Below are 141,930 nucleotides of genomic sequence, written 5' to 3'. Positions count from 1 at the left end.
ATCTTCCCTTAATCTGGATCCCCTCATCTTTTCACTTCATTTTATTTTATAAATTCATCCTTTCTGCTTTTTTCCCCTGTAAACACTAATAACATCTAATAATTGGATGCACCTTTTCTTGATGGAAGATGCTTTGACAATAAATGTACTAAAACCTTAAAAACAATAAATAAGCGTTATTCGATTTTACATTTAAAGGGCTTTATGAAACATGGATCTCTAAGAAACTACACATACAGTATACTCTTTTCCACAACATAAACATAAACAGGCATTTGCAGTTTCTCCACAACGTCAAAGGTCAGTCACAGAAACAGGATTTCTAAAACGTCTTTGATAGAGATTCATGGACAGATACTTTGTACTGTACTCCCCATTCACTTCCTCTCTACCGTATTGGACTCTTTGTTGCTCAGTGGAAATCAGACAGTGTTATCTGTGCACACTGGATCAGGAGCAGAACAAGCTGTGTGATTTATGACTGCTGCTGTGATGTGCGGTCATGTTTTACTGTGACAGATATTTCTGATATTCCCCGAGTCCTTGCTCGGAAACCCGCCGAGCTCGGAGGGGAATCAGCTAATCCTTCGACCCCAATTTGAATGGGCCCTCGGACGCCTGCTGGCTGAGGGCTAAAAGTCACACACACTAAGACACAGATACAGTTTACAAACACAGATAATCACTTACTGTTGCACTTAAATATAGCTCTGGGGAGTTTGAGCGCCATTCTCCGGGGGCAGCGATGGCCCCTGGGCCACAGCTGTGTGTGTCTGAGACCGATCTGGTATCCTGCCACACAGAGGGAGGCCTGGGAGCCCGAGGCTTGCCTTGAGGCTGCAGCCAACGCTTGAAGAGCATGAGACATGGATACATTTGAGATGCTGCCTTTCTCCCGCACCAATAGCTGCAACACGACATTGTATATAAGTATATAAGAACTAGCGAGGAATCGCTTTATTAAATTATGCCCCGTTTTAGTTCTAGCACGGCTCGGCTCGACTACTCGGTTTGGTAATAGTCACGTTGTTTTCTGTTTACTACAGTATACCTCCTCATCGTGGAGTGTTAGTTGGACTAATACAATCATTCATTTTTGTAACGAGGGAGAGTAATAAGGAACTTTTCACGTCACATCCTCGTCTATAAATACTCGCACTGAGCTGCCTCCTCTACATATGTGCCCCCTGTCCCCTACACCCTCCAAACACGCACACTCTCACCACTGTGTGTTAGCCCCCGTCGCTAAACAGCTGTCTGAGATGTGGCCGTGCGGCACACTCATGCTTCATCAATGTCATCTCCCCGTCACCTGCATTCCTTCTCCTCCTTCGCCTTATCCTCTCATCCCTCCATCCATCAGCATTTTCAGACACAGGGCTCTGACAAGGGCACATCCATCCCCTGGCCATACATCACCTTTATAGGGGGATGGTGGAGGTGGGGGGGGGGAGGAGGGAAGGAGGGGGCAGAGAAACATGGTGCTGTCCCAAACTCCTTCACAAGTTGGGACCGAGCCAAGTTCCTGTTTGTCCCTTCCTCGTTTTCCTTTGTGTCTGAGGAGTGGGTTTCTTTGTTTAAAGACACCAAGCTTTTCTGTTAATCTCCTCTCTTTGAAAACGTCTGTTTTCATATCTTCCAAAGTCTTAATATAGTATATAATAATATTTCCAGCCTTTGTTCTTATTTAGCAGTAAAACTAGTGCAGTGTAGTGCAGCAGTAAGTAATAACAATTGCCTAAAATGTAAATACATGCACATATTTTGTGACTTCAGCATTGAATATGTGTCCTTCCTCTATCAGTGTTCAAACAATAAATGAAAAATAGGACTGAACTATAAGAAGAATGTATAAACAATCTTCAGATTGTTGCCTCAGATTAAACACTTGTATTTCTTCTGGTCACATGCTCAGCTCTGTAACTTGGATGACTCCTACTGACCCTGCCTTGCGCTTCCCTCAGCGTTCTCCTCTATCCCGTCCTCTCCATCCCGGTGTCCCTCACAGGTTTCTTCCCTGTTCACACCTGGACTCTATTCTTGGCTTTTTGTTTACTGCTTCTGTTTTCCAAAGTCCCGTCCTCCCTCTCTTTCTCTATTCCCCCTCTCCCGCTGCACCATCTATCACTCACTCCCTCCTTCTCACCTCTCTCTCTCCCTGCTACCTTCTCTCTGTCCTTGGTTTAGGTTTCTCCTCTGGCTCACCTCTCATTAAGCCCCTGTGCCTACTGCCACCATGCCCAGTGTCCACCCACATGTCTCACACTTACGGTTCTCCCCTTTTGTCTCTTATCTCCTTCCTTCTTTCACGTTTTATATGTCTCATACTCAGCCCTCTTCATCTTTTGCTCTTCATACAATTTGCACAGTTTCAATATAAATTGTTAAAAATCTGGTAAAAGACTATCATATATAAGCTGTATATAATAAGTCAGGTCACCCTAAAATCTATTCTATTATTAGTCATTGTTTATCTAAGTGTCCCAGTCATCAGTTTTGGTGTATGATGATTCTGTGTACTTGATAAATGCATGGAAATTAGTAATAGTGTAGTGTGTAGTTAGATTTAAGCATCGGTCAACTGTGAATGTGCACCAAAATGAGTCAGAAGAAACATTACAGGATACATTGAAATCAGATTTTAACGAGTTCTTTCAAGGCCTTTAATGTGACCTCAAGAGGTTTCAATCACAGTATAGTCTCACGTGTGTATTAGACTGAACTAAATTAATCAGCAAATATTATGATTAGTGATTAATTGGTTTGTGCTGTGAAAGAAAATGAAAACAAGTCGAGAATATCTTTGTTTTGTCATATTTTTATTTTAGGGAAACACAGGTCAACACATCTCACAGTTTTACTGACTTATTGACATGTTAATAAAAAATGAGTTGTCGCCACGATACAGCTATGAATAATAAACAAGGCTGTTTGTTGAGTAAGATAACATGTGTGAGGACATAATGGTCATAATAGGCTACATGAGGTCTTCTGAAATACCACAGTAATGGATGAGGCATAAATTAAGAACTGCCTATCCCCAAGTAGCGCAAACTAGATTAGATATGAAATCAATGTGTATCATTTATATGTATATTTAATTTAATTTTTGTGTTTTTTTGTGTGAATGAAAACACGGGCAAACATTAGTGGTAGTGTTAGGGTCGATTTTAACAGCCAGTCAGAGCCGAGTATTTTCCACGGCTGTGTTATAATCAGCCTTCATGCATACAATACATCATAAATGAGTATCTGAGGCCCAGCGCCAGCCCCCTCCCTCCCACGTATACGTGTGTTTAGATCACTCGGCAGCCTTACCTTGACCATACGGCTCCTCCATTGATTACCGCCTATACTTCTTCACTCAAAAACACAATGCATCACAAAGAGCAAACTGTCCGTGAAGGGCTAAAATAATTGTTTTTAATAGACCCTCCACTTGCGGTGACAAGAGTGCTATGATGTATTTTAGGGTGTAGACAAGAGCTCCTGCTTTGTGCTCAGGTAATTTTCTTTCCAGGCGTAAGTGGTCAAGGTCTGACGTTTTTAAACACATGCGAGTGATGAGGTGTTGGGGAAGCGTATTGTTTCAGGAGATGCACCAATGTCCATTTGGAGAGCGGCAACACTCGTCTCCCCACTTGAGGAACAATGGAATACACTTCAGAGATGCTGCACATGAAGTATGTTTATGAGTGCGCTCGGACAATGGCGGACGGTGTTACACAACACAAGAAATGGGTTTGGCTCAGATAGATGCGAGGTGGACTCAGCAGACGTCCTTGACATTCAGCAATAACTGAAACCCGTTGACATGGCGAGAAAACGACTGATTCGGTGTTTGCAGCCGCGCGCAATCACAGAATGGGCCGTGGCCACTTGGAGTGCCAGAGAAAGAGGGCTGGAGTCATTTGGCGGTGGGGGAATTGTTAAAGTACAGTGAGACAGTGAGACACTGTGTTGGTGTTTTGTTTGACATAAAAGCCTCCGAACAGCGACTGTAAACCAGGAGCTCTGCCAAAGCTCACAGGTGTCATCAGGGATCTGGATACGTGCCACAGAGAGAGAAGAACCAAAGGCCCAAAGCTTGCCTGGAGGTGTCACCCCACTGCAAGATTTTCCATCACACCAATGGGAGAGGTCAGGATTAGATGGAGATGAGGAGGGAGATAACATGCTAAAGTGAACAAGTGTGTAAACAGGTAAAATAGAATAGATACTTGACTGTGGGCTTGTTAGCGACACAGACTTCACCATATCTAATGCTTAAAGAGGTTAAAGGAAAACTGAAAGGAATTTTTCACCCTAGTTTGTTTGGCGATACAATGACATGTTAATGATCCCAGCATGTGGCCATTCCATCAAAGGTGTGTATTTATACTGAGAAGAAGAGTGTTGAAAAACACAGTGTGCAGAACAAATGCCTTTGGTGAGGTCAGAGTGTCTTCTAATGACCTCATTTACTAACAAAAAAACCCTGCAACCAAGCAGGCAAACACAGCACAGCAGGACCTCTCCTTTATCCCTGTGTGACGGTGCATGGAGGAGGAGAAGGACAGAGGGACAGAGGGAACGGCAGGACAAGAAGGAAGAAGGAAAGAGAGAGGGAGGAAGAGAAAGTGGTGGCTGAAGAGGAAGTAAAGAGAAAGAGTAAATGAGACAAAGAGTAAATGAGACAGAGACAGCAAGGTAAGAGAGCCTAAAGGAGCGATGCAGTCAAACGGCACCTGCACAGTCTCCGTGTGACTGCTCAACCTTGCCAAAGAAAATAGGTTACCTCTGTTCCTCCAAGTGCCCAGGGGAGCCACAGACTGGTAAGACTTGTGCCCCCGTGTCACCCTGTAAACATTTAACCACCAGAACTAACCCTCGCAACACAAATCTCAACAACTTCCTCGTAACACTGGACAAGTCCATGGATGCCATTTAAGTCCTTCTGAATATGTCACTTTGTAAACAGTAATAGCGGCACTTAAGGTGAATTTCAGCAGTTGTATGCAGTGTTTGTGACAAAGGAAGTGGAAACTAATAATTATTATTAGCTATATGAAAGCGTGTAGAATCACCCGAAAACAACTATTTGGTATTTAATTTAGCAGGTTAACACCAATAAGCATCATCTTTTATTTCAGGAGCTGGAGATATTAACACCACAACAATGACAACTTACACGCGAGTACACTGACATTTAAAAAGATTAAACTCTTTGGCTGTGGATGTAAACATTAGTTATCCCTCAGCACAAACAGAGACTTGTGCATACTGCACTGCACAAGGCAAGAAACGTGCCTATAAAGTTCTCCAATTAACCTTTGATTTATTACTTTACGCGCGACAATGTGCGGGATGTGTAACTGGGAGCAGTAACTAACATGAAGTCAGAGCCAAGAAATTGTCCTACATATATCAAGGTTGTTGTTTTTACACTGAAACAAATGGCTTGTGGGGGTTTCCGAGGTACTTTCTCCCCATTTCCAAAAAATGAGCGCAGTAGAGACAGCTTAACAGCTTTAGCCTCAAAGTGCTGAAAAGACGTCAAACTTCAAAACATGTTCTAACATTTAATGTCTTGAGAGAATATTGCGCACAAATCTTAACATGAAAAACCCAAAATCCAAATCAGGTGCCACAGAAACACAGCTTGGATGAAATTCATCTGTACGCAACTGAAAATGAGGAACAGAGTCAGCTGTTCTTTCTTTTTTTTCCCCTCAACTCTGAGCACAAGTGCATCGAGCCATCCCTCCATCGCGCTCTCATTCCTTCCTTCCCTCTCTGAGCGTCACTAAAGCCCATCTTAATCTCCCTCTTCCACAATCACGGAACAAAGAGCAGAGTGCTGGCAGATCCTTGTTTTTCTAACTAATGTTGATTGCATATTTGATAAACATGCATTTGCATTAGCATTAGCTGAGGTCAGGATTAGCAGCGTTCATCCTCTAACTGTTCTGTCTCTATGCTTCGCCTGTTTGTTGATCTTTTTTTCTCCTCTCTCTCTCTCTCTCCCTCTCCTGTTGTTTGTGGCCATCTCAAATCCTAAAGGACACGACTCCACACAAGCAACGGCACAAATATTTGAAAGGGTGATTAAAAATCGTTTGGGAAAACAGATTATTGACTGTTTCCCTATTTTTTTTTTTTCTTTTTTAAATAAATCAATCTGTAAACACAAACAGTCTGCTTAACAGGGTCAGAAACATTTAACTGTTTGTTTAGAATTCACTTCAATGTAGAAGTTTGTTGTTAAATACCACTCACCAGTTGGTGTTTTATAGTCGCTTTAGATTTTCTCATCCCTTGATACGCAACATTTTCGCTGTAATATATTTCAACAATAGTAGACAGGGAGAGAAAAAAAACAACCGCTTTGTAAGTATTTCATAAATGTCCTTAGTCCTTTTCCTCATTGCTGTACAAAAGCAATAAAAAGAAAGAATTAGCCCCAGACAGCTTGGGCTCGCAAAAAAAGTTTCAAGTGCTTCTGTCGACTGCACACAAAGACACTGATCTGCTTAGCAGACTTAAAACTCCCTCTCCTCCTGTCCTTTCTCTCTTTCTTATGTCAGTCTCTTTAAAACCCTTCATATTCACCACACACACACACACACACACGGTCTGAGATGCCTCACACACTGTGGCCCAGATTGCTAGTTTATGAATGAGGATCTTAAAGACCTCTCCCGACCACCTATTAAACAGCTTAGAGGCAAATAATTGTCAACCAGACGCTTCTCTCTTTTAAAGCCACATTGTTCCGCGCTGCCACTAAAGGTTGAGTAATCCTGAGGCTTAAGCAGCTGAGAAATGGTCCATCTCATTCTGTTTTTCTCCAGCTAATAAGATCCTTCCCTTTATGAATGCTCCTGCTTTAATTGTTTGACTTAAATGCTAATCAAGCCTCTCTCTCTCTCTCTCTCTCTCTCTCGTCAAGCGTTTCTTATTCACCGGACTTACCAGAATCACTTCTGTTTGATAATCTTTCCTCCTATTGCAGTTTCCATTGGAAATATTGACCAAGAAAAGGGGGAGCACAATAATAACTGGAGGCAGTTACACAACGTTTACATAGTAAAAGAGCAAATAGATGAGGGGTAGGGAATTGCATTTGTGGAAAACAATATTGGACGTGAATCAATCAAGGAGTCCTGTGGCCACTGCTAATCAGATTATATTAGTGTCCTTATTGCTTGCTCATGGATCACAAATGCACAAAAGAAATTAGCCAGAAACTTCCTCCAGTAGCACATTTGTTTTTAATTGGAGAGATGACAAAACAAGTGCTCTGGAAGTCTTGACATCTGGAAGATAATTTAAGGGCCAGGGTACAAATGAAGTGACGTTTACCATATTAGAGACCTATTAACCTTATTAGCGCAGGCGGAAAGACGCAGAAGATTCTGCACAGTTATGAGACGGAGTCCAGACGATGACATTTGGTTGATTAAACTAGATGCCGTCATAGATGCAACTCTTTTTCTGTGTCTTTTTCAGTGGACTCATTATTACACTAAAGTGAGTTTGTATAATATTTATGTTTATAGGTAAAGGAAGTTAAATGTTTTTTATTCTTGGTGCCGTCTGAAGAATTAAGGCAATGATCTCAGTAGAAACCGATATTTGTTTCCTTTACATTTCCATAAAGACAAGTGCACCTCCAACAATGTTATTTCTGTCGCCTACAACTTAAACCAGATAAAATGATTTGAGAGAATCGTTCAATTAGCTTTCGTCGACGCCAAGTGATTGGTGGGAATGAAATCTCCGCTCTTGTGCTGGATCTCCGGGCCTCGGGGTTGAGGATCTGCGCAGGACGCGATTGGTTGCTCGTCCCTCCGAGAGTTGTCCAATTGCTGGTCCATATGGACCCCGCTGACCCTTCCAGCCTCCTCATCCTCCCAACTCCATGGCTCCATTTAGCAAACAGAAGCTGCCAAAGGACTGCTAAGTTGTACTTCAGCGGTCCTTCAGTCCAATCACTCATTTACCTGAAGTGATTTTATCACTCTCCAGAGATAATCATGGAAAGTCCGACACAAAGTGCTGGGTTATTGAACCGACAACGTACAGTTAACAAAGTTACAAACCTCGTCGATGCTCTGGTTTTGTGTTAGAAGCATCTTAATAAGGTATTACTGGGTTGACGTTGTGGCAAAAAGGGCTTTATTTAGATGCTATGATGTAAATAAACACTGCCGAGTTAAAACTAGACATTAGTCTCTTAGTAATGGAAGGTGGATGTCCTCTCTAGATGGATTTCTCTCTGTCAAGTAGCTCTAAAAGGTTTTGGGATTTATGGAGTGGGCATGGCCACTGATTTTTGCATTTTGGGTCCTGCACTTGCAATGGTTGGTCTAAGGGGAGGTTTTAAGAGGGGAATTATCTGGAATGGAGAGCGTGGATTTGTGTGTATCTTTGTATGTGAATGTGTATGAGAGAGAGAGAGAGAGAGAGAGACTGTGTTCCTCTGGTACCCTTGGTCAGTGTCCACAAAACCCATGGAGGGGTCCAAATGCTTGGGTCATTTTTTTGAGAAGGCTGCCTGCATCAGCTTTGCTCAGATCTCTGCTAATCCTCCCCACTTGAACCTTAGTCTACCACAATCTGCATGCCAACAGATTAACACAATACGCAAAGATAATTCAGCCGGCCCAGGACTGACAGTGATCTCACAAATCTCTTAACGGCCAAGGGAAGATACCTCCCCAAAAACCCAGATTAAGTCCACAGATCTCAGGCCTTAGACCCTGTTAGGGCATATATTAGCTGAATCCTTTATTTATATATTTATCTGATTTAGAAAAAAAAACAAAAAAAAAAACAGCTAATGCTGGATGGTCAGCTTGAGTGTCACAAAATCTGCCTTGAGTGGATGGATGGGATGAGACCATATTCCAGATTGAGGCAGCAAGAGTGGGAGGCAGAGAGAGAGAGTGAGGAAGAGGCTGAGCGCTCTGTAATCCATATTATGCTGCAGAGAGCAAGGGAATTATTTAAGATGCTCTTTGTTTTATTGTTTTCGAGAGTGTCATTCGGGGATGGGGGGGCCAGTTTGATTCTGTGGCAGATTATGTAAATTTAATTAAGAGGCTGAAGACTGGAGATTGTAGAATTATGATTCCTGTTTTAAAAGGATTTTAAGACTGAGACTTGTTTTGAAGAGGAAAGAGGAAGAAGAGAAGAAAAGCTGTCGATTTACAATGTGCTTACACTGAGATGGGGATCCCTTCATCGTCCACCTGTGCGAGAGTTTAGTCTTTTTTAGAGGGTGAGGGTGAATGAAACACCATGAGCCTGAACCATGTCATCACTGAAAGTTGACGAGCTGATACACCTCAAAGTCAAAACTGTTGTATCAGTATGTATTTGTGTTTTGTTATTTTGCAGTATACTGTACATTATTATTTAAATGAGTGCCCAGCCCTAACTTGCAGTGATGACAAGGTGTTGGAATCATGTTGCGTTCCTGCAGAGTTTGGATGAACAGAAATACATCCTGATGTAAAGGCAGGTTTTCTGGTGAGTGAGCTAATTGTGTAAAAATCACCTCTGCAAGCGCTTACATTATCGCAGGCTGATGGACACATTCCTGCATCAGCAGTCCAAGGACACTGTGCATGAATATTGTTTTAGGACAAAATGTGAAACAATTTCTGTCTCTGCCTCAAAGAAAATACAAGAATATGTGTGGTGTTTACTCTTGCACACAACAAATGATATTACACAATCAAACATCTAATTTGAACAGCCCCCAATTTGCTTCTCCACTCCCTCAACTTCTTTTTTTTTGGAGAGGCTGGTGGATACCAACTTGCCAAACTCTTTCCCCATTGTGTTTTTCCCAGTACTGTGCTGGGATAGTTTGGAGAGCATGCCGTGTTCCCCCAGTGACAGACTGCGGCCCCTCTCTACTGCGCTCAAGGGCCCTTGAGGCGGCCATTATCTGGACGCCCGCCTCGCAGAGGCATATGGGTAATTACTGAGCTAATAGAGTGATGGAGGGAGAGGCAGAGGCAGAAGCCTAGGCCAATTAGATGATGCATTAGTGCTCTGTCTTTTGTAAGCACCTAATGTGTGGGGAAAGGATGGGGTAGATAGAGAAAACGTGTCATTTCTGAAGGGTCGGGATCCTTGAGCAAATGCAAACAGTCTCACTCCCTCCCTCTCTCTTTCTCTCTCTCTCTCTCTCTCTCTCTCTCTCTCACACACGCACACGTGCACTTACGGGACTGCACAAACACACACACACGTTCAAACGTAGTCACACACACACACAGATTACTGCATTTTGTTTTGCTCTTTTCTCTAAGTGTCTGAAGAGTGTGAAGTCATAATTATTGCTCACTCTGGCTCTACCTCACCACACACACACACACACACACACACACACACACGCACACCAAATGCAGATGAGTCCAAATAAACGAGGAGACCCTGCCCAGTCTATTGAGGTCTGCTATGAGAATCCACTCCATCAATTACATTAAAGAGGCTGCCTAATGACGGCCACAGCTGTAATCACGCTCAGCTGAAGCATTTTACTCCCCAATTCTTTGTTTTCACCTATTATCATCCATCTCACAAAGGAGAGAAATTCTATCTCAAGCATCGACACTGTGTTTTGAGTTAAGAATGAACTTTTTGTCATCATCCCATTTTTGTCAGATTGTGAATCAGTGTTTTGGCAGTTGCAGCTGGAGCCATTGACGCTGGCAGGCGGCAGTAGCGGCGGAAAAGTTGTCACTTTGTCGTGGAGTTTTTCGTCCCTCAGTGTGTGACTCTCACAGACTGCGGCACACAAACACGGATAACTGGCCACACGTTAGTTTCAGAAAGGGCGTTCAAAGTGAACGCTGATCTCTTCGACTGTGTGTGCTAGAACTTCTGAGATTCCCTCAGCGTCTTGTTTGCAAGTGATGTGTGATCTCGACCTCTCCAACTTTTGTAAACAGTGAGGACTGAGTGGGTCATTATAAGTGTCAGTCTTCTCCCAGCACCACAAACATGTTCTCTTTAATTATATGCAAAGAGCCCCATGTCATTAACTTAATTATTATTCCACCGTACGATTAACATCAAAACAGTCTCATCAAAGGTCGAACACAACCAGGACTTTATTGCCAGACGAAAGCATATGATTAACACTAAATCGCCTTCATTGTTACACCAGTAACAATAACTCCAAGGACCTTTGCTTTCCTCTCAGTGTTGCCTGACCGCGGTGGCCAGCCACTTCAGCATCAACCCCACAATTATAGACCTGCAGAATGTGTGTGTGTGTTTTAGTGTGATGCTGAATGTTGCACAAAGCATTGTTATTTATTCAGCCCCAACAGATAAAATTGTAATAGCCATTATTATTATTACTTATCAGAAATAGCCACTCTCATTATCAAACAAAAGACCCTATTACTGATATGATTATAAAAAAGGGGAAGTGGAGGAGGGGGTCTATAGCTCTCAGTGTATAAATGACTTTGTTTCACAGGGATTTTGCTGTTGTCGTGAGCGGCATGTGCATTTTAGATGAAAAAAGAAAAAAACATCTCGGTTTCACATTTTTGACCTTGTTGCTGCCGCTATGTGTGAAGTTAGTGGGCGATTATGGGTAATGGTGAAGCCACCGCTCCTCTGTCATGTGGCTTTTGTTTTATGGTGGCTTTGGAAATACCTTAATTGCCCCTAATTTAAGCCCAACTTTGATGAGAAGACTTGCATTTTCACAGCTGCATTGATCGCCTGTGCAGTCAGTAGCTTCGGGGAGTTTCAAAGACATTTTCCCGTGAATTCACCTTGAGGAGCTTGCTTCAGGCGGTCTTGGTGCCATCACCAATGACAGTGACTCATGAAGGGGAGCTGGCTCGAAAAAAAAATATATATATATATATATATATATAAGACCTCTGCAAAGACGGCACACCCATCCACCAATGGAGGTTTTATTCATGCAAATATTTGTAATTGTATTATCAGACTTTTGATTGAAAAAAAACTTCCTTTGTGGCCACAAAATGAGTACCACACAATAATTGAGTAATAATGATGATTCTTTGCAATGCCAGACATTTGAGAATATCTTTGTAACTCATTCCCGACCTTAAATAAAACTCAGTCACACAATCTCTGTCCATCGTGCAGCTTTGGCCCTCTTGCGGAACAGTATTAATATAATTAAATTGGTATTTTGTGCACAAGTTATACCTATTTATTGTGGCCACAATTTAGAGTTTTTTTGCCCCTGATGTCATGTGTGGGGCTGTCGAGTTTACACCCTTACCAACGAGTCGACGCTTTACTTGCTCAAACATTCCTTCAGATTGTCGTCCCTGTTTGTTTATCTAAAAGCTGTCCTCATGATAGTTAAACTGATTTGATTAGATAGAAGAATGACACCATCCAAATGAATATTGGTCCACTTTAAGCCCTTGCTGCTTCTGTTATGCTCTTGGCAATTGGGGCTAGGATTTGAGCATAAAAATGACCTCTCAATTTATGGCACAAAGGAACTGCATTATTGTCTATCCTAAACAATGAAGGACAAAAGCATACAGCAGCTACAGTGTTTTTCACACAAAGGTTGTTATGATACAACACAACCCCAGCTCTGAGGAAAAGCTGTGGTCGTACAGGCGTCTTCTTACTGCTGCATCTTCACAACAGTGACCAAACAGGAGCACAAACGTTTTCTACAAGAAAGCCGCTTTTTCAAGTATAGCACTGATGTGGCTTTATCATCACCATAATATATAGTTTTAAGGAGCAGGGGAAAGAAAGCAGCACTTAAAGTGATCGTCTCTTCACCGTGTAAAAGTCGTGTTCGAAATATTCATGATGATATTTAAGATGAGTCTGACACAGTGTGTGAAGGCTCCACAGCAAACAAGATGGTGGCTTTACCCTTCGCTTCACCCCACACTGGCTGTTAGTGATACAACTAATGGACTCTGGGACAAAAAAACAAAACACATGCTAATAAGTGACCCGGCACTTGAGTCTCACCTGCGTAAGAGAACCTTAGTTCTCAAGTATAGCTAACCTGGTCCTTAATCTATCAATGAGAGGCCCTGTTCTCCCAAAATGGAGACACACAACCATCTTCCCATCCTTCAGACAGAGGGCTCTCTCTCCTCTGCTTCTGTGCCACACTGTGGCCCCTGCCCCGGGTAAGACCAGGCCCCATCTGCTCTGGACTGAAGGGCCCTTCAGACGTCTACTGAGAAAGAGCAGAGAGGCAGTGAAGAGACGGAGAGGAGACGAGTGAAGAACTGAAAAGATCTGAGAAATGTGGAGGAAAAAGAAAGAAAGAAATGAGGCGGAGAAATGTGAAAAGAGAGAGATTGAAGGAGGAGGTGGAGGAGGTGCATATTGCATCGAGCTCCCCTGAGGGTTGTGGCTATAGTTCATGTGGTATATTAATGTGTGAAGTGTAAGAATTCTCTGTCATGCTAATCTGTCTGTGTTTCTTTGTTGTGTCAACTGGTGTCTGCTACTAGTATCACATTCACTCATCTCTCCTCTCCTCTCCCCTCTTCCTTTGCTTTCCACTCTTTTTGTGCTTCCCTTTTGGAGTGGACGATCAGAGGGAGCAGTAGAGGGTAAACAGTGTTGTTGTCTAAAAGGATCACATTTGAATAACTAATATATTGTTAGCATTTGCATACATTAATTATCCAGCCTTGCAAAGGTGCTTGCCATTTCCCAAATAAGCCTCTTTTTTTTTTCCAGTACTGTTTTCTGTTTACAGAAGGAATGCTTCCAGGAATCAGGACACATGAAAGAGAAAAAAGAAAAAAGAAAAGTGTTAAAAGCATCTCAGCTTGCTAACATCAGCTCTGTCGACCCCGGGGCTTAAACAGGGCTACGGCCGTCCTTGTTTCACATTTTTATGCCGCAATCAAAGAGGAACTCCGCTGTTGAATTGTCAGCAAGCTGTGGTTCAATTTCCTCCAGATTATTTTATTGGTTTGAAATCTTGGACGGGAGGAGGAATTGCGAGACCGGGCCGAGCCAGAATTTCCTGGAGGCAGTATATCTCTCAAGTCTCAGTTGGTGTGGGTGGAGGAGAGGAGGGGGATCTCCTCCTGTGTGTTTATCCACAGTAATCAGGAGTCTACGGAGCAGGAGCGGAGGCTTGGCAGTGGGGGGATCCTGCCACATTAGAGAGGAATGAATAGCAATGTGCCAAGCCTGGCAAACCAGCTCTTTAGACACAGCATCCTTTCTGATTTGGTCAAAACTTTAGAAGAGACAGTGAGAGAGAGGGGGAGAGAGGGAGAGAGAGAGAGAGAGAGAGAGAGAGAGAGGAGAGAGGGAGAGAGAGAGAGATGTTGAGACTGTTGATCTGGAGCAAACTGGACCAGTGTTTCAGTTTTGTTGTGTTGTGTTTTTTTTTTCTTCTCTCCACCCATGAACTTTTGCTGCAAAGCAATGGGGAGAAACAAAAGAGGCCGTTCTGGGGCGACAAAGAGGAGAATAGATGGTATGCGAACGACAAGCCACCATCTGCTCTGGAGGCCAACCAAAATCTTGACACACTTCAGCAATCCCACAATCCCCTGCTTCAGGAGCGTTCCAGGCATCCCATTCATACTCTCCTCTCCGCTCCCAGAGTCTGTGTGATTTCCCCCTTTTCTCTCCTCCTCAATTAAGTCATTAATTCCTTTCTTCGCCCCCCTCTTAATGACCGCGGAGGCACAAACAAGCCCTGGTTGCTTCCTTTTGAGGCCCTCTGATTGGGCATAATTGCTGCAAGGGCCTAAGTATGGGGAAGTGGGAACTGGGGAGGAGAGAAGCATTGTCTTTTGGGTAGTGGTGAAGAGGAGAGCAGAGAGGAAGATGTGGATTAGAACCTCTCCCCTCTTGACCTGTGCCACATTAGTGTCAGTGAACATTTGCCCGTCCTCCGCGGAAGGTCAGTACACCTGAACGCAATGAATTCTGGATTTAAAAAAAACAAAAAAAACAACTAACAAATATTTAGATAGATAAAAATGTGCTGTGGACTGCATACATTTCCATGTCAAACAGCAGGTGTTTTGACCACCTCCTAATTATAGCGACACGTCTTGTCTTCATCATGCAAGTTTCAAGTCTGCCATGTTTGGAGGGCTTCAGGGAGAAATGTGCTCTTGTTTTTGGCAGCAGAGGAAACCAAACACAGACCAAATAACTACAGGGTACACATGAGACGGCTAAATATTCATCTGAAAAGAGAGTTTCATTTGTTAGAAGGTGTGTGAAGAATCGGCTCATTATGCCTTTCAGTTATTCCGCCACATTGTTTCAAGCGGGCCATCCTTTCCATGCTCCAGTTTTTGGACTGGAACTGGGTCCAGATGAAGAAAGACTCCGGATTGGTTGTGACTGGTGCTGGCTCGCTCCATGCAGCTCACATTTAATGGTGTCCACCAAAGATACCCTGCGAGGGAGAGGGAGTCTAACATTTCACCCTAAAATCAACCGTCTTGTTTGGCTGATTGTGCATTATGTGGCCATCTGCAAAAAAAAAACAAAAAAACAGCATTGAGTGTGTATATAATGTGTGTGTTGTTGCGGCTTGATAAGGGGGGTGGGGCTGAGGTAGCTGAGGGCTGTGCTGGGAATTAGACGGTCTTTAATAACACATTTTTGGAGATAAATGTATTTTTGAAATACTCACAGATTGCTCCATCTATAGATGTGGGGAAGTAGAAACAGAGAGTGAAACAGAAGCAGAGGGAGAAAGGAACAGATAGAGTAAATCTCCAGATTAGAGATTAGCCATCAGTGCAGATTTAAAGGGGCATCTGGTCCCTGGCCAGGCTGCTCAGGCATCTATCTGGCTTCTGCTGGCCGGGCCTGCCATGGCCTTTCTAAGTAGATCACTCAACCCATACTGGGGATGCCATGTTACCCCTGTTATCTCCTATAGTCTCTCTCTCTCTCTCTCTCAGAACAGAAGACAAAAGGTTCTGCCTGAATCAGTACGAGACAGAGGATGGACTGGAGAGTGAGCATTTTGTACACCTTTCCTGGAAACAATTTTTGGCCTTTTCACATGATCCCTCCTGACCAAATGAAAATCTGAAGCGCCCCTGGCTAATGTCCAGCTCAGAGGAGCAGTTAAGCACCGCTGCTACCAGCTCAGTTTGGTGGCTTCAGGAGAGTGGCTGGGATGGAGAAAGGAGGGGTATGGGTATTTACTCTTTTTCTGACATGTAATGGTGAGAGTGGGTGTTTGTGTGATGCCATGAGCGATGTTCCCCTTGGCCTAATGATTATCTTTGACGTTTTTAGGGCCTTTAAGCAGTTCTTATTGGGAACTAATTCCTGTTTTTACATGGGTGTAAGTAATCTGCTGTAATCGGCACGTTTCACCCAAACACACTCACATATGTAAAAGCAGTGGGTCAAAAAACTATTACACATGGTGTGGTGTAAATCTCACTGAGGCTAAGCTGCACAGTAACTCCAAAGGTAAGAGGTTAAATATGTTTGGTGAGAACTTGTACGGCCTTGGGCATTTAATTCTAATATAGATCCTGATAATCGGTTTTGGAGTATGTTTAAACCAACATTTTAGGCCGTACTTCTCAGGTCTGTTGAGCATAGGAGCTCATTTTCAATGTTATGACACAACTGCAAGCGCACTGATCCAGTGACTTCAGTTAGATCCATAGACTGTATATAAAAAATGAACTTCCTGTTGTGAAGCCACAATATTTGTGATTTGACGAGCACCATGTCTATTTTTTAAACTGGAAATTCACCTATAACCACGCATCTATTGGATGATACCAGCTGTCAATCTCACCAGTGTCTTCTCATATTTGTCCTCTCATATCATGTTCTCTAGATGACCTAAAACGAGAAGTAGGTTTGTTTTCCCAACGACTTTCATTCAAATTGACATATTTTTGCAACCATCTGAGTCTCCTCTTGGAGGATAACTGCTACTTCCACCCTACTACTTTGGCTTTAAACCAGGAGGTTACATCTATTTTTCTACATGTAGTATAGGTTGAAATCATATGTTTTTGTTCAGCTGCTTTTCGTCACAAATGAGCAAAAAGTTTGGTGGAAGAAGAAAAAAACCCCACAGTGAGCGATTTGAGAGAGCCTTGAACAAAGGCTGAGCAGCTATATCTTGCTCCACATTATTCTTCTCTAAGCTGCTTACAACCCAGTTGTGGTCTGATACAGAGATGAAATCTTGGAGAGGCGTGTCTCTGGACTCAGGAAGCGGTGGCCACTGATTGGAGAATAGAGCTCTTGGATGGAGGATGCACTCTGGGGGTATCGCACACACCCCAAAAGACGGCTGGACACAATGAGAAATCACAGCTCTTTCACTTTCCGTCCATCTGCCCGCCATGGAGTGTGCTCAGTGTGTGCCACTTGGCTTAATTCTGTCCCATCAGCCACCACAAAAGGCCCCCGATCCAATCACAGGGATCAGACCTGGGCCAAGACCATGAGACGGGGAGCCAAGGAACAGACCTGAATCAACAGCCCATTCTCTAAGATCTCACTCACTCACTCACTCACTCACTCAACTTACTCAACTCACAACAAATACACAAGGATCCAAAAGTCTGAGACCACGTCAGCAAATGGGAATCTTGGACTGTGTTGTTGAAAATAAGGGCACGAGGGAAGACGTGGAAAAAAAGTGTCAGGACCGAGAACTAAGGAATATGACTCCTTTTTTTCTTCTCTTCTTTGCTTAACTCGCTCCAACTCTGACTCCAGGGATGGACGAGAAAGTGATGAGAAATAGCAAACAAAAACTAGAATGGAAAAGTTACCATATGTCACAGCTGCTACGCCATCTTTTAAAAATAGGCCAGAAGATCAGAGTAGAAAGATTAGGGCAGACTTTTTTTTTTTTTTCCCAAATACCAACCCACCCCCCCCTCTCTCCCTCTCTCTCTGTGTGCTGTGCTTCAGCCTCGCTCAGTCACTGACAGTTAATTGTGTGAGAGCAGGTCATCAGTAGCAGTGCATTAGAATAATGGAAATAGATGGCAAAGACCTACGGATGGCAACACAAGCCATCTTCCCTATTTGCATGGCTGTGTGCTCCGGGACAATTATGTCATTATCACAGACTAGCACACCCAGTGTGTGTGTGTGTGTGTGTGTTTTAAATGATGTAGTTTTAAGTTAAAAACCTCTAAATCCCTGCAGTGTCTGTAATGCATGTGCAAAGCATAAAGGAACATTCTGAACATTTATTTTTTTGCTTTTCTTTCACTCAAAAACCACAAATTATATGTGCTTTCAAATCTACTTTGAAGTAGATTGTACAGCACTAAGTAGATTCTCAGTTTTTTCACAGTGCACCATGGCCAAAGCTCAAATTCAAGGGAATTCCCACTTCAGCCTCATCCACCCATCACCTTTTGACCTGTCCCGGCTATAAAGGGATCTAGACATAGCTTTGATGAACAAGCACAGGAAAGACAAAGGAAAATAGTTAAAAAGCCATCAATGACAGCATCTTCCCTCCTTCCTCCTGTTTTCCTCCACTGCTGAAATGGCTTAAATGAGCTTTCAATACAGACAGGACCTCATCGACAACGACGGAGACTTAAGAAAACAGTGCAAAAGGCAGGGAGGGGTGGCCTTTGACTCTAACAAGTGTCCACTGCTTCCACAGTACCAGACTGACACTTCCTGTTCTGATCACGGCAGGGAAGAGGGGGCCACCTGCAAGTCATGCACTGTTACCTCTGCCTTGATGAATGTGCTGTATGGGTATGTGTGTGTGTGTGTGTGTGTGTGTCACGTTCCGACTAAGATTTAATCTCATTAAAACAAGTAATAACATATTGAAATGGCCACCAGCGTGACACTTTTCACTACACGTTCAAAGCAGCTGAAAATACATGCAAAGTACATGTTTGGATGGCGGTATCTAGATCACAGCACCGTCTGTATTTAAAGAAAAATATTATTGACATGACAAATCTGAGTAGTTATGATCGTGGACAACAAGGGCCCATTAAATCCATCAGCGGAGTCTTCAGGCTGTTTCAGTAGCGCCAGAGATGTTGGACAACATGCATTTATCTCACTAGCAGTAGGCATTGTGGAGAAAAGGTGTGAGGTCTTTTTTTTTTTTCTGTGAAACCTCTTAGCGTACCATAATCAGGAGTGATAATGTGTCTCATTCTATGCTAATGTGTGTGTTTTACAGCAATCAGGTGACAGGTGATGATAGCACGCACAGAGAGATGTTCGGCTGTGCATGTGCATGTGCGGCCGCCGCTGTGTGTGCGCACGAGTGCGCGTGTGTGGACGCAAGGCACCATTAGTGACTTCCCAGGTCCTCTTCAGGAATACAATGGGCGATGAAATTGCTTTAATGGAAAAAGGCTAATGTGAGACACGCACACACACACACGCGCGTCCACGTGCACACACATGCACACACCGCCTTAGCAAATCACTCAAGCTGGTGAGAGGTAGAAAAAGGGAGGATATTATCACTTACACTTGAAAAAAATAGAGATAGAGGAGAGAGAACGACAGGGAGGAGAGAGTCGGCGCTGCTTTCCTTCCACTTACTTACATGCTTCCACCCACTAGAGTCGGTACTTTTCCAAAACAGAGGCATAGATTCTCAAGTTAAGATACATAACTGATCATTTTCTTTCATTTTCCTTAAATGTGTGAGGAGACGCACACACGGAACGGGAGCCGAAATTAGCCTCAGGTTATAGGAAAAACCCACAGTATATCACAAAAGAGAGATTATCAGAGTTGATAAACATTATTAAAAACAGGAGATGCCAAGAGATCCCAACTTGTACACCCTCCTGGTAAACATCCACACCCTCAAAGCTCCACACACGCTCCCCTTGTTTTGTTGCGTTTTATAATCTTCAAATGAGTTCTGTTAATCGCTGAGACTATGATGCTTGAATCCTATGTTTTCATCATTAGCTGAAGACCAAACATGTACTGTAAATGCAGCTACACGCAGCAGTAGATAGCCACTGTTAGATGCAATTTAGTTGTAAAGTTACATTTTTCACTTTAATAGCTGCAGGGCATCCAGAAACAGCCACCACCGGTTTCTCCTGTATGAGAGTAGTTTTCCAAGCCAAGGGCAAGCCTTTCAATTAGTTGGATTGGACAATGGAAATGAATAAAAAAATGCAAATGATGTTTTTTTTTTTCATTTGAGGTGTTCAGAGTGCACCCACTGAACCCACTGAAAAGACACCACTCATCACTGTGTGGTTGAAGTTCACTAAAACATGCTCCTCAACAAAAATCAGTGAACCAATCTGCGTAAGGATAATCTGAAATGAATTATTCTAAATAAATGAGTCACTGTTTGATTTGTACTCATTAAATTGAATCTTATTGACGCCCAGAAGAAAATACAGTATACTAAAATAATGCACACTCAGAAGTCATTGAAACATTTTAAGAAATGTAAAAAAAAAAGCAGGACTGACGGTTTTAATAAAAATATGCACCATTGTTTCCTAAGATATTATAGTTATAATAGATATTATAGTGAATTTGATTTTTTTTTAGGCATAAGAGCATCGCTTAACCCTTAGAACACAATTACTTTGTTATGTACATACAGAGGTGATAAGAATGTGCAGTATAGAACGCCTTATATCCCTTTTTTTCTAGCACAATCTGATTCACCAACTAAATAAACACACCTGAGCAAAAAAGTACTAAAATGTTTTAAAATCCAATTGAATATGTGAAATTTGGAAATACATCAAAGTTCAAAGTTCGCTTGGCTCGTTTTTAGGAGCAAAAATAATGTTTGTTTTTAAATGTGCAATTTAAAATGAATCATAACTTTGACTCAACAACACATATGAAGACGATCTATAAACACACACCCCCAGGACGTCCATGTAAGGAGTCGTATATTATCCCTGCTGCAATTTACCAAGGGTGCACCTGCGGCACAGAGCTATGCCACGTGAGCACTAAGGGTTAATTCTCCTTTTGTATACGGTTAATGACACCAAAGAATCCATTAAATGCATATTTAGATTCCATAGGATCACTCCACAGTATTTGATACAATACTGACGGATGATTAGAGAGTCATGTCCTGTCTATAGTTGAATGTGAGTTACTGCTCAAAATGAGGTTGGAATAATCTATGGCTTGTCCCTTTTAAATGAATAAAAAAAATGGCTGTTTCCTGGATGTTGCCTCACGCTCCTTAAGAAGTGGATTTGTGGGCCAGTTTTTGATACAATAAAGGTCAGACATTTAGTGACAGTGTAGCTCCTCAGCTGGCACCTCCAAATATGACCACTGCTTCCTGTGAGCAGCTGCCAGTGCATCGCAGGCTAAGAAACAGTGAACGTACAATCAACCCGGCCGCATTAGCATAGCGTCAACAACCAACTCACGCTCCCTTTACTTTGAGAGACAGGTCCACACACACACACACACACACACACACACACACACACACACACACTGCTTGGTAAGACAAGGCACGTCGCTCCTTTGCTTCTAAATGGTCTCATCTGTGCCCTGCTCAAGACTGGCACGGCCTGCAGCATCTGTTTGACTGCAGGCCATGCCATAAGGTGCCAGGACTCAAAGGATCCTACGCGCTCTATCAAGAACACTGCTTCACGCCCCTCAAACCCCACCCTTCACCCCCTCCCCTCCCATTTCCTCACCCTCATATCCTGCCCTCTCCCGCCTGTTACCGCAGACACTGTGGTATCGTGAAGTCCAGCGAGCTCTGTGACCTCTCCTCTCTCTTCCTCCTCCTCCTCCTTGACAATCCGTGCATCCTTATCTCATTTCTGCGTAGTGCCCCCACCCGTCAAGAAGTGGGACATGTCATCTACTGCGCTAATTTGCTACCCTCCCTTCCCCCCCCATCCTTCAACCCCACCCCTGCTCCCCTCTGAACCTCTTCCTTTGCTTTCTTCCCCAAGGGTGAGAGAGATGTCATCTGGCTGGGACTTTAACTTGTGTGTGTGTGTGTGTGTGTGTGTGTGGTAACAGAATGTGTCTCATCGCCAGAAAGACTTGCGCCTCGGAGGAACAGACAGATTAGCGGGGAGTCTCTCGCTCCCAGCACAGCATTAAAGCTGTATTCCCAGGAATGTCTCCTCCTCAACAGGCATCACATTTCCCTCCTGGTCGCCTGCGGCAACCCCACAAGCCTGAATACAAGGAGGGGAGAAAGTGATCTGATGGCACTCTTTCTCTTCCTCTCTCTCTCTTTTGGGCTGTTAGTTATTATTTTTATTTACTTATCTCTGTTTTCTTTGAGCTGCGACCACCAGATGTTTTGTGCATGTGTGATAACAGGAGCCTCTGCTGAGTCCCACTGAGCTATATATGATATAAAAATGGACATAGTTTTCTGGTTTAGAAAAGTGAAGAATGTGCAGTGGGTGATCTGCTGCCTCTCGTGCAGCTCTGTTAGTTCACCTGTAGCCGAGTTTGCCTTTGGAAAATACTACTCTGTACTAAACGTCATACTGGACTCTTCGGTATGAAGCTGAGCATCTGTCATTCTGCACATATTTTACATTCATTTGCTGGGAAAAAAAAGAACAGAATTAGGGAACTGAAGTGATGGCGTGCCTTTACTTTGAAACAGGAACGTTGTGTTTGTGACATATGCAAAAGATGCTGGAACTACATTTTTACTGTATATATTCACTGTGAGATGCACTTGGCTTAGGTGAAAAGTAGGCAAGAGGTCGAGTCCTAAAAAAGCTTTGCTTTGCAGCTCATTCACTGAGACACAGCTGAGGAGTGGGTGCTGCCGTGGGCCCCTGGGTCACTTTTGAGGACCTGGATAAAGTTGGAATTGTGACATTAAAAAAAAAGAGACAATTTGTAGTTCTAAACATATTTCCATTAATTACAAATTAGGTGATAAAGTTTTTTAGCTACTTCTAGTGACTGTTAGGGATAGCCAATAGCTACTTTCCTTACTGAGGAGTTGACAACACTGGTGGTCGCTCTCATCACTTAACATGTAGGTGTAAAGACTACAGGCATGCGGTGCACGCATTCAGTGTGAACCCAGCCTGAGCCACCAGGGGGCAGCTCTACTGGTTGCAAAACGAACACACTTTGAATGGAAGTCTATGGAAAAATGACACTTGATTCATCTAGTGCCGATTTCCAAAACTGACATGGCACAGGTCAAATCATGAATCCTAAGGTTTGTTTTGTAACTAGAAGGCAACGTCCATTTTTATATACCCTCTATGCTGAGACCCCTCAAGAAAGAGTGGATGAATAGAGGGCGAGAGGAGGAGAAGAGAAAAAGGGGAGGGAGAAAAGGGCCTGCGAGGAGGCATGGTCAGAGGGAAGAGGAGAAGAGAAGGAGGGGGTTGGTCTTATGACAGAGCGGCTCTGTGGCTAACAAGCGGTGTAGAGCCACAGAAGGTGTGTGTGGCCAAGCGTGAGGAAGCAGTTGAGACAGCACAGGCCCACTGAGATGACCGTGGAGCTAATGCTATGATAGTGAGCTGCTAACGGCATGCCTGGGCCTTGGCTCGCCGCCCTTCCACACGGATCACAAGGCCCTCAGCGCGACGCAAAGAGACACCTCAGGTCTGGGGGGGAGGTATTACTAGTGACACATCTTTTGGGCACCGGTTGGGACTCCTTTACCATCTGAGCCTCTTGTATCATGACTCACACGCAGACATGTGGGTTATTTAAAGAGGACCCTAAATCTAATGTGGCGGGGAAGGTGAGGTAGAACAACGCTGGGAGCAGGAAGAATGACCGCCACTTAAAGTCAATGAGTAGAGAGGATGGTATATGCAGCAAGACACCTTGGATGACACCTCTCAGGGTTTGCAGGCATTTATGCATTTTCCCATGCTGAGATGAGTGCAACTGAAACTGTTGAGTTACAGTAAATGATAATACTTTTTAAGGAAGTGGCAGCACATATACTGTATAGATGTTGGAGCATGACTTCATGTTGTGTTTGTCTTAAATCTCCAGTGCAGAACTGCGATTGCCCCCAGTTGATTACTCAAGTAATTGAGTAATTACCTGGTTGTGGACTGTGGTGTGTAGTCTTCTACTTTTCTCTCCCCCCTCCACCCCAAGAAAAAAAAAAAAGCTCATTGGAGCTGCATGGTGAAGATAACAGCAGCAGCTGTGATTCAACATGCAGGCACATAGTCAGGCAGTTGTTCAGGGAGCGCTTGATTGCGGTTGGTGGAGCAGGCTTTTTCAATATTACACAATCACATTTGTGAGACGCTAGTAGTTCTAGTACAGCTGTAAATCAAGTCTGGTTTATTTATTTAGAACTATGACGTGCTGCATTTTTATTTCACAACTGCCGAGTTCCTGGAGATACAATACTGTAGAGCAAGGGATAAGAATGTATTCATCTTTTTTCATCTGAATATATTGAGCCCTTTAAACTGAAATAGCCATATATACTCTTGGTATCCAAACACTGATTTTGTGTGAGGTCTATTTGATTATTGACGTGTTTGCTCATGATCTCTCACGAGGATGACACTAGACAACTGCATCTGCTGCTTGTTACATAACAAAATGACAAGGGCAGAAACTATTGAGAGAAAATGAATCATTACTATTTTGTCGTTTTTAAATGAAGTACATTGCAGTTTACGTGACTATTTCCTTTTAACACTTTACATCACAGTAAATGGTCTGTATTCATGTAGTGCCTTCTAGTCTTGATGACGACATTCACCTATTCATACCCGTTCACTCACACATCTATGTGCAGAGCTTTTGTCTATCACACATTCACATGCTGCCAGCACAGCCATCAGGAGCAACGTGGCGTTAAGTGTCTTGCCCAAGGACACTTCGGCATGTAGACTAGCGGAGCAAAGAATCTAACCCACAACCTTCCATTTAAAAGATGACACGCTCTACCACTGATCCACCATTGCCCCAGCACAACATAGCAATAGTAATGTTTCAGTAAGGAGGTATTATTACAGTGACAACATCTTATTTTTTCTTATAATTTTCAGCTTGATATCAATTGTTATGTTATTACTGTACAATGTGTGTATGATGCTGCATCACACGTTGTGTAAGAAGCATCGATATCAGTAATGGATTAATTGCCTGGTTTTGGATTCATTCTAATGTTGTGAATACAAGACATTTGCCATGAGAACTGGATTAATTTACCTTTATTTGTTGTACAATGCACCTTACCTGCACTTACCCTTGTGCTTTTCTATGTGCGTGTGCGTGCAGTGGTCAGATGTGTGTGTATGTGTGAATACTTTTGTATGTGCGTGTGTGTGGAGGGGTAATGAAGAGGCATTGTGTCTTCTCATAATGACATCATGGCTCTGACAGAAGCTGGAGAAGATGCCTGAGGTCTCAGAGCACAACTCTTCAGCTTGGCACAAGTGTGTTTGTGTTTGTGTGTGTGTGTGTGTGTGTGTCCCAGGGCAATAGGAGTTCTCCTGGGCTTTGTGAATGAAAGTCAAACCGCCAAAGACAAAAACAAAACCTGAAACCTGACCACCAGCAATATTAAGCAGAGGGCAGGCCATTTGGCTGCTGCCAGCTCACTGGTGCCTCTGTGTGAAAGCAATGGTTGTGAGGTTTGAGCAGAGGAACATTTTAGGAGAGAGAGAGAGAGAGATCATAGAGAAATAGAGTGAGAAAGAGAGAAAGTGAACAAGGTCGAGGAAGTTGGAGAAAGGGTTCAGGGTCAATTCAGCCTGCAGGACTGGGTGATGCTTGAAGGGCTCTTAACAGGAGGGCTGTATTGCATCATGGGTGTCCATGGCATGTCCTTTTAATCTTGCCTCTGACCAGATGGATCCTTCCCTGTGGCTTTGCACACGCACATATACAAAGACACACATGTAAACCACATGCACCTTGGTTCTTTGTGTGAGAAGCCAGGCAGACAATGGTGGGAAAGTATTTGCATCTTTTTACTCAAGTAAAAGTACCAGTGCAGTTTGAAAATATCGGCTATAACGACCAAATAGTATCATTCCTTCTCAATTATTTTATTGCAGCACATCCAGAAACTACAGGACACACTACAGAGTCGTGGCCAGGTTCTCAACCCAGTCTAACCTGGGATTGGCTCCAGCTCCCCGTGACCCTCATGTGGAGGATAAAGATGTAGAAAATGAATGAACAAAGGTTCAAGTGTCAGGTATTTAGCGTCACCTACCCTTACACTTCAACAATAACACGATCATGGCCGAGTTTGTCCTATTTCGACAAATATTACACCAGATCTTGTCAGGGATATGCTTGAGTGTTACATACACAGAGACTTTTTGCATAGTAGTCTACTGCATATCGTGCTTTTTTTAGTCCTGATGACGACTCAAAGCTGCTTCTACACTACAGTTCCTGCCGTTTACCCATGCAGCATATCTACGTGCAGTGCCTTTTTCCCTCCATCACACGCTGCCGGCACAACAGACAGAAGCAACATGGGGTTAAGTGTCTTGCCCAGGGACACATTGGCATGTAGACTAGCAGAGCCGGGAATCAAACCCTTGACTTTCTGGTCGACTCACATTAGTGTTATACCTAAGCGGGGTATTAGTATCTCCAGAGTGAATACTTTCTCCTCTACAAACAGAAGTTTTGAAACTATGAGCAGTTTGAAGGGCAGGGCATCGTATGCCGAACACAGGCTTGTATTTTTGGGATTAGAGAGTTCATCGAACATCAAACCAATGTGAACCGTTATTGTAAGGAATCTTCCGTGTAGCTGGATAATATGCATGTGCTTTGGGGGGGATGTGGCTACTCTGAATGCAGTGAAAGCACATCTCACATCTGCACTGAGTAAGATTGACAGGTTTCTTCTCTGCGCTGAAGCGAACCTCTCGCCCTGCCTCTGTGTGTAATGAGAGGCAGGTCTTGCAATGAGCACTAATCAGCGCGGACTCTTGACCCTGTGGCAGTGAGGCCGCCACAAGAGAATACACTCCGACACTGCTAACAACTGCTCTGACCTGCTCTCTCTCTCTCTCTCTCTCTCTTTCTCTCTCTCTCTCTCTCTCTCTCCCTCTCTCTCTCTCTCTCTCTCTCTCTCTGTGTAAATGTGCCATTTAGGTATGCAGCAGGAAAGAGTGCACCTTCAGTTCAGTCTATCTAAACTGTGAATTTCTTTCAAAATGTGCAACTATTACAGTATTTGGATTTATAAATGTGAAAAGTGGAAGCAAATAGCATCACACCTTTTGAATTAAAATCGAAACAAGGACATTTCCAACACTCTTTAAATCCATAAAGATCAGTATTTTTATTCAAGGTAACCAAGTGACAACCGGCTGTGGCGTCACCAGTTTGCATCCGGAAGTGTAACCAGGCTCCTAATGGACAATACCTGCTGTCAATCACACTGGTGTCCACTCATACGTGCTGTGCTTTATCAACTGTCCCTCCAAATGGAATAAAAATTCACAAAAATGACATATTGCTCAGTTGACAAAGACCATATATTAGCGATTGATACCATAAACCTATCATGGAAATGTTTATATTGATGTTGTAAATCGAGGGAGAAGTGGGGCTGTTTCCCGAAAGACTTCTGTTTAGCAATCAGTGGAGTTGCCCCCTGGTGGTTATTCAATATACTGGTACTTGCAGTTTGGCTTCAGCGAGGAAACGATGTTGATTTGTTTTAGTTAAACATCAGAGTGAAGGAGAAACTATTTGGAAGTACTGGTTAGCCAGTGTGTTGTCTTTGTTTTGTCATTTTATTGTGTCCGCCATTACTGTTTGCTGTGTGTTCGAGGATATAGCTATGGTCCCATTCTTTAACATGCATTTTGCTATTGTTTTGACCACAAGACTCCGAGCAGCAGAAGTTACTTTTTTTCCTTTCAGCTTCTCCCTCTCTGGGGGTCGCCACATTTGATTTGGCAGAGATTTATTTATTTATTTATTTTCTTTACACCAGATGTCCTTCCTGACGCAACCCTCTCATTTATCTGGGCTTGGACCGGCACTGAGAGAGCCCCCCCCATCCCCCATCCCCATGGCTGGGGCGAATTTAGAGTGTCCAACTAAACCAAATCACTGGGGAGCAATGGGGATTGGGTACCTTGCTCAGAGGTACCCCAGCCCTTGACCTGTTGGGATTAGAGCCAGCAACCCTCCGGTTACAAGCCATGTTCCCTTCCCACTAGGCCACGGGCTGCAGCAGAAATTACATACTGTGCATTTAAGTGATCTCATTGATCAAGTAAGGAAATTTAATTCATTTCTTATTCCAGATGCCCTCTAACGAGTCAATATTCGGCTCACAGATTATTGCCTGTATCACTTCACTTGCTGTTGTAGTAACTGTTGTCACCAATTCCCTGAATCTTAAGTGATCTAGTGAGCTTTAATGGTGCCGGTTAGTGGATTTCCAGCTGTTCCCACTCTGACTACTATGCAGAAAAATGAAAACTGCCAGAATAGGGCCAACGTGTATCAATGAGAGCTTAGTTTATTTACTATTTACCATGCTATATATGTGCCTGTGTGTGTGTGTGTGTGTGTGTGTGTGTGCCCTCGTTCTTATTCCAGTCACTGTGACACTCAGCGGGAGTGACAGCAGCTTTCTAGGAGTATCATCCGTCCAGCTGATAACAGTGGAGCTGTAGCCTCAGAGCAAACTACGAGGAAAAGCATCATTCATACACGTCCTCCAAGTACAGGTGTGTTTATTGTTTACCAGAATGCACTCACAGACCAGTACAGACACACACAAGAGTGAGCATTCAATAGAAAAAGATCAGAATTTACGGTGAAGTTTACGTCTGACAGAAAAGGTTCATTTCCGGTAATGTGTAACAGTAACATGTATTATTATTATTATTATGACACTGCGGCGCAAACAGTAGAGCTTCTACAAGTGATTACAAGAGACGATGTTACCATGAAAGTGTTTACCATATCAATAATTATTGATTTTAAAAAATCAGGATCATCTACTGTATGTGGCGAGTGACTGGCGGTGTTTCTCAAACACAAAACACTAATCAAACAAAAAAAAAAAAGGATTTGATTGATGAGGCAGTATGTGATTGACACCGGTGTGTGGCATCAAGTCAGCACATCCTTTAAAAAGGTATATTTACAAAACCAGCAATTGTTTTTGTTCGAAAGGTTTTAAAGAATTAAATATATTACATCAATCATGTTCCCACTTGTGATGCGGTGGAGCTCTTCCTCTTCGATATTCATGATAAAGTAATCTGTAAAAAGATTCATCCTTGATTTTCTGAATGAAAAGCTCCACACTGACCACACAGGGATACGCTGACTTTGTTCAACTGGCCCATTTCCGTACTCTGATCTTTTTAAATAAGTCAAACATATTATAAATAATTAAGACAGTCAGAATCATCTCCACTCTCAGACGATTTTGTTCATCTTGCATAGTGTCTGTTTGTCACTGTACATGGGTTGGTTGTCAGTGAAAAGGGTTAGTTTAAAAAAAGCAGTAAAAAAATTAGATATATCTCACTTTACTTTTTTTTTTATATATATATCTCAGAGCAACAAGACAACCCCAGCATCAAAAGGAAAAGCCGAACCCGTCCCACTTTAATCTCAGAGGGCTTCATGAGGAATGGCTTGAGTGTTATTGGAGGCAATAAATGGAGGTTATTGCACATGGGTGTTTAGGAAAGATGACTTAAGTCTGCGTCACTTCTGAATGACTAACGTACAGTACTACATGAAAGCAGTGAAAGCACGAGGACAAAATGTCACCTCTCATTCTTGGTTGTTATCTCCAATGGCAACAGTGCTGTAGTGGATCAAAAAAAAACAAAGTGACACTCACTAGACAGGTAATGCTGCGGCTGCTACTGCTGCTGCTCTAAAATAAAGTAAAGAAAAATAAATCTCACAAGTGCAACAAAATATGACATGTACAGAGATGCTTAATCTGGATTGAGTGAATATCTAGTGTGTCCACTCCAAAAGGAGTTCAATTGGAAACCTCCAGTTTCCCAGAATGCATTTCTTCTTCGTTCTGCATTCCAACAATACACAGCGTCTACTTGGGCCATTTAACCTTGGCAAAGAAAGGGTGGGATTTAATATCATCCACACCCCCAGCTCCTGCCCCGAGTCTCTCCATTGGGTTGAACTGCAGCAGCTGCACAGAGACCAGAACAGACAGAGACACAACATTAATTAAACTTATCTCAACTTGTGACACTTTGTAATATCAAAAACAGCTAAAAGCTATTCTTTAGATACTGGGCATAACAAGAGACGCTGTAGTGTCTATATGTCCAGTCCTCAACAGCATAAATACTTGGACTATCTGCTGATGAAGTTCTCTTTCGTTGAACGAAGCCTTTTGGATTAAAAAGTGAAGCTCAGGAAGTAGGATGGAAGCAGCAGTTAGCCACCAGGGGGTGACTGGACAGGTTGCAAAAAGAACTTAATGGAAGTTTATAAGAAAATTAGCCTACTTTTCACCTGATTTATCACATGAGTAAACATTTCCCTGAGGAGTTCATGGTCTCAATTGCTAGTTTCAGTTCTCCTAAAACATAATGTGATCATTTAAAGGACAATAGATGGATAAAGCACAGCATATATGAGTGGACACCAGTGTGATTGACAGCTAGTCTATTGATATATCCAGGTTATATACTGGCAGCAAATGACAAAGAATATTCATTTATAAAAAAAATACAATACTTTGAGAGCAGATTAGTTACTCACTATGCTTTTGTCACTATTTCTTTTCTTTGAAAAAACATTTTTATGCAAACTGGAAGAACAGTGCACTTGTCTCTCACCTGCTCGAGCAGAGATCTAGCCTCCTCTGAAACAGACTCAGGGACGTTGAGAGCCGTGTGGCGACTGATTCCTGCTGGATGGCACTGGAGCAGACTCTGTGTGGGCGAGGGGTGGGTTAGGGCAGAAGAGAAGGCAGATAACCATCAATTTAAAACAAAGAAAACCTGACACAGTGGGAGCTGAGGGGACAAATATATAATGGCACCCGCAGAGCCTAGGTCAATGTGAGAACACTGAGACTGGACAAATAGGAGGAGACCAAAGAGCCTGTGCACCTGAAACAACACTGATGGCACAGAACTACAACAAGGGCATGATTTCACTACTGGAACTGCTGCGTGCATCAGAGAGAGACAGTTACAGGAGGAAGGCCATGGAAAAACATATTGTTTTTCTGTTAGACTGTTTCTGCGTTAGTACACAGGAAGCTTACTGGAAGGGCTTACGGTAAATGAGCAGTAAATGTTAAACTAATTGATTTGTTTTTCACAGGAAAGCCAGACCAGATCAAACTATCTGTTCAGTATAAGTTCAGTAATAAGAAAACACTACTCCAGATGTGACGAAGAGAGAACACTGGACCTGCAAGTACTTTTCTAAACACGGAATATAAACTGATTGTTAACATAATTGACAATAACAACAGTCATCAGTTGTACACTGCAACAGCACATGTATCTCCACATTCAAATTGAATGGCCTGAAGCCAATTGTGTGCAGTATATATATGTATAGGACAAGACAGTAAAGCCCTGTTTTCAGCAAACAGTACAATACAGTTTATCACACAGTTATTTGCAGTTGCCATTGCCAAACTGACTAATAAATTAACTGATCGTACAGCCCCAGTTCTTGGCCCCCTTATGTTTGGGCGTTAACCGGAATGGGGGATTCAAAGGTCTTTGTTTCTTTTCTAAGGAAAAATGATTGTCATATATCTCCTGTTACTTTAGGTTTGATTAAGACAATAATCCAGATTTTGATTAAGGTGAATAGCCAGTCGATTTTATAGATTATTCCTTTACTCATTTTGTAATTATTAGCAAATTAGTCAACTGCAATATTATTTATCAATTGACTTGTTTCTTTGCGCACTTCATTATTATTAGTAGTAGTAATTCAAGAGTTATTAATTACTTCAATTTTAGGACACATCTTGAGCCGTAAACACATGTTTCATATCACTATATGCCCTCACATGGGAAAGGCAGGCTCAGCCAGAGTTAATCAGACCCTGGGGTTTATCCTACAGCTACAGCTACTGTGGTTTAATCATAGGATTTCAAACTGTTCTTGAAAATTTGGACCTAAAAACTATCGACCAACCACAGAATATCATTTTATATCTCTTGTTAACATGATTGACGCTGATAACCACTACAACAGTATATCTCCGAGTGCATCTACACCTTTGAATCTAATATCCTAGAGCCAAACGTGTGTGGTGGAAGAAAACAGCAAACAGTGGGTTTGTGTTGTTGGACTCGATGTGTTTTCCTCCATCAGTCAGGCCGTTTTCCTTTCACTCTACCTCCCTCTCCTCTCTCTCTCTCTCTCTCTCTCTCTCTCTCTCTGTGTCTCTGTCTCTCCTGATGAGTGCTGCAGGAGTTCTGGCTGGGTTCCGAGCTGCAGTCAAGACTGCCCGAGGCAAGATCTTATCCTGCAAGGATCAAGAGGCACAGTGTGTGCCTGCATGTGTGTGTGTGTGTATCCTTGCCAGGACTGTACCCAGACATAATCATCAAAAGAGACATCTGTGTGACTGAGTGCTTTTTTTTTCTCCCAGGTAAGAGTGGGTGTGTATTGTTAAACATAATAACACTAACCTAACACCCCAACTCATGTTTGGATCATTCAAGGAAACACTGATGGTTGATATGAAAATATGCCCACTGGCAATCAGTTACAATTATCCAAATTTAATTTTCAGTTTAATGAAAAATTGGGAGGGAATGCTCTGCACCTGCACTGGGTGTCTGTGTGTATGTCAGTGTCCTTCCTGGGAACAGCAACTTTTAATTAGCATTCATGTACATGTTTAACAGCCAAGTACGCATCTCTTCATTCCCCCCCTCCCAAACTGGTCTTGGAAGAAGGTGCCTCAGTCAGTTCTGCTCCTGGACTTGCAGAGTGCACTCCTTTGAGAGCTGCCCCAGTCTTCGCCATTCACTCCAATGCGAGGTCATCAAACTCCAAGCCCAATGCTGCTCCAGGAGCCAGCAAAGAGGCCCGGGGAGAGCTGACCCCCTGGCCCAGCAGATGGAGCTCAGGCTGGGGGAGAAAGTCACACCGACACCGCTGGCACTCCCCGAGAACCAGAATAGGAGACGGCAGCCAAGGCGCACCTCGCACACATAATAACAAACACACCAAAACAACAAACACCACCGACTCAAACACATATAGACACGCGCACACAATCACACACAACTTGGCACGACCATAAAGAGTGTGAGAGAGTTGAAAGCCAAGACACCTACAGACATCCCACAGCACCTTAGTAACAAAGATTTTTTTTTTTTGAATACTTTTTTGACTCACCATGCCTGTCAGGAGCTCAAACAGGATGGCGCCCAAACTCCACCAATCACACGCTGCGGTTTCCTCACCAATGCCTCCCACCTCTGAATCGAGAGCAGAAAAAAAAATAGAGAAGACAGAAGTGATCAATACATTAACGAGCAAAAAAAAAAAATCCTCATGAGTTAGGGGGAAGAAGTGGGGATAGATGACCAAAATGACCTTACAAGCTGTTTCAGGAACCTTCAACATTAAACACCATTTCAGAATGACATCTTGGATTACTTCATTGAACGCGTTGAATCGATTCAAAATGAGCACAAAGACATGGACACTCTCTCTCTCGCACACTCACACACTAGTGTGTGTCTCATAAAAGGGTTATTTGCATAATAAAAAAGCAGTTAAATTGAGGAAACCGTCTGTGCTGCAACTTCACACCATCTGCATGACCTGACCTCACACACACACACACACACACACACACACAGATATACACGCGCACAAATGAAAGCAGGAATCCAAAAACAAATACTAGAATATTTCTTTACAGTTTCTTTACCCCCGCTTTTTTCCCTAATTGTATTTATTTTTTTATTGTCATTTCCTGAAAATAATCTGTACCAGGCTGTGGCTGCAACTATCCATCGGCTATCACTTATTTCCTTTATTGAACCATCTGCTTATCATATTCTTAATTAAACAATTTGAGTTTGGTCTGTAAATTGTCAGGATATCACAATTTACTGAAGCCTTGTCATTACATGGACTCTTTTGTTTTGCCCTTTGTAGAGTGCAAACCCCAGATTCAGTTGATGATAACAAAAGTGAGGCAGCAAATTGTCCCATTTAAAAAGCAGTTATCATTTAAGACCGCGTGAAAGTGACAGCAAATTACTATGTGATTCTACATATTCACACATTCCCAAAAACCTCTTTATTTTTGGGAGCTGACGGTAAACGAACAGCTCAACGTGGAAAGTCATGACAACAGTTGGCTCCCAGCTGTAAAGGACTTCTCTCAACATTCACATGCACATGCAGACAGAATACGTCCCTATACAGTCGTCAATAACTGGCAGAAGTCAAGGAGAGCGTTAAACATTTGAAAACGCAGTAACGTTGCTAAACTAGCAAAGGCCCCCCCGACTGGATGATGAGTCGTCAAGCTAATTAAATAGTTGTACGGGAAAAAAAGACATAGATTCACTGAAACATACTGACATTGGGTTTTTTGACATTGATAAATTATAGATTAACACAGCGACACAGGATTAAACATGAAAATTGTATTTTTCAACTTTGAAATTACTTATTTAAATGAGCCATATGTGTAATTTAAGGAAAGGCGACACCAAAAACCTACGGGTGACACCTGTCTGGTTAAAGCTGCGGTGCGTAACGTTTGGTGATGGTTGACTTCTGTTTGGTCTTAATGAACAGAAACATTATAACATAAACTGTATGCTAATCCTTCATCTGAAAGCGGGCTCTGTCAAGTGATACTATCAGACCTGACTGGCTGAGGGAGCATTTGTGTATACAGCAGCAGCTCAGGGAGCAGATATTTTTGTGGGTTTGTAGCCGTCTTGCTGTACTCTCTAAATGCTACTGTTGCCTCCGTCTGGCTTGGCATAAAACAAACCACTTCCTGCGTGCAACGTGGGAATGTCACTGGGTGACACGAGATCTAAACACTGCTATACTGCAAAACAGAGAGAATTGTGAGGAGCTGATAGACTTAATCAGTCTTGTATGAACCCAATGGACAATGGTTTGAATGTAACAGACATTTGTTTATATTTATAATATGTGCATCTGTGTGTGTGTGTGTGAGAAAGAGCGCTCCAATGGGCCCCAGATGGCCTCCTGTGCCACTCAGTTTCCCTTTTCTCTGCTCTCTCCAGAGGGAGGGTGCCTGTTTACCCAGAGGGCCAGAAACCAGGGTCATGACCATGTGTGCCCAGAGACCAGGCTCCTCAGCGGGGGCAGCATGAAAGAAAGACCCTTATCTCCTGGAGGCTCCTGGGAAACTCCAGAGGCCTGCATGGCTCTCTTGCAGCCAAGGTTAGTAAGGGTTATAATACGACTTGCCCATTTTGTAGACACACAAACACACGCTTAAACACAGCTAACTGAGCAACCAGTCTTCAGGGCTCCCCAGGACTACTGTTTTGACAGCCAAGGAGAGAAGATCGTCATTGAATGGACTAGTGATACCTGCGTAGTTATGAGCTGGAGGGGAGATACTGGACACACACACACACACATACACAAACACACGTCTCAGAGCAAGGTCGATGTCATCACAATGGATTAATGTCTAAGGAGCTGTAGGGAGAGTACAGTGGAGCTGGCTACACTTACCGCTCTGTCAGAGCGAGGCAGGGAGAAAGGGAGACAGAGAGAAAGAGGATGGGAAAGGAGAATTAACTGCATCCACAGGCCATGGGTCATTTAAAGCCCACTGTTACAATGCACTGTATATGTTGCTTTTTTAAATGCTACTTTACCTCCAGAAACTTGAAATTTTACTCACTGCACTGTTGATTAAATCATGACCAAAAAACCCAAAAGGATAATGAGGACAGCAACACCATGTGTTCACATCGCAGCCTCTTTCTCCTGCTTTGTATCTTAATCACACTACCATGTCTCCTCCTTTTCTTCACTTACATAAGGAACTTTCACTCTTCTCCTCATAAACCGACTTCCCTAAAAGCTTAACTGACAGTCACTGTTGAAAGAGGAAGTACAGCATATACAGGTAGGAAGTACGGTGGGATCATTGTGTGATGTTCCAAGACCCAGTGTGTGTCTTATGAGCTGAAGAGACTTTGTTGAAACCATGCCAAATGTTGATAAAACCAAAACAATTCAAAAGGTGAATATATCTCATCTTTACTGCAAAGAAAGATTCAAATATTTCAAGGAAAAAAGCAGAAGTACTTTCAAGGTATAATTTGCAAAGCAATGAGATGACAACTCGGTGTCAAAAGGGGAACTGAACGTTATCTTTCATTAGATCATGTTGTCGTGGAGCAGGTAAGAGGAAAAAGATTACAGATAAACAACCAATTATGGTATATTTCTCACGAGTAACAGACGTTTTACCTCAGAGGGGAAGAGTATTGAATTTCCCTTTTCTTAAACACTGAAGACAATTGGTTTGGCTTTGTCGCTTCCCTCTTCACAGAACAATTAACAATTCCGATTTCTGCTCAACTCAGGTTGCGTCACACTTTCACTCAACAGCTTTTTTTTCCCCCTCCTCACTGGTGAACAAAAAAGTAGCCATCTGATGTTGATCAGTCATGACGAAATGGCGACAAAGTAAATAAGCAGAAGTGCAGATTAACACCCTGCTGCTGCGTTTTCCGAGTCCACTCCTGTGTTTTTTTGGGTGTGAATGTGTGTGTTTAAAACATGTTTCCCTCCTCCTTATATTCACCCACACTGATCCACACAAACACACACACACATACGGTCACAGCAGGCCCCCTGCTAGCTTTCTGGCAAACAGTCATAAATCTGTCATCAGGAATGAAGCCATCGCTAGAGCTGACCCCGTCTGGATAAACAGACAATACATAACAAGGGCAGCAGAGAGGCACACACACACACTAACCTCTGCATTAGTGTGCGTGTGTGTTCACAAGCACATCCTATACGTCCACTGGTGAATGTATCTGATGTAGAGTTTGTAAGGATGGGACAAGTATACGTCAGTAAAATAAAAGGCAGTCATTACTATGTAACTTGTGTGGCAGCAGCAATAACATGAAACAATTTCTCATAATGAGGGAGGAAAATAAGAGACAAACTTGCCTGTGTTTGCGTAGTAGGATCAGAGATCTTTCAGAGGTCTTTTCATTCAACAACAGTATAAAACACCCCCTGTTGGCCGCTATGATACATTACATCCTTAGAACCACATGAGATTAACTGTCGCATTACAATATGGATTCACAAAGAGCAGACAGCTCCATTCCAGATAACTTTATTTATCTCTGGAACTCTTCAATTCCAAATCTACCTTACCTATGAATCTATTTGTATTATGATTTGTGGGAGCTGAAGGCAAGCATCACCAAAACTCAGACACTTTGATTTGTACTGCATCACTACACTGAAGTTTCTCCTGTCACTCTTCATACTGTAGGAACTAAAGATCATCATTTTTACAAAAACTATTATTTTCATAATCGATTAATCTGTCGATTTGTTTCTCAATTAATCAATAAGATGTTTGGTCCCCCACATGGATCAAAAGAGAGAGTTGACAAATTTTGATTGTTCTTTTCAAATCCTTTTGTCCACAAACCAAAAAATATTCACATTTAAGAAGCCAGCTTTAATTATAATTGATTAGTAATTATAATATATAATAATTATATATATATATATATATATATATATACACACACATATATATACACACACATATATACATAGACGATTATTTGAAGTATGAATGACTTTCATGGTAAAGTTTGTTATAGAGTGAAAACAACTGGTTTGGATTTGGCTGATTTGGTTTTCTTTGGTTCATATTCTACATCTAAAGGAAAGAGAGAGAAGTTTTTCTTAAGAATAATTTATAATAATTTACTGGCCAAAAAAACTGTCAGAATAATTATGACAATATATATTCACTAGTAATATAGCAAAAGTTCAAATACATTTATATCAAAATAATATTTATGAATTGTGCCTGGAGGTGTTATAAGTTAATTTTAATTTTTGACCTCAGATTTGTGAAATATGTGTCCTTGACCAATTAACACATTTCTTCAGGAGCAAAAATGAATCTTAATCAATATCGGACATTTTTCACAATAATTACTGGTATCAACTGGTTTGAAAACAATTTTCTGTGACAACCCCATATCCTCCAACTCTAATCTAAATAGGATATCATGATTAACTGAACACACTTAGTAGTGTAGTAAAAAAGTAAAATGCATTTGTATGTTTGTGTAATTTTAACACTGCAACAGTTTTATTTATTATGGCATGGCAATTTTGAGGTTAGTGGCCAAATGTACAAACCCCTTACATTTCACTGTTTACAGTGACCACAAATACATCAATTAAAAACAGTTACTTAAGAAACAAACTATATTTTTCACACTAAATGTGGAAACTATATTATTCATACAGTGCAGATCCTTGTGCTGCGCTTTACTCCTGTGTGTTTAGGTCATCTACAGCTGACCATTGGAACTTTTGCCTCGTCCTGCTTGTATTTCCATTAGTAGGCTTTTAAACAGGCTATTGCTAAAGGAATAAAAAAAAAAATGCACACTTTAAATATTAAATAAAGCATTTGTTGCTTTCAGATTTATTAGAACAGTCCCATACTGTACTTTCTAGACAGAAGGAGGATTTAAATCTGAAGTGACCTTCCTGGCTTGAAAGAGAGGATGAATAGCTTAATATAAATGCGTGGGAGAGTGAATGAGTGTGAGGGTCATTGTGCACACCTCTGAGTGCATCCAGTGTTTTTCAGCAAACAGTTACTCATCCTGCATATTTAAGAAAGATGTAATTAAACACACTGCTTATTATCTATCCAACAGCCCAAGTGTGAAGCCATATGCTTAAAGCAGCAGCATATTGGAAAGTTATCCACCCATAGATGTCAAGTGCATGTGCATGGAACACAAACAAATACACAGAGACACCCGTCACACACAGAAGTGCTAAGTAGGGACATGGTGCTGTAGTCGAGCAGCAGTTTGTTTTAAGCAGCTTTTAAACAGCATGCCAGGGCTGCCTCAGGCTTGCTGGGGACAACACTTGGGGTTAATTCGCAACTGGCTCACTGTTGCACAACAGCACACTCTACAGGACAATGGCAGTACTACAACGCAATCCAAACTTCTGTCACTGTGACTGCCAGAGTAAAAGAAAATATAATCCAACTTGTTCTATTGTCTCTTGTATTAAGCAATGTTAGCATTCATTTACCTTGTGAATCTATATTGTGCCTTTGACAACACAAAACAACAGAGCACAATGTAAGAGCATCTTTGTGTATAGATTTCTTAAATCTAACCGTAAATCGCAGAATTCATTTCTTTCTTTCCTTCCTCCACTTTGAGTAGTCTGTGTACACTTGGATAGTATATTCATGGCTGGCTATGAATGAGGGTTTTGTGACCATGGGAACGTGGCCTACTTATGGCCCTGCATGCCTGCATAGAATTAACCCACACCAAGAAAACTCCAGGAAACACAAAATGAAGCTCTACAAAAACAAATATAGAATATATAGAAATATAGAAAGAGGAAATCAAGAAATGTTATATATTATAATGTGACCGTGTATCTTACCTGGTGCACAGTACATATTCGCAATGGCTTCTTTGTCACAGGACTCCTCAATGTCACTCCAGCTACAAAAGTAGGTAATCTGAACGTGACCTGAACAGGAAGAAAAAGATAGACCATGTTCAAATCAGAGTCGAGCAATGAAACATTTATCAAATGCTCAGCTTCTTGTCAACCTCACACGGTCAAGTCACATTGTGACTACTATACTTTTTTTAAAAAAACAACAACTGTTTATTCACCTTTAGAGGTTTCCTTCCTCCTTTCCTTTCTGCCTCTCTAAATCTCTATGAGCTTTTCAAGCACACAGCCATGGCGATTACTCCTGTTTAGCTGCTACCCGTTAACGCTATCATTAGAACTAATGGTGTCATTAGGTAGCCGTGGCCATTAGCCTGGGCTAGCCAGACTGATGCACCACACTATGCCGTTGATGGGCCCTTTAGAACAATAATTACCACCAGGGAGACGAAAACAGCCACTCAGCTAATTAGACGCTTGTTGATAACGAGGTGGAGAAAGATGATTGTCGGACGACAAAAGAAGTTGAGGGGGAATCTGTGACCTCCTGGTAAAACAACACTTTCCCTTCAGCAAGAGCGTTGGGTAAATAGATCATGTTTGACTGACAGAGACAGTCCCTCAGTCACAACCATTTCTTGAGACACTACCCCCCAAAAAAATCAGCCGTCCACATAATCTAACAGGGATTTAATTTGATACTTGTAAGAGAAAGATGAGTGCATGATAAAAATCGTTAAAATGGAAACTAATAGGCTTTAAGGTTTTACCTCTGTTCATAATTATATAGAACAAATACAAATAATGTACACATCTCACCTTGGTTGTCAAGTAGGATGTTGTTGGGATTTAGGTCTCGACAGATGATACCTTCTTGGTGCAGACAATCCAGAGCTGTCACCATTTCTACAGCCCAGCATCGAACAAACTCCTCCGGGATACGAGCTTGGGAAGCAGCCAACGACTGTTCCTCCAGCTCTGCGAAGAGCCGTGATACTTCTTTATCAAAGTCTGTGACATTCTTATTACTAACAACTGCTGATAATTCACCATCAAGGTCTAATACACTCTCAACCACAGCACAGGCCTCAGTCCCATCCGTGGCTGGGATGGAGTCTGTGTTTACTTTAGTATCAGCCTCAAGTTTCTCACAATAGGAGTCCGTATCTAGAATTTGTGCATCAAGGGCAAGGTCTTTATTTTGGCATTTTCCTTCAACAGTGTTTTTGTCAATAGCTTCTTCTCCAAATGACAGACCAGAGTCATCCCAGATTGACTTGAGGGGAGAGGAGGATGCAACACTGGTGTCACATTGTACAGAAGCTGTATGCAAAAATGAAAGCTCCTGCTCCTCCCTGTCCTCAGATTGGCTGTGAAGCTGTAAGACATCAGGCTGGATTAACTTTTGAGGAGAGGCTGTGACCTCGAGGCCCAGACACACTCCTGATGTCTCCAGTGCCTCCTGTAATGAGTCTACTGCCCCACTCATTACAGGAAGGTTGACCAAAAGATCAGGTGGGTGACCCTCATCCTCCACTACTGCATCTTTAAATGAGATGACTGGCACTGACTCATTGGCGCCTTTATCTGTGTAATCTAAACACCAGAGCTCTGAGCTGTGGCCCTTGACCTCCTGAGCCAGCTCTGGAAGATCCTCGGTGATGTCCGAGCCCAAATCAGATGTAGAAAAAACTGGGACCGGCTTATTAGGGAGGTGCTGCTCTCCAAAGTCGAGGCAGGTCACCTCGCTTGCACTGTCTTTGCTGTCAATGCGGAAGAACTCCATTGGCGTGTGCTTGGACTGATCAAGAGACAGAGGCACAGCAGGAGACGGTAAAGGACTAAAAACTTCACTGTGGTCCAGTCCTTCACCATGATCTTGCTCATTGTCATGAGTGTGACCGCTTTTGTCAGATGACTCAGTAAAGAAGCCAAGTTCCTGAGAGCTGAGAGGTGAAGAGAGGCTGTCGTTGCTCACCAGTGAGCGACTGCGCGAGGAAGTGGTGGTCCTTGCAATAGGCAATTCCACCGACAATACTTCCTGACCAATCTTCCCTTCAGCCTCCTCTAAAACATCTGGTTCAACTTTCTCTTGCTCATACTCATTGCAAAGAGTCAAGTAACTGTTGGTGCACTCCTCCTCAGAGGTGGCTCCAGAGTCTGACAGGGCCCCAATTTGTTCATTAAGCCGGGCAGGAAGAGCACTTTTAAGAAGAGATGTGATGAGGTTGTGTCCCTCTTTTTGCAGCTCTGAGACAGAATCAGAACCAGCAAGAGGTCCTGAACCAGAACTGGCCGAGTCTACATCCAGCTGTGGTACAGCATGGTGTGGAGAGTGCACAGCTACGGTGTGGCTCTTCTGGATGAAAGGAATGTCAAAGCTTCCCTCTGGGCTTGAATCACGTAGGTACTTTCCAATGTGAGACCACAGTTTTCCACCTGAAAGTCAAAGAAACGAGTAGAGTATTTAAAACAAATGAAATGTGTGTGCCTCTCTGCAGATATACAGGCAAGCAAATGTACTTAAGGAGTTATGAGGAGGAATGAGGAATCAAAGATAGAAAAAAAAGTAAGTAAACAAAGGTAATTATAAGAACTGTTACAGTTGAAACCTCTTTGGCTAAATGGATAGGTGTGTGTTTTAAGTTCCCAATGTAATGTACGTGTTATGACTTGGGCCCGACTTACACACCCACATGCAAACATAGAGATACACACAGCTGTAGTGTGAGCAATTGGAAGCCAGCATCTGTTGTGTGTGATGAGAATGGATAGGGAGTTCGCAGTGATGATAATGATAGCAGGCCAACACGATGGCTTAGAAAGTAAAACCATCCATATGTTGTTTTGTCCAATGTCACTCAGGTCACTGCCTTGATTTTGTCTGCCTGTCCATCCTCATTCAACCCGTCAGCTGCTAACACCTTACTATGGAAGCAGAAGAAGCAGCCCTATGAATTTATTAATAACACAACTGAGATGTAAGAGTGGTGAAACTACACCTTTTGTGACATTTGATTAGCATTATTATATTATGTTTAACAGCGGCATATTATATCCAATACAGTCCATAATATTAGAGCAGGGTGGTTATGGAATACACCAGATTGAAAAGGTTACAGGGCATTAAGAAATATGGCTACATTTCACTGTATGCTCTCACCCACATGCATACAATCTACACACATCACAGAGTGAGTGGGATGTAAGGAGGCCCAGGTGTTGGCATAGCTAATGAAGCATGGTGCCACCTGGTATTCAGCATAATGACCTGTGACACACACCCATCTCTATCAAACATCTGTCTGGAACAAGGGCAGGAAGAGGGGTGGGAGATGAGAAAAGAGAGATTAGGTGAAGGGGGGAAAACGGTTAGAAATATAAACGAAAGAAGAGGGACGATGAGATGGATGAGTAGTGGTGAGGTGGTGTGTGCATCTTACCTTCAGCATACTGCAGCAGAAGGAAAACTGCGTCTTCAGTGACAATGAACTTCCTCAGCTGTACCATGTGAGGCACAGAGTGAGGTATGATGGTCTTTTTAGCACGCCCACAGTCACTACTCTTCCTCAGACCCTAGAAAAAGAAAGGAGGAGAAGAAGGAAGGATGAGAGTTATTAAAATCATACTGGGTGCCAAAAAGAGGAGAGAAAATGCAGGAGGAGAGGGGGGTGCATGATAAGAGAGTTACTTTTAGATAGAGAGTATGGCAAAGGAGAAAGCTCCCATTAACAAAGTGCCAGCCATGCCCCATAGCAACCCAAAGTCACTGGATTCATCAAGCCACATACAGCGCGTGACTTTAAAAGAGCCACACAAATCTACAAGTGTGTAAGTATGTGTGTGTGTGCACGTGTGTGTAGTCATCTGTGCTTGCAATGTGCGTTGGCATCTGGCACACGTCTCACACCTGAGAGCAGAGGAGCTGACAGAGACAGGCCCATTAGAATCAATTACAGTGGTCACACACACAGGGGCTTCTGGCACACTTCACAGTTACACTTACAGTCTAAAAGACCAGGATCACACACACAGAGAGACACATATGCACACACGCGCGCGCACACACACACACACACACACACACTACACTTACTTTCAGGATGACAGTCTCTTCTGTTCGCTTGTCCATGACCAAAAGAACCTGTGATGGAAGAGGGATATTAATTGCAATGCACGAACAGACATACACAGTTTAAGATTGTGTAGTAATTATGTCCTCGAGCCCCTAGCAGAGTGTTTCAGTGACTGGCTCAGGGCAAACTTAAGGGTCACTCAAAGATAAAAGTAGGTAGCTAGATTATCAGAAAACTGATATTAACATGTCAGATCCTACTATTTTCACCAAGCCATCAGTGTAAGAACAAAAATAGGAAGAAAGGGCATTTATTTGACACATATTTGAAATACAGACTACACCTAAATCAGTTGGTATTTACTTACTTGAGAGAAAATTAAAAGGTATTCATTTCTGACGACCTTTCTGAGTAATAATAAGTGATTGCTTAATTTAAAAAAGATATGCCATGCTTTTATACATTTTATTTTCTCAAAAATATTTTAATTTCTTTCCCCACTGTATTTAATTTATTGTGTATTTTTGGACTTTTTGGTTTGAACTACTAGGACCATGTTAATGTTAAATAGTAAGTTTCAAAAGGTAGAAAACAAACATATATAAGCAATCTACAAGCCAAACTGCTGGTCATTACTATTTATGTTCCTTTATATTTGGGATATACATGTTTTTCATTCCATTTCTTAATTCTACAGCTCATATTTCATCCTAGGGATGTGCACTACATCATAGCAGACACTGTAATTGGTAGCAGTCACTTCTAAATCCCTACATCCACCAATAAATAAGCTCCTCTTATCGCTCATGTAACTTCCCTTTCACTTTTCTCCATCTCCTCTTTTCTTCCTGATGTCTTCATTTCATCAGGCCCTCCTTTTTTTGCCCTGACATCTTCATTGCTCTTCTGCTCACTCACTGTCTCAGGGGAAAGCTTGAGCATATGTGTGTGTGTGACCTGCTGTGTGTGTACGTAGTGTAGCGCAGGGCGTGTGTAGTGTTGTGGGTGCGTTCTCTCCATGTGACCCTGGCTGGGACCAAACAGGTGCAGGCTAAATGGATATGAATGGAGCTGTGAGTAAACAGAGTGGCACTGCTAGCCAGGGCACTAATATAATTAAGACACAAACATCAGGGAAGGGGGAGGTGGAGGGGAGGGGGCACTGGGATGAGGAGCTCTCTCCATCTGTCCCCACTGTCCCCATTAAAAGTGAAAGGAGGAAGAAGGAGGGGGAGGAGAAAGGCCATTACTAGACAGCTAAGTTTTCACTTTTTGCACCATCTAATTTGTTTCAGAAACATTATGGATTTTGAGTGCATGTCTGTACAGAAACACATGTTGGTGTTATGTCAACATTTTCCTTGGGGTTTGTGGGGTTTGTGGTGTGTGTGTGCATGTAAGATGAGCATCATTGATTCAATGTTGTGTGCTACTCTCTGAGCTGCTTGCCAAGTCATTTCATGGCTGAGTGGTGAAGTTGCATCCCCGGCAGCTGGTTGAGAGGACCAGCAACCCAAACTGACCTTGTGGTAGTCATAACTGACGCTAAACATACACACACTCAGCCTTTACTATACCATCCAGTAAATCTATTAGGTTTAATAGCTTCAGATAAAAGAGATGATCGAAGAATGAAAGGACATGGAGGAGAAATATGGAGATGGATACATCCACATTATTTGGGCTGGTGCAAATTATTTAAATAAAGGAATGTCTGTCAGATATACAGTATGTGTTAATATTTTGTTAGTATTTTTTCAAAATTGTACTTGTACAATTGTACAAAAAAATCAAAATAGAATCAAAACATTAGGTGGCATGTTCCAGACCTGTGTATAATGAACTAACCTTATCTATGACCCCCAACACTCTGTAAACTCTTAGCTCCTCAGATAGATTCTGCTCGTCTATTCTGCTGGTGGAAGGGCAGCACTGTGCACCGAAAGCCTTGGAAAAAAGAGAAACATTTATTAGTTAAAGGGTATGAAATGTGAAATGAAACACCTGTAAAATATTGTTGTTATTGGTTATAAAGAATAATAATAGTGACTTAATCCCACTCACTACAGTCTGTGTTGAGCCTTGACCCATGTTGCTTTTTAGGTGTTGACTGGATAGCTGTTCTGCACGCAATAAATACTCTGCAGTCTTCTTCTTCACTGCCTCTCGCCGTGTGGGACTGGGCTCGCCTGAAAGAAATCATTTTTATTTACAAAGCAGTTTTTAAAGGGCTGGGATAGTGTTGTAGTAGTATTTTATTTAGGGTGAATAGTAATAATAACATGATGCTCAAAGGCTTTGATGTGGGCTCTGGAGGATTTAAAATGCAACTAAAAGTACTTTTTGGTTCTCCAAAAATCTCAAAGACTCCACTGAGCAAATAGAAATGGTATCTAGAGCTTGACCAAACTGACCTTGCACTCCTTGCAGCAGCAGGTCCACGCCACTACGATAGCAAGAAAAAGCTGCCTGGTAGTCCTGCTCTTTTTCCTTCTGTACAGCCACACCAATGAGACTGCTGGCTTTTTCTAAATAGTCGGACTTTGTTTCCTTTGATTTTCCACTACTGGTTTTCTTCAAAGTGCCAGAAAAGAGAGGTGTTCGGCCTGTCCGGCTGACCTGTGGGGTAGGGGCAGAGAAAGCAGTAATTGGGGCAGGAGATGGAGTGCGGCGTTCATGCAGGGATGGCAAGTGAGGGCTACAGCTGCAGTTAATGTTGGAAGCTCCCCCCTGTGGCTGGTTTGGGGAGGTGCGACCTGAGGCCATGCCATCATCCAGCTCAGCCAAGGAGTCTGCATCCACAGCTAGAGAGGTCAGGTCACTGTCACTGGACGGGCCTGAGGAGGAAATAATGCTTGAGTCAGTATTGTCAGATGCACTTATACATCCTACAAAATAAGTACAGTACATACACACTACAGCAAAATTTTAAGAAATCAAATGTGGCTCCAATTTTATAAGCAAACTTTACCTCCATACTCAGAAGTGATAGTCAAATCATCTGCCCCACTGATGTCTCTTTGAACTGTAGAAACATGTCCACATGTTTCTCAACAAGTTTGAATTTCCACCAACAATTAAGCATGAGAAAAATTGATTCTAAAGTAAGAGTTAGTATCCATTACCATACCATCAGAGCTGCAGTCTGATAAACTATCTGTCAGGAAATCTGAAAAGGGCTCAGCTGGTCCAATAAGATCTGAGCCGTCATGGACTTCACCTCCCTGGAAAAACAGTAAATCATTGCATTCCACACACTCTCTCTCTATAAATGCTGTATATGTGTGTGTGTGTGGGCGTGCATGCACCTGTACCTTAAAGAAATCTTGGATGTGCTGACTACCGTAGAGTGCCGGTATGTTAGCAGAAAATTGTAGCAGATCCTCAGAGCACTGTCTTCTTTCTTCAATCACTGAGTCATCAAAACGACCTGCAAATACATAGACAAAGACATGTGTGATCATATCTGGAGGGAGAGGTCCTTGCTGACACAAGTTGGCTCAAGAGGGCAGAGTCATCACTGCTATTTTTAATCCAACAGCCCCCTTTTTTTTATCCAAACCATCCCCGTCAAGATTCTTCCACTTAAAATGACATTTCTTCCTCAGTACTTCTGCTTAGTGGTCAAACAGGATATGATGGCTCTGCATGTCTGGCTCAAGTGCAAAATATCATGACATTATGTGTGGCATAAAGATTTCAAAAGGGGCTAATTTCTTACCAAATACTTTAGCCTTGGCAAAAGGAGGAAACAGCTCTGACTGGCTACATTCATCCTTGTGCAGCTGCCAGAGATTCTGATGAAGTTTCCGGAAATCACTATATCTCTTCCACACTGTTATCTACAAAAAAAAGGGGAGATGGATAAAGATAGAGGAGACATTGACTTAGAAGAGGAGTTAATGAATCAGACTTAAGTGGATTTAGCAGCAGTTAACAATATCCTGCGAACTTGTCACTCAAGATAAATGATTAATCTTAACATAACCTTAATAAAAATGTAAACACAAATTACTACATTCAGACAAAAACTTAAGTAAAGTAATTTCTTACTCTGTAGGATAACAAAGCACATCGGCCTTAAGCTGAGATAAAGGTCCAGTTTGGTAAAGGCTGGATGGCTAGTGTGAGATAAACTGACCGAAGCAACACTCCCAAACTTCAGCAGCACCAAATAACAGCGGTAAGTGTATTTTCAGGCCTCTTAGACACACATGCAGTAATTGATATCATGTTGGGTGCATTAGTGCTGGCTCCAGGACAGTCTGCATTCTTATGAATGTTTCAGAAGTCATAGTTTCTTTTTTTACTGCATGTCGATGTTGCATTGGGAGAAATGTAGACATCATGAGTTAATTTATTTAAAAGGTAATGGTGATGAGGGTAATCTGAGTCATTTTCTTAATTAACAATTTAAACGATCATGTTAAAATCATGATTATATTAAAAGTAAAGAAGGAAAAAAAGGATGCAGAGCTAAATAAATTACATTAAATGTTTTTGTTATATAGGTCTTGAAATCTTTCATACAACTAAAGCAAAGAAAAAAATATTTTTTTAACTCTTTTGAGTAGTCAGCTTCATAATCTTACCTCTTGAACATCCTCTGGGTTCTTCCTGGAGATTATCTGTGTGAGAGTGGAGGAAGAGAAGAGCTGATACTTTAGATCCTCTCTGTATGTGGTTCATATGCAAAATAAATAAAATGCCAGAGCTGGTTTTGCTGCAAGCCCCATGACAAAGTGAAGGGATGTATCAAGTATGAGCCAGGATTCAGCTCTGACTGTGACAATGAGTGCTTTATGGAGCATGTGACAGAAGTCTTGGGAGTTAGAGCGAGATATCACCAACATTCATAGCAGACAGGGTCTTGGGTAGGAAGACACAAGTCAGCCTGTCCTTCTCGTTTGTAATTGAACTAGAAATGTGCCTTTATTGCAATAAAATAAATGGGCGACTTAAGGTCAGGCAGAAGAGTGGACAAAAAACGGGAGACTTCTCTTTATTTCATCATCAGAGGCCATTCTTTCCTATGTCTGCACCTGATCTGTGAGTTATTGCATTAATCAATGGGTAACATGTGGCCATGCTTACAATGCTTTATTGTCTTTTTATTCATTTATTTATTTATTTTACAAATGTGGAATAGTATCATGGTATAGGTGCACTGTACTACAACTAACCAGGCTTGGGCCTTTCTCAATCTTAATGACACAAATAAAAATGCTAGTTACTGGGTTTTTATTGGAATACTTGCCTCAAAATGTCATAATAATACGAACCAGCCTGGCGTCCATAATAACAATTCATTACCGATTAACTACATGTTGATAATCTGTCCAGCAAACGACACTGCTTAACACAGGGTTGTTTGGGTCTCAGTCAGTCAGTATTGTTGATGTTGCTACTGTACGTTAGTAACAAGATAACCAGTAAAACATATAAAAATACCTACGAAATTAAGTCTAAATATATGTGACTGTTGTGTCCACGCCCCCCACCCACACAGGCTGGGTACAGTCAGCTAATACAATTGTTTTCGCATCATAATATCCATTGCTAGCTACAGAGCAAGCTAACAACCCATAGCATTAGCCTAGCCGCCGGAGTAAACATACTCTTTGTACTTACCCTTGCGGTGACTTTGTACACAGTATAACCTCTCTTGTGCTTTTTAGGCTCCGTGACAGTATAAAACCGAGCAAGTTCGCCTGTGTCCCGCTGCGATATCATTCTGAGAGCGACAACATTGCCAAAGCTACTAGCCGGCTAGCCGTATACATTCATTCTATGACAGCTAAGTGACAGGCACACATAAAGGCTCGGGCTCCCCCTGTGGTGAGCATGTGAAACTACCTGCTTCAATGTGACATGCATCAACACACTGATGACACCCGTTAACATATTTATTTTTATTTTATTAAATGAACGATTATGAAGAGGTGATTTATTTGTATTGGTCAACAAACAGCATACGTGTATATGGCAAAGACTAATTAAGACATATATAAAATAAAGTACTTGTTTGTCACTTATGGCTTACTGGGATCCTGTTAATAAAAACACTATCATATTCATATTAAAACAGAAAAAGTTAGTAAATGTAAAATGTGCCCATAAAGCAGTGGGCATCACTGTTACAAAACAGAGTTTAAAATAAGGTAGCAATATAAATCTCATTTGCTGACTCCAATCCACAAATAATTGGTAATACCAAAGAGAAGTTACATGTAATGTAAAGATAGAAAAATACAAAATCAAAATGATTTACAATAAAATTGTAAAATGATATACAATAAAAACATTTAGAAAAATGGTAATGAGAGTGTATCCACTGTGCCTTCCTTTATCACCGTTGCAATGGATTGCATTTTTTTGCTCCAATAACTACTTTACATTAATGCAATCCAGACAAGCAAAAGCATGATTCCTGCTGGGTCCATAAGCCAGGAAGTGTAGAGTCTATTTGACGCATTGCTGTAATGACAAGACTGAGGTTTTGGAGTCTCCATCATCTCTCTGATGATGCCATTGTCGTAATATGTATGGTTGTACTGTGGAAAAGGAAAACAAATACTAAATGGTATTGCATAAAATAATCATCAAACACCAGAAAAACTCATTTGTGGTAAGTGGCTTCATCCTGAGAGCCACATACAAATACAGGAGGGTGAATAAAGGCTGACTAATAAAAAACACACAGAAGCATCAGAGAATAGAAACATGAGCTAGGACCCTGAGAGAATGACAAATACAATGGCGTTTGAACAATGCGCGTCACAAACATCTGATGTTACACTTATGTGTCTGCTGTTAATGGCAGCTCTTTAACCGCTTAAGCTTGGGGTTATTTATTTATGTAAATGAATTAAACATATGTAAAATAAATGTTAATTTATAAATTATGAAAATAAAATGAAATTAAAAAATCACAGATCATTTGCTGAAAAAACAAACAAACTGAGGACTTAAAAGAATACAATTTCCCCTAAATAAAATGTGTTACTTTTTTGTTAGAATTAGATGTAGAGAGGAAAAGTCACTAAGCAACTCACTGTCACTTACCTCATTATTAGAGATAATCTGAAGTTGTGGCAGTGTTTTTAGCAAATTCTCCTGTTGAGTAATTGTATCATGGTCCCAAGTCTCAGCGGATGTTCTGACAGACATTAAAAAGAGGCAAACTTAAACCAGAGCAAATCACGATATTACTGTCTATTAAATTGTATGTGTGAGGCATAGAGTCTTACTGGTTGCTCGTATCTGACTGAGACATCGTAATTGGGTGGCTGATACATGATGTGATCTCGATTGCTGGGTAATAGAATAAGAAGGCCAGGCACATCTCATCAGTGGTTGCTGTGCCCATCTATATATGGAAAAATAATATAAAATAAAAATTGAATTTACAACATGTTACTTGTGTTTATATTCTTGAAAGGAATTCCTGCATTAGAAAATACCTTAGTCACATTAGTGCGATCAACTGTGTTATAGGTGCACTCCACTGCAATCTCATCATCCTGTAATGAACACAAATAATAACAGTATTATTATATAGTTTTAACAGCCTAAAGAACTTATAACTATATAGAAAAAACTGACTTTTATCATGTTGAGGCAAAAACACTACCTGCTTGATGGTCTTGATTTCTCCCAAACTGACAATCGTTTGCATCTCAAAGTTGTAAGTTTCATCCACAGCTATGAAGTCTATCTGCTTTCTGTCTCTGCACACACCAACAGGTATGAAGTAAGATTAATACTTGGTTTATATGAGAACAATGCAACAGCACATAATCAACCGCTGTACAAACTCAAATAGTGACTACACTAATTCCTCAATTCCTCAAAACCAGCTCTTGTCAATGAGACTAACAGGGGTAAATAAAGACTAACAAATATATATTAGCCTTGACTGTTGGTATATACAGTATGAATCTAATAAATAAGGTAACAAAATCATAGAATCTATTTTTTTTATTTAAATTAGATTATAACTTATAACTTTCTGACCTGTACTGGGCAACTCTGACTTTCCTCCCAGCCAGGTGAGTGTGCAACAGGACACCGAATATTTGGAGATCAGGCACCGGATCATTAGACTAGGGCGGAAAAGATAAAACACTTCACAAGAAATTATTTTTTCACTCCTGTCATTTGAAATCCATACCAGTTCACTGCATACCTGTGTAATGAGAGAGGTATTACACACACCGTAGGTGAGGAACTCAGAGGCTTTGGGGGGGATGCTGTACACCATGCTAGAAAAAGGCAGCACACCTGTGGTCAGGATGCCTACATCATGCTGCCTGAGTTGGGCTGTATGGTACAGTTTTAGTCCTGAACTGTCTGTCCGTCCTAATCAGAGAGAGACAGATGTTGTAAACTGTTACACCTTGATTGTATAGAAATGAGAAGAAAACAAGAGCATGTACAGTAAAAGTTAATATGCACATTATGACAAGAGTTTTTAAAATAACCCCAGGGAATGTAAAGGCCAGGAAGTGCATGACATGAACAGGTACTGTTGTATCATGTGAAGTGTACACCCTAGAACGTCACAAGGAAGTATCTCAGTCTCAACTATCATTTATTGTATGTACTGTATATCTGTACAGTTGAAGAATCAGAAGTATAAGAAGTGTTTTATGTTATTCCAAAGAAATACATTATGAGAAGAAGTGATGTATCTACCTGCATCGAGGTGTGGGTTATTGTAATGGATTTCCAGCCGGTAGTAGATATCTCTGCCATCACCTCCAACAGGAATACCTGCATTATCTGGAAGCTCAATCGCCTGCAGTATCGGTGATAAATTGATCCAATTTCAATATAATTATTAATCTAGGAATTTCAAAAGTGTCGTCAAATTTACGAACACTTGACTCTCCCTCACCCCTCCTCCCAATGCCCATGCGGCCACCACGCCGTAGCAAGTGTCGCCAGCGTCGCCCAGGAAGCACTGCTTGTCATACGTCACCCTCACAGTGGACGGGCAGCTGTACAGAAGCATGTGATGAACAATGTCATGGTGCTCAATCACTGGCTCAATCTGAAGCAAAGTGGGAGAGATTAATGCAGGATTTACAGTATGTATTTGGTTGGAGTGGTAATGATAACATAAGGAATATATAGGATAATTACCCGGTATATATGACGTTTCGTATTTATGTTTGAAAACTTCATGACCTTGCAGTGGTAGTAGGTATGAACGGGGGGGACAGTGATCTGCAAAAAAAATACTCACAAATACTTTATGATGATTTCTTTGTAATGTATGTAACAGTATTCCAGTTCTATACAAATAATAATAATAATAATAATAACATAACTATAAAAACACTCCGTTATCCTTACATTGACCACTGTTGCACTGAGATAGCTGGGGTTAGAAAGGACAGTCCTGGGCATATAGTTCAGTAGGTTGACCTCCTTGGTGCCTCTGCGATTACTATGGTACTCGATCTTATCTGTGTTTCCATACGCATAGATCAGCTTAATGGGATCATCCTGTTAAAAGATGGTAACTGAAGTCAATAACAATGTCCGACACAGAAGTGATAATATGACACGAGTTCCCAAAACTGAGAAATCAATTCTTTATCCAAGTTATTTTGAAGATCCATGTAAAAAGAACAGAGACAATTCAGACTTTGCACAGCACCAACACTAACTGGTTTTTTATTACTAAAACCCTATAGTATTTCAAGTACAAAACAAAGTGTAATGTACCCCTCATGGGTGCTATTGTGGCCATTGTGTTCATATGTGAAACCACCCAGTTAAAGCTAGGGTGGGTAAATGGTAAACAAAAGATGTCACATAACATGGTGTACGTGATTTCAGTCCCTGAAACCTAAGCTTTATGTCAAAGAGATTTAGCTCAACAATACAAAAGGTGATGGAATACATGAGCCAAAAAAAGCAAGATTACAACTCAACAAAAGTAGCGAGTAAATGCCCCCATGCTCTAAATGAGAGTTTATGGGAAGTCAGTAGAAATGCTAGAATCAGGAAGCAATGTTCAACTCATCCATATATACAAAATGGTTCAAATATTGTTTAAATTGTAGCATAATTTTGCTTTCACATTCTATAACGTCCGACATGATCAGAATTGAAACACAAATTCTCAACACTTGATGTAACATAAAACTTAATTGGAGGAACAACAAGGTGTTTTGATAATTTTCTTCACAAATATGTTTTTCTTGTAATGTTTTGTATGTATACAATAACCAACATGGTTGGGAGAAAAAAAAACAAAATGCCTCACAGTGATATCGAAGTCTTCGTCATCACACGTCCGTATGGACCTCCGGAACCTCATGCTGGTTTGACCGTCTACTTCAGTCAAAGAGAGAAGAGTGTAGCTCTGCTGCTTATCAATCACAGGCTTGAACTTCCCTATGCCATGGTGATCCTATTGGGAAAAAAACAAAACAAAACAAAAATACTCTCAGACAACAGAAAGCGTGATAGTGGCCTGGAGGAAACATAACCAACTTCTACTGCAAATGTCTTACTGTGAAGTAGCTTCCATTAGAATGAACTCCCCCAATGACGATATCTGCACCTATCATATCACCATTCGGACTAAAGCCAAAGCCTATCCAGCCTGTGGTGTTGACAACCAGTTTGAATTCGATTTCTCCTTTCTGGTTATCAAAGCCCCATTTAAGGAAAACCTTAAGGTCCTGGTCCAGGTTAACCATGAAGGGCAAAGTATAGTCGGATGCCGCTGCTCTTTTTGTCCTGGCCAGGAACAGGCAGAGGAGAGGAAGCAGAGAGCGCATGATGTGTCTGTGAAGCTGGAAAACTTCACACTGAGCAATCTGACTGTGGATTTGCCAACTGCCCTCCCACCCATCTCCCCCTCCCACACACACAAACACACACACACACACACACCTGCACTCCAAGATGAACTCAGGTGATATAGGCTGAAAAGTGCACAGTCATCTCACTGCTGGACAATGGATACTGTTTATTCTCCATTTATTCTCAATGACATTGACGTCAAAACAGGGAAAAACTTGCGGTAGTAATCTACTCCCTTTAAACTCCCCTCAGTTATATCAACCCCTTTTTTGCCTTAACATAAATAAGACCAGTGCAGTCTGTGGTGTCTCTAATATTTAGCCTATCCTGGTGTGTAAAGTGGGGGAAACAATAAGTGCCAGTACTCCCCTGGTCCATTAAATCATTAAACTAAATCATTAAACACTAAATAATGAACATTTTCAGTCTTTTTTTTAAAATACTCGAAGATGTTAGTGATGTTCTTCTTGTTCTTCTTCTTCCTCTTCCTCTACTTCTTCTTCTTCTTCTTTCAGCTTCTCCTTTAGGGGTTGCTACAGTGGCTCGTCTGCCTCCATATTGTCCTCTCCCTTGTGTCCTTCAGCAGCTCCATCGTTGAGGTCTTTGACCTCTTCTGCACATGACCAAACCATCTCACTGTTAGTAATGTTCACATCTATTGATTGAAATATTTAGTCTATATTAAAATGGATAAACTGTGATCTTATGTTTCACATTCTGAAATCTTGTATGTTTAGATTATACTTAAAATTTCTGACAATTATTCAAACTTCAAGCCCACAGTCCATTTTATTTGGTGTCCTGTTATTATACTGTTATTATGTCAGTTCTTCAGATATTATCTGGAGTTCATAATACCGTAACGTGCAAGGACAGATGCTAACGTCTAGAGTGGGAATTAAGGAAACAAGTGTAGTTTTAAGGTATTAAAAAATGCATACTGTTGCTTTAAAATGGAATTGTTGTAGTAGCAGGCTCATGCCAGCAGGGGTCGACTTTAGCATTAGAGATTAGTTGAGGGCTACTCCCTTTTTGAGCCGTTGCGCCAACTAGGAGCAGTCACCCACTGTAAACACTCAACAGTAGCTGCATGGAGGACAATGGCGTTTATTACATCACAAATTTATGACTACATAGAAAATAAAATATCAAACTTGTGAAGTAGCCTCATAATATTATGAGCAGAAAATGATTACATAAGGATATAATACTATTAAATGACTACATGTGGACCACGTTAGGTCTGTGAATGTTACAAATAACAACCCAAAAAAGAGACCAAGTTCAAAAACTGAAGTTGTTATCCACATGTTGCAGTCTTGCTTGTTCAGATCAGAGGTGTGATTTAAGGTTCTGGTGAGGCCACAGGAGAATTTCAGAATTTTAATTGGGCCACAGGATTCTTAAAGGTCTAGTTTTACTGGCATAAATTAAACCAGCTAAAATGCTATCACTGATTTCTATGGCCTGTGCATAGTGAAGCATGAGATATACAGTATATACAGTATAGGATTGTTGTATTGTATTGTGTTTTACATTTTCATCTGTCTGATATCCAGCCAGTGATTTTGACCAGTGTCAGACTGATACTGATTCCCATCCCTAGTTTTTACATAATTATATAACTTATTCAGTGTTGTAATGTAATGTAATGTAGTCCAGATACTTTGTAAAATTACATTTTACTTTGTTATTTATATTTCAAGCAACTTTTACTTTTACTCCACTACATTTCCTCTAACTATCTTTGTTACTACCAAATAAAATCAGAAGAGGATGAGTTGGTAATGGTGCTGTATTAATATAGATCTTTTCTAGTCTTGATGAGCTGCTTTAGACTACAGTTTTTCCATTTACACATCTTTCATACTCATTCACACGCTTCAACATGGGGTTAAGCGTCTTGCTCAAGGACATATAGACTAGCAGAGCCAGGATTTGTACCCATATCCTTCCTGTTGAATGACAAATCGCCCTACTACTGAGACACCTTGGCTCAATCCTAACTCCTCACCTTTTTTTTTAATACTTTGAATTCTAAAACTTAAGTACATTTTGCATCAGAAAATGAGTTTTGATTCTTAGTACAGTGAATGGCATATACTTTAAGTACTTTTACTTACTTAGTAATATTGTAAAAAGTGACTTCAACTTCTACCAAAGTCATTTTTTGGATAAGATACTTGTACTTTACTATCCCTTTTAGGTACTTTATACAAGACTGATCTTATTCTTACTATACGTGCATGGGACAAACCAGCCCGAGCATACATTTCACAGTTAGATGCAGACATTTTGTATACAAACAAAGAAGAAGGAAAATCCTCTCCAGTATTTATAGGCCAAGATAATTCCCTTAAATGCTGCTGGTGAGTGGATGAGTTCACCTTTATAATGTGAAGTCTCAACATTGGATGTCACTATATTCTCCCACTCTGGACCTCAGTAATATATATATATATATATATATATATATATATATATATATATATATATATATATATATATATATATATATATATATACATTTATATATATGTATATATATATATATATATATATATATATATATATATATATATATATATATATATATATATATATATGTATATGTCTATACATATATATATATATATATACATGTTTGAGGCCATTTGATTCTATGGTATTAAAACACGTGGTTCGGGAATGCACTAGTATCATATATTTTTTTTTTCTGTTGTTGTGAGCAACTTTTATTTCTAGATTCATGCACTTTTATGTGGACCAGTCATGTCTTCGAGGGTCATAACAGAGCGACGATACCTTTCCGGTTTTCCTCCGCGGTGCAGGTCACTCCCTCCTCCGTGCTGTCACAGCTCTCTCTACGTCTGCGCGCCTCAAACTTACTGTCGCACTCGTCCGATATTCTTCTTATCATTTTACCCCAGGCTTTTGTTTTGTTTTTAAAAGGAAAACCACAACAGTGTTTTTAAGTAAGTGTGTTAGCGTTCCGTGGTTGCGGCGGCTGTACACCGGGAGGAACCACCGTGTTTTCTTCGCCTTCAGTGGAAAAGCAGCGGGGGGAAATGTCCAGCTGAGGACTGGAGATCCTGAAAACCACAGGGCCTGTTTTGTAATGATTGGTCAAAGCTCCGATAATGGCGCTAAAGGTAAGCCTGACAACTTCCATGCTCAGTTTTAACGTCAGCCCTCCTTCAAATGTACGCCGTCCTCCATGTTCTCCTGACAGATTTCTAGGTTCATGTTTCTGTCTGGAACTGTTGAAGTTGTAATGAAGCAGCCTGTTGCTTTGGGAAACAAACACGAAGAGTTCAAAAACACATTTCCGGACGCTGCTCTGATAGTGTGTTACAGACGTTCACAACAACGTATGATGAGAAAATTGCTATATGAGTGAGATTGTTGTTGTGTTTTTGCTGTAAATGGAAAATGTGTCTCATAAAGAAAGTGTCTTGTGACATTTTACTACCTTTCCAGTGCGGGTCATTTCTTCCCCCGGGGCATCATGGGAAGTGTAGTCCTTGGGCTGTGTGTGGCTTTTGTTATTTAGTGCTTTGTACAGCACTGAACACACAATGAGGGAGAGGGATTATTGTTTACCATCATTATTGGAAGACTTAGACATAGTGTTAGTATTTCTTTTATAATAAAAAAAATGTAATTGAGTGAGACTGAATCTAACTTTGAATGCAGTTTTAGGATGTTTTGATTCTTATTTCTGGTCATCAAAATTACATATCAAGCAGTAGAGTAAGTGCTAGCAGAGTAAGTGCTGCACTTCCTTGAGCCTGCACAGCTGAGGCAGTGGCTTTTTTTCTCAAGTTCTCTGTTTAAAGAACTAGGTCTCTGTTCAAGGAAGACAAAATACATTCCTTTGCGATGGTGAAGGAACAAAGTTGTCACTGTTTTAATAACACTTGACTGTAATTTGGATTAGAGGCGGCTGTTCAAATGAATTTGTTTAGTCAAATTAATGACAATAAATGAGCTGCTAGGGCTGAACAGTCAATAAAAAGGGAGGATGCACTGCATTTTTACTGCTATAACCTTGCACAAGTTTGTGTGTGTTTTTAGGGCCCCAGGAGAAGGGGACTGAACCAAAACTACAATGTTTTTTGGCTTTGTTTATTGTTGATACTGGTGTTCACTTAAGAGTCAGCGTCCTAAAAGAACTAGTTTGTCCAGTTTCACTACTTATGAGGAGGTTTATGTACGAACTGGTGTTGGTTGAACATACATGTACAACTATAAGTTCATAAGCTGGCCTTTAATAAAAAAGTGTCCAACAAACATACAGTAAGTTTTATGTGCATGTTTTCTTCTTGATTGTGTTCAGGCACAGGTATTATATGACTTCACTGCTGAGGCTGGAAACAACGAACTGACGGTAAAAGAAGGCGAGACAGTCACGGTCACTAATCAGGTAACACAATACTGGCAGTCCATTTATCATAATAAGAATATGTGTACGTAGGGCTGGGGAATAATTCAATAACAGTATGTGTCATGGTTAAACTTTAGTATAACAGAGGTTCAGTATATATCATTATGTTTATGCACTGTATAGTAACACTGCAAAGACACAACACATCATATCTATAAAATGCCTAACCTCAAATGTGTGAATTGTTTGTGTGTGTGTGATCGAAATACATGGCAGAGAGGTACATTATTGGCAGTTTTATACATGTTTTCATTATTTTATTATACCTTAAAAATTGTTGGTACTGGTTTGTGCACACCACAGCATTGTGTATATCAACCCTAACCCCAACAGGAAACTTAAGTATATCCTCCACATACACTGTGGAAGAGGTTAGGAAGACCAAAACTCTGATTTAAATGTCAGAATAATTTCAATTTGTTTTCTTCCTCAAATGTTAGTAAGTCAAATGGAACTGCTGTGTTCTGTAGCCTGTAGTTAAATATTTGTGAAGCTCCCCCTGAGCTATTTATTCAATGTGGTCAGTCCTGTAAAGGTCTATGTCACATGATCTCACTAAACAGTGAGTGTCAAAAGAAAAAATAAACAGGGAAAAAAGAGGGCGTGACCATGAAGTCATGACAGAGAGCTGCCAACAGTTTAAAGGTCGCTCTGTTTTCTAATCAGAGTCTGTATTATTAATCCAGTCAGGACCTACTGCGTTTCAAACAAAAAGGAAGAATACACTTTCCTTCCAGTTTTCTGTTTGTTTATGAATACTTGGTAATTCTGGTTATTGTCAAATGGAAAACCTGCTGTTCCCTTAATGGTGATTGGAGAAACACATTTATAATTTGAGGGAATCTGTTTGAATTGCTAATAGATTAATATTGACAGGGGCGGTATTTGAATTACTTTCTAATTGCAAAGCATGTGCTCTTGCGATCAGATCATCTAAGTGCCTCAAAAAAGTATTTTTGAAAGCAGTTCAATTTAAAAAATCCTGTAGAAGGAGGCAGAGATGGCAATGGAAATAAATCCATTCCCAGATTCATCTCTAATGGGGAACATCTAATGGGATGTTCCCCATTAACCTGGTCTTGTGTGCTTGAGTGCATGCAGTGCAGACATCTTAACCAATTACAGTAATTCACGCCAATGTGTCTATTTCAGAATATTGGAGGAGGCTGGATTGAAGCACAGAACTCTAGAGGGGAGGTTGGACTGGTGCCAGAAGACTATATTGAGGTTAGTTCGACAGTCCCTGTTTGTACGATGGTAATATCGGGCACAGCATAAAGTACAATCACAACAGGATGTGCTGCCTACAGTGTTTTGCTGATTGTGGTGTTTGTGTCAAGTGGGGTTATGATTCACTCATGAGACATTCTGAAACGGAGAGAGAAAGAGCATGATTAAAAGAGACTGTGAAGTGTGTTTAACAGTTTGCCCTCACTTACTACAACATGTGTGTGTATGTGAGAGAGAGACTGATATTATCCAACTGCTTAGCTCTGCTCAACCGTTCACATGGATGTGTTTGTTTGACCTCATGTTACCTCTCCAGCTGCCCCCAGATTGTTTTGATTCTGCACCCAAATGGCAGAAAAGCACTAATGACTAATTATGAGTGGCTTATGTAGTATCCAGTGAAAAACAACAGGACATGGTCCCTCCAGTGGTAAAAAATTAGATCTGTAAAACCAAAACGTTGGTTCCCTGCTTCACACAGGGAAGCAGGAAATGCAAAGGAGACACAATCACATAACCTCAGAAGAATGTGTCTTTAAAAGTCATCAGATCACTGTGGAATATCTGGATTTTTTTTTTTTAACCTAATGGGAAGTGATTGTTTTTGTCTTGTATTCTTTCATTTATAGTTTGGTCATCAGACTCCATCGTTCCCAGGAGCAGGAACCACAGCACCCACACCGAGTGCTGGAAATGTTGCATCTCAAGACCTTTCCTTTTTTGATGCCTATGCTCCCGCATCGGCACCTGCACAAAACCAGGTATTGTGCTCACCCATACTTCATGAAGTATCACGTAAAATATCCTTTTTCATTATAAAATTAGTAGTCACTAGTTCCTTCAAGTTAGGCAGAATGTGGAAGTAAAAGTGAAATGGATATAGTAAAGCCACACTCACACACACACACACACACACACACACACGCACGCAACACATCTGCCGTGTTTTTGTTCTCTCACTCAAACATACATGTAATGGATTCTGAAGAAAAAGCAGCGATGAGAGATTTACTGATGCCAGTGTGGCTTGTGTGAACCCACAAGCTTCACAAAGATAGAAAGAGGAGTAAAAGAGGCTGTAGAGATTTTTTTTTCCCCCCCGTCAGCAGACAGGAAGTTCCACAAAAGTGAGCGTACTGCTGGATCAGTAGAAATTTGCACAGTAAGAGGCTGAGTCATGGCAGGAAATGTGTCAGCCGTTAACCCTCTCGCTGTCTCTCATCACCTTAACCAATCCCTGCTAACCGTCACTGCTGGCGCGTTGTGATGATGTCACTATTTTTTCCCCTCAAGGTGGATGCTGGGGGCTTGAGTCCTCAACCTGACACCCCTGACACCCCAGTTTCCCCCTATCTTTCGTCCCCCGATGAGGTAACCACTACATAGGGGTGGTGGGTGTGGTCAGGGGCACGAATGCAGTGCCTCCCACACTCACCCAGCCACCTCCACTCTGATTGGTCTGCTTTGGCCCCCTTTACAATACAACCTGAAGAAAGCATGAGCTCACATCTTCACAACAGAATGGAGTCACAGTCAAGTCACCAATGATTTGCACATCTTTCATCTACATTGTCTTGCAGCGCAAGAGTGAAAAAGTTTACAATTCAGTGTCAATGAGTCTTACATCTCACGTACATGATTGACTTATCACACTGGTGATTCATTCAGCCAAATTGCTGCCATTACTTTATAGATGATGATGATCAGATTCTCATAAATGTCAATAATCGTCCTTTTGTCCTTTTTTTTTGGTCAGCTTGACTTGCATTTGAATAAAATGTCTCTTAATGTACACTAAAGTTGCTCCTAAATCTTGAATGATGTTGGAGTGGTGCTCCTTACTAATGTATTTTGATATGATGATGCCCATAACATGGTGAAGTTAATGCCCTTGCATTATAGCAGTGTTTTGTTTGCATCAAGCTAAGTGCAACCAACATACAGCACACACAAACTCAGCTGAGAAGAATGGCATGGAGTTGCATTTTTAATTTTTCATGTACTGTAAAAGGATATGTGGGCTTGGGAATGTTTTTGTTTATGTATGTTTGTTTTTTTTAAAGCCCAGTTTTGGATTGTTTTCATGTGTTATGAAGCATCAAATTGCCATTGAGGTGAATGATTATATTAACAGACTCCTTGTTATAGGCCAGCTCGGCTTTGAGGTCATGTTATTTTAAAACTACTGTCAGCTTCTCATGAAACAGACTCCAAACTAGGCTGGACTCAACTCTGCCTTCTCTCCATACTCTGAACTTCCTTTCTTCCTTCATCTCTAACATTCCCTTTATCCCTCCCTTGCTTGTAGGCAAGTAACGGTAATGATCCCTGGTCAGTGTGGAACACAGACCCATCAGGGGGTTCCAACAACAACTGGGCATCTAATCCGGAGGGCACCCAGACTGGGAAGACTGCCCCTGACCCATGGAGCTCCGCATCACATGGCCACCCTCAGGCTTACCAGGGCCCAGGTAATGACACAGCTTTTCAGTCAAAAGCCTTGTTCAAATTATGTGTTAATACACAAGAAAAACATATAATCAAAAAACGCTAGATATCATGTAAACTCACTAAGCATAGGCTGCAATAGAGCGATGTATGCCACCTCTGTCATGTGACCAGAAGGTGATGTCTGCCATGCTGCAGCGAGTTTAATTTTCAAGAATAAAGATGAAGCAGTGATATCCCTTATTTTCCTCTCTGTGATTGCACTTCCACCGTTTAGTGCTGTTATTCAAAGCGGAACAATAGATAAATGCTACACTGGATACATTCATATTACTTTCTGTTGTTTGACAGGATAAGTCCAAACCAAAGACCTATGGCCGTGTCCTCTGCAATCCCAATGCAGTTCATTAAATACTGTGAACGAGAAATACATGTGACACTGCACTGCAGTGCAACAAGATCATGCTGCTTGTGGTGTTCACAAATGCCCAGTCAGATATCCTCTCCTTGTTGAGCTGCTTGTTTTGCTTGTAACAGATGTTGCTACATCAGACAATAGTCAGTATTTGAGAATACGTCCTGTTTACAAAGTTCTCTGGGCTAGATCGAATGTCTCTGTTTGGATTAAAGAAGGAAAGAAATACACAAACTTATCAGCAAATGTAGCAAGTGTCCTAGTTCTAAGATGATCTTCATGTTCAGCAGCAAGACTATACACGTTATCTTTCACAGACCGAAATATAGAGTAGGCCAAGTAGAGCATGTATTGAGCAATTTAAACCAGGAATACTGCCAATAATGACCTTCATCTTCCCTCGATATGGAGATACTTAAAGGATATAAAGTAAACACTCCAATCTGGAACTAAAAAGCATGGAGTCATTATTTGCAAATGTTGTTTCACAGTCTGCAATTAGTCGCTCTCCAGAGCTGCTCCAGTGTGTTAGAGGACCATCAAGTTATGATTCTGTTTTTGCCAGGCACTGGAAACATTGGTCTCACTCATGACTCAGACGGATAAACGACTTGACCTGTTTTTTACATTCTCCTGCTGTTTTGGTAAAAAAGAAAAAAAAGAGGGGGTGATTGGAGAAGAGCAGAATTAACAGACTTTTCCTCTCTTTCTCTCACCAAAGACATCTACCCATATCCTTACCTTATCGATTACACAGGTATCCTGTGCTCTGTGTGGTGGAAGGTTTTCTCCTAATGTGTGTGTGTGTGTGTGTGTGTGTGTGTGAACTGATAGTAGGTACTCATGAAGAATGATGGTTTCTTGCAAATGATTTTACGATGCATTAGGGGTGTCACGATTCTCCAAATCCTTGATTCGATTCGATTCTCTATTTTTTTTTTCACTGAACGTGTGATTCAGTGGCTAAGAACTGTTAGAAAATCTGCCTCAGCAAATCCGAGAACATGTGTGTTAAACTCCAACATTTAGCAAGGACATTTCTAAAATCTCTATCATAACAGAGAGGTTTTGTGTACTTAGCAACAGCACTGATGAAAGCCTGGAAATACTGAACTGAATCAGAACCCGTTGAGCTGTGTTTCCTTTCAGTGAGAGTCTGCACCCCGGTCATGCAGATCGTCGATTCCACCCTTTGATGTGATGGTGGATCGTGACGTCATTTTAATCCTATTCAATTTACAATGGAGATCATGGGATATACTCATGAAAGCATGCATCTCACACATTTGAATGCTTGAGTAATATGGCATTAACATAACTTCATTGTGATGTGTAGTTTAAGAGTGTGACAGGATTACAGTGTTTGTCTGATACATGCAGTGGATTTATGAGTTCAAAGTACAGCATTAAAACACGTACGTCTCTCACACTTCAATGATATTTGGTAGTGTTTAATGGGGAGTTTGTGTCAGATTGTGCAGCAGGTGAATTATAAACTTGTCTCTGATGCTATGTTTCATCATTTTGATATCAGGCAGATGTAACACAGACCTTAGAATCTGCCTTTTACTAGTGTCTGAATCATGTCCTGTGCTTTACAGGCTGCATGTTGTATTCTGACAAGGATGTTTTACCAGTGAAGTCTTTATTTACTAGAAAGGGAAATTCAAATGAATTCCATGTATGAACCATTTTAACCCTTTGGCTGCTGATTTCTCTGAAGAGTGTCTGCACTGTGCAAGCATGACGTTAACTCAAGCGTGCATGGTATTTGTTTGTGCATTACAAAATGGAACTGCCGAAATTAAATCTTGAACTCATTAAACATCCAAACTGGGGCAAAGTGCAAAGTCTGCAACTAATAGGGCTTCATTACAAATGATTGTTTGTTGGTATAAAATGTAATTTGTTAACGTGGTAACAGGCTCGTGCAGCCTCTTTTTTAGTAGTTTTTACAACACAGTCATGAAAATAATCAGCAAAGTTTAATCAACTGAAATAATTCATATATTCTCACACAATGACTTAAAGTCAGCTTGTCGAGAAACCTCTTTACCCACAGTACAGTGCATTGTTATATTATAAAGCACAAGAAAGGAAGTTGCATTCCTTGTGTCAGCATTTTCAAAACAACTTCTGTGCATGTGTGTGTGTGCATGTGTGAACTCAGGAGCAGAGGATGATGAGTGGGATGATGAGTGGGATGACGTGAAGTCCACGGGTGGTTACGCCGATTCTGAAGCTGGAGACAGTGGAGCAATGCAGAGAGCTGGAGCTCATGCACCCTCAATGAAAATCTCCCTCAACAAGTAAGACTTACTAAAGCATGAGGCTGTGCTACTGAGCAATTACTTTCTAGTACTGAGCCTTCCATTAATGTCTGAATCACTCTTAAAATATAAAATATAATTTAGGGGCCACAATGACAAAGGCCCAAATTGTATCTGCTCGGGCTGAACAATGTCTTGAAGTTTTATCAAAATCGCAATACAGTCTACTGCAGTTTTCAAATCACAGGAGGTACACAATTTATTAAAGCCAAAATGTGTGTCAAAATATAATTTTAGATCAATTACTGTCTTAATCTGTACACATCTTATTCTACAGACTGAAGGGAACATGTCTGTTTCTCACAGATCTGCACAAATATCGCCCAGTAATCATTTTAAATATGTTTGATAATAATGATGTAAAAAAAAAAAAATGACCATTGGAATTAGATATTTGTTCAAAATCGTTCAGCCCTAGTGTCTGTGGTAGTAATTAGAAACTTCTGACATAGATATGGAACATGCAGCCTCCTTGAGCAACACCAGTATTTGTCAGACTGCTCTCCTAAAGATCGGTAGCTTCCACTTTTCAAATTGTCAGCCTTTTCCCTCAGGTTCCCTGGGTTCTCCAAATCTGGTCCAGAGCTCTACCTCCTGTGCAAGCAGCTTGTCAAGGGCAAAGAGAAGCTTGCGATTTATGTAAGTTCTCTCCAAAAACCTTTGAGAAAAGGTTCCGTTGTTTTGTGACATCATTTTATAGTTTCCTCTCTTGATCTGTGGTTTTATGCTATAAAATAACACTTTTTCTAAACCTAATGTTTCATGCTTAGATGGGAGAAGTTGGTCCTGTGTGGCTTTATCCAGAAACTCAGTTAGATTGTGTGGTGGCAGATCCCAAAAAAGGCACAAAGATGTACGGCCTCAAGAGCTACATTGAGTATCAAGTCACGCCCAATGTAAGTATCAGGTGACAATTTCCAGCCTTTTGAAAATCTGTATCTTGTTCTTTCCACAGGGAGAAAGAATTGTTTCTGGAGTTTACATGACTTAAACTCCATTTGATTGATTTGCAGACCACAAACCGTCCAGTCAACCACAGATACAAGCACTTTGATTGGCTGTACGAGCGGCTCCTCGACAAATTTGGCTCAGCCATCCCCATCCCGTCCTTACCGGACAAGCAGGTGACCGGTAAGAAGACGACTGTAAAGGAAAGGCACATATTTTTCCGCTGATGTAAATCAAATCTGTTGACTGTCCGACTCGCTGCATTCCCAGGGCGCTTTGAGGAGGAGTTTATTAAGATGCGCATGGAGCGGTTGCAGGGATGGATGACCAGGATGTGCAGGCACCCCATTATTTCCTGCAGTGATGTTTTTCAGCTTTTCCTGACCTACAAGGATGAGAAGGTGTCGGAATGCTTTTCTTCTGGGTTACATTTAACATGGGATAATCTGTGATTACTCCATTTTGTTTGACATTGTTGCTGTTTCATTTCACTGTGTGATTAAAAATAAGTGACTGATTTCATTCAGGACTGGAAGACGGGGAAGAGAAAAGCAGAGAAGGACGAGACGGTGGGAGTGATGATCTTCTCCACGATAGAGCCGGAAGCTCCAGACTTAGATCCCTTGGAAGTGTGAGTTTAAACTTTACAAACCATGTCCCTGTGGGCTTCTTTATGTGTTGAATAACGCTACAGTAATGCGTGTACTGTACGCTCCTCTTATGCAGGGAACAGAAGTGTGAGCAGTTCAGCAGGTTCACCAAAGCCATGGATGATGGAGTGAAGGAAATCCTCACTGTGGGACATGAGCACTGGAAGAGATGCACAGGCCGTACGGATACGCTGCACAAAACACATGTTTTAGTCCACACAGGCTAACACCTTCACTTTGTGCCATAATTACTGTTTACATTAGAAGAAGTGATCATTAGATTGAGTATTTTGTCAACTTAAAACACTGTATTTACACTTTGTTTGTGTCCCCACACACACAGCGTTACCAAAAGAGTACCAGAGAATTGGGAAAGCCTTCCAAAACCTCTCCTCTGTCTTCACCAGCAGCGGATACCAAGGTGATAATGCAAATATTATCTTAAAACATACAGGCATTTGCTGCTCTCTTTTGTAACTCCTCCACAATGATGCTGTAATCAGTGCCTGTTAAAATCTCCGTGTAACAGCGGGTGCAGTTTACTCTGCCAGGATTTAGAAATCTCCTTTTTAATCCAACTGACAAACAAGTTCTCTTGAGAAACAAGAGTTATGACATTTTTTTTATTTCCAGGTGAGTCAGTCCTGACTGACGCCATGACAGCGGCAGGGAAGACGTACGAGGAGATAGCGCAGATGGTTGCGGAGCAGGTACATTCTGATTCTTTGGTGTTTACTTTTGTGTTGCTGTGATAATCTCACCCAAACAGCCATTACTGTAATGTTCATGTCATTAAAGTCCACCCTATTATGTGTGTTTGACATATAGGGATGTTTCCCTGTCTCTCAAACTGTTTCCTGAAGTTTTTTTCAGGACGTTTTTTATCAACCACATTGTTGTGTTTACTATTAATGTTCACAACAATTTGTACTATCTGTAAACGTTTCCTTATTTTAGCCGGTGTTTACGTCATAGCTATGTCCCTTCCATGACCCCTTTACCTCAGCGTCCTGTTCCTGACATGTGTATCACTAAAAGAAGGAGTAATGACTGCAGAATTTCCTAAACCATGTTTTAATCTACTATTTGAATGTGTCTTAGCTGTTTAGTTAGATCAGTGTGGTATTTTGTAAACCCTGGGCTTTATTTTTTTATGTCCCAGCAGCAAGAGAGGAAGGAATTTATCTGGTAAGGTTTTGCCTCGTCAGCGCTCCTGCAGAGTTTAGCATTTAGCACTTTAGAAACGGCTGTGATACAGTTAAGAGGATCTTAAGGAAGGCCTTTGTTTGAACATGGATTCGTCTCAGGAACCCAAAGGCTGCTTTTCCTTATCTGCTGTTTTATCCACAGATGCTCCATAGATGAAGAGATGAATCTAGAGTTTTCACTTGTGTGCAAGTAGTTGGATATCACTTGATTTTCAGCTGAATTTGGAGATGGTGTGTTAGTTTCACGTAATTACGTTATGACGTAATGTTTCCCGTGTTCTTCATCTAAATGTAACAGCTTAACCTCCTGTAAGTAAACCCTTTTTCACCCTCTCATCTCTCTTTTCGTTTTGTTTGTTCTCTTTCCAGCCAAAGAAGGATCTCCATTTCCTCATGGAGACCAACAATGAATACAAGGGTCTTCTTGGATGCTTCCCAGACACCATTGGAGTCCACAAGGTACTTTAAGAAATGAATACAAACACAGTTTTATTAGGAAAATTGTTTTTAAATGCAGTTTCCTCTTAAGTCAATTGGTTCTACAGCACAAACTAGTTATACTGGCTTGTAATTTTATACTCGCGGATATTTACCCATTGTAAATATGTAACTTGCCTAGTAGTGAAATATAGGTATGTTGATGCATCTGATCTAAATATGGATTCAAATAAAAACAGATCATGAAGTGCTGGTGCTCTAGATACAAATGATTGGATGATTTCGCGTCCTAATGCAATGTATCTCGAGTCTCCCTTCCTATTTGCTTATTTTCTATTCCTGCAGGCGGCCATAGAAAAGGTGAAGGAGGGCGACAAGCTGGTGGCTGCAAGTAAAATAAGCGTTCAGGAAAAAGTCACCATGTCCAAACGCGTCAGCACGATGTCTTACTCTTTGCAAGGTACTGGACTCTCTCCGCCAGAGGCAATGGAGTTGTGCTGTTCACCGTGAAGTGTTGTTTTGATCTCTGTCATTTCTCTTTTGGTCTGTCTCAGCTGAGATGAACCACTTCCATAACAACCGTATCTACGACTACAACAGGGTCATGCAGTTGTACCTGGAGGAGCAAGTCAAGTTTTACGAGACGGTAAAGGCTTCTTTTTTTTTTACTGACTATTTATCAGAGTGAATTAGAGTCCATATCACTTTGTCCTCTTTGTTGCCTTGACACCTGTGGCTAAACCCTCCTCATCACCCTCTGAGTGTGTATTCATGCTGCTCTCTTCTCTTTTCACTCCTCAGATTGCTGCCAAACTGAGACAAGCACACAGTCAGTTCACCACGATGTGAAACGTCTCGCACTACAAGAAAAGAGTAAAACACCAGCTCGTCTTCACTTCTCTCTCTGTTTTGCCTTTGCCTCGTCTCTTTTGTTATCTCTCATGCCAACAGATGCAGCTCACACTGTTACGTTTTGTCCGCTGTGCTCAGACGTTTCCAAACAGTTAGTGAGTGTGCGCGTGCAGCAGCTGACAGAGACTGTGGCAGTTGTGTTTTTTGCGTGGATCGGCAGCAGTGAGAGCAGAATGAGACACAATATTTACACACATCCTTTCCTCTGTGCAAGGTCCATTCAGTTTGTGACACACGGGAAGCTACACTTGCGGACACAGATTGTTTTATTCTACTAATGCAATTCAAGCTCACGTTGTTTTAAAGCTAAACTAACTGCAGTTTTTCTCTCTTTGTTTCACGTTAAAATGATCTACACATGTAACAAAAAATGTTATCTGTTGTGTACTTATGCACCCACAGTACAAACCAAAGCTTAAAGGTAGGCTGGGCAGCATATCAGTGCTTTACTGCGTGTTTGTCAGACACTGCTGAGTTTATTCAAGAGTTGTGTCACAGGTGGAATCAGTGGGGTTTTTCTTAAAAAAAAATAAAAAATAAAATTCTCTTCCTGCACTTCCTCAAAAGCTAACAGGAAGCTCCACCTCCTTCCTGTCTTGCCCACGTGACTTGACCCCTATGACTCGGGTACAAAAAGAGTTATTTGAATTCCCCCGCACACATCTCCAGCCAGGGGATGACGACACAGCAGTTTACTTTTCAGATGATGCTCAGGTCAGGTCTATTGGTTTTAGCAACATACGTTCAAGCCACAAGTCAAACACGATTCCTTTCCCGCAGTTTGAAGAGCATTTGTCTTCTTTTTGACCAGATTGTGGTGTTTTATACATGGACTGTGTCAAGTATGCATTTTTTCTTTTTCTTTCTTTCTTTCTTTCTTTCTTTCTTTCGTTCGTTGTTCACAGTCCAGCTTTCAATCAGTCACTAATCTTATTCCCTTATTCTTTTCTTATCAAGTAATACATGAAAACTATACATATACGTATATATATATATATAGTAAATATATTCCGCTGGACCTATAAGGTGCTTCTTGTCACTGAGATACTATTTTATGTATAGAAGTGTTTTCAATACAGTGCAACTCAGAGAGGAGCAAAAAAAATTGTGTTTGATTTATTAAACAATGATTTATATTCATTTGGACTTGGGTCGGTTGTTCTGCGTGTTTGTGCGTGTGTTTTGAAAAGAGACCTCATCTTGTTCTCGGCGTCATTCAAATTGTAAAAAAAAAAAACATCCTCTGACTGTCTCACAGTAAAGTCCTTATTCGCACCAGCAGATTCTTGCGCCAGCAATGGACAGGAATGAGAATGAGTCGGCAGCCTGTGCGAAGGCTCAAAGAGTGTGTTTGTGCTGTTCTGCAGAGGAGGAAGTGAAAGAGCCCTTTTACCCCACTCTGGGCTCTGACTGCCATCAGGTGCAGCTGCATGTTTGTGTTACACAAAGTCACTAAGCAAGAGATCGCGAACACCAGAACACCAGTATATGAATTCTCATATTATTTTACTTCTAATCAACTGCTTGATTGGATTTTAACAAATTTGTCTTACGATTTCTTGTGAAGCACTTTTTATTTGACCATACAAAATTTGAACTGTTCGGCACTTATCAACAGTCACGATAATTTCTGTATAAATTAATTCAGCTATTGATATTATAATGATAATAATGTGTGTGTATGTATATATATATGTATATATATAAATATATATATATCTATATATATACACATGTACATATATGTGTATATATATATATATAAGTACATATATATGTATATATATATGTACATATATATATATGTACATATATATGTATATATATATACATGTACATATATATGTATATATATATAAGTACATATATGTGTATACATACATATATGTATATATATATATATATAAGTACATATATGTGTATACATATATATATATATATATATAAAGATAAGATAGTCCTTTATTTGTCCTGCAGTGTGGAAATTTACTTTGTCACAGAAGCAAAGACAGTAAAGATAATAAATAATAGGCGTGCATTTCACAAGTACAATGTAGATATTAACAAAAGTTTAAAATAGAATGTACATTATAGACAGTTTCCAGCATATATACAGTAAGGACTTGTTATTTACAGTATAAACAAAGATTGAACATATAACTATTATGTATACTGTATATTGTATTTGTGTAAAGTCACAGTATATTGCACATGGGATGAGTAGCCTAATTACTACTACTGTACTGTATATGTATTCAATCTTCAAAGTATTCTATAACTCTCATTTTGATTGTTAAAGAGATTGAAAAAATTGGAGTAGTGGTTAGCACTCTTGCCTTGCAGCGAGAAGACCCGGGTTCGAGCCCCGGTTGGAACAAGGGCCTTTCTGCATGGAGTTTGCATGTTCTCCCCGTGTGTGCGTGGGTTCTCTCCGGGTTCTCCGGCTTCCTCCCACAGTCCAAAAACATGCAATGTGGGGATTAGGTGAATTGGACACTCGAAATTGTTTAAATTAACACTTGTTTAAATTAAGTGTACACGTTTCATTCAATTCAAAGTTGGCTGAAATTCAAAATGCAGCATAATGTAGATAATGTAACACCAACTTGTGCAAAGTGTTCATTAAACGCTCGTCTTACAAGATCTCAGTGCTAACACATCATAACACTGTCATACAAATCATACAGAATCTGCCTTTTTGTTATGAATGGTATACACAGTATGTATTATATCAAACTAAAGGTAAAAAAATTATATGTACAAAATAAGAAACGGCTCCCAAAAAAAACCTCTAAAGTTAAAACTTTGAGTCCAAAATATGCAGCAGAAAATGGTGCATATTTGCATTATGATGTCAGTTCAGACATAGCTGCAGAGATGTCATTCCCACAGGTTAGCCTGATGCTTAACTCACTACAAATCCGCTGCCATTAACTTGAAGTGCTGTCAATTACTGTGTGTCGCCGTCGGTGCGGTGTCCCAACGGTGTGCAGTTTCATTGTCAAAGGGTTTTTTTGGTGCATGTCAACCGTTGCCAAGGGAACAGCAGCTCATGGTGACAATCGGGTTCGGAAGCCGTTTGGTCGGATCATCATGGTGACTTTGCGTAGAGAGTAATAATCAGAGTCTTTCCAGGAGTGCCAAACAATCCCGTCAGGCCCCAGCGGCCCCCGGCTTTTAGGGGCATAATGGCCTCCCTGTGGGATCAGGAAGTAGTCAGAGCTTTCATTAACAGAACAGTTTAAAGCCATGGTTCTCAAACCAGTGGTATGTGTACCACCAATAGTACGCAAACGTCCTCTGATGGGAAATCAGAAATACTGTTCTACTGTATATACCAGGGAGTGCGTAGAAAATTACAAAATAATATTAATGAATGAGATAATAATTGGAGTCATCTTATCTCTCGCTCCATCTTAATCTAATTTTCAGGAGGAGGATGAGAGAGCAAATTAACTTATTGGGAATAAAAGTCTGTATCTGATTTTGCTCGGCTCATTTACGCCATCAAGAGCTCAATATTTTCTCTGGTGGTACTTGGTGTAAAAAGTTTGAGAACCACTGGTTTAAAGTGAGTCTCTCTCTCTCTTTGTGTACTTACCCTGTAGTAGACGCCGTTGAGGTTGGCGTAGAAACACTGGTTATACCACCAACCGCCGTGGGAGATCTCAGCACAGATGTTTCCACTGTCTGGTGTACTGAAGTCCTGTTTGTCATGGTACCAGCTGAAAGAGTCGTGCGCTGTGCCGCTGAAGCCTGACACATGGAGACGGTACTGGTGCTCCTCATCCTCCACACTACACACACACACACACACAAACATATTTACAGAGGAATGGGAGAGAAATTCCACATGTGTTTCTCATCGACTGGCTCTCTCGGGCCTGACCTGAAGCTCCGGTAGAGGGCGTGCTTGTGCTTGTTGCTCCAGTCCTCCAGGTTAATGCGGAGGGTGTAATCTCCCTGTGTGCTCAGCTCATGTATGTGGTCGTTGCCCAGCCAGAACTCGGAGTGCAGATCACCAAAGCCGTCCCTGTATTCCCCCCAGCTGCGGTCGAAGCTCACTGAGCCATCGACTCGCCGCTGGATCACAGTCCAGCCTCCACCTGTGGCACAAAAGAGACATGCGAAGAGGAAAAAGCACATCATGACTTTTCCTGGGCTTAGCTAAAGGACTACAGGTCAGATACACACTAGAGCTGGGCAGTATTTCCATATTAAATCAAAAATGTGACATGAGACAAGATATAGGCTTAGATATTGGATATCATCATACAGTGATGTGGTATCTAAAATATCAAATAACTAAATTAAATTTTGATACATGAAACTGACATACATGGATCTGGCAAAGGTTTTATTCAATTCAATTTGATTTGTATAGTGCCAAATCACAACATATATTATCGCATGACAAATAAATACATGGAATCGACATAAAATTGAGTAAGAAAACTCAATAAACAACAGTTTAATTGTCGGCCTTACAATTTGTGTTAGAGCAGAATTTCAGTGTACTTATAGGCGATTTGATCGTTTCCTGACACCTGTAAATATCCTATGTCAGCTATTAAAAAGCCAAAGAAATACACCAAATATGATCTAAAACTAAATCTAACCATTGTATTTTAACTATGTCATATAGACCATAAACAGCTAGAATACAGACGTTACTCTTACATATTTTAGTATTAGTATATTACAAAGAAATGATTCATGAGCTCAGAGAAATTCATCTTTATATCTCATATAATCTAAAATTGAACATTATTTATAAGCCACACAGCTCCACTATACAGTACATTACTCTGTACCACAAGTGGAGTGTATGTATTTTAAAACTGTGATTTTGAGTGAAAAACGAAGCCACTTTTACACGTGTATAACTCACCATCTGTGTCCATATCACAGTAAACCTCCACAGGCATGCCTGCCAGTGACGGCACCACTGTGTACAGGCCTGATCTCCTCACTCCATTGTAGTAGATAGAAGCACAGTCTACGGGACAGTTCCTCACATGCTGATGCTCTGGAGGAAGAATGGGACACAGGGCAACAGAGAGGGAGGAGGAGGACGAGTGAATCAACAAGTGCAGTTAGGCACCATCTGCTGGTAGATCCAAGTATGTGAGCTTTCTGGAGACGTACCTGGGTGCAGGGCTTCTTGAGCGCTCATGAGAGGGTTGGGACGAACAATGTTGATGAAACAACCGGGATTTCTTTTTACCTTATTCACCAAAAGTGTCAGATTGTGGACTTGGTTCTAAATGGAGAGACAAACAGTCAACAGACAGTCAGTAAACGAGTTTGCGTCTTCTCAGAAAATTGTTTTACACCCTGGGGAAGACAGAAGAGATGAGGTGTACTTGTAGGTCCAAGATCAGGGTGCCCTGGAGGTGCAGCAGGGTGGTGGCCTCAGCGTAGTTCACCTCCAGCTCATGTAAACGCTGTTCCAAGGAGATGTTCAAGTGGTTTCTCTCCTCGCTCTGACATCATAAAGCCACACAAAGACATAGAACTGAGGACTGTGTACAGAAAAAACTATAACAACAGACCTAAAAGTAAAAATGCTTTTTTTATTGTTATTATTATTATTGTTATTATAATATAATATGTGATTGGTCTTCGTGATGCACTGCATTTGTTTCATCTAAAATCTCTATCTTGTAATATAAAATGTAACTCAATTTTTCCCATAGTGTCAATACCCTCATCAATCTCACTTAAAAAAAAAACAAAAAGCCTGTATCCATATCCTACATCCCCAGAAAATGACATCAAAATTCACCTTTTACTTTTCAAGTTATGTTGCTCAAAAACAGAACAGACGGACTAACAAGACCACAAACATCACCTCCTGAGTTACAAAATGTGCCAAAATAGGCTACACGACCGTTGTTTTGCTCTCAGGACAAACTGGACACAAAGTCAAAGTCAGTATTTGTCAGTCTATTCCTAGCGTGGACACGGAGGATAACGCTAACTGCTATTACCACGGTCTCACAGAGCCTTCTCCTCTGCCCTTTTCTAACGAACCTCACATGAGTGATCTACAGTCGGCCACTGACTGCTCCAGCTGAGACGCACGAGGCAACACGTGGAAGAGTAGGAGGCTAATCTCGTTAGTGGCTAAGGTCAAGGACATGTTGGTGGGAAGCCAGTTTGATGGCCAGGCACCAGGTTACAGTGAAGAATGAGTGTAATGTGTTTCCTCCTGACAGCTATTTCCACACTTGACAGCTATTGCTGAAGTTCAAATGAAACCACGTGCAAGGATTGTTTGATCAAACGCGGGCTAGTCTGAAGAGTTCTGCAGAGGGAATAAAATAAAAAGTCTGGCTCTGAAATTATTGTTGCAGTTTACCTTCCAAATGAGTTCTGTTGTCGGTTTAACAAAAAGCAGTCTCCGGGTTGACAAGTTCAAGAACTTAAAGCAGTTAAAAGGATTGATAGTGATAGCTGACCCAGGCCTGCTAAGTCAATATGGAGATCTCACCTGCAGCTCAAGGACCTTGATGCGATGACGGTGGTTCCTCAGCTCCTCCTGCAGCACGGAGATCATCTCCTTCAGCGCCACCATCTGCTGTTTCCTCTCCTCGTTCTCGTGCAGCCAGTAGGAAACTTCATCCGTGCAGCGGAACATATCCGGGCACCTCTGCTCGTCCAGCTGAGGCAGCATGGCAACCAGACGACACATCCCATTGTCCATCACCTGTTTGATGCATTATTTATTACACATTTGTTCCATGAGAATCTGGCAAACTGCATTAAAAAAACTCTCCTTGATTTATATTGGCACTGAACTTTCAAATCCATTCTCAGAGAAAGAACTTCAACAGTCGGCTCAGATAACACAAAAAACATTTGTTTGTTTTTTGTGTGGCTGCCTGAGCCATTTTAAAGACTTCAGATTTCCTGTGTGACCCTTTAAAGGAGCCTAAATTCACTGTCTACAGAAGATAAATCTGTTATACATTCACAGTTGTGTTGCCACACTCTAAATATACTTGGACCTTTACTTACCTTCCATTCTTTTTACTTAAATAAAGGATCTGAGAGCTTCGTCCCCCACTCGACGCTTAAACACACTTTGTCTGCCAGAGCACGTTTTTGTTATAGCTGCTCATCCCTCCGTAAATAGGCTGGGAAATGAAACATTATTTTTGATTCCTGCAGAACTGACTCGTCTCAGGAGCAAATGAAGAAAAATCCAGTACAGTAATTGATTTCTGCTTGATTGAAAATCATCCTGCTGTGTTTTCACTATGCTTATAGTAAATGGAAAATGTGATTTCTTTGTCTTGTGTAAGAGCAAGGATGGGAGCTGCAGCATGTACGCCTCAGCTTTTCTGTTTGTGTAGAGAAGAGGTTGAAGTCATAGTAAGGAAGAAGTGGAGACATTTTTGTTAAGTTTGTCAAATGAAAATAAAACAGCCAGCAGTTGAATATACATTTAAAGAACGTTTAATGTATGTACTGTTAAAATTTGAAATTTCAAAAAGTGAGGTTTCACAAAGTCTGAGAGACAGACAACTAGATCTTTCTTTCTTGCATGAGATAAAACTTTAAAAACTGTATTTTTCCTGAACAGAATAAAAAAAAAAAAAAGAATTAAAAGACAAAAACAGCTCTGCTCTGATGTGTGTGGTCAGCAGCATCTCCCTATTCGCAGCTTAAAAGAAGTTGAAAGTAAGGTGAACTGGTTGAATTCCAGTAGGAGAGCGTACAGTGAGATCCGGCCAGTTACCTGGTTAGTGTACTCCCCACACTGAGAACCACCACCACCACTGTGGTGGGTGTTGTTTACGTCGTCTGCTTTGGCCTCTGGTAGCAGCACAATGAGGATGCAGAGAGCGGAGCACATGCTCCAGCCAGGCATTGTTGGCACCCTGTCAGCTCGTCCCTTAGTCTGTCCCCGCTTTGTGTGTGAGAGCGAGGGTGGGACTCCAGTGCTCTGCTGGCTCTTCCTTCAGTGAACAACATGAATGGAAAACAACTCAATTACTATTTGTTGTTGTTGTGATAGGAAAGTGAGATTAAAGAAAGGTGATCACAATACTGCAGTTTGTCCTGGAGTCACTCAGTGAACACACATACTGTACACGAGATTATACACGTCAGCAGCCAAACTGAGGCTCTGACTTCAGCGCAGATTAATGAGCATGCAGGTGATAGTTGTTCATGGTCGTCTGACTTTACAAAATCTTACTTGCTGAAATGATACAGTGAGTGAGGTTAACTTTAGAACATGGAAATGGTTTTGTACTCACCCCAGTTACACAACATCTCCAACTCCTTTCCTGGCCCTTTTCAGGCCGAGGAGTTTTCCCCATTTCCCCTTTTCTTCTTCTCTCTCTTCCTGAATCGGTGTCTCTCTCACTCTGTATGCCTCATGCTCATCTTCTGTCCATCTCTGTCTCTCTCTCCGTGTAGGTATCTTAGTCCCATAATCCACCTCTAAGAGGATTCACAGTGACTGGTGGATGGAGAGAGGCAGACAGACAGAAAAAAAGAAACCTACCTGTAAAAGTGAGAACATTTGAATGTATTAGCACCATTCATGATTTGTCTGTCATAATAAGATCTAATTATATTCCTCAATATGAAGTAAACTGTACATTTGGATTGCACCATCTTACTTTTGAGAAATAAAGTGAGTATCTGGCTGTAAAGGGATTGAAACAGACATTTTATCAAACAGAAAAGGATGTATGATGAGATTAGATTTGACTTTATTGGCGAATAACTGGGGAAAATCACATGTTGCAGCAGTGAAAGGACAGAGAATAGAAATACATCACAATCAAATAGAAGTAAGAACAAAAATGTAAGAAGATTAGCATAAGATAATAATAATAAACCAATAGAAATGTCTCATGTATGTATGGGCTCTGAGCGTTGGTACATACATTAAATAGGCATCACATACAGGCACAATAATCCAAACCTAAGCCAGTGATAATGAAGGCTGTTGAGAGTGGGAGAATAAAGGACACTGATCCTATTACAGTATAGCCTAGTCGCATTTTCCATCTTTATATACTTGATTTTGGCTCTTAAACATACACGGCCTCATTGTGAGGACGTTAAGCCGCTAATGGTAGAAGGACTGCTGTGTCTTTGGGGCACAATAACATGTGACTGTTGTGATCAAAAAAACATTTTTTACAACCAGCCGTCTGTGCTGTGACTACACAACGCTGATTTTGAAATCACTGCCTGAAGCGTCTCCCTCATTACTCTCAGTAGTTTAGTAGCGGTGAAAGACGGCCTGCGGAGAGAGACTTCTGAAAGATTGTTGCTTGTTATTTTTTAAAGCAGACAGACTCAGGCTTCAAAGCACTACACACCAATATGTATATATATATATGTATGTATATATATATATATATATATATATATATATATATATCACTACTTTATAATTTTGGCCTTTGTTACTTTTAATCGATATATGAATATATCAGCTCTGATGTATATAAAATATCCCAAATGAAATGTTTTTAATTCTCATGTGATGACATGTGTGCAGTGGGACCGTGCATGTGAGGCCACATGGTGGCACCATGTTACAACTTAATTACCTGATTGTCTTTATTTTCTAGCTGATTATTGTGCTTCCCGCTGAAGTGCAAATGCATGTGTTGGCTTTGTTTTTTTTGGAGCCAATACAGATGAGAAAATTCAGAGAAGTCTGCAAGGTGTGTGAGGTTGCAAGGTTGTGTTTTTTATGTATCTAAATAATTCATTCATTTATTATTGATTTGATGTATAAAAAAAGAAAAGAAATCTCACTGAGCGGCAATGCTCTGCCAGAAATACAAATGTGTTTTATAACATTGTCAGAGCCCAAATTAATCATTTTACACATTTTGTATCAATATTAATCTAAATAAATCATTTTTCACGTGCACACTTTTGAAATAATGTAACACTACTATTACTTGCATTTACCTTTATGTTTTTTTTTTTTTAGAATATGAAAAAGGCAAGTAGACACGTCTCATTATCTTCAGCTGCTATTTGCCACATGCCGTTGACGTTGATCTAACAGCTGTATATGAGTGATGCAACAGTGTGACAGGATGGAGAGAGGGAGAGTGGCAGAGAGGAGGGAAAACGTATACCTAAAATCACTTATTGCTGAAAGGCTAACTGCCTCGACCTGTGAGACCAATCATGTGTAACTAAGTGGCAAATGTCACACGGAGAAAAATAACTGTTACTAAGGGGAAAGCATCTAATTCTCGACACTGATGCGGGACGGGGATGATGCACTCACTCACGCACACTGGGGTTAACAAGCTCTGAGAAACACAGCTGGTTCCTGGAGAAGAAACTAATTGATATGGACCTTTAAATGAAAAGTGTACGTGTGTTTATTCTGAGAGACAGAGAGAGAGAATGGACCTGAGAGCAAAGTCAAACAAAATCCAATTTCAAATTGTTTCACTGGACACTCCACATTTCCAGGAGGAAGAAAGTTACACAAACCATCGGGAATTCTAACAATTATATTTCTTTCTTTATATGGAAATGACCACTCATATATACAGTAGATGACCACAATGAAGTTTATCAGTGTTGTAATGCAACAAAGTACAAATTCTTCATTACTGTACGTCACATATCTGTACTTTACTTTGTTGTTTGTATTTCTAGCAACTTTTACTACATTTCCTTTAACTATCTTTGTTCCTCGTTACTACCAAATAAAATCAGAAGAAGAAGAAGAGTTGGTATTATGGTCTGTATTCATATAGAGCTTTCCTAGTCTTGATGAGCTGCTTTACACTGAAGTTTTACCATTCACACGCCTCAACATGGGGTTAAGTGTCTTGCTCAAGAACACATGTTGACTAGCAGAGCCAGGAACTGAACCCACAACCTGTCCAGTTGAAAGACAACTCACCCTACCATTGAGCCACCATGGCTCAATCCTAACTACTTACTTTTTTAATACTTTTACTTCTTAAGTAAAACTTTAGTACATTTTATATCAGAAAAGTACTTTTGATACTTAAGTACAGTAAATGTCATATACTTTAAGACTTTTAATTAAGTCAAGTATAAAAGTGACTTCAACTTCTACCAAAGTCATTTTCTGGTGAGATTCTTAATATCAATCAACTGTAAAGTCTGAATATCTTTGGACTATTACACTTTAGAAAATAAAAACAAAAATGTCTCTCACATCATGCCTGACCTTGTCTGATTTTCATGTTGTTGTCAGGACATGTCCCAAGTGTCTGCAGCATAGTGAAATATCTTGGACATTTTAATAACAGATCGACTGTCAGGCGACGAGGACATTCATCGTCAGTGTCACATGGTGTACGCTATGGCAAATGTGCTGTCATGCAAATGTGGTCCCTGCACTGATGGAGTGAAGCTATCTTTGTTTAAAGCCTCATACCCCACTATACACTGCACATCTACGGTGTAATTATAAAAAAAGAAGCCGTCAGAGACTGTAAGTGGTTTATAATGATGCTCTTGTTAAAAAGGCAGAGATGGACTAATGCCAGTAAATTGTTTGTGAGTGCTCGAGTCAACACCCCTCTCTCTCTCTCTCTCTATCTATCTATCTATCTATCTATCTATCTATCTATCTATCTATCTATCTATCTATCTATCTATCTATCTATCTATCTATCCATCCATCCATCCATCCATTCATCTATCTATTTATACTGTAGCTACTGCACTGTTGTTGCTAATGATGTGCTTACTGTTGCACTTCATGCCTGCTGCTACGCCACAATACTGTTGGAGTACAGTGCAACTCCTTGCTGTGCTAAATTAGCTGTATCCCTGTGTGGAGTGATGAGTTCAGAGCCTTGACACCAAACAGTCTACATTCACCCTATAATGGGTTTCATGCAAGACTGATGACGACGCTGGCAAAAAGCATAAACTCAGCTCTTTTTTAAGTAATTGCAGTGTCACTACTCACATTCATTTGATTGAGTTATTTACCCACGACTTCTTCTTCTTATATATTTATATATATATATGTTGAGAGGAACGATAACAGAAGCTTCTCATTCGCAACACTTCTGTCAAGTGTGGTTTCATACAGCTGTATATACAGAAAATGCTGTTCATCTAAGCGGACAGATTGCAGGGTGATCTTTATTAAAGCCCACCTTTAAACTAGACCACAAGTCATGTGCATCCACACGCATCAATCAATGTCAGCCGCCATGCATCGTACACTTGCATCAATTTCCTTACAGAGAAATAAATTTGGAGCGCATGCCCTTATACCAGACAGTGACAGATCACACAGCAATCATATCCATCAGATTTACTGCGCACACACGCACACACACACACATAGAGTCTGGTTTCCATGACTTCAGAGAACATTACATTGACATTTCATTTACTGAAGAATTCCTCTAACCTTTACAATATCTACCACTGGCCAACCCTAACCTCAAACTAACCAAAAGTAAGACAAGTCCTCGTAATGTAAAACAGATTTAGGTCCCCACAACATGAGAAATACCTGGAATAAACACACATACAGTACACGCAGGTTTGTGCTGCTTAAGTCTTACATGTAACAAATACAGGAATACACACACAAACACATACATACAAAAATCAAGCAAGACAGAGAGAGAGAGAGAGGTAAATAGGGGTAGGATTTTGGAACAGTTTAAATAAATCTTAATGAAAACAGTATAATTTACAGTATTTCTTGCTTTATTGGCGTTCCATTTGTTGTTCAGTAGCCTCTGACTTGTTATATGGTTTCGCTGGAGTTTCCTCAAGTTGCAAATTGAAAACAACAGAAAAAACAAAGATCAGGCTGCACTTACTTTGAACCAAACAATAAACATTTGCACACAGATTTTTTACTGGATATGATGCTTATGATCTGAGATGGATGTCAAAGGTGTCGGACTCACCGTGCCAGGAGTAGTAAGCGCCGTCCTACTACGAAAACAACAATGAGCTAAAAACAGACCGTGAACAGTCACACCTTCTTCTCTGATTCTAAGAAATGTTTTCTTTTTTTATTCCGCACAATGGCTACTTTTAGCTTTTCAGTCTAAAATTGGATGAGGGCTGCTGATTAAATGAAACACCCCTGTTTTTGTCCACACACCCTCTGGCTATCTAAAGCACAATAACACACACACAAGTGACTGGAAAACAGTGTGAACGCACACTCATGGTGGTAAAATCACAATAATTGTTGGACGATTGAGGCTTTTAGCAGAGGTTACTGACGTCACTGAAACATCACTGATCTCCTGTGCTGAACCTAACCAGAGCTCACATTAACTCAAACTGTATTGTGATGTCCTCATTCACAGCATGTGGCTCCTCTCCAGCAGAACGATGTGCACAATGAATGTTTAATGAATGTGAACCCTCTTTGCGAGCCCCGCTCTCTCCCTCTGCTGATGACGTACGAGGGGACCATGGTTCCCTGTCAATTGCATTATCCATAGTGACTTTCACAGCTCCACAGTGCTTCTTATTATTGGAAAGAGGGGAAGATAAGGCCGCTGCCATTTCCACAGCACACACACACACACACATTGATCGAGGTGGAAGAAAATGACGCAAGAGGAAGTGGACCTGAAAGGCTCACTCTTAATTATATGAGTATTATCTCATGGCTTTACATAAAAGAAATAAAGATGACTAACTGGCCCTTTCTCCAGCTGACATCAGTGTTTAGTGTTTAGAGAGACATTAGCCTCACAGATAAGATTGATAACTGGTCAGAGTTTGCTATGAATGTATTTGTGAACATTGATTACCCACACAGGTCTACATCTTTTTGTTTTTGGAGATGATGAAACCTGTATCTGTTGTCCGTATTGGAACTTCTCTCTCTCTCCATATGAATCAGTGTGCTCTGTTTTTAAACTCCTGTGCAGATGTCTCTCTCTCTCGCTCACTCTCTCTCTTTGATGTCACGCTGACCTCACTGACCTTTTCCTGTGTTTCTCTTGAGTCAAAGCAGCAGCAGAAGTGCAGATAAAAAAAAATAGACCGTGATTGTGTTGAGTTTCATCCTCACTTCATCAGTAAAGCAGGAACCGACACGTTTCTTTAATATATGACAGATGACTTAAGGGGCAAAGATGACGGCTACTCTATGTGGTTGTGATGCGTCACAAATAGCATCGAGATGGAAACAACATTTTAGTATGCAGTGAGCACAGAGTTCATTTTTACACATGCAAAAGCTGCTGATAATCCACTATATTTCCCCCCCATAGTTTAAGGTGTTGATTAATTCAGTGAGGCTGGTCATCTCAGCAGCTCCCAGGTTTTGGTTGCTTAGTTACAAAGAACACAATGTATTCTTCTGTTTTTTTTTGTTTTTTTTTGGGCGCTGCATGTGAATCTTTATCTTTGCAAATCTTTACTGATATGTTTAATTCCATTTTCTGTCTGACTCTCTGTTACACTCATTTTTTCGTTGCAGCAGGACGTTTTTTGCCTCTGCTGGAGTGGCAATCATTCGTCTGAAAGTATGCAGAGTTGGTGTAGAAGAGCAGCCAATAGGAACATCCACTCTCACTGTGAACTTCCCTGTGGTTGTTCAAAGCCTCCCGTGACTCCACAGGAGGCGCAGAAGAGCCATTCTCTCGCAGATCACTTGATTGCACAGCTGAAAGTTTTGAGGTTTGAGATTATTGACAGTCAATGCCAAAACTAATCCTGCCTATTGTGCATTTAAAATAAGTCAATTTCACATGTTTTTCTCGTTATGCGGGCAGTGACTGTGACTCACACTCAAAGTGTTTCATATAATCAAGTGTCAAGTAATTGTATGGATTGTGAAGGAAAATGTTTCACGCTGAATTAGGAAAAGCTGTCACCACAGCACTGAGAGACACAGAAATGTCCCCACGTTAACAGAAGAGACATTTCCACTTTTCGCCCGTTCATGAGAAGCACATTAACATGAGTCTCACACCGTCTTAACCTCTGCATCCAGGTGCCATCACCAGTCTGTAGGTGGGAGTTGCAGATAACAGCAAGGTCAAGCTTCATCTCTAGCCTGCACGAATACTAAGCAATGCATTGTTTTGCAAACCTGTGAATAGTAAATGTGATAAATCTTGTGCAACTTGTGCATCTACTATGCAAAGAAACAAATAATCTGTAATAATTTTTGTCATTACGTCTTCCTTTTTTTGCCGTGGGATGCAAAAGCAACACTTAACGGAAGAACGCAGTTTGTCTTTCTTCACGAAGAATCGGTGAAAGTCACAGCAAACTCACCGACAACAGCTATCAACCAACTACAGACATTCACACTACACGTTACATTTTGCCCATGGTGACTTGGTAACCATGGCAACAGCGAGACGTGGTCATTTGTGGAGACTGAGGATTCTCCCCGGTGCTCAGACAAAAGGTGAAACACAAATGAAAGGATGAAAAAAACAAAAAAAAACAGTGCAAGGTTTGGACGCTTGCATCTGACTACAGAGGAGCTTCTGCTTTCATGACTGACACATGACAAGGATATCCCATAATCCCTCAGACTGCATGTGTTAAAACGTAGCTCTGCTCTCCCTCTCTGGCTTTTTTACTCATAGCTCCCTTTGCTCACTTTATGCTCTAATGAGAATGAGGCATGATTTCTCTCTCGTTACATTTGCATAATGATGATGACTTGAGGAATGTGTGTGTGTGTGTGTGTGTTTTTGGCCCTGTTGAAACCTGGCAATCTTTAATTAGAGGATTCTGCTTCCTCTAGTTAGAGGGTGTACTGAGTATCCCTCATTCCTAGAAGGACTAATTAGCTTATTTAAAAGCTGGGAATTTATTACACCTACAAACACAACATTTAATGCATAATAAATAAAAGCATTATTGGTGATTGTAAAAATGAGGGAGAGCAGACTGTAAAGCCTTAGGTTAGCGAAATGACAAAATAGGCTCATGAAGTTATTTTTTATATTTCTACACAGGTTTTCAGGCCATAAAAAAAAAACTTGATTAAAGGTTCAACTACAGGTAGTAGTACTACAGGTACTAGTAGTGATATTAAATAGCCATAATTGAGCAGAAGTCACAAAAATAGACTGTTTAATAACTGTGACGTATTTCCAAATTTCACAAATTCAATCCACTTTAAACATTTTATGTACTTTTTGCTCAGGTGTGTTTATATAGTTATAGGGGATTTTTCATCAGATTGTTGTGCTGTAAAAAAGGATATAAGACATGATGTAAAAAAGTAGCCAAAATGCTCTGTGAAGAAAGGTAAGTATTTCAGTAACTGCTGGTTTACTTTCATGCACAACCATCTCCAAGGTTTGCAGAAAATATTCAACAACAAAAAAAGAGAGAAAAAAATACAAAAATACATTCTGATGCCAGAGGTCAAAGAAAAATGGCTACACTGGATTAAAATGCTAGAAAGGCAGCAACAGCAACTGCGAACAGGTAAATAATCACTCTTTACAAGCAAAGTATGCAGAAGATCATCTCTGAATACACACAGTGTTATTAAGTGTCCTGTGTACCTAATAAAGTAGTCATGCCTTGGGAGTCTGACCAGACTTTAATCAATAGTATAATCAATACTTTTGATATGATGACAATTATTGTTTCACAGTAATTAAGACATATTTTGTGATGTTTTCCCATAGCACATAATAAGTTATGTGGAAAAGCTTTAATATGTGTCATGTATCTCTGTCACAACATATATCTAATCAGATCATTAGCTGACTGCTCTCTGACACGTTCCTGGTTATAGTCGGTGACAAATCACAACTGTGGCATGAAGACAATATGATTTTTCTTTCCGGAATCACATTTTTCAGAACTGAATAGGCCACAAATAACTCATAAAGTTCAATGTGTTTGATATAAACAAACTATAAGACTGAAGCTCAGAGATGGTGAAGTGAGCGAGGTTGAATGTATTTATTTTTTTAACCTGTCCTGTCTAGTACCTCGGACATGCAGTATGGTTGACTGCATGCCTTGTGGTGTCAAACAGATTTGCTGTGCACAGGAAGAGTCCGTCATAATGTAGGAGGTTGAATTTGGCAAGAAACAATGCAGAAAGAAGGAGAAAGAGCGTTAAGACGAATTGTGACCTTGGGACACATTCATTCTCATTTTAATGAATTAACTTTGAAAGCCAACGTCATTTTAATAGCAATTATACCCTGAAGGATTACACTTGGCAAAATGTCATTCTGGCCTTCACGTGAAAGTAACTGGCATAGAAAAAACAATAAATTGACAAGTATGTTTAAAGAGGCCACAGACAGATTTTTTGTCACATTTTGGACGACATACTAACCTATGACTTTTTTGTTAAATTTTGGACAATATACTATACTATGACTTTTTCAATCGATTTTGGACAACATACTATACTAGTTACCACACATTTGATTGTTTTGGATTATAACGCATAACAGGCAGTATATCACTAAAAAAAAGTAGCTTTAATTTGCCAAGTGTTAGTAAATTACAGGTTTGCTCTTCTTCTTAAAGTGTAATTTTTCCTTTTCTTCGACCACTGCTGATGTTGTGCTCTGCCTCTACTGTAAGGTCATCGACTGTCATGTGGAATCAAGTCACACGGGAGTTGAAAAGAGGTTGCGAAGTAAGCGAGAAAAGATACCAGACCTAAAAATAGCACAATGGTTTTTTTTTTGTTGTTTTTTTTAAATTGTGGCTCTATAAAGCAATTAATAGCATTTTTACAGCTGCTGTTTGTGACATTGACTTACAACACACAACGTGCTGTGCTGCCAATGGAGCGTGATGTGATATGTCAGGTCACGCAAGGCCACATGCCAGGATACGTGTGCAGTGTTGTGTTTACAGTAAATGTGTGTGTGTGCATTAATGAACACGTGTGTGTGTGTGTGTGTGTGCGCTCTGGGGTTTGAGGAAACTCATTCCACTTCCACCCACACCACAATCGTCTTCACATGGCATCCTCTTCATTTTCCCAGGCTGACGGTTTTTAATTAAATCTGCCGCTCACACCAACATCCCACTACAAGCTGTATGAATGTATCTTTCCATTCACGGCAGAAGAGTCGAGGTTCATTATGAATGTAAGCACATTCATAATTTAACGTTGTGATTTATGGATGCAGAAGAGTTCAATTAGGCCTGTGGGTATAACGTGGAGACAACGTCTTCAAGCCATCCACAGCCATTATTTAGAAGACATAATTATGCACCAATCACAGACATAAAGGGGTGGTCGTGTGGTTTCAGAAGAATCATAATAAATGTGGAATTAATATCCCAGAACAGTACTTTGGTTAGGATTTGGTCATTTGCCTAAAATGTTTGCATGATAGTGTTTTTAATTTAGACTCATCACTTCAAGGACAGTCTCTGTAACTTGTTGGTAGAGTAGCAGAGACGTTTTATTTATTACAGTATGTTTTAATAAATCCAACTGAACTTTGCTAATATACACGTGAGGGGTAATGTGCACACATGCACATATTTTAAAAAGTCAACATGATTTGTTGCATGCTACTCAAAGATTTACTTCCAGCGATTATAGATGAAATGTGTCTATAATGCCTAGCTTTTAACCATGTGTTTCCACTATGTCAGTGTAGGTATGTCACATCAAAACTTTCCAAATGGTTTTGAATAAAATTTTATATGCACAATCACTTATAGTCCCTGTTTTCTTTCATTGCGTAAGAAGACCAAGTCAACATCATAATACTTTTTCCTGTTACGCCATCGGCTGAAATTGTCACCCTGGCTATATCCTTAAACCATAATAACCCTATAACCCTAAATAAACACGGCTTTTGTTGTGGACTATTTTCAGTAGTGGATTAATAGAAATTCAACTACTTCAACATACTTTGTATGTGTATGAGTTCAATGTATATTACAATTTAACACCTGTTTGAAGAATCAAGTCATTTCGTGTGGTATTTAATCATAATCATGTGGTGTTTCTCATGGGGTTTGTTAACAGAATATCAGCTAATAGCTAATAATATAGTTAATAGCTAAAATAGCTATTAGCTAATATAGCTAATGTCCAATCAGGATCACTTAATAAACTTAGAAGTGTTATTATTATTATTATCATCTTGAATGTATTGATAATGGCCAGTAACCCATTTTTTTCATGGGTATTATGCAACATTTTTCCCAGATAAACAACCGGCTGCTGACTGTGGACAACAGTGTTACACTCACTCACATGGAACACAATGACATACACCACTAGAAAAAGCATATGATGGTGAATGGTTGTGTATAATCGTGATCGAAGTCACAAGTTCCAAATGGTCTTTATCGTTCACAAACACAGGGGGCTCTGAAAAGACTTGTCTCTCATGAGTCGCTGCATTGACGCCTTCAATCGATTGGTATGCTGTAGCCTCACGTGGTTTCTTTCTGTACATCTTCTACTTTGCAAACTGCGATCTTACGTCAAAAACCCCTCAGTGGGAGCGTCTGTGACCGTTTTGCTTGATGCAGGCTGACAGGTGTAATGACTGTAAAGACGGAAAGTGACAGTGTGTGTCACCCTCCAGCCTCTGTTCTGTCAACGGGCTGACAGGACCATAAGCACATGCTGCATTTCACTGATTCTGTGCCCTTCAAATGAGAGACAGTGAGACTCGGATGTGACATTTTGGCCTCACTTCAGTTTGTAATTAATGCAAATTGAAAATAATTAAAACTTTATAAAATGTCGTTATAAGCACCCTGGGTGCACGGCACTGAATATCTTTATCTGCTCTATTTTGTTATGAGAGAATCCAAAGCACTTATTTTGCTTTAATTTCTAGTGAGATGTAAAGAGACAGAGGGAGCACTTTTTATTCCGTGGACAGACGACCACGGAGCCAGCCAGTTCATTAGTGGTACTGTCTGGGGGGGACATCATCAACTGGAGAGGTACATATTGACACTGCTGGTTACCTCACAGAGTGTATGTGTGTGTGACAGGTATTCTGCAGACTGTCTAATTATACAGGATTATTTTGCTTCTAATTGGCCTCATTTTGTCTTTTTTCTGTCTTTTCTTTTTCAAAAATATAATTTCTTTGTAGCTTTCAGAGAAGTACTGGGCCGAGCAGCTGTGCCAAAAAAAGTCATTATTATTTTATGAATGTACATATATATATATATATATGTATATATGTATATATGTATATGTATATTCTGTATATGTCTGTGAAGGTCCTCAGTCATCCAGATGAAAAGTCTTCAAACTTCACTCACGCAGTAGTTGTTGACCTATTAGTAGACTGCACTTCCTTCCTTCCTTCCTTCCTTCCTTCCATTGTAAACAACCAGACTCTAACACGATTTCACACCAAAAAACATAGTGACCCTGACTTTTGCTTACCAAAATGTAATCTGTTGGCCCAGTTGGTCATGCGTGCCAAATTTGAAGTTCTCTTGAAGTGCCACTGAGATATAGCGGATATATTTTAAAACATCTGTTTGTGTCCATGCCATCTTCCTGTTGTATTTCAGTCACTTTCCTGTCTTTGTTCCATTCCCACCAGCTCAATCACATGCCCCGCCTTCATTAGTCTCACCTGTGTTCAATCTGCCACACCTGCACTATTTAACCTCCCCTGCTCACTCCCCTGATGGCCTCCCAGCATGTTTGTTGTTTGCTGTCCTGTGCTGTTTTCGTTGCCTTACAATTGCACACCTTTCTTTTGTACCTTTGTTTTTCCTGACCACTTCAATCAGCTCCCAGCTCCAGTTGTAATAAACAGTACAATGTCAACAATTTGTCTCTCATTTGCACTTGTTTGTGCCACCAACAGTCCACTCCAGGCTGCTCCATGACAAATACTGCTACTGCCACATGCCTGCTGCACACCGCTGTTGGCTGCATGATAAACAATTGCAGCTTACTGAGATCCGTACATGTATTTTTGGACTTTGGACAAACTTTGGCCATACTAGTTGTTTCCCCTGCTACAGTTAGGTTAAGCTAAACACCATCTGGTCCTGTACATTCATACATTTTTTTTTCCTTGCAGAAAACTCTCCTGTCAGTGCAATATTCCACTTGCCAGCATCCCTACATCTTATTAATTCCCACACCATGTTGTTCATATGAGAAACTATAACCCAGTCATTTTATATTGTCAAACTTGACATCATACTATAAACATGTTAATCTATGTCGGCCTCCTTTATCTTGACCTTTTTAAATCAGCCAATCAAAATCATGTCTAAAAGTCAACCTGACAAAAAAAGACTGTTTCTTTAATCCTGGCCGGAATGATTTAAACTTTGACCTTTAGCTGGATTTAACAGCATTTTCCTGTTGTGTCCAGGGTGTTGCAGATAGGATATCCTCCCATGCTGTGAGGATGAATGATATCCTGACCTTTACAGGTTCCCTGCTCCCTGTGGGCTTTAGTTAGAATAAGAAGTCCTTGATAAATATGGCAGCAATGCAGCAATTTGTTGTTTTAATTATGGCTGTCATTGACAAATATGCAAAGCTATTGAACAATGTTTTAATTATTTGTGCAATCCAAAAAAAGAAAGAAATATAGTAGTAATTTTAAGTTTCACCATTTCGAGTTGTTTTGCGTCGGTTTTTGTGAAGCCTTGCCCATTTCCAACAGTGTTGTTTATTTTGGAGAATGCCATTATTTGACCTCAGAATCTGCTGATTTTAGTAAGAGATGGAAGCACCTCTGAGAGGCTGTGCAGCAGGAACTTTTTTGCCCAAGGCACTTCACAAGCTAAGGTCACATTTCTGGACAGATTTCAACTGCATTCACATTTCCTATTTAAGAGCACACCATTTTTCTTTGGCATTTGCAGCTGGTATTAGTCAGTGCTTTAACTGCATTGGCGAATTATTCCAACTGCATATGAGGAGTGTGGGATTTCTTTAGTATTTTTTTTGTTCTATTATTCTACACAAATCATTTTCTGAAATGTGATCATGTGAATGCAGTTGTGATGGGATTGAACTAACAGATGAATATCAAACAACTCTACACTTGCATTCACCTCTATAGTGTTTTGGTGCTAATTCATTGATTCATCGATTTATTTGCTTCACTCACACATCGGCAGCTACAGAGACCAGTTAACACACCGATCACTCTATTTTAAATGCCTGCACAGCAACAGAAGGCAATGAGTGAATTGTGTTGGACAGAAATGAGGCTCACACAACATATACACAGTAAGAGATATAGAAATGAGGCACTGTGGGTACCAGCACCATGTAGCTGTTCAGAGGATTTCATGTGCATTCATGCACAAGAGAAAGCAATAATTGAAGCTGAAGCGCAACCACAGACTTTGGGAACTTTGATTGGTGTGCAGAAAGCTTTGCCCTGTTGGGAAATCTGTAATAGCTGTCGGCCTCTCAGAGGGGCAAAAAAAAAAACTACAAGCCAAACATCAACCTCGGTTAGCACACACAAATCTTCACGTATTCCACACAAAATCTGTACACAATGTTCACTCAGGTATGCCTCACTTTCACGCCATGCAGTTCGAGATGTGAGGTGAAGGGTAGAGGGGTGAGTTAAGTTGTGATGCAATGACTTACATAAGTTAAATCATTCCCTGATTCCTTTGTTGTGAAAGCGTGTGGCTTTCATCATCAGAGGCATGAGACAACAAGGGGATAGAGAAGGTCAATCAGCAAACGCTGATTAAAAAAAACCATACGGCAACAAGTGTCTGAAGAGCTTCATTGTGTGATTCATTAGAGATGCACAAACAAAATCATTGACAAAACTGCAGAGGTTCCTTCTAGTATTCCTCCTCACTTACACAAGCATGTGTCATAACTGCTTCACACTGACTAAGACAGGAAACCGTCCCCTCTACAGATACTGTGTGGTAACGCTTTACATCATAGCACAGTGACAATAAAGCTGCATGTATGGCAATCATTTTTATAAATATGAGGGAATGTTTTGGTTATACCATCTTATTTCTATGGTCATCACCAAATAGTAGCTTGGAAACAAAGGTGTGGGGACATAAGAAGGGATGAATTTCAGCTTTATTATCCATTTTGATTCACATACAATGTCATATTACACTGACGGTTGTCTATCATAATTCTAATTTCTAAGCATTGCAGTGTCATTATGATGCTTGAAACAGCGTTAAAAATAAAAATGGTATTACCAAAATAGTACCTCCCTATTACTAAATTATCACCATACTATTACCATGTTATTACTGTTCAGTCATGTTAAGTGCAGACAAATTATAAGTAACAACGGACTGCAGATATTGGGATGAAGTCAGAGAACAACAGAAAGGAAAGGATCACTCAAAGGAAATCTCACTATATGCACTTGTCTCTTCCTGGGTTTTCAATAAGCCAAGGCAATTATTTCTGGTAAGCTGTCAGTCAGCAATGCAGAGATGCTCTCTCGCCGGTGTGCGCAGACGTTACCAACAGTGCGGCGCTCCACTTTTATATTTTAGCACAAGTTGTAAGTGACGCTCCACTTGCACAAAGTCAATTGATCTGAGATGAAGGAGCCTGAACTCTGAACAGCAACAAGTGTGTTGTCATCACGTACAGACACCGAGAAGTAACGTTGAGTTATATAATATATATATATTTTTAAAAAAAAACAGTTTTTCACTGCACATCCCAACACACACATTCTCCTGTTTATGTAACGTTTGCTGAACTCTGCCAAGGTTATATATATTATATAATAAAACGTAGAATAGCAGTATATTTACAACCATTTTTGTTTTTTACAAATGGGCCGTGACAGCTGCAGCAGGTTGGTTGTGAAGAACAAAAATCCTTATCCCTGAATAACCTTCTTCGACATTAGACGTGTATTTGCTGCAGGTACAGTGAGGCTGAATTCTTGGTGTGACATGCAGTCAGAAGGAAAACATACACAGAGATTGTGTTGTACTCTTCACTACATCCTCTGGGCCACTGCTCGAATCTCTGCCACCCGGTTCATTTCTTCACCCTCAAGGTGTTGTGTATTTTTAAGCAGGAGGGGAAACATCTGGTGGTGTATCTTTGCCCTCCTGTTCAAGATATAGCTGCTTTCATGAGAGAGGTTTTTTTTCTTTTCCTTTTTTCTGATGTGGAAAACCTGTCTCAGCAGTGGGAACACAAACCCTGGCCAGGAAGAAGAGGATCACTTTTTTTCCTGCTGCTTTTAAAAACCCGCTGTTATGACAGACAGCTGTTCCCTCCTTTTTAAGAGCCTCACAAGTGCTGCCAAAGTCACTGACGTTACATTCAAACCTGCAGATGTCACGTTCTGTTCTGTTCTGGACATTTTACTCTGTGATAATATCTGTTAACACAAAACACGTCCTTCACTGTCTTATCTCTAAATCCTGTTAATGCCTGCTGCTGCTGTGTGTGTGTGTGTGTGTGTGTGTCTTTTGTAGGCTGTGTGAACCAATTGTCAAGCAAACCTATCTTTGTGAGGACATTTTGGCTGTTCCACACAACTTTAACAGGATTTTTGAGTATTAAGACCAGGTTTTAGGGTTAGGCATTTAGTTGTGATGGTTATGGTTAGGGTAAGGATACATTATGTCGTATGAGTGTCCCCTCAAAGGATGCAAAACTGTGTGTATATGAGAGAGAGACACCATTTCACACTTGGGATTTGATTGTAATGCAGTGACGGCAGGAGTGGGAAACACAGCGTTGCGCCACGAGAGCATTTTATTTACTAAACAAGAGTCGTGTTTGTCATGACGTTCTGGACAATTTTTTTTAAATTAGTTTGAATATAATCTGCTCACAAAAGGAGGCAGCGTTCTTACAAGAACACAGGGGGAGGAAAAACTCAAATAAGAAAATTACAGTTTACAATAATATACAACTTGAACAACACTAAAGCATTTTTTATCTCTAAAACGAACGTCCAATAGGACAATAAACTTTAAGGAACACTAGATATGGCTTAAAATTTTAAGCTAAATCTTCTGCAATGGCACATGTTGGACCACAGCCTTTTTATTCTTTGCTGAACACTTGGATGAATGTTTTATTGTAATCAGTGGCGAGTGTTGTGTTGGATGACGTTAGCGACACTTGTTCATCCGGCAGCAAATCTCTCTGGAAGTCTGGAAACAGAATGTCCACATTTTCTTCCACAGAACAACACATTTTTTGGTCCTTTGCCTGACTGCAGTGAAATAATGGAGCTTAAAAAAAACACATTCTCCAGTTCCAAAAAAATCTAATTAGTATTGGACATGGGTTGTGGTTTTTTTCAGTTGGTGTCTCACAGCAGATGCTGTTCATAATGTTGCATTACTGACGTCTGGATTTAATCAGCCATTACTTCTTCTCTCCAATAATGTTATGCTATTTCTTTTTCAGTATTGAGCTTCTTCTTCTTCTTCCCTTTGATCCTTTTAAACTCTGACGTCACGTTCAGAATTCACGATCCCAGCCAGAGAACTCCTCGTCTGCCTTGGTCAGGTCCGGAGGGAAACGATCAAAGTTGATGTAGCAGGGGCCCTGACGTGGGAAAAAAACAGATTTCTCTTTATCTCACAAGAGACAGGTTTATAGGTGGTTAAGATGTGATGAGTATGATGTCTGAAAGGGGCAAATATTGATTAAAAATGTCTTGAATATCATGTTTCATGATGATTTCACGGTGATGTCATAAACAAGCATCACGGTGGCAGAGAAAGCACCACGTATACGTCGTGACATTAATTTCGCACAATACATTTATGTTCATTTTAATTTGATCACATTTTTGTTGTGATAAAACAAGTGAACTTTTGACATCTATGACAGATGTCCACTCATACCCTAATGCTTTTATTTTGTAGTTTATGGTGTGATAGAGCAATATCCTGATATATTATCGTTTAAAAGTCTGCTGCATGTTTGGTTCTGTTTTCCTTCAACACACAGGTGTAACAGAAACGCGTAGGCAGTGCTTTGACTTGCCTTGCGTATAAGTCGGACTGTGGGGGCGTCGACTTGACCCACTCGCAGTTTGTGCCAGTTCATATTGCCAAACCACCTGAGTGCAGGAGAGGTGAGAGAAAGAGAGTCAAAAACAATCAGAAAGAATTGAACATCTCAGTCCACACAGAGAATCGACTAAAACTGCAAAATACCACCAAACTGAGCCGTGCTTTTCGACAAACACTGCGTCACTGTACCTGCTTTGCATTTTAACGCCTTACATGGCATGTTGCCATGGTTACCTGTGATGCCGGATGTCTTTGATTCCATTTTTGGTGTTTCCTAACCTCTGACCTGGCCGAGGTCTGCAAAAAGATGGACTTGTGTTCAGAAACTACTCACAAAACTTTACATCCATCTTTCACAAGATTTACTGCAGTTGATTTACATTCAGTTGTAATTATCTTGTGGGCCAGTGCTCATCTATGCACCATGTCCTCACCTGCTCAGCTTATTAATAATGGACTTGGCTGCTTCACTCAGGTAAGGTGGATACTTGATGTCTCCATCCAGTATTTTGGCGTAAATCTTCTGAGGCTCTGAGCTTGAAAAGGGAGGACTGTAGTAGAAAAGAGGAAAAAAAACACAGAATTCAAAACAAATGTGTACAATAAAAAGTTTCTTTAAGTGTAAAGGATCTTATTATATTTAAAAATAAAATGAACCTGTAAATGCAGGGCACAAATTAAATTATGAGAGACAGAGATGAACCTCATTTCTGCAGGATACAGTTACACCTCACTGCTGCCATCTACTGGTTAACATTAAGACTAATCTTATTTATATGTATTAATTTATTCATAAATCACTTTTTAAAACAAGTTTAAAAAGTGATTTGACAAGCAAGCAAAACAAGATAGGAAGATTGCAGAAATCAGAACACCAAACATTCAATTAAATAAAAGCAAAATTATATTAAAAACAACAGGATATTGCATGAAAGCAAGAACAAAGTAAGCATTAAGTTCAATGAATCTGCGAGCCTGATCCCCTCAGATAGGTCGATCTGAAGTCAACGGTTTGCTTTAGATTCAGGTCTCAACTTTGGGATGTACAGCAGAATCCCACCTGGAAATCTAAGGCTGTGAGGTGGCTGATATGGGTCATGACCAGACCCATAAAATCTTTAAGATGTATCATTAAAACTTATTATCAATTCAAAAATGCACAGAGAGCCACTGAAAATAAGAATAAACTAAAATAAAGAACAACACAAAGAAGTTACAGTAATCCAGTTCTGAGACAATAAATGAATGGATGAATGACCTTTTCCAGGTCAGAGTGTAGGTTCATTGATTCATGTTACCTTCCCACCAGTAGCTCGAAAATCAGGATTCCAAGGGACCAAAAGTCAACTGCAAAGTCATGTCCCTGGTTCTTGATGATCTCCGGGGCCATGTACTCGGGCGTACCGACAAATGAATAGGTTTTGTCACCACGCACCATCTCCTTAGCAAATCCAAAGTCCACCTACACAGAGACACACACACACACACACACATACAGATATGAGCCTGCTGATGATATGATTTACAAGTGTTTAACTTGTATGTTTGGTTTAATTGTTTGGTTTTCCTTATATGTGAAAACACAAGATAATTAAGGAAGGGGCCATACTGTGAGGTATTGTGTACAATCCCTGCGGACATGCAGTCACAGCGAGCATGACTCACTAGTTTGACGTAGCCCTTCACGTCCAGCATCAAGTTCTCAGGCTTCAGGTCTCTGTACATGATGTTCTTCTTATGGAGGTAAGCGTAGGCCTCCACCACACAGGCGGTGCAGAACACAGCGATGGGCTCGTCGAAGCGCCCTCTGAAAATCACAGAGATGCGCTTTAATTTCTTTTCAAACGGCTGCATTAACACACTAACACCTTTGTTTATTGCTGTTATTGTCGTGTGTCCGGGCACATGACTGCTGATGGAAATTAAAGTTGATTTTATTGTTGCCACTGCATATTACACGTCTAACCACATTAGATAGAGACCGTATATGTTTATTTCTCAAATGCCCCAAAGGCAAATGATTAAGTTTTCTAATAAAACCATCACAGGTCATAAAACAATGATTTAATAAAAACGACAAATAATATTCTGTATTTTGGCCTAACAAATAGTCGGCTTTAAAAACAAACAAACAGTGTTTGTTCATTTCTTTCCTCACACTTCTTTGAGTTTGGTCCAGATCTCTCCTCCACCACAGAACTCCATGACCATGTAGATGTATCGTGTGTCTTTGAACGCTGCATGAAGCCTGCATACACACACACGGCCAAAGAAAAATAGGTAAAGTGACTCATATGTCGCGCAGTTTAAATACATAATTGTGTCTGCAGTCACACGTACCTGACAATGAAGTCACACTGGAGGGCTTTGAGGATCTTCTTCTCAAACAGCATGTGCTCCTCTTGTCTCTTGGCAACAATGTGCTTTTTGCTGACTCGCTTCACTGCATAATATTTCCCATGGTTCACTGTGGTCATCTTACGATCACAAAAAATTTAAATATATATGAATAAATAAATATTGGCTCTAAACAAGTACTATTATATATTTGTTATAGTTTTTCCCCAAAAAAATGTTTTGGATTTTGTGAGAGACTGATGTTTTTTGGCAGTTCTGGTGTTTGTTTTTAGCAATTAGCTAAAGATCAGACGTCTGTATACTGTGACTTTGTTAGGGACTGTATTTAAATTATTCCAGGAGAGAGAGGGGTAAACTTAAAGGGAGGGTATGTATTTTTTCCTTCATATTAATATGGGGTGGACACTAAGGTTATGATTAATGTGGGTCTTGGATAAGTAATCTATATAGTTACTTTCGGACATATAGAGGGACATATACATTTTACATCAAACTAATCATTTTTTTAAAACTGTTCCTTTATATCGTATCTGTTTATTTTATTTTACTTTCAGCTAATGTCCTAACTAAATAAACTAATATAATTTATGATGTACTTCATGGGCATCAATCTACTTTATTTTCAGCAGGAAATGCTTACATGACAACAACCCCAGTGTAGCAAAAGATGAGAAGTACTTACACATGAGCAAATAATGAAGGAGGAAACAAACCCTCACCAGCGCAACACGACCAAACCCTCCGACTCCAAGTGTGACGGGATCTCCTTGGTAGCGACCTTCCTGGTACAGCATGGGAACCAGATCCTTAAACTTCAGAGTGGATGGCGGACTGAGGATGACGCACAAACATGTTGTTATTTCATTTCAAGGAACTTTGTGTGTCATCGTCCTCTACACCTTGACACTCACCTTGACTTTTGAGGAACCTCTTGCAGCACTTTGGTGCTGGGAGTAAAAAAACAACAACATAAGAGTCAACATACAACAGTCTCTGTAAAACACAGAAGTGATGATGCTCTATGTACATACTCGTCAAACAGCTCCAGGTGTTCGATGGGGATTGTCTCTTCAAAAACCCTGGATAAGCAAGACGTAAGTGAATAACACAAGGCAACAAAGAAATAGTTCACAAAATAAAATCTCTTGTGTCCCTCATTTTAAACTCCGGGAGAAACAGCCTGAACAAACCAGAACATCGCCTTCTTTTGCATTAAAAATTAAAGCCATGTCAGACTCACTCCTTGTCAATGGAGAAGCAAGTAACGGGGCCGTCAGCAGTGCAGGTGGCCGTTCTCAAAACTTCACTGCAAAAACAACCAAAAAAAAAGCCATTGCATTAGAATCAATGCCAGGAGATTTTAACAATTAAAATCAGACCTTATTAATGAAGTCATTTTCTCTACAATATGAAAGCGGCTAAAGAGTGTACACAGAGGGAGAGTGAATGTTTCACAGGATTGTCAAGCGATGTCCTCGGGCATGAGTTGTGTTGCCGTGGTTACCGTATGAGGGCCTGTTCCCCGAAATGCTCCCCTTTCCCCATCCTGCGAATCTGCTTTTGGTGCCCGTGTACTTTCTTAGTCACCAGGACCTGAGGAGGAAACCCAGAGGGAGAGTTTACATAATACACACACACACACACACACACACACACAGAGAGACTTGTGTTTGAATACAAAGTATGTCCACACTACGCTACCTCTCCTTTCAGGATGATGTAGAATGTGTTTGCTTCTGTTCCTTCTCGTACTATTACGTCTTTGTCTTGGTATTTCACCTGAGAACACAAGGATTAAGAGTCACACACGTGCACACATTCAACCAATGTTAATTATTACTTTTTTTTTGTCCTGAAACATAATTGTACTGTAATTTATAGACAGTAAAAGCAATGAATAGACCTCACAAAAAATATTTTACCCTGCTTCTTGCAATTTCATGAACTTAAGAAACCTTTTTTGCGATTCACGTGATGATTATCTATATTTCCGTCTATGGTATGTGTTTATAATGTAGGTTATTATCACCACAACTGTACTTCTACTGTCTTGCATCATAGACAGACAGAGGTAACATCCTAGTTCACAAAAGATCATTTCAGTACACACCTCCTCCATGGAATCAATGATCTTGGACAACTGGGCATCATTCAGGTCCTTCAGAGTATGAGACCTGTGACAACCAAACATTTAAAAATAAGGAAACTACTACTAGTTGTTGCATTGTCTATTATAAAGCATTTTTTGAGTAATTGTTCCCCAAAAATTAGAGGAAACAAAAAAACAAGCCGATATTATATTTAAATTTGGGTAAACTCACGTTTTCAGGAAGCCCATGAGCTGCTCTCGTCTCTTCTTGGATTTGTTGGTGATGATCGTCCTGTAGGTCTGTCGCTCCATACACCACAGACGCACCACGGTCTTTGCTGCAACACAAGTGAGGAAAAGCTTCTGGCAGTTAAAAACAGTTGATTAGAACACGCAATAGAATGAAGACATGGCCCAATATACTGTCGATAACACTGCGTACAGAAATAATTCCATGGCACCACAGACTGTAGGTCACACAGTCATCTGCTATGTACATTATCAAGCTTTGCTGTCCCATCATCACATGTGGGCTGACCTTTGACCGTTGCCGTTCGTTTGCAGTTGTACAGAATGGCCAGCTCTCCAAACACGTCACCGGTGGTTAGAGTCCGGAGGTCCTGGCCTGCCTGAGTGACGAGGAGCTCCCCATCTACAAGGACACAGGAGCAAAAAAACGATTTCCAATATTTTTGATAAATGTCACACACTATACTTTTCAGATCTGTCATCTGAGAACTTTTACTCAAAACACACACCGGTGTGTCCCCACCTGCTACTATGTACATGCTGTCTCCTTCAGAGCCCTCTTTGATGACCTCCTCTCCAGGTTTGAAGTTATACACCACTAACAGGTCAACCATCATGGCCGTTTGCTCATCGTCCAGGCGGCTCAGGAAGTCATTCTTCTGTATGGCTTTGACAATCAGATTAGTCTCACTGGAAAGAGAAGAGCCGAAGTCCAGGGCAACATTCACACAGACACACACACATACTTTATTTACACGCAAAGGCAATTAGACTTGGATCTGCCACAATGGCAAAACAGAAGCTCATGTGCTGTCCAATTAAAAAAAAAAGGATAATATTCTCTCAACGGCAGTTCTGTGAACCAACCTGGCAGTTTTCTTGACCCTGGTGCGTGTAATCTCATGAGTCTCGTGGATTGGTTCGGGGGCGATGACAGCTGCGCGGCTCTTCCTGACCTCAGGTTCAATTACATTACTAGAGGGGAACTCTGGAACAGACAGCGTAGCATGAATGGAAGCTTAAATATAGTGAATAGCTGCCATGTTTGGGCATTGTGTGTGTGTGTGTGTGTGTGTGTGTATTACCTAGGTCATGATATTGACCGTGCAGCTCCTGCAAAAGTTTTTCTTTCTCATGGAGTCGTTGTTCTGCAAGGATAAAAACAAAGGAAATTAAAGCTGCAAGCGGCGTTGTACGGGACCACGCAGCCGCCGCCCCTACCGGCATGCCATGTATAACCTGGGCTCTGGCCGGGTCACTTATCTCGCATGTGAAGTTTAGCACAGATTGGTCAACGTATGGCAATGTTAAGGGTCACTTCCTGTCTGGGAAGACCTACTTCCTGTGTGCCTTCAAACATGTTAAGGGCAGACCCTTGGTCTCACATATCAAGTTTCGGGCCGATTGGTCAATGTGTGGCAAAGTTAAAGGGCACTTCCTGTTTCAGCAGACCTACTTCCTGTGTGCAGGTGATGTCTTGCATGTGTGTTCAGGGTGGGCCCATGATCTCACATAACAAATTTTGAGCAAATCGGTCAATGTATGTGCAAGTTACAGGGCACTTCCTGTTTAGCGGCGAAACGTGCAATTCAAAATGGCCGACATCGCCTTGGGGTCAAGTTCGCATTCGTAGACGTGTTCAGGGGCGGGGTTTCGTGTCACGTACCAGTACCAATATGTGAGTGTTTATTTCTTTAGCTATTCTATACCTTCTGTGTATTCCTATGCAACTACAGATCACAAGCATGACCTCCCTCTCTGTACAAAAACCCAACTTACTCTCTCCTGCTGCTTATTGTTATTTATGCAGTTATTTTCTTACCTAAGTCTTTATTTTGCCTCTGAAGCTCTTGGTTGATCATGCATTGCTTCTCTAGCTGCTGCCTCAGGTCCTCTAGTTGCTTCTCCATGGCTGCAGGACGGGGATACATGGAAAGAATCAACAGATACACAGAGTTTGTAATCAGACAAGGAAGAACAATGTAATCAGAAAGGAAACATGCTGACATATCTACGCCATATGGAAATGATGTCTTTTTTAAGCAAAGGCACTGAACTCCTCTGCACTGCCTGCACACAGCAAGAGGCCCACTGAATAATGCAGGCTAATGATGGACAGTCAACGGGGGGCTTTCTGAACACTGTCACACCCTGCTAAAAATCTATGGCTGCTCCTTTAACTAATAATAACACAAAAACGGTATGAATTGTGCCCATGAGCGTATGCCCATCTCTTCACTCTCTCTTGTTTGTGTGTAAGTAGAATAATGAGGGACATTAACAACCTCTGCTGTATAATTTACTGCTGAAATGTGCGAGTGGAAACAGCGCGTATGTGCATATACATGTCTGTAGTAGGTTGCGAGGACACATCTTGATTAACAACTGTCTTTGTGAGGACATTTTTGCTGGTCCTCAACACTTTAAATGTCTTTTTGACACAGCTTTTAGGGTCTAGGTAGTACACTATGTCCTCAGTTTGTGTGTGTGTGTGTGTGTGTTTTTTGTTACCACCTCAGGATATTTTCTGGTATAAATACTGTCGTTTTCAGGACCAGTAGTCTCTATGGAGACCAAATCCTGGTCCTAACCTTGTTTCTGCCTAACGTGTTAAGGGCTTAGATTTGAATTGTGGCTAAGGTTATGGTTAAGGTTAGGGATACGAATGAATCCAAATGAATGGAAGTCAGTGCAGTGTCCTAAGAAGAATAGCTGCAAAAATCTCAAAAACTAACAAAATTACAAAAACTTCAACTAAAATTGAATTGAATTTTTTTTTTTTTTAAATGATAACTAACTGAAACTGAGTTGCTTGTTTACAAAACCAACAAAAACTAGCATACAAATGCCTTTTGGGTTCATATGAAGCGTATTTATTTTTTATAATATAAGGAGCTGTGTATTATTACGGCTGCAATTTACCAAGGGCACACCTGCGGCACTAAGGGTTAAAATGGCATCTTTTGTTGGGTTTTTAACGACACAATATGTATTATGACCCTTTTCGATCTTGCACCGGGCAAATACTCCATATTATAAAAAACTAAAACTAATTAAAACGAACACATTTTAAAAACAAAATAAAAACTAAACCTAATGAAAATGTGTCTGTACATGCTAACAAATGACCAGACGCTGATTCAACAGCCCAGCAGAGTGCGATAGGGTGAGCGTTTACCATCTAAACTCTCTGTTCACAAAGTTCCTGATAACAAAACATTCGCCTTTTGCAGTAAATGGACAGATGTTTACGCCTCTGTTGACATGGCAAACATCACGTTCACATCAAACACAGGGACACTGGTTAACCGACTTTGTTTACTGAACACACACACTTCCATTTCAAGTGAAGCCCGTGTTGGACGAGGTGTTTGCAGACTATCACTGAGCTCAGCATGTGACCCCAGTTACCACGGCCTCACCCTGAACATTGAACAGCGCTGAGATTAGACACGACGTTAAAGGAATCGTAAAGTCGCTGAACAATAGACAACAAACTGTGTTGGCCAAATATTAAAATGGCTCCCGTCGACCCAGCAAAGAACAGTGATCCTATGGCCTGACAATGTGGAAGTGAGATGAATCTTACATGTAATAATAACATCTTTACTCCATTGTATTTTCCTTGTGCAATCCAAGAGTATGATAATCAAGAAACCACAGCCTGTATCATAGGAAATCTTAACGGTCAAATAAAAATCTTTTACAGGAATCATAATGGCAACAAAAGGAGGTGTTGCACCATACTCAGACGTCACAGATGGAATGGTAACTTTAGTTCCTGCCGTCAATATTTCAATCACCCTAAGATCAAGAGTGGTTGCGCACTGCTGTTTGTGTTTTAGCTCCTTTATCCTCTCGTTATGGGATGTAAAGACTGACATACAGAATTAATGAATGGTATGAAAAACACTAATTGATCTATTGAAGGCAGCAACTTTCTTGTCAACAGAGGATTATTTCAGACATTTCAAACAGAAGATAGCAGCTAAAAAAGAAGGTGGATCATGTGTCTGCTTTTTCAGCCTCTCAGCAGGAACATGATGCCGGACAGATTACCATTATGTAGGCACAGCCAGCATATACTGTACATTACACTCTATACTGCCTCATCACTAATTCATGGCCATGTGTGTAACTACAGCTGAATTCTCCCGACCTGCACACTACACGCCTGAGAGTGTTGAGATGCAGTGGTTCACCGTGTGTTGGGACTTTTTTCTTCTTTTTTTTTTAAACACATGCACAATCTCAACTTTTTACCCTTTTTTTGAAAAATAGAATTGTAGCAAAACTGTGAAAATGTGTATTTCCCCCTGTGTTCAATGCCGTTACACACATTCAAACCTATAGATCTGCAGCACAGTCTGCCAACAACCCTTTATGATCCAACACTCAAGAGACCTAATGGAAGCCAGAGTGCACTCACTCACCTGCAGGTTGTGTGTGACCAGGAGAGATGAAGAGTATCTGCTCAGTCTACAGAGCCGCATGGATTAAAGGAGACCACAAAAAAAATTCTCTTCTTGTGAGATCCACTTTCAGTTATGGAGAAGTAGACAGTCTCTGACCTGCCTGACCCACCTTCCTGCCCCTGATGACTACAGAATGGACACACCTGAGCGCACACAGACAGACACACATGTAGCCAGTGTCCACTATGTCTCCAGTGTTACCTCTCCTGAACACCTTCTTCAGCTCACACTCATGTCTGCCCTATCTACTGTTTTTGCTCTCTCACTCTCATTTTTTTTTCCTCCTCTTCCTCTATCTGTCAGTCTCAGCAGCTCTGGTGTTGAATCATTAACCATAACCCCAGGCTCCTCCCATCACACCAGGTAGATGAGTGTAGACAGGCAGGAGGATGGAGTGGAGAGAACGACATGAACATCATGATAACAATTGCACAGCTCAAGTGTGATTTGGTGTCATTTTCTTTGAATGTGTCAGGGTTTTGGGTTTTTGTTTAGGCGTTGACACAATAGTGTGTGAATTCTGTGACATTTAGCAGTGATTCGTTTACTTCCTGTGGACACAAATAGCAAGTTACAGTGGACGTGAAGTAAACAGTGTTAATCTGTCACTAATGTCGAGGATGACAGTAAGGGGAAGTGACAAGAAACATGGGGAAATCAATAAAGCTGTCAGAGCGGTAGACAATCTACTACAATCCAAAGGTGTCTATATTTAAATAATCTAAATAAAAGTGAGTGTTGAGAGAGAGAATGGCAATGTGGGTCTATATCACAGAGGGCAAAACACTAAACAACACACAGAACAGGAGAGAGCAACATTGCATGGTCAACATGGATTCATATGAATCTATTTATCATAATATTAGCCCATTCTTTGATTTGTAGGTCTATAGTTGATTTACAATATCTGGCAATTCTGTTTTTACAATAAGGGTGAATGGCCACTTACTCATGCATTCTTGAATTGTACTCAAATGTGCAAGCAATCCCAAAAAAAAAAAATCAATATGTTTAAAGACCACTGGATGTTTTCCACGTTGAATTACATGAATCTAAATGAGGCTGAGGGGTTAGCACTGTGACAGAGGGCGTGGGCCTTTATTGTTTACAGTTAATTATTGATGCACAGCCTGGTTAATCAACGACATTAATGACCGCTCCACTCGCAGATAAAAGGGCTTGGATTTCACACTGACAGGCAGTGCATGATGACATTTTTCCATAGAAGTAGCATGGTGTTAATCACAACAAACACAGGCCGAGATGAGATAAGCGCTGTTAAAACGACTCCATTTAAAATCACCATTTGAGATAACATTTAGGTTGACATTATTTAATTCAAGTGTAATTCAGTGACCAATAAGCACACAAATACTCCAGAATGCCCAGAGGACTTTAAGATGACAATCTTCACCGACGTCGTTTTTTTAAAAGCTCACACAGTTCAAATGGAAAAAAAGTGCCCATCGACTTATACACAGCAAAGAACTACCACTGAATATAGCTTTCAACTGCAAAAACCTTTGGAGAAATAAATGTAGTAAATGTAAATGTAATAAAAAGACCAAATTTCATCCAGGAAAAAAATATTACTTAAAAACAAAAACAAAAAAAACAATGCTGCTAAAATGAGCAGAATTGGCTGCTACAATCTTCATATGTACTTGTATAATATTGGAGAGGGGAGTCATAAAATGGCAGCTTTTAGTGAATTATATACAGTAATTGACAAGAGGAGCTGCGTTCCTTCTTTTGTCACTCATTCCCCAAATAACAATGTGCGTAAAAGATAGAGGAAATTATAACACACAAACACCACATTGAGCGTAACCAGTTTTTCCAGAGTCAGCTAATTTGCCTCTGATGTACTGCATTATTTACATACCAACTACACAAGCATATACTACCTCACATACAGATTTTTGTTTGTTTGTTTGTTTGTTTTTTAAATAAATTCACAGATTATGAACCTAGTTTATAATTGCATATTTTTCTTCATGGAAAATACAGTAAGATAAAGTGTATTCCTACTGTGCGAGTGTTAATCCAGTATGGGATTTACAGCTGAGCATTAAACAGGATTACCTCTACTGTAGCCTTGTGTCTACGGTATGTAAAATATGCATGCAGGAGGAAAAAAGGGGGGAAGAATAATACTTTGAGGCAGAAAAGAGAACAAATATTGTGAAACCAAAGAAGACTAAGGCAAACAAAAGAGTACATCTACAACTTCACCGGTCTATTACCACATATTCACTTCATTTCTACTTAAAAAATCATTTTCCCAAGCACCAATGTTCTAACTTGGAATAATAATGTTTTCAACACAAACTAACTTAACATACAGTGCTTCATGTCAAGGTGGAATGGAAGGATTGAGACAATGTCCGCCAAACAGTTTGTGACCACATTCCTTCAATATCTGAAGATATTGTGCACATATTGTCCACTTCTCGCGACCGTCTTTGATTGCTCGTTGAAAGAAAACTCGAGACAATGAGAGGTAGATTTGCATAACTGCTGCGAGGTCACGTGATTGTACAATACAGTCGGTCGTTCTCTGTGTCGACATGAAGGAGACGCAACATTTCTGTGGCAGAACAGCAGCATGCAGAGATATGCAATGCTTCTTCTTTTTTTTCATGAATTGCTCTTCTACTGCTGCAATGCCAGCAACTTTGTTTTCTTCACAAGAGAGGGAACTACTCCACTATACCATCATCTACTTCACCTTGATGCCACAGGCTTTCTTGATGTCCTTCGGGTGTTCAAAGACCGCTTGGACAAACTGGCCAAACAGCCGCTCCATGTAGCTCTCACCGCGGGGAAAGAAACCCTGCAAGAAGGCGATGTGTCCACCATGAGACGTCAACAGCAGAGCAACATTAGGCAGGCTCTGGACGATGGTCACAGGGAAGGCTGTGGAGGGGGGGGAAATGTGATTTAATATCCTGAGAGAAGGCCAAAAACAGATAAAACCAACTACGATTACATTGCATCAGTTTAAGGATCCAGTGTGGAACTTCTGTCACCTCCATGAGGAAGTCTGAGTAATTATCAAAACACTATATATATATATATATATATATACATATATATATATATATATATATACACACACACACACACATATACATATATAGTATATTTATGTGCCCGTCACAGAGCAGTAGGGCTATAACCTTTTTCCAGACATAGTCAGCATAGTGAGTAAGTTATTTGGCAAAGTTTGAAACTAAGTGACATTGATTTCTTTCAAACTACAGCTTTCAGATTATATCATTTAGCCTTCCTCTTCCACCGCCTACTCACCATTCTGGGGAGAAAAGGGATCATCAGCAGCGTTGAGACACAGTATGGGCACTGTAGTATTGTGGAGCCTTCTATCTGGGCTGGCGTCGACGTAGTATTCCTTACAGGATTTATAACCGAAAAGCAACGTAGTGAAGCGCTCATCAAACTCGCGGACAGTCCGAGCCTAGTAGACAAGAGAGTGGACAGTAGATAAGGGTAGAGAAGACGAGCAGAATCCATTACAGAGAGGTGACTGTAAAGGTCAGGACATACCTTCAGGACATAGTCAATATCTACCACGTTTTCAAGCATCTTCCTGTGCCTGTGAGAGACAAAATTACATGACAAATGAACTCAACAATGCCAATATATGGAAGTAAATGAAGACATCTGTGAAATCCATAATTATCTGACCTGGTGACAGCACTACATAGGCCGTTTGTGAGGTATGTGTTAAAGAGCAACCAGTTGAGTGGTTCTTCCATAGAGTCGGAGGATTTCTGTGCATCCCAGGGAACAGAGATTGTAAATCCGGCCACCAACCCCGACTTTGTGCGTTTACGGCCCAGGTAGTTTAACAACAACATTCTTTAAGGGTCAAAAGGTAAAAAAAAAAAAAGAAATATATGTCATTTAACTAAAGAGGAGAGGGAGAACTGAATAAAAGGGCAGAACAAATATCAATGATGAAAGCGATCCATTTCCTCAGAGAAATTTCAGCTAGTGGAAACCTTTGCAATGACTCACCCTCCCATAGACACACCAGCACCAAGCACAGGGGCAAGTGGGTAAAGTCCTTTGACATGTTGCACCACATACTCAAGATCTGAGGTGTCAGCTGCACAATAGGTGACGGGCGTCTGAAGCAAAGCAAGCGAGAGAACAAGGGACAGGAGAGGCTTGAGCTAGGTTGATCTGCAAGTGTCTTCCATGAACACTTTGGCCCTAACACCTTCTTTATAAATCACGAGAATCAACAAGCATAACAGGATGCAAACACTGGTGTTGAGTAGAAAGCCCAGGAGCTGAAACATCATCTGAAACTGGAGTACTGCAGTTGCATTGCCAATGCCATTGTTTTCAAATCTAAATTATGTGCAGAGAGGAATTTTATAATTTATATATATATATATATATATAAAATATAGTCAAATAAAATGTAAGATGGATATTATTCACTCCATGTACTCACCAACAATTCTTCTTGTCCAACTCCCCTGTTGTTGAAGACCACACATCTACAGAAGAAAAAAGCTCCAGCAATTAAATTTGACTCAGTTTTCGTTTTAGGGTTTATTCATTTCAGATGTATTTATTGCAAAAAAATGTTTGCGGTGCTAGCATCTCGGTCCTGATCCTCAAAGACAACTGACCTGTAGCCGTGGCGGGTGGCCTGGTTGATGGTGTGGAGCACATAGGGCTGTTGGCTAGTGCCCGTCAGGCCTGGGAGGATCAGTACTGTGGGACGGGTGGAAGATTGTGGGTAGGTCACGCTGGTCTGATTGTCGACCCAGTCCAGAGAAATCTGACCGCCGTCAACCGTGCGGATCCTCTCACTGAGGGAATGAGAGTAAAAGACAGAAACATAGAGAAAACATGACAAAAGAACAATAATAATAATAATAAAAAAAAGAAGATCACAAGGCATGAGTGTCAACCAAGAGGAGATTCATCCTACTTGCGATAAGTGATGGAGGGTCTGGATTTGAGGAGTGCACAGACAAGGGTTTGAAGGCGGCCTCCCCAGCACCATGGAGTGGGACTGAAGCGCTCTGCTACCAAAGGACAGTGCTTGTAAAGGAATGCACTGAAAGCCTCACTACAGACCAGAGCTGGTGTCTTAGCAGAGGAAAAAAAAAAAACATAATGACATGAATACCTGTGCTGTGACATAGCTGAAAATTAGCTGAAATTATATACCTTGCAACACATGCAAGGTATTTTGTTATGTAAGGTTCATTAACACTTAGTTACATAAGGGCTGCAATTAACGATTATTTTCATGAAAATGCATGATTTTTTCTGAATCAATCACCATAACATTTTGAAAAATGCCGATCACTGCTTCCAAATAATTGAAATGAAGATGTACTTAAATGTTTTGTTTTTTGACCACAAACCAAAATATTAAGTTTTAATGGTTTCTCCATTACATGGAGCAAATAAACCAGACAATATTCACATTTATGAAGTTTTAATTATAAAAAGCCTATATAAAAATAGCCTTAGCTTACATATCATTATTATGCTGTATGACCTTAACTAGGTTACACTGTCAAGCGGTACGTATCTGCTAGGGTACACAGCAGTTATGCATGTTTAAACTGATTAGTTTAAGTTCTTGACATTGAATCTTCTTATGAATAATACAGAGTATGACTAACCAGCTATTGATTATTTATGTGGTTTGCTTATTGTCACAAAATGAAGTGTATATTTACCCACTAATCATTACTTGTAGCCCAAAAGAAAACATATTAAGAATAAAATTGATGTTCAACTGCAAGCTAAAGTATTTGACTATCAAATGAGCATTATATAGTCAACAACAAAAGACCGTGTATACACTATAAGAGCTGAAACTCGTTCACATGAAGCTTATGTCATCATAGAGACTCAGCTTTGTGCTGCCCCATCAATACAAACTTAAAAGAAATAGCTAATAAAACACGGAAACACACACACACAATACAATTGTGCACATTTAAAAGAATACAAGACTATAATACTACTACCAACAACGACAAAAAAATGTAAATAAGAACACATCGCTAAATTAAATACAATTTTAAGATTATATTATAGTAATCCAGTTTTACAAAATCTAATCAAACTAAACAGAGTAGAGTGAACGTACAAAGGAAAAATAAATGTAGGTTAGCGAGGACAACATATCAAATGAAAATACAACAGAGAGATGAGTTTCTTAAAGGAATGGACATGGTTCTGGACCGCAGTGACTGACCTGACACTTGCGGCCCCACAGATAGTACAGTGCGGCCGTGAGGGAGCAGATGAACACCGTGTAAGGCCTGGAAACACATTCCCAGTATGTTCTCCACAGCTCCAAGTGTGACAGAAGCATGGTAATAATCTATATAAACAGCCACAGCTCAAGAGAAGCCTGCTAAACCTCAACCGGTAAAGTCAGCGGCTCCTCAACAGACAACTGACAGAAAGACTTGAGTAAATATCCGACAACCTGCCTTCTTCCTCAGCATCACCGTCGCCAGCTAAACACCGGCAGGGTGGAGCACTGGCTCTGACAGCAGCACGGCGCTGGTATCTGTCGAAGCCACTTCACTCAGCGGTGTTTTATCCAGCGGTATGCGGACACAGACTTTTCCTGCCCCCGGGCAGGACCGCGCATCGTCTGTTTAGACCTTGGACCAATGACAAATATTCGTCGCCGCCATGACCGCCTCCACTCTGACTTACCGGTTACAAACATGGAAGTTTCTCAACGCGCATGCGTGAGATATCTACGTTCCACATCGTTATCTTTAGCGCTACTTCCGACTGCGGCTGAGTGAGGTACTGCACAATGACTTTATGTTCACCCTGACTACAGTGTCGTTGTTACTCAGAGAAACAACAAAACGTCGTCAGACGCGTTCTGTCTTCACAACATTTCTCTCACGGACGAAATCACAGGAGTTGATGCATTACGTTTGCTTCTGATCAGCAGGGGGCGCTATGTAACTGAGACACCAGAAACAATAACATAATGAAAGACAAATATGGAGGAAAATAAATCGTAATGTGATTTATTTTATCTGGTTATCTGTTACTTTTATGTAGGGTTTATTTTTTTAAATGTCAGAAAGTGTTGACAGTGTTTCTCAAACCTGGAAATGATGACGTTTTCAAATGTGTTGTTTTGTCCACAAACCAAAACAATTTAGTTTTAATGATAAACCAGAAAATATTCACATTTAAGACACTGAAACAGCAGAACACTTGTCTTATTTAATTTAGTATTGAGTAATCAAGTCATTGTTTCAGCCCTTCATGTGTTATTGTTTTTTTGTTGTCCCCAAAGTATATAATGATAACAATGCTGTCACTACTAGTAATAATAATAATAAGAATGTGTTATTATATAGCAAAACATTACAGTGTCCACATTTTAATTCTAAATTTGCCAAACAGAAATGATTTTAGCAGAAGATAAAGTCTTCTCTGTTTTTCCAAGAAATGGAAGCTGAGTGAGAGCTCATATGAGCAACATCTCACCATTAAGGCAATAAACCACCTTACTGCATCTTGTTCTGGTTTGCTAAACCCTAAATTATATGGGTTTTTGTGCATGTCTGATTTATTCAGTTGTGTCTTTTGCCTCAGGCTCTGTTCTTTGAATCCATTATAATTAAATCCCCCACTGCCATAACATGAAAAATACTAACACAATTCTTAGGTTTTATATATCAAACTGTTTGCCTAGAAGATTAACAAAGCAACCACAAATGATTTGGTTCCATCATGTTGTGTAGTTTATTAACTGCTGATTACAGTTGCAAATGTTACACTTCTTTAAAAATACAGTCTTTACTGGAGCCAGGACTTATTTTATCTAGTTGTGTGGGATTCCTGCAACCACCTCTGACTCGATACCACACTCATCATTTCCACGCTTGATCTTGAAGAAACCTGAAATCAGAGGACGCAATAGAAATGAGCTATGGCCAACTCTTGTTGTGATATCACGCTGTTCTCCACTTGAAAGAATGTGTGACAGAGAAATAGGATGGATGGTGATTTTGTTTATACCATTGTCTCCCCAGTCACTGTTCCAGGAGTTTGCAGCCAGCCAGTAGGGTGTCCCATTCTCCTCTCCCCAGCCCAGAATCTTGATGGCGTGACCACCCAGCATTTCCCCTGTCACATGCTGATACACACCTACAATAACATCAATTACAATCACATTTTAGTTAAGAGTTTTTAATTGGTGGTGTCAAAGTAACTGCAACATCTGTAATATAACTCTGCAGGCCTTCAAAGGACCACAAGGTAACATTTTTAGAAAGAAATAGGGATGCGATGATACCACTTTTTTGTGTCCGATACCGATATCACAAACACGAGTATCTACAGATACTGGTATTAGTTCGATACGGTCATTTTACACCATTTATGAGCTATGAAGCTCTTGATTACATAATTGTGCCGAGTCATTACAAAGACATAATTATCCAACAGTGTAACAAATATTCTTCTCCCAAAAAGAAAAAATAAACAGCCCAAACATGACTCAGGTAAAATACTTTTGCTGATTTTACATTTTTATAGTCTTTTCATAGTAAAGCATGTGATATATAGGATTTTTTGGATTTTTATCCGTCTGATATCCGATCCAGTGATTTTTGACTAGTATCAGACCAATAGCAATACTGACCAATACCAATTCCCATCCCTAAAAATACTTTTTTTTACTACATTTAAGACTGAAGCAAAACATAGGGGCATGTCTACATGTAATATGAATATATATAATATGAAAATACTTTGGCAAGGATATATTTTTTGTTAATGGCAATAAAGAATCAAAAACCAGAACCTGTATAAGCCTCACCAGTCTTATACAGCAGAAAGTCCTCATACACAGAGAAAGCCGCCTCTACAGGCCCACTCTTGTACAGCTCGGTCATGATCTGCTCCTGCTGTGACGGGACACTGTACGAGCTTCTCCCTGAAAAAAGGAAACTCATAAAAACATTGTGTCAAAGTTGAAAACATGGCAGGATATAAAACAATGGAGGTTAGAGTTCCAATACCAAAGTGCTTGTCTTTCGGATAGGATGGTGAGTATCCATCGATGCACATCATCTCACATTTAGGAGTCTCTTGTTCACCCTGACATGGTGGACGGGTTCCATTTACGTGATGCTCACAGGGAGAGATGGTGTAGGGCCTGCAGCCTGCAGCATTAAAAAAACATGAATTTAATTTTGTCAAACTTCCATGCAGTTGTTTAAACCTCTTTTACATTCACACATACCAACTTTGGAATCATACAGTCCTCCTGTCACAAGCCCTTTCCTTGTCCAGTATTCCCATGCAGCAGAGGGATAACCGCCGAAACAGCTGCGACCACAGGGAAAATAAAAACATCACAAATGTTGATCATCGTACCGTGTGTCATACGACCACGAATACAGTCAGATCACTCACCCCATGCCACATTCCTCACAACAGGTAAGCAGATCTTCCGCTGAGATCTCCAAAGAGATCCTACCACTGCTGTGGATGCATAACCTGTCAGACATTGCCTCAACTGCCCCAAAGGCCTGTGAGGGATAAAAAATTGAATCAGCTATTGGCCATAAAATGTGGGCAGATACAAGGCATAAGGCTTGGTTCTGGCTATAATGTAAAATAGCAGATTATTACATATATACTGTAAACAGGTGTATAGGTGTGAATCAGGGGAAACACTAGTTTTAGGTCATGGATGATGGTTCTTGATTCCTGATTAATTTAACACTGTCCTGGTGTTTTGTTGGTCAGTCTCACCCAGCAGGATCCACACAAGCCTTGGTCTCTGATCTGCTGGATTGTGGGACAGTTGGGCCACTGTTGACGTGCGTCAAAGTTGTCCGGAAGCTGCATGCCCTCAACATCATGAACCCTGAACAGGAGAGTACAGTCACTCAAGCAGCGCAGCTACAGCTACGAGGAACATGCTGACTGTCACCTGTCTGGACATGTGAGACACTTCACCTGCTGTAATTAAAACTTACACCTCTGGCAGCTTAGGTCCATTCAGTATAGTCCCACATAGCCCCTTCACATAGCTGACATCAGCGTTATAGAAGTTCTGTCTAGCCTGGAGCAAAACCGGTGGAGAGACATTCATATCATACTTGCAGTATAAATACTGTTACTCTTTATTCTTTGCAACTAAAGTATGATGAGCTGTTGGATGGATGGTCTCACCCTCCAGGTGGTTTTGGCTTCGTTAATAAAGTCGACCATCTCTGAGGAGAGAAGGCCGAGTTGAGGACGAGACCAGGCGACTGACACAGTCACCAGCACGTAGAGGAGAACGAGTCGATGCATCCTGAGACACAGACCGTACACTCAGCATGCAGAAGCAGTGGAAGGCATTACAGCATGAAGATCACAAAAGTCTCAGATCATTTTCCCACATTTTTTTGGGTTTGCTTAATTCTGCAATTTATAATCCATTTATAGTTCAGGACTTTTTGTTTGTCATACTAATGTAATTTAAATTTTCTATATATTGGTAAATATCAATATATAAGTAAATATCAACCAAGAGACTTGTGGGCGACATGTTTATTTGTTTGTATATCTAAATGTATGTGTATATATACACACACATATATATATATATATATATATATATATATATATATATATATATATATATATATATATACATATATATACAGATAGATAGATAGATAGATAGATAGATAGATATCAAATGCACAATTATAGTTCTATTTAAAACATATTTGTTGGTTTTAACCCTGACACCTAATATGTGTTAAGGCAAGCACTTAAAATGTAAAATCTTGCCATACAACTCATACATTAAGACAACAGAGAAAGGGCAGTAGTAATAATAACATTTTCAAATATAGGTTGTAACTTTTACCTGACTGCTCTTCTTCTGGACAATTCTCCCTGTCAGTGGATCAAAAATGTTTCTCCTTCAGTCTTTTTATTTGTCACTGGTCTTTTTTTTACAAGCCACACGTTGTGGGATCACATGGCTCATCAGTTTAAATCTCATGTGATCCACAAAATGGCTTTCCAAAGGTTAACAGGTGCCCTTAAACCTGGGAGACATTAACATTAACATTATGTGTTGGATATGTATGACATATGTTTTAATTCGTACACAAAAATTACAATTTTCAGCTTGTGCCTTATTCTGTATATGTGTGTGTATGTTCTTGTACGTGTTGCTTTTTGAGGAAACAAAAATCATATAAACCAGTACAGAGTGAGGACATTCTGGGAAAGTAAGGACATTTTGGCTGGTCCTCACATCTTTAAAGGGCTTTTTGGGGTTTAAGACCTGATATTAGGGTTACAATTGGAATTGGGTTTAGGTTAGATGTAAGGTTTAGGCATTTAAGAGGCTAGTGAATGCATTATGTCCTCATTCAGAATGCTGTGCAAACACTGTGTGTGTTTCTGCCAATGTACATGGACCTTGATCTTCTGCTGTCAAATAAAACATAGAAACTACAGCATCATCTTCCAGGGATGACCCACTAAAACAAACCGGCTGTAAACGTGCCATTTTTGGCACAATGAACTTTAAAAAAGATCAATGTTTAGATCATTTCACCTCTTTATTTGTTCAAATATATACAAATCAGAAATTCACATTACATAGCAATGTTTGTAGCTCTCCTTTGGTTCTGTGCAAGGTTACTGTGCTGGCCTTTCTACTCACCAAAGCTGTATTAAGGACACTTCAGCTAGCCGTCTCAATAAACATACATCATGTATTGTGACATTTGTGTCATTTTTTTTCTTTATTCTCCCGTATTCACGTCCACACCCCATGTCTAATAAACCTAACCCCAGCCCTTAAATCGCACCGTTCTTTTTCCTTTTTCTCCTATGTCAAAGTACAGAGAGTAGAATGAATACAGACAGAAGCGTGTTACTGGGATGTTCCCCGCATGATCTACACAGTACATCTACATCGTAAATGCTCTGGCAGGTGCGTCTCCCACAGACACTTTTAAGTATAAAATACCAAGCCAGCTTTGTTTGGACATGAAAAATATATTTTGAGGAGAATTAAAAGAAAACTGTTTTGTAACCGTGTTCCTGAAAACACCTAAAAATAGGCAGTGTCTTGTCTTGTCTTGTCTTGCATACAGAAACAATTCGGCCTACTCGGCTGAATAACGCATCTATTATATTTTTTGCTGTGAATTCTGAAATTTAAGACAAAACAAAAAGGCAAAAATATTTCACACTAATCAAAAATACAAAGAAACAAATGATTTGCGTAAATTATTAACGGACAACACACCCTGTTCAAAGTGTCATTTATGCTGGTGAATATAACCACACTAAATTGTGTGTAAAGACTTTTACTCCAGATGTCGAATGGACTACAACATTTCACTATCGTTCCCATGGTGATTAGATCAGCCTGCAACCAGAACCTCCTAAAAACTAAATATGTCCTTGATGCTGTAACGTCTGTACCAACGAGGAAGAATCAGGGAAGATATGTTTGAGATTTCTATGATGAGAGGGGAACCAGACCTCCAGGGGGCTTTTCTGAGTCTGTAGCCCCCAGGAGAGCTGAGGGCGATGAGGTTCACTTTCCCTGCATGTCACTGGTGCCCTGTGCCTGTGCCGCAGTGGTGCTGAGATACTGCCAGCTGAGCGCGGCCAGCAGCATGGCAGCAGATAAGTACATGGGCGACAGGTGGTGGGTCCTGGAGGGAAAGCTGGACTGTGACAGCGTGGACTTCTCCCGGATGAGAGCCAGGATGTGCAGTGTCTTGTCTCGTGATGGGTCAGTCAGGGAGACCTTCTGTAAAATCTGCAGAGGGGGAAGAAGGACTGCTTGTGTTAAAAAGTGTTCTTTGAGTGCAATGATCCAAGGAAAAAGGTGTTGACAACACACCCACCTCCTCGCTGTGGTGGGAGATAATGGTGTGCACTGCTCTCATGTTGGTGGCCTCCATCATGAGGGTGACAGCCTGTCCCTTCCTTATCTTTACCACTCCCTTGAACACCATGGGGTTGTTGTAGCATGATGATAATGTAGCTATTGCCATCACCTGGTCAGCAGAGGAATAACATGCAGAGAGAAGAAGAAGAAAACAAAAAAAACGTGCTGAAAAACATAACATTTTTTATACATATATATTTTTTTTTTTTTTTTAATATTCAAAATGTACAGGTTTCATTTACTTTAAATGTTATAATAAAATATTTTTTCTGTGTATCTAGAATGTTAAATTGTTCGTAGACACCTTAAACTGAATTGCATCAATCTGGGGCTTGTCTTGGCATGTATGCAGGAAAAGTAAGAAATAAGAGCTAAAAACAAAGTGGCAGCCATTAGCAATGACACTCATGACCATACGTACTTCTGTTTTGAAGCCTTGACTTGCAATCTGGTCAGAACCGTGTTGAGTTTTTTAAAAAAGTGTGTATGTTCTACCAAAGAACACCTGAGATTAGCAAATGAGACCATTAACCATTTAGGATAATGTTTACTGATGTTGTTTATCAAGTGAGAAGAAGCTCATTTTCCCCCAGAGTCTTTTTTCGTCAATAAATTCTTTCTTCCGAGTTCCGACCTTTTATAGACCGTCCATGCTACACACCAGAACCTTTACTGTGAAGAAACCCAAGGGTACATGACATATCACCAGTACCTGTGGAATAGCACAGAAATTGAAGACGCTTTGGTTGCGGAGACGGGACAGGTACGTGATAACATCTGGGACGTGTCGCAGGGCGTCGGTGATCAGCAGGTTGAGACACGACAAAGCCGACTCCAGCTTCTCCGGTTGAGCCAGGTCCTCAAGACGACCTGCAAACTGACTCCAAGCCTGCACGGGGACACAGAGACACGGGTCAACACAACATCACGTGGTTGCATGTGTAAACAAGACCACACTGAGACCAAGATAAGACCTTAACTTTTAGGGACTGAGACCAAACCCAGTGCACTATATTTAGTACACCAGGCTCTTGCTGACTTTATGAGTCAACAGTAAACGTATTTCCAGAAGATAATGTCACTGAAATCACAAACGTCACAGGAAATTTAGTAAAAACCAAAAATTATAATAACAATAAGTAATAATAATAAAGTAGTACAATCCGTTATGCCCATCCTTTTTGTACAGACATTTCACAATCCACAGTGGAAGCAGAAAAGGAGAAGTATTTACTTCTGTTTCACTGCGTGACTGTGAGCTCAGGTCAGACACATACTCAAACACACTCACACGAGATAGAAAGACAGTTTCTACCTCTTTTGGCCAGAAGGCACGTCCCTCTTGTGTGTCCTCCAGATAGTCCCGGATGATGTTGGTCTTCTGGAGGAACAAGCCCATGGAGTTGGCCAGCTTGGTGTCCTGCCCCACCTCAGCATCCTCCAGCTGGGACGCAGAGAACAGCTGAGACAGACCAATGCCAACCAGACCTGCCACATAGTGGCAATACTGAACAGAGGAAAAAAGAGAAGATTCTGGATTATAAATATTGAACACATACATTAACTGTTATGTCCAGAGAGGTGCAGATTTACCACTTCACCATTAAACATTTAATCTCTGGCCCCAGTAAAGATAACAGTGTTCATTATGCCATCAAAATAAGAGCAGGTTCTTTTGTTTCACTCTAAATATTTGTGTAATCGTCCTCCCGTAACATTGCTAACATTAGTGGGAACAGTCACCTGGTCCCACTCCTTCATGGATCCCACTTTCTTCTCAAGGAAGTCAGCCATTCCCACTCCCATGCGGTGGCAGATATCCGAGATGACGTCTCTGTATTCCTGAGCGAGGTTTCGAAATTCCAGTGATATCTGGATTACAAAAGGACACAGAAATTTTGCAGTTAAATAAAACAATAAATCTAGGCAAGAGTCTTATTTGTCTGCCTATTGCCCTCCTAGAAGCAGAAGTACTGACCGTAGGGAAATCGTTCAGAACCTGTCGGTCTTTCTCCTGGCTCTCAGTGAAACACCACTCATCCTGGTACAGGAAGGTGTGGAAATCATTCAGCATGGGAACCTTCTTGTCCAGGGGGATAGTCATGTCGTCCTCCACTGTGTCCAGCGCTCGCAACACCAAGTAGAAAATACAAACTGCATGCCTGAATGATGGAGACGGAGAGGAGCTTTCAATCATGAGTTGTGTGTGAAAGAGTATGGTAAAAATGGCCTTGCCACTGATTTAGAAAATAGAAGACAGGTGTCACAGTTCAAAAAAGATCAGGTTAACTTACGGTACACACAGAAGATTCCCTTTCAACAAGGTGCACAACACAGTCACTCACTGATGGCGTACCATTTACAAACAGCTGCCATTTCTTTATTGACAGTTCTGACCTGAACACTGAGCTTAAATTAGACACACAGCAGCAGAAGAAGTAGCAGCAGCAGAAGTCTCTGCCTGCAATATTAATAGTTACCTTTCAAATTCCTGCTGCATGTTTGCAGGGCAATATCCTTTATGTTGTACTGTTATGTTGCTTAATCTTGAGTATTTGTTTTGAACTCTGTTTGGTCTCAAGACCACATTTTGAAGGTCTCGGCCTCGTCTCAGACTGGAACACATTTTTTATTCTGTCCTTGTCTCAATCAAAGAGGATGTGAGATTTTAAACCAATACCTCTCAAGACCACAACATGTTTATGACTACAAATCATTTATTTTGTCAAATCCTAGTGCCCTGTTTGTTTTCAGTGTGGCGAGCAGCCCTGACTCCAACAAATGTAACTTGAAAGACTAAGAGATGCAGGATTGCAGATATATCAGTGATATCAAGTTATCTCTTGATTTTATTTTACAATAACATAGTGTATATGAAAAAGTGGCCTGTGGTGATTTTGATTCTTCAAAGTGTTAAGTTTGTCATTTCAGTGCACTGACAAACACTCATTTAATTGTGTCAGACTTTCACAGCTTACGTCACTGCTTCAGTTGTAGACTGCCTACAGTTGGACACATGCAAAACCAAACGTAGAAGTCAGGAACATAAGTTTGATTGTGCTGTTTGTAACTGCAATATAAGGTGCTTGATTGAATGGTTGAGTTTTCATGCGTTTGTGCACTGGAGGAAAGACAACATGCCTGGCATACACACACATAACCCTAACCCTCACCACCACAACTAAATGTCTATCCTTTACGCCAGGGGTGTCAAACTCATTTTTGTTCAGGGGCCACATACAGCACAATGTGATCTCAAGTGGGCCGGACCAGTAAAATAATAGCATAATAACCTATGACCAACAAGAACTTCATTTTTACAAAACATGACATTTCTTGAGAAATGTAAGTGGAATTTCAACAATATCATGCCTAAATTTACTATGTACACATCACACTGGATCTATAAGGGCACAAACATTTAGTCACAGGTATCTGGAAGTGAAAAATATTGCATTTGACATTCCGTTTAGATTGTAATCGTAGTGTGAAATTTCGACAAATTCATCCTGTGGGCCGGATTGGACCCTCTGGCGGGCCGGTTCTGGCCCCCGGGCCGTATGTTTGACACCCCTGCTTTACGCTAACCCTAAAACTAGGTCTTAACCCCCAAAAAGCCCTTTAAAGATGTGAGGACCAGTCAAAATGTATTCACTCTGCGTGGTTAATACGATTATTGGTCCTCACGAAGACATAAATACAAGAATGCACACACACACATAGACACGCCCCTCGCTGCACACCTGCGGTGATCTAGCTCCCAGAAAGAAGTGTTACTCACCTCAACTCCCCGTCCAGTGCTTGAATCACGGCTGCAAAGCTGCGGCTGGTCTGGTTCAAGTACACATAACAGGTCCGCAGACTCTCGCTCATGGACTCCTGACAGGAGAGACAGAAGAAGGCCGAGTGTCGGTAAAAGCTGGCGGGTCTAACGGCGCTGCGGGCTCGGGCGGCCTCCTGCAGGCCGCGTTCCCCTAATCTCCAGCCTGGCAGCAGGGACCGCGGCGGCGAGGCGGACCCGCAGCCCCGCGGCGCCACCGAGAGAGAGCGCTTGAACGCGGATAGAGAGAATGGACACTTGCAACAGGCTCCGGTCAACATACGGAAAACCCTTCAGCAGCAGCAGCAGCAGCAGCACAGCAAGCGTGGCTACGACACGTCCATATCCACGCCACAGCTGGTGGGTAAAGTGGAAGCATTAAGTCCATGAAGAGGACAAGGGTGTTGAGGGGTCGCGCGACGTGCAAAAAACTTTTTGGGAGGACGTCGAGGAGAGCAAAACAAGAGTTGCACTGATCTGTAAACTGTCTGACGTCACCGCGCACAGATTTGCACAGTGTATCAGAGCGTCTGTAGATCTGCTGTTGTGATTCACACCTGACTCCTCCCACATATACCCAAAACATTACTCTGACATTACTCAACGGGTAGAGGTCGATCGATATGGGTTGCTCTATGGCCCATATTTAAAAAATAAAACTTTTATTCTTCTATCTGATTAAATATAACTGTTTATTAACAAAATATAGCAGATAAAGTTGCTTATAGATCCACTGTATAATAATAAGTGACATAATAGGGATTGTAACTAGGATTGTCAACTATCACCAACCACGTCTGTTGCTTGTGTGTCATTTCTCTGGACTTCACTTGTTGGGTGAATACGTTTAACCTGCAGAGGGCGCACATCATCTAACACTGTACTGTAAAGTTCAAACTGTATGATGCATCTGATGAAAAGCTCACGATTTACGTACGCACACTACGCGGTCCGATGTTCGGATGCGACCTGACTGCTCACACAGTGCGATACCAAATGGTATCAGTACTCGAGTATCATGATACAATCTAATCGTAACAAAAGCATACCATTCCAGCCCTACCTAAAATATTGATTTGGTGATATACCGCCGTCATTCCTTGTGCAAGACGGTAATCGATACGCCAGGGCAAATATCGTTATTTATCGTGCTCGACAGTAAACGGTCGCTGCCAGTTTCACTCGCTGGCTGTCACTACTTCATGCCTCCTCGTGGTGGCGCCGCTCAAATTGATGACCTGGCCGAAGAAGAGGGAGTTCACAGTGATAATGGTGGAGAAAGCTAAATTAAGAGATGCTCCATCCATCCTCCGTTCAATACAAAGACTTTATATCATATGTTGTGAATAAATAGCGAAATCCTGCACTTTTAACTCTTTCACTGACATTTTGTTTTCTTCAGTCGGACAGATATTGTGATGTGTCGCCATTTGATAGTCATGTAATGTATTGATTATCATAGAATCATTGTGTTGTGATATTATTGGTATCATGGACCATGTATCATGTTTCATATTGTGAGGGTTACCCTGTGATTCCCACCCCTAATGCATTTTGAGGAACCCTGCTGTGGAGACCTGTTGTCTTGGAAAAAAGAACCTACTCATGTAATAAACAATCAAATAGTCTAATTTATTGAAAATGAAAGTAAAAGCCTATATAGAAACTATATAACGGTCTGCTGCTCACTAAGGGTCACATTGGTGTTTTAAAAAAGTGGGATTATCTGTCAAACATGCGCACAGCATCGCTCCCCGCCGCTGAACCCTTCCAAGCTCATTATGTGACGTAAATCCCGAGTCAGTGGTCATCTCTGCCTCTGTGTGTGTGTGTGTGTGAGAGAGAGAGAGAGAGAGAGAGACAACACACTAGTCCAAGTCCAATTACCTGACTCTCTTCCCACCGGCTCATTTATTAAGGAACAGGCCAATCCGTTTACAGCTCAGCCTGTCGTGTGTGTGCACACACTAAACATGATGTGCTTCAGACCCGGTTACAGACTGTTAACGCTGCCTTTATGTCATTCACTTCATCCGTGAAGCATCACGCACATGTGTGCATACATCATAACCATCGTATGCTGCTTTATATAATCTCACATGAGTTTTTATTCGCACATTTTTTTACTCACATGATCCAACTTTGGCATGACGGTGCTGCATCCCCCGAGTTTGAATTTGAACAGGTTGTATAGTTCCTCGGGGTGACCCAGTGACTTCAGGATGTCCATGATGCCTTAGGTGTTCCGCTGTTGACTGTTTCTTTAAACACTGAGCAGAGATGTGTCCTCCATCAGATACTCGGCAGCGGCAGCAGCAGCAGCGGCGGAGCTGAGGAGGAAACACGGCATTCGGTCACAACTCTGGTCAGATCGACGGACGCCTCTGATTGGTTGGTGAGTCATGGGCTTAGCGCCGAGCGTCCAATGAGAGACGAGGGTGTCTGGTGTGATGTCCCGCCTCAGTAAGCCATCTGTGCAGCGCAGCGTCTGATTGGTCGGATATTTATCCTGTAAAAAAAACTATACACCTGATACCCGTCTGCATACTGTAAGAGAGGGGGCGGAACTACAAGTTGTCCCACGCAGAATCACAGAGAATAAAATAAAAAATGTATGAATATTAAACAAACAGACTAGAATCATGTGATTAGGGTCATGGTTAGGTACATGGGCGGGGCTATAATCAGGGGGCAAGACTTATGCAAATCACTTCCGCCCCTATGTTGCACTCTGCAGAGAGACTCATGGGTTCCTGCCTGAGACAGTGTGCTGTTCATTTTATCTCCTTAAAAAAACGCTGTTATTATATTATTTAACAATAATATAAGTTATTTTATTCAAATGACCATCATTCTGAGCTACATTCAACACCCAAGAGTGTCAAAGTGTTTGTATCCATGTTCACCAGCAGAGGGCAGAGAAATCAATGTTTATATATTAATTATTCAGCCTTGTATAAAGTACAGGTATCTTACCAGAAAATGACTTTGGTAGAAGTTGAGATTACTGTTTTATAATATTACTTAAGTAAAGTCTAGTAAATGACATTTACTGTACTTAAGTATCAAATGTAATTTTCTGACCAAATGAACTTAAGTTTTAGATGTAAAAGTATTAAAAAAGTGAGGATTCTAGGATTGAGCGATGATACCTCAGTGGTAGGGCGAGTTGTCTTCCAACTGGAGGGTTGTGGGTTCAATTTCTGGCTCTGCTAGTCAGTATGTGTCCTTGAGCAAGACACTTAACCCCATGTTGCAGTGTGTGAATGGGTGAGTGGCAAAATATAGTGATAAGCAGCTCATCAAGACTAGGAAAGCTCTATATAAATACAGACCAACTCTTCTTCTTCTGGTTTTATTTGGCAGTAATAAGCTACACAGATAGTTAGAGGAAGAGAGAGAGTAATTAATCAAACATTAAACATGTCCATAGGTTGAATCTCTAAGATGGCTACACAATGCTGCCGTATGTCCTTCTCTTTGTGTATATATATTGTCATTTTTTGAATATTGACACATTAAACCTCGAAAGACCCAAATCCACAAACAAGCTACAGCATGAGAAGCCACCATGAGTAGTAATGCACAGATCCCGTCCAACGTGCTACACTGCATGACTAGGTCTTCGGTGGTCACAGCTGTGATGCAACATTCATATAATTATGTTTCAAAGGAACCACTGAGGAAAACTGACATTCCTGGCCTGTTGTAAATGCCAGTGGCAATGACAAGGTGATAAACTGACAGCGTTCTTCAGGCAAAGTTGATTCTGTCAAAATATTTAACAAATTTAACAATTTAACATCCTGATAGAAGTGATATTGTTCATAAACAATCAAGTGTAACTGTTCAAAATAAAAGTCTGGCAGTGTTTCACGAGTTTAATGCTATTAAGGAGTGAAACTGAAATGTTTTGTCTGTGTTTGCAGTGGTTAAAAAGAACTTATCTGTGTCGACTGCTCACATCACAACTTCAGCTGAGCAAGAGTCAAGTTAAAGGTCACCTGTGAGGATGTAGCGGGCCGGATCCGGCTCCAGGGCCTTATGTTGCCCATGTGTGGGTTATAGCTTTAAAAGTGTCATGGGTTTGTTTTAGAGATTATGAGCAAAAAAATGACCACGGTGCCATCTCACACCAGGTGTGTTTCCCCTGTAGCAGCGTCATAAAATTGGCTTTAAAATAAAACAACATCCTGTTCACGAATTTAGATACCATCAATAAAATGGTGTTGTTAAATGGGATAACGGAATCTCTTATGAGTCACGGGTCATGTCACCCACAGCTGAGTCTGCCTGAAAGAACCAAACACCCATCGTCAGCTCCTCTGTGCACAGTGTGACAGATGAGACAAGGCTAAGTCAACTGTTACACTTGTTATTGTATAGCTTTTTTTGTTGCTCATTGTCATTGCACAAGGTGAGATGGTGAACTGCAGCTCTCCTCCATTTTGTCTTCCAGAAATGATTCATAAGTGAAATGTTCTATATACCATAGTTTTCTTTTGATCTTTAAGAGAAGGTTAAGTGGTGTTTCTCTCTGCACTCCTCTGTGAACCTGCTCAACAGGAATGTGTGATGAAACATGGCCATGAGCGTAGGAGGAGGAGCCGAGAGCGTTTTGTTGAGATTGCAACAGTTTTGTTTGCTGTTTAGTTTACTTTCATTTGTGATCTGACACCCTGTGATCTATCATAAACACCTGCGCGAAAGAGACAAGACATTTTATTTTGCAATTTTGTGATTTCTGAAAATATCAGCTGTGGAAAGACTGGATGGAGCTTCCCATGTAAGTGAACTCAGATCATATATATAATTGTATACAGTAAAATGTCACCATCTCAGCTCTACAAGTAAATTATACAATTTTATCATCCACTGTTTGCTGTTTTCATTCAGGTTGAGACGCAAGCGACCTCGGTTTGCTGAATATGAGAACAAACCTCCTGTGTCCAGAAAGAACTGTTTGGCCAGTCCTAAAACTCTGCTGGACACAAAACATCTCAGACCAGAGTAAGTGCAGACCTTTTTATATGGTTAGTCTATGGTTGTTAATCTGGATTGTGAATCTGATTAGGATGTATGCGGGTGGGATGGAATGTGAGATTAGGTCATGTTAGATCGGGGGGGGTTATGCAGTGCCGTGGTTCTCACCTCACAGTTCTTTTACTACAAGGTTTTCACATTTAATCTTATATAGGACCAGGCAGTACGACCAAAACTGTTATCACCAGAGTGAAAGATGAAGAAACACTTGAAACAGAGAAACATATTACATATCTGAGGCAAAAGTGCTTGTTATACCTCATATATGTTGAATATTACATATTTTTCAAGTGTATTTTCCTAAATATGTCAACTATTTTTTCAGTGTTGGCTTTAAGCAAGCAATTGTTTAGCAAATAGAGATGTTTTTGTTTTTACAGGACGAGCTGTGTTCACCCCTGTACACACAAGCCTGAATACCTGACTGACAATAAGCATTTCTTTGACCAAATATCATCCTGGTCTGATACTGATTTCTCCGTGAAGAGGGCACTGGAGCACTACAACCACAGAAAAGCCACCAGGGAGGTTTTCCTCGACGACCAAGTCAACAAGAAGTTTTTGGGATTTCACTGTGACATCACAGAGGAATGCGGTGCAGAGGAGAAACAACATTCGTGGGCTGCGATTGAGAAACGGGAGGAGATTGTCATGTATGGACCTTACTATCCAAACTACAACAGCGGAGATCACAGCGAGGACGTCATTATCAGACAAACACAGGAACTTCTGCAGTCAGACGAGTTCACACAAGACTGGAAGGTGTACGTTTTCACTATGAACAGCCCGTGTTTGGCTCGAAACACTAGCTCATGCATGATAAACCTGGTTCAGAAAGCGCACGAGTGGTGGAGTGTGTATGGAGTCAGGACTCATATTGGTTTCATGAGATGCTGGGGCTTCAAAGGAACCAAAGAAAATCTGTTCAGGGAGGTCGACTATGGCCAGGTGGACTGTATAAATCAGACACAGGACCACGAGGACTATGTTAAAGCAGCTAACACGAGACCTGATCTCAATCCTTTATGTGAAAATGTAAGTTCTGCCATTAAACACCTGCTGAGATCTGTAAACCTGAGTTTTTCTTTGAAGACCCTGGTGCAGGGTCAAGACTGGAAGAGTTACTTCAAAAACATGCACTGTGTGTTTGAATGCGAGCCGGACGACGAGAAAAAAGCCTTAACGCAGAAGACGAGCCTCATGATAGAAGCCGCTCAAGCTCGACTTTCAGAAGAAAGTAGGAGTTTTGAGGGACATTTGGAGAGCGGGAATGAGTTTGCACTTGATTACACGTTTGGTCCACAGGGATCTGATGTCCTCCACGAAGACATGAGACTCACGTTTCAACGGAGCTGGCAGGAGATGGTGCAAGACAAATACGCTGAGTTGATTAGGGGGAAACTGACCGACGACTTCAATCAATGTGTCATCCAGCTGTTTGTCACAGATTTCTTAGAGTGCACAAACAATTTTTTGCACATAGGAAGAATCCAGCTGTCCAATGAGGATGCTGTTGAGAAACCAAACCCTTTGACAAGATCGCAAGGAAAAAGGCTTCGACACTAATTATTCTACACATCTGTGATATGTGTTTGAAGCACATTTATGGCCTTCATACCAAACATTCTTACCATTCGCTTTGCATTTGTCTTTATTAGGCTCCTCAGCAGAGCCAACGAGGGTGTCGGGTAGAGTTAGTGCACACGCACAAATACACATACACATATCTATGTCTCGCGTTACTTACAATATATCACAAATGGCGTATTACACAATTATACTGGAGTGGACTTTTTACATACATGGTAGTTATTCTGGTAATTACAAATGTGCGCGCTCTCCCACATTTACACACGTAAATGCTCCCTCCCTTGTTTGTCACAAGCAAATTAAAGCAGTATCACTGATTTTATACAGTACACATTCTTGATGTAATAGGTCATAAATGTGGTTTGAGTTATGTCTATTATTATAATAAATAGTAGCAGGATCTTTTGAATCTTTTGGATGCACGTCTATATTTGTGCCAGCAGAGGGAGCCATGTGACAGTACATCCATCCTCATCATACTGGTCATGTGCATCTTTTCTGCTCCATAGGTAGTTTATCATGTTATATCTTTTCATACATTTTTTAAACATTTTAAAATCTAAAGGAGAAAGGCAAACTGGTCCAGATATTATTCCAGGTCATTATGGAGCAGTTCCTATAGCACTGATGAGATTGTGTACTTTTTTCTTTTTTTTACTGAGGGTCATATCAGTGGTGTTGAGGAGTGATGGATGTCAATAGTTGTGTTTTCTGTGGTGTGGAGATACAAGCTGCTAAGACTTCTGCTGACACCCCATTACAACTGAGGTGCTCGTCATTAAAATACTACATTTGCCTAAAACAGCACAAAAAAAAAAACAGTATACTGGCGTTTTCTGATGAAGTCACATTCAAAAATACTGAAAAGTGTCCACGCAGAGGTGTGTGATTTATCAAGTAACCAGCACATATGTTTTAGTCATGTCTTGTCTCTCGACTGAGATGTTCAAATGTCCTTTACAGATGTACCACTAGGGTATACGTGAAAATATATAGTATACTTGTTACTTTTCTTATTTATACAAACTGACCCTTTATGACACTTCAACTTTGACATCAAAATGCTGTGATTCATCATACATGTCTTTTTTTGGCAAATTGTCCATAATAATTATATGCAAATCATTAAAATTAAGAAAATGTATTGAAATAAAAATGAAAAAAAAGAAGCTATTCATCACTGGCTTATTCTATCAATGGCTTATTTTACAGTTGAGTGTCAGACCCAACATTTTAACCAGGTTTTAATCACAAGAGCTGCTTGTTCACAACTGTCTAAGTAGCTGTGCAGTCATGTTTAACGTTTCCATTCATGTCGTGACTCCCACTTCCATGTCCCATGTGGGATCTTTTGCATCCAGAGCAGTACTTTCCACCACTTTCCACCACTTTCCAAAGAGTCTGTCAGGAGAGTTTCACTGGTGTAGGTGGACCAGTCTGAGATTCTTGGTTGTAGGTCTTCTAAGCCAGGATTAGGTTGTTCCAGGGCTCAGCTTTGGAGCCAGAAGACCCACTGTGGCTGCCAGGTGTCATCTTAAGAGGAATGGCTCCACCTTGAGCAGTCATGTAGGCTGGCAGGGCTGAAATCTGCAGGGACACACAAGAAAATCAGATGTATTAGGATAATTTTACGGATATAATAGGTGCAAAAGTTAGTGTTCTAGAATTAAAATCTTATTGCAATAGTTGCAGTAGATGCAGTACGTAACATTTGGTTGCCTCTGTTTGGTCTTTGTGATCAGAATTAGTGGAACATTATCTGTTTGCTGAAAACAGAGTCTGTCCATCAAAACTAAACACAGGATTTTACATTTATCAGTGGTTGTTATTCCCTATAAGGTATTTTGTTTTTTATCACTGTGTCATTGTGCATGTCACAGACACCAACAAACAAACAGAAATTGCTGTGCTGCTAGCTGCCAGCAGGTGGTGCTATGCTATGATGATTTGTGGCCAGGTTTCTCGGGACAATCGGTCAATTTATGGAGAAGTTGTAGGGCACTTCCTGTTTCGTGGTAAAATGGTGGGCCAACTTCCTTTTGAGTTAAGGTCATGGTACCAATAGACTTTTTTGTTTGTCTTGGGCTGTGGCATGTTTCCACCAAGTTTGGTGAAATTTGGTGCAACTTGGTTTCGATTTTGTCGTACCAGGTTTCACCTTTGGACCACTTTTACATATTCTTGTTTTATGAAAAAAAGTGACAATTTTCATCCGTTTTTACCAAAATTTATTACCTCAAGAATGCAATCCTTTCGAAAGAAAAGATAATTAATTTCAATAGATCCTTACACCACTGAGTGAGTGCTCGGGCCCTAATAAATATTGTAAAATGAACAAAACCATAGCTCTCAGTGGTAATGTTGTGGGCGGTAATTATCTTTTACTTTGGTCCATGAGGTCATTGGACCGTTCAGTGGGGGCATTTGTTTTCACTGTTCAACTCACCTGTGTGTGTGAGCTGTGGTGTGTGAACAAGCTGTGAGCCCCTGGCTCTGTTTTTATCTGACGTGGCTCCTCTGTGCTGCTGCTGCTGCTGCTACTGCTGCTGTTGATGGTGGTGGTGGATGTGGATGTGGAGGTGCGGAGAGTGCTGCTGCTGCTACTGCTGCTGCTGTTGCTGGGTGTGACTGGAGTTCCTTCACCACCTGGAGTCCCTGTAGAGCAGAGAACAATAGTTATCCCACTTGTACAGCCAGTAAACACCAGTGTGCCCCATGTGGCGTGTCACTTAGGGAGTAAAATATCTTTTTGGTTAAGCAACTTCTGCTATATTGTACTGTATTAGTAGAAAAGATACCACGTTTTATTGTTTCTCACCTGTTTGGGACTTGTTGAGGTTCTTGGGTTTGCGTTTGCGGGTCTGGATTCCCTCTTTCTTCATAGCCAGAGGCCGCGGTACCTATGGAGACACAAAAGAACATACCAAAGCACATAGAAGAGAGATTTAGTAAATGGTAGTTATAGTGCTTTTAAACAAACACTATCTCGTCTCCCTCGCCCCCTACTTTTTCTCTCACCCCATGGAGTTTCATGTAGAGGCCACAGGCGTTGCAGACCGGCTCTCCCTCTGCGTTTCGTCTCCACAGAGTGGTGGTGGTGGTATGACAGTTGGTGCAGGAGAGGCCCACCCTTCTGGAGGCAGACTGCAACACATTAAACATGTTGGTCAGTGATAAAAAAGAACAAAACAAGAAGAGAGTAAAGGTTATATAATAGAATCGAAGATGATATATGTACCAGTCGTCTTTGGGGTTTGATGAGAGGTCTGTTGATGCCGTTCATCTTGTGGTACAGGCCGCAGGCGTTACACAAGTAGTGGCCAGTACCATCTCGCCTCCAGAGCGGGGTCGACATCGCCCCGCAGTTCACGCACTCTCGGCCCTCAGCGAAGTCGTCAAACAAATCTGATCGGGGAAGGACATGTGAGAGAATGAAGGGTTAATGCTGTCTTTAATGGTTGTACTGAAAACTGTGAGGTCATGGCGAGCCACACTGTTGGTGTGGTGGTTAGTAGCCAGAAGACCCGTGTTTGAGACCCAGAACAAGGGCCTCTCTGCATGGAGTTTGCATGTTTTCCTTGTGTGTGCATGGGTTTTCTCCGGTTTCCTTCCACAGTCCAAAAACATGCGATATGGGGATTAGGCAAATTGGATAATCTAAACTGACCATAAGAGTGGATGGTTGTTTGTCTCTATATGTGGCCCTGTGATGGCGATCTGTCCAGGGTGTACCCCTCCAATCATCTGATGTCCGATTGGCACAGAGCCCCCCCACGACCCTCAAGTGGTGGATAAAGCGGTAGAAAATAGATGAATGGATGAGGTCATAGCTGCTTTTCTGTCGATCCATCCATCCATCCAAAATTCACAAAAGCACACAGATTAATATTGCCTTTGCCAAATGTGTTCCATTCTAGTGTGAAAGAATTAGTGCCATCTAATGGTGAGTTTGCAGATTGCAACAAAGGGAGCGCTCCTCCACTCGACCCTCTAATTACCAAGCGTGTCAGGCAACTACGGCAGCCTCCACAATGCAAGCCCCTTGCTTAATGTACATATGAAAGGATTATTACAGTGTTTCTCAATCGTGGTCCTCGGGACCCACTGCCTTGCATGTTTTAAATGTGTCCCTGCTCCAACACACCTGATTCAAATAGCTCATCAACGACCCATTTATTTGAATCAGGTGTGTTGGAGCAGGGACACATGTAAAACATGGACCAGGTTTGAGAAATACTGGATGGCTATTCTAAATATTTGACTCATAGAGGATTCTTTCCATCCTTTTTAATAAACTGTCTCTTGTGTAAAAGGGTGATTATGCTGAGCGGTGATACAGTTATTCTGCGCCAGCAGGAGGCGCCAGCTGCAGTAACCCTGGCCCACACACACAACAGCAGCCTGGATTCCCTCCTTATCTCACAACTCCCCTCAAGATAAAGAGGCAGCTGGAAATAGAGACAGAGTAAAGCTCCATCATATTCAAATAGAGACTCCATGTCTGTCACATCTCCTTCTCCTCTCTCTCTCTCTCTCTCTCTCTCTCTCTGTCTTTGTCTCTGATAGCATGACATCTGATGAATGTAGTCTTCACTTGCTCATCTGGCACATTACAGAGTATCTCCAAAGAAACACTTAGCCGTTAGAAGACATCAATCTGCAGTGTGGAAGTGACACACTGATATTTTTTTAAGGTAGCAGTGATGAGAGCAGCCAATAATAGTTGGAGGAGCTGCGGAAAACACTGAATCAGAACTCTATCTTCATAATGGGGTCAGCCGTTACTGCCGTATAAATTATGAAATTGGCCAGAAAGGCATCTATAAAACACCATAACTTTATAAACAGGACATTTTCTCACTATAACCAACACACTTCCTCAATTAAACAAGCTGTTACGGCACTGTAATTGGCATTATGTGGTACAAAAAAGGTCTTGGGGAGATCCCTGATAGATATTTATCAAGATTTTTTCACTGAAAAGTATATAAAATGAGTCCGCAGAGCCGAAAAGAGCCACAAAGTTCATTTCCTTCTGTGTTTCATAATGTCTTTTTTAATTTCACTTCAGTGAGCGTATGAACCTGGCCATCTAGAGAGTTAATGGAAAGGTACTAGTGATACAAACGGGGCCTCCTCCAAGGCTAAGAGCAAAAACAGGCGACTGCAGGGCAGCATAACCTTGAGCCAGGCAGCAATTGTAGCCAACACAACAGTAGCGGCAACACGAGAACACACTCTACGCGGTGCACTGTGCCGCGCTGTGCTGTCCACGTCTCTGTATCTGAGTGCAGGCGTTTATTTTTTCCGCTGCACAAAATGTCAGGGTGTATCTTTATCAGATACACGCTGACAATCAGGGTGCAGTTTAAAAACAGCCACGCTAACGCCGCCAGAGGTCAAAGGTGACTCCCGGTGACAGTGATAAATGTGGAGAGTAACGTCTAAGCATGTTTGAGAGGATTTCATCATGGCCACTGTGAGCGTCATTTCAGATTACAGTAGCAATACTAAGCTTGACGCGAACACATAACATAATAACATAATATAGTCTCTAATCAGTAAGTTTACTCAGAATCTATATGTTAGTAAATACAATGTGTTTGTTTGCTACTTGAGTATTTCCATTTTTGCTGTATTAATATTCAACTTTTTACTATTTTACTACATTTGTTTGGTAAAGTGACTTCACAAATTAAGGTTTCACTATTATACAAGTAATGCATTTTATATAAGAGTAGTATAATGTATATTCTATCACATTTACTGTTGATACTTTATTTTTTTGTACCTGGTGTGTGAATTATACATTTTACTTCATTTTATCACTTTAACTTCAATATAATTCAAAAACTCATTTTTTCCTTTTCATATTTTAGTTATATTTTATGCTCATTATTTTTTTTTTTTAACTTTTATGATTTTGGCTTTAATTGTGATCATTTATAAAGGAGCAAAGAGTTTTTTGTTTTTTTTTACAACTGTCAGAGTATCATATCAGAATGATAACGCAGGTCTTTCCTTTTGGAAACTAGAACAACAACAATATCAAAAAACACAACACAAAAGGATTGTTTGCTGTTTACATTTAAATTTTCAGTCAAATCAGATGTACATTGCAGAATCACCATCTCGAGAAAGATAAGCCAAACAACAACTATCAAAGTAATTTGATACTATGTTAAAAAAGAAGAAGAATGTACTGTAAATTTAAATGAAACAATTTTCAAAAACTGTCAAACATAGACTGGATTTAAATCTGAAAGTAATTATTTATTTTCTTTGAAAACTTCTTACCTTTTGAGCTAGTTTCATTGTTATTTACTAAAAAAGGGGTGGAGTTTCATGTCATGACTGAAAGCTTTGATTTAATTTGCTGTTACTGTGAAACAATGAGTGCATGCGGTCTGTGGCTGATAGCTCTTTTCATTCATCAATCAGTGAACAGGCCAAACTGTGAGTTCAGCATGATCTGTAATCAGATGAAGAGGTCAGATCGGATCAATGCTCTTATCTCTCACAGCTGATCTCTTTCTTCATCAAACAGTTCAAGGGGACGACCTTGTCGATGTGGACGCCGTTATCGGCACCACGGGTCACAAATTAATCGACGCATATAATGTAAATGTATGAATGTCAATTTGGAGATGGAAAACAAATGTTTAAATATTGTTTTGGTGAGTGAAATGAAAATAAGAGGCTGCAGCTGCACAGACAAGATAATCTAGGAGACACACACAGGTCATATCTGATTAATGTAGACGATACATGATGCAAGTCAAAGCATCAAGAAAACAAAACAAAGCTAAATCAATGCATTGTGAAATGGCTGTGTGTGTGTGTGTGTGTGTGTGTGTGTGTGTACATGAGTCATATTTAAGCTTCAGCTACTGCAGGTCACTGTCACCTCAGTTCATACCTGTGATATAAACATACACATGAATATTCACTGCATCATAAATCAAAAGAAAACACACCTGCAGTTCACGGTTTGATTCCCTCTGATCTACAGTCAAATACTCATAAACCGGGGCTATCAATTCAGACTCAGTTAAATATGAATTTATATGACTTTAATAACATCTCTGATATTATCTAACATATGTTTGTTATTATTATGGTATACTGTCTTTTGTTGTTGCGAATCTAATGTGGACATGGGTGGCTTTTACAACATTTAGATATTTTCACTTAGATAAATCCAACAACCTGTTGGCCTCCCTTCAGAATATATTTATTTATATTTATTTAAACATATTTTTTCATATATAGGACATATTTTTGTCAACAAAAGGCTAAGGAACTTTGATTAAAGTAGCTATTTGTTAGTGCATTTACGTGTAAAATTAGAGGGGAAAATGCTGCTCAAGGTAAATTAATAATAAATTGTCTATGCACTTCATTGCTCGCAATCTGATTTTTATTTCTGGAAATATAACAACACATTGTGATGTGGTGATGCCTTGTGTTTAACACATTTGTGGAAAAAAATAAGAAAATCCACAAGTGACTTATTTTAATTTTAAAGAATATGTGTGTGTGTGTGCGTGTGTGCGTGTGTGTGTGTGTGTGTGTGTGTGTGTGTGTGGTGAATCTGAGGAAAAAAAATTCTAATTATTTTAAAATTAAAATCATTATGTAAATGAGAAAAATTGAGAAAAAATAATTGTATTCGTGCCACATTCACATAGGACGGTATACGGAAATGTTGCTTAAATTAAATGTTGCAAATATTGGGTTCTCAGATCGTTTAAATAAAAAAAAGAAGAAGACGCAAATGAGTGAATCTGAACTTAAACTGTGTGAAATATAATCACACATATGATAGTGTCTTATTGTATGAATAATGTAATCTTTTTAATGTATTTATTATTATTTAAAATAATTTCCAATGATATTATATATGAATTCAATCAAATCATATTCTTAATTAATAAATGGATTCTGTTTCAAACAAACTAAAAATAAATTCTAAACATTATTGCATTAAAACAAGAGCATTTTTACTCCTTTTTTGTTGCAGGTTTGATTCGTGTTTTTTGAGATAAATGTGTTGTTTTTAATCAGCTTTCCTCTGGTTTTGACTGTCTTTATTAATCCCTCACGTTTGTTTTATTTACACTTTGACAATCCTTATTTCTACTTCCTAATATGAAGAAAAACAGACACCTGTTCTAACAGTGACTCTTACAGAAATGCTATAATGAAATATAAAAGTTGCTCACCCATGTTTGGATGCCGTGCCGCGCCTGGAGTAGCACCGGTCTGGAGACCGTGCAGCACCGAGCTGTCGAAGGGGGACGCCGACCACGTTCCGCCCATGTTCGGGCTCATGTAGGCCGTGTACGGGCTGTGGTAGGACGCGCCGAGGCCCCGGGGGGTGCCGTAGTGCTCCCTCCCGTTGGCAGAGATATTCAGCGGGCTGGAGTACGCGGAGGCTGCCGTCTCCCGGACCGCGGCCACCCCGGAGGTGAGAGGCGGGCTCGTGGAGAAGCTGAAACGCGGAGACACCGGGGAGGAGTGGTTGTACGAGGGCACCGAGTCTGCGCCCGACTGCCCCCAGGCAGAGTGGCTCGACACGGGGCTGCTCTGCTGCGACGCACCGGGCGTCTGGAGGTACGGGATCATCGGGGTGACGACCCGGGTGGTGGGCACATAAACCGGGGAGGTGCCCGCCGAGGCGTTGTGCAGAAATCCGGCCTCATAGGAAGGGGGTCCGTGGTTGGTGGTCATTATGCCCTGGTACATATCCGCCGCGTGAAGCTGCACATCCGTGTTGTGGGGGCAAGTGATAATGATGATGATGTGGAAGCAGATTATTCTAAGAGATTAATGCAAATCACAGGTGGATTTTTAAAACAATCCGATTAGATGATCGGTTTCCTGTTTAAAATCAAATCTGTTGCTAAAAAAAAAGTTAAAGCAAAAGATCTGCAACATCCAGATAATTCAGAGAAAAAAGTAAGAGAGGAGACTTGAGACTGGAGGGGTGAATGAGTGAATGAGTGAGTGAGCCTGTGATCAAGATCCAGCTGTTATCATCTCTCTCTCCCTCTCTCTCTCTCTCTCTCTCTCTCTCCCTCTCCCTCTGTCTCTCTCCCTCTCCATGTTTCAAATTTCAGTGTTTTTCAAAGTTTGATAATTTCACACAAGATCGACATATAATCACCATCATCATTTACGGCTGTCTTTTTATTATCTGAGGTGACTTTTGCATTTGAAAATAATTACTTATCACTTCACTTATCGCTTAACATAAGCATTTAAGTTTTCTTTACAGTGACTATAGTCGATTCGCACCGTAAACCTGGTCAAATTCTGTATTTATAAACGAATACACTTTCTTTTAAAAACAAAACAAAAAAAACACATTTGTAAATGTCAGTCAGAATACTGAACATTTAAGTGACGCTTAATCATTTGCATGAATGTTTACTTTCCTTTTAGTATTTGTAAAACGTCTTAATTGTCATATTTTAAATGTCATATTGTTTGTTATTTATTATATTTATCACTGTGACATTCTTGCGCTCCTCTATTTAAAGATATAGGTAATAGATACAAATCACACATGTCTGATATGTCAGCAGCTTGAAATAAATACGTTGATATTACATCATTATTACAGTATTATTATTATTATTATTATTATTATTATTATTATTATTATATATCATTATTATTATTATTATTATCATTACAAAGACAAAACTGATTGTGATCGAAAAGTTAAGCGGGTAAGAGATACGTTCAAAACACGCGCGTGTTCATCTCGGACTAACTAACTTCTACGTTGAGTTATACGAGAGTTAGTGCGCACGTGGATCAGAGGGAAATTCACCAGTTTTGGAATAAAGATAATAAATGATCATTTATGTATGCACTGATTTTGCTTGTTTTTAAAATATCTGATTATACTGGCAGTTTTACAAGTGAGACCTACAGACTGACAGACTGGGTTGTGTGTCTGTGTGTCTGTGTTTGTGTTTTATTTGATTATTATTTGTTTTCCTCCCACTGTCAGGAGCAGGATGAAGAATATGAGGTGGATGCTCGTCGCGCCTGCAGTCGTCTGTTGTCCTCATGAGGACGGATTTATTCCTGTCATCAACACCAGCAAACGTAAACACACGAGGCCTTTTCATTGTGCGGCCACTTCCCACTGACAGCCTCTCAGTGAATTATGGGACTGCGAGCGCGCGCGCGCGCGTGTGTGTGTGTGTGTGTGTGTGTGTTTCTCAAATGTAGGTGCACATGAAAATGTTCTGTATTCATCACCCTTGATCATACTTCTCTGTTGTTGTTATTTTTGTTATTCTATTATGCCTTTAAATCTTAATTTATGCCTTGGTTTTATGAATGTGGGGCTGCCACAAAATCACTTGCATCATCCTATATAATAACATTTCAGTGAATTATCATGATATATTTTATCTTTATTTATTGTCCATTTATTCCAATATAAGGCACCTCTGAACCTGGTGTAACTAATTAATATAATTAATAATAAGAAGAAGAAGAATCACAAATGTGTTTTTAGTACTTAATTATACTTCATGGATTCATAAAGTTTTCTGGTTCTGGTTCTGTATCAAACACAGAGGTCTCAAAAATGTGGGACATGGGCCACACAAGGCCCTCCAAACAAATTCATGTGGCCCACCACTTAATTTTCTTTTGTAGTTATTTAAACTTTATTTATACAGGTTATGCCATCAAGACCTGTCAATCACAACAACGCAGAGTTATACACATACAACACAGCAATAAAGGAAATGTGCAAGATGTCAAGTGAATAAACAGATATAAAAAAATACCCTCTCCAGTGACTTAATTCAAACCTAAAATCAAGTTAAAAATAAGTTATTTCTATATGTTTTTTTATACTTTCATTTTGCATCATACATGTGCTTTCACGCTATATATGGTTCAAAACAAACACTTTTATTTTGAAATTCTATGAACTATTGTCACACATATATTGTGATATCAGAATAGCTCATCGTTTTTCACACCGTACGAGGCAAGAAAATCACTCATGCTCAATTCAGCAGCAGCAGCAGTGGACGTTTACCGTCACGCGTCTTCTGATCTGGTAAACTGCTCCAATCTGTTTCTGTCTAATCTGAGCACATAAAGGGTGAAGAGTTTGTGAAAATATATCCTTTGTAAAAAATCGAACACAGTTCATCCTCTCTTTTGTTGTTCTACTGTACACTGTGTGTGTTTTGATTTGTGTGTTTGCACATGTCAGGCTGTATCACTGACAGTGACAGAGGCCAGAGCTCAGGCGTGTGTGTATGTGTATGTGTGTGTGTGTTTATAATCATGATTCATTCTTTGTAACTCTGTGTGTGTTTGTGTGTGTATTTGCTGTCAGTGTGTATGAATGAGGAGGTGTTGGGTGAGGGACTAGATAGAGATGCTGGAATGTGGTAGACAGAGTGGACTGTTGCTGAAGGTGTGTGTGTACACGTGTGTGTGTGCATGCGTGTGCGTGCGTCCAAGTAAGCCAGGCACCAGGAAAACTGTCCCCATCCTGGCTGGGGAAGAGATTCAATCATTTGGGGGTCGGGGACTTACTTTGGCCCCTTCTTCCTCACATACACAGACACACACACACCCTCTGAGTCTAGTAGACTCCTGGCTCCAGGAAGAAGACTTCAAATTGAGGAGCAGGAAAAAACAGGAGGCAGAAAACACACACACACACACACACACACACAGTATTCTTTATTCATTTTGCAAACTAAGTTAAAAAAGAGTCTTCCTCCTTTTCTCACATGGTCTTGCCTGGTGTCATCTTCGTTCAATGTCTTTGTTCTGGTTTCATCTGATCAGCCTGATCATCAAAGATTCACTCACGTGATAATGATCCTGCTGAAGACAGTGTTAATCAATGTTACCTCACTGTGTGTGTATGTGAAAGACCTGTGATTACATTGATCTAATGACTCAGATTATCAGCCAATTGACGGACCAAGGCAGGCCAGATATTTAATAAACTGTGTAAAGCTAAAACAAAGAGCAAAGAACACAGCGATCGTCCACTGCTGGTTTATTCACTTGACAACAGTCAAAAGAAGTTAAAACAGGTTTGTTTAACCTCTTGACTCCAGCCTTTTCCTATTTTATTCCACCCTGTGTTGTATTTTACTTAATTTGCTTAGTTTGTTTAATTTCGAAGTTAAAACTGTTTTTTTTTTTACTCTTTTACTGTAGACGTTTCCCTTTTAATTCCACCGCTTTGTTGTGTTTTGTTGTTGTTCTATTGCTGTATTTGCCTTTTTCTCTTTAGATTGAATTTTCCTTTCATTATGAAGCACTTTGAGCTGCAATCCTTGTATGAAAGGTGCTTAGTATGAAACAAGAAATGAATATGATAAGTAATGTGTTAAATGCAAAAGACAAAGCTTTTGTTTTTCAATAATTACGTGTCATTTCTGTTGTGGGATTGTGTACCTTGGAGATATACCAAGGTATTTGTGAGTTATGCTTGTGGATTAAGTGTGTTTGACCAGGTAAGGTCACACTCTGGAGACACTGAACTCCTCATAGAGCACAGCGTTAACCAGGAGTGTGCTTTTGAACAAATTATTAACTCCTCAGTTGCAGGTTCTCATCTGTGTTGAGCTGGAGTGCTGAACTGGACTCTTGGTTTCACACACTGTTTGAAGAGCAGTGCAAACACATCACGCGACACTCAATTACAGGTGATAAGGAGCCAATTATCAAAATCTCCTTTGTTCCTGTGACGGCCTCCAAAGTTTGTGAGGCTACTTCACCAAGCGACAAGCGCTCGTATACACTAATATTTGAAATTCCACTCGTGGGTGTCGCCCACTCAAATATGACACAGTTAATTCATAAAAAAAAATGTTAATGAAGTTCTGTGAGGAACTTATTTGGGTCACGTGACATTTGGGCAAACGGGGGCATGTATAAGCCTTAGCAAATATATTTTTAGCAGCGAAGACTCAGGGATCCCAGGACCTCTCCCTGCGATAAGCAGTGGCCAAAGTCCGCAGGCCAGAGAAGGTCTGAAGAGCAAATAGGGAACACACACACACACACACACACATGCAGGACCAGTGTTTAATATGCTGATACATGGGGCTTAGTCGCAGTGTGATGTGGCAGGCAGATGCTGTTTGCTCACACACGTGTGAGGTGAGGGCAGGTTGGGGGTAAGATCCAGGTTAGGCAAAGGTGAGGTGACATCATCAAAAACAATGGATGGTGGTGTCTTCGAGGAGTTCACGTAGAGTTCAGCCACACGGGGTTAAAGAGGTGTCACCGGTTCTCAGGTGTCACAAGACGCAGGCTGGCGGGAATGAAAAAAGAAGCAAAGTCTGTGTGAGCGTTTTTGTCACTTCACCGATTAGCATTTAGCTTTGTGTTACTAGAATAGGGGTAGTATTTTACGTCTTTGTTACGTGCCCACCAGTGACATTTGGTCCTGTTAGCGTAACTGTAAGCAAAGATGGAGGACACTGTTTACATTCTGGACATGAGGTCCCGCAGTTTCAAGCCTCGGATCAAGGCTCGGACCAAGTGTCACTGGTGGGCACGCAAGAAAAAAAAGAATGACGATATTTCTCGACTTCAAAAATACTACCCCTATTCTAGTAACACAAAGCGAAACGTAAATCGGTGAAGTGTTCCTTTAAAAACTCTCTCCTCCTGTCAGTCACAGGCTGGCTCCTCCCCCTCTCCTTTAAAAACACTGCACAAGAAAATAAAAAGGAGAAAAGTTGTCACCGCACACTTGCGCCAATAACAGCAGGGATATTTCTGTTTGGACAAAGAAGAGAA

General features: G+C 40.7%; 10 protein-coding genes across 15 annotated transcripts; 2 read left to right on the top strand and 8 right to left on the bottom strand.

The window, feature by feature from the left end:
* Positions 1-28,644: 28,644 nt before the first annotated feature.
* rps6kc1 (ribosomal protein S6 kinase polypeptide 1) lies at positions 28,645-49,534 on the bottom strand. Its single transcript, XM_044048956.1, has 16 exons — positions 49,347-49,534; positions 48,308-48,343; positions 47,437-47,557; positions 47,030-47,145; positions 46,846-46,939; positions 46,687-46,740; positions 46,130-46,552; positions 45,780-45,904; positions 45,564-45,662; positions 43,736-43,783; positions 43,083-43,215; positions 40,459-42,078; positions 39,622-39,711; positions 33,304-33,386; positions 30,762-30,857; positions 28,645-30,106 (listed from the first exon to the last, which is right to left on the bottom strand). Exons 1-16 carry the CDS (start codon positions 49,446-49,448, stop codon positions 30,005-30,007), a joined length of 3,342 nt encoding a protein of 1,113 aa, XP_043904891.1. The 5' UTR covers positions 49,449-49,534; the 3' UTR covers positions 28,645-30,004.
* Positions 49,535-49,612: 78 nt separating this feature from the next.
* Positions 49,613-54,557, bottom strand: moxd1l (monooxygenase, DBH-like 1, like). The gene is made up of 13 exons (XM_044048957.1): positions 54,245-54,557; positions 53,995-54,141; positions 53,076-53,228; positions 52,863-52,946; positions 52,615-52,770; positions 52,413-52,515; positions 51,904-52,076; positions 51,732-51,820; positions 51,349-51,445; positions 51,179-51,238; positions 50,966-51,084; positions 50,781-50,874; positions 49,613-50,269 (listed from the first exon to the last, which is right to left on the bottom strand). The coding sequence occupies exons 1-13, from the start codon at positions 54,512-54,514 to the stop codon at positions 50,108-50,110; spliced, it is 1,707 nt and encodes a 568-aa protein (XP_043904892.1). The 5' UTR covers positions 54,515-54,557; the 3' UTR covers positions 49,613-50,107.
* A 2,843-nt stretch (positions 54,558-57,400) lies between these two features.
* On the top strand, positions 57,401-70,705 carry snx9b (sorting nexin 9b). Of its 4 annotated transcripts, none has more exons than XM_044049350.1 (19): positions 57,401-57,691; positions 58,879-58,965; positions 60,139-60,213; positions 60,846-60,977; positions 61,510-61,587; positions 62,525-62,687; positions 65,238-65,388; positions 65,964-66,048; positions 66,180-66,305; positions 66,423-66,540; positions 66,628-66,758; positions 66,885-66,988; positions 67,084-67,187; positions 67,351-67,428; positions 67,641-67,717; positions 68,585-68,674; positions 68,999-69,113; positions 69,208-69,299; positions 69,455-70,705. In XM_044049350.1, exons 1-19 carry the CDS (start codon positions 57,680-57,682, stop codon positions 69,500-69,502), a joined length of 1,866 nt encoding a protein of 621 aa, XP_043905285.1. In that variant the 5' UTR covers positions 57,401-57,679; the 3' UTR covers positions 69,503-70,705. The 4 variants fall into 4 exon arrangements, with proteins under 4 accessions (XP_043905285.1, XP_043905286.1, XP_043905287.1 ...); XM_044049351.1 differs by having other exon boundaries at positions 57,402-57,691; positions 65,250-65,388; XM_044049352.1 differs by lacking the exon at positions 61,510-61,587 and having other exon boundaries at positions 57,402-57,691.
* Positions 70,706-72,028: 1,323 nt separating this feature from the next.
* si:ch211-203k16.3 (angiopoietin-related protein 1) lies at positions 72,029-77,951 on the bottom strand. Its single transcript, XM_044048580.1, has 9 exons — positions 77,836-77,951; positions 77,313-77,532; positions 76,062-76,277; positions 74,932-75,051; positions 74,714-74,828; positions 74,457-74,594; positions 73,455-73,671; positions 73,167-73,362; positions 72,029-72,762 (listed from the first exon to the last, which is right to left on the bottom strand). The coding sequence occupies exons 2-9, from the start codon at positions 77,442-77,444 to the stop codon at positions 72,616-72,618; spliced, it is 1,281 nt and encodes a 426-aa protein (XP_043904515.1). The 5' UTR covers positions 77,445-77,532; positions 77,836-77,951; the 3' UTR covers positions 72,029-72,615.
* Positions 77,952-94,223: 16,272 nt separating this feature from the next.
* Positions 94,224-104,977, bottom strand: prkg3 (protein kinase cGMP-dependent 3). The gene is made up of 22 exons (XM_044048513.1): positions 104,648-104,977; positions 102,037-102,126; positions 101,300-101,362; positions 101,082-101,202; positions 100,738-100,904; positions 100,504-100,617; positions 100,198-100,303; positions 99,987-100,050; positions 99,578-99,655; positions 99,381-99,469; positions 99,117-99,182; positions 98,908-98,955; positions 98,788-98,823; positions 98,596-98,707; positions 97,859-97,995; positions 97,677-97,766; positions 97,184-97,325; positions 96,817-96,980; positions 95,953-96,069; positions 95,753-95,815; positions 95,490-95,565; positions 94,224-95,045 (listed from the first exon to the last, which is right to left on the bottom strand). Exons 2-22 carry the CDS (start codon positions 102,122-102,124, stop codon positions 94,959-94,961), a joined length of 2,028 nt encoding a protein of 675 aa, XP_043904448.1. The 5' UTR covers positions 102,125-102,126; positions 104,648-104,977; the 3' UTR covers positions 94,224-94,958.
* Positions 104,978-105,759: 782 nt separating this feature from the next.
* On the bottom strand, positions 105,760-111,437 carry LOC122784432 (phospholipase ABHD3-like). 2 transcript variants are annotated; one of them, XM_044049706.1, is made up of 9 exons: positions 110,949-111,437; positions 109,662-109,822; positions 109,357-109,539; positions 109,176-109,221; positions 108,731-108,843; positions 108,398-108,571; positions 108,257-108,305; positions 108,002-108,167; positions 105,760-107,608 (listed from the first exon to the last, which is right to left on the bottom strand). In XM_044049706.1, the coding sequence occupies exons 1-9, from the start codon at positions 111,066-111,068 to the stop codon at positions 107,412-107,414; spliced, it is 1,209 nt and encodes a 402-aa protein (XP_043905641.1). In that variant the 5' UTR covers positions 111,069-111,437; the 3' UTR covers positions 105,760-107,411. The 2 variants fall into 2 exon arrangements, with proteins under 2 accessions (XP_043905641.1, XP_043905643.1); XM_044049708.1 differs by having other exon boundaries at positions 111,190-111,437.
* A 1,016-nt stretch (positions 111,438-112,453) lies between these two features.
* Positions 112,454-115,622, bottom strand: LOC122784255 (cathepsin B-like). The gene is made up of 10 exons (XM_044049438.1): positions 115,608-115,622; positions 114,920-115,043; positions 114,724-114,809; positions 114,497-114,611; positions 114,155-114,270; positions 113,982-114,067; positions 113,758-113,901; positions 113,556-113,672; positions 112,754-112,882; positions 112,454-112,633 (listed from the first exon to the last, which is right to left on the bottom strand). The coding sequence occupies exons 2-10, from the start codon at positions 115,040-115,042 to the stop codon at positions 112,557-112,559; spliced, it is 993 nt and encodes a 330-aa protein (XP_043905373.1). The 5' UTR covers position 115,043; positions 115,608-115,622; the 3' UTR covers positions 112,454-112,556.
* Positions 115,623-116,294: 672 nt separating this feature from the next.
* Positions 116,295-123,820, bottom strand: fdft1 (farnesyl-diphosphate farnesyltransferase 1). Of its 2 annotated transcripts, XM_044049142.1 has the most exons (8): positions 123,614-123,820; positions 121,444-121,541; positions 119,641-119,824; positions 119,406-119,534; positions 118,978-119,169; positions 118,375-118,551; positions 117,619-117,771; positions 116,295-117,530 (listed from the first exon to the last, which is right to left on the bottom strand). In XM_044049142.1, exons 1-8 carry the CDS (start codon positions 123,710-123,712, stop codon positions 117,303-117,305), a joined length of 1,260 nt encoding a protein of 419 aa, XP_043905077.1. In that variant the 5' UTR covers positions 123,713-123,820; the 3' UTR covers positions 116,295-117,302. The 2 variants fall into 2 exon arrangements, with proteins under 2 accessions (XP_043905077.1, XP_043905076.1); XM_044049141.1 differs by lacking the exon at positions 123,614-123,820 and having other exon boundaries at positions 121,444-123,113.
* A 1,301-nt stretch (positions 123,821-125,121) lies between these two features.
* Positions 125,122-128,164, top strand: LOC122784066. Its single transcript, XM_044049143.1, has 3 exons — positions 125,122-126,268; positions 126,379-126,492; positions 126,906-128,164. Exons 1-3 carry the CDS (start codon positions 126,255-126,257, stop codon positions 128,089-128,091), a joined length of 1,314 nt encoding a protein of 437 aa, XP_043905078.1. The 5' UTR covers positions 125,122-126,254; the 3' UTR covers positions 128,092-128,164.
* gata4 (GATA binding protein 4) lies at positions 128,159-137,139 on the bottom strand. Its single transcript, XM_044049144.1, has 6 exons — positions 136,341-137,139; positions 131,354-131,520; positions 131,134-131,259; positions 130,934-131,015; positions 130,562-130,770; positions 128,159-129,702 (listed from the first exon to the last, which is right to left on the bottom strand). The coding sequence occupies exons 1-6, from the start codon at positions 136,861-136,863 to the stop codon at positions 129,577-129,579; spliced, it is 1,233 nt and encodes a 410-aa protein (XP_043905079.1). The 5' UTR covers positions 136,864-137,139; the 3' UTR covers positions 128,159-129,576.
* Positions 137,140-141,930: the final 4,791 nt, after the last annotated feature.

This window comes from Solea senegalensis, linkage group LG17 (genome assembly GCF_019176455.1).
Source record: "Solea senegalensis isolate Sse05_10M linkage group LG17, IFAPA_SoseM_1, whole genome shotgun sequence".
NCBI classification, from domain to species: domain Eukaryota; kingdom Metazoa; phylum Chordata; class Actinopteri; order Pleuronectiformes; family Soleidae; genus Solea; species Solea senegalensis.
This window is presented reverse-complemented; position numbering and strand designations above follow the sequence as displayed.

What these genes read in the sequence shown, in the direction of transcription:
- rps6kc1 (XM_044048956.1), bottom strand. Translation starts at nt 49,448, where the DNA reads ATGATATCGCAGCGGGACACAGGCGAACTTGCTCGGTTTTATACTGTC. An exon ending in ATCAGACTGCAGCTCTGATG is followed by an intron (nt 46,741 to 46,845) that starts GTATGGTAATGG and finishes ATGTTTCTACAG; the next exon opens with TTCAAAGAGACATCAGTGGG. An exon ending in TATCACTTCTGAGTATGGAG is followed by an intron (nt 46,553 to 46,686) that starts GTAAAGTTTGCT and finishes TTTCCTCCTCAG; the next exon opens with GCCCGTCCAGTGACAGTGAC.
- moxd1l (XM_044048957.1), bottom strand. Translation starts at nt 54,514, where the DNA reads ATGCGCTCTCTGCTTCCTCTCCTCTGCCTGTTCCTGGCCAGGACAAAA. An exon ending in CTAATGGAAGCTACTTCACA is followed by an intron (nt 54,142 to 54,244) that starts GTAAGACATTTG and finishes TTTTCCCAATAG; the next exon opens with GATCACCATGGCATAGGGAA. An exon ending in ACGAAGACTTCGATATCACT is followed by an intron (nt 53,229 to 53,994) that starts GTGAGGCATTTT and finishes ATCTTTTAACAG; the next exon opens with GATGATCCCATTAAGCTGAT.
- snx9b (XM_044049350.1), top strand. An exon ending in ATGAAAATCTCCCTCAACAA is followed by an intron (nt 65,389 to 65,963) that starts GTAAGACTTACT and finishes CTTTTCCCTCAG; the next exon opens with GTTCCCTGGGTTCTCCAAAT. An exon ending in TGACCTACAAGGATGAGAAG is followed by an intron (nt 66,759 to 66,884) that starts GTGTCGGAATGC and finishes GATTTCATTCAG; the next exon opens with GACTGGAAGACGGGGAAGAG.
- si:ch211-203k16.3 (XM_044048580.1), bottom strand. Translation starts at nt 77,444, where the DNA reads ATGCCTGGCTGGAGCATGTGCTCCGCTCTCTGCATCCTCATTGTGCTG. An exon ending in GTGGGGAGTACACTAACCAG is followed by an intron (nt 76,278 to 77,312) that starts GTAACTGGCCGG and finishes TGCATCAAACAG; the next exon opens with GTGATGGACAATGGGATGTG. An exon ending in GCCCTCTACCGGAGCTTCAG is followed by an intron (nt 73,363 to 73,454) that starts GTCAGGCCCGAG and finishes GTGTGTGTGTAG; the next exon opens with TGTGGAGGATGAGGAGCACC.
- prkg3 (XM_044048513.1), bottom strand. Translation starts at nt 102,124, where the DNA reads ATGGAGAAGCAACTAGAGGACCTGAGGCAGCAGCTAGAGAAGCAATGC. An exon ending in CACCTGGAGCTGTTTGACGA is followed by an intron (nt 98,824 to 98,907) that starts GTATGTACATAG and finishes TTTTACTCCCAG; the next exon opens with CACCAAAGTGCTGCAAGAGG. An exon ending in GAGGTTCCTCAAAAGTCAAG is followed by an intron (nt 98,708 to 98,787) that starts GTGAGTGTCAAG and finishes CGTCATCCTCAG; the next exon opens with TCCGCCATCCACTCTGAAGT.
- LOC122784432 (XM_044049706.1), bottom strand. Translation starts at nt 111,068, where the DNA reads ATGCTTCTGTCACACTTGGAGCTGTGGAGAACATACTGGGAATGTGTT. An exon ending in GCCACCCGCCACGGCTACAG is followed by an intron (nt 109,222 to 109,356) that starts GTCAGTTGTCTT and finishes TTTCTTCTGTAG; the next exon opens with ATGTGTGGTCTTCAACAACA. An exon ending in CTATGTAGTGCTGTCACCAG is followed by an intron (nt 108,306 to 108,397) that starts GTCAGATAATTA and finishes TGTCTCTCACAG; the next exon opens with GCACAGGAAGATGCTTGAAA.
- LOC122784255 (XM_044049438.1), bottom strand. Translation starts at nt 115,042, where the DNA reads ATGCATCGACTCGTTCTCCTCTACGTGCTGGTGACTGTGTCAGTCGCC. An exon ending in GGACCTAAGCTGCCAGAGGT is followed by an intron (nt 114,612 to 114,723) that starts GTAAGTTTTAAT and finishes TCTCCTGTTCAG; the next exon opens with GGTTCATGATGTTGAGGGCA. An exon ending in ACTGTATGATTCCAAAGTTG is followed by an intron (nt 113,902 to 113,981) that starts GTATGTGTGAAT and finishes TTAATGCTGCAG; the next exon opens with GCTGCAGGCCCTACACCATC.
- fdft1 (XM_044049141.1), bottom strand. Translation starts at nt 121,763, where the DNA reads ATGTTGACCGGAGCCTGTTGCAAGTGTCCATTCTCTCTATCCGCGTTC. An exon ending in TTCTGAACGATTTCCCTACG is followed by an intron (nt 119,535 to 119,640) that starts GTCAGTACTTCT and finishes TTTGTAATCCAG; the next exon opens with ATATCACTGGAATTTCGAAA. An exon ending in ATTTCTGTGCTATTCCACAG is followed by an intron (nt 117,772 to 118,374) that starts GTACTGGTGATA and finishes TCTGCTGACCAG; the next exon opens with GTGATGGCAATAGCTACATT.
- LOC122784066 (XM_044049143.1), top strand. An exon ending in ACAAAACATCTCAGACCAGA is followed by an intron (nt 126,493 to 126,905) that starts GTAAGTGCAGAC and finishes TTGTTTTTACAG; the next exon opens with GACGAGCTGTGTTCACCCCT.
- gata4 (XM_044049144.1), bottom strand. Translation starts at nt 136,863, where the DNA reads ATGTACCAGGGCATAATGACCACCAACCACGGACCCCCTTCCTATGAG. An exon ending in TCAAACCCCAAAGACGACTG is followed by an intron (nt 131,260 to 131,353) that starts GTACATATATCA and finishes AATGTGTTGCAG; the next exon opens with TCTGCCTCCAGAAGGGTGGG. An exon ending in ACCACAGCTCACACACACAG is followed by an intron (nt 129,703 to 130,561) that starts GTGAGTTGAACA and finishes GTGTCCCTGCAG; the next exon opens with ATTTCAGCCCTGCCAGCCTA.